General features: G+C 40.5%; 1 protein-coding gene and 1 long non-coding RNA gene across 6 annotated transcripts; one reads left to right on the forward strand and one right to left on the reverse strand.

The window, feature by feature from the left end:
- Positions 1 to 27,333: 27,333 nt before the first annotated feature.
- CD28 (CD28 molecule) lies at positions 27,334 to 110,882 on the reverse strand. Of its 3 annotated transcripts, none has more exons than XM_073218315.1 (6): positions 110,517 to 110,882; positions 94,360 to 94,461; positions 54,847 to 55,155; positions 35,450 to 35,806; positions 35,084 to 35,205; positions 27,334 to 29,554 (listed from the first exon to the last, which is right to left on the reverse strand). In XM_073218315.1, exons 3-6 carry the CDS (start codon positions 55,001 to 55,003, stop codon positions 29,426 to 29,428), a joined length of 765 nt encoding a protein of 254 aa, XP_073074416.1. In that variant the 5' UTR covers positions 55,004 to 55,155; positions 94,360 to 94,461; positions 110,517 to 110,882; the 3' UTR covers positions 27,334 to 29,425. The 3 variants fall into 3 exon arrangements, with proteins under 3 accessions (XP_073074416.1, XP_073074415.1, XP_073074414.1); XM_073218314.1 differs by lacking the exon at positions 110,517 to 110,882 and adding an exon at positions 100,594 to 103,622; XM_073218313.1 differs by lacking the exon at positions 110,517 to 110,882 and adding an exon at positions 99,929 to 103,622.
- LOC140844986 (uncharacterized) lies at positions 91,539 to 106,927 on the forward strand. 3 transcript variants are annotated; one of them, XR_012123601.1, is made up of 3 exons: positions 91,539 to 94,058; positions 97,471 to 99,948; positions 106,307 to 106,927. It is a non-coding gene; the product is annotated as an uncharacterized lncRNA (long non-coding RNA). The 3 variants fall into 3 exon arrangements; XR_012123602.1 differs by lacking the exon at positions 97,471 to 99,948; XR_012123603.1 differs by lacking the exon at positions 97,471 to 99,948 and having other exon boundaries at positions 106,355 to 106,927.
- Positions 110,883 to 144,179: the final 33,297 nt, after the last annotated feature.

Here is a 144,179-nt window from a genome sequence, read left to right on the forward strand (position 1 = left end):
ACTTAATCACTGAAGTCATAGTTAGATCACTTAGCACAAAGTTGGTTGGGATTAGCAGCATGCAAACAGCCTCAAAATAATTGTGGTTTAAATAAGACACTGTTATTTCTCTCTCATATAGATGAAGTCTGGAGATAAGAGGCAGGTATGGCCCTCCTCTTTGGGGACAGAAACCCAGGTCCTTCTATCTTTTCTCTGTATCACAAAGTTCTGTCCTTGTCTACATTTTCCAAGATGATTTGCCATTCCATTCAAATTCCAGACCCCACGAAGGAGGAAAGGGGAGAAGTAAGGCATCTCCTTTCCCTTTGACAATATTTTTATGAGTTATAAATTACTTCTGCTCACACTCTGTTGACCATAATCAAGCCACATGGCTATACCTCCTTGCCTGTATTCTAGGTATCCCCAGACCCAGCAAACTATTATGTTGCTAGGAAAGAAGGGGTGAATAAATACTGGTACAACAGAAGTCTCTTCTCAGTTCATCAGTAAAACTTCCTATGGAAAACAAAGTTTTCTACTTCAACAGTTTTTCCTCACTGAACATTCTACATAATTTTTTATTTTGAGCATTCAAACCCTCAATATTATAAGTCAGCAGTCTCTGAAACTCTTAAAACTATTAAAATTTCAGTATTTTAGGAAACTTCTGTGCTTTTTTTAAAAAAGCAAAAGACAGAAACTCTTCATAACGCTGAAAAACAAAATAGGAATTAAACTGACCCAAGTTATGGTGCCTGTTATGCAAATATTTCCTAACATACTTTCTTATCTTTTAAAACAAGACATTAAGAAGCCAGTTCAGTGTTTTTGTATTCCCAGGGCACATGTGCCATTATTTCAAAGATACTATTGCTAAATATTTCCAATTTCTGATTTCAGGTTAATTTTAATCAAGGTTGAATTAATGAACTGGAGTTTGTGTTTTTCTTTTAGTTCTATAATCATCCATTCTTCTGTGCTGGAGTTGAGCCCAGATTGTATTATAAGAACATCTGGAAGCTCTCTCTACAGAGCAATACTCTCTCCTCACACATGACTGGAGAAGGAAGATGACTGTCCGCTTAGATATGAATCCTCAGTGAGTTACTCTGGTTCCTCAATGCCTTCAAGGCAAAAGCAGCCGAGAATAGCTCACTTATCCAAGGATATAACCTAGAATTCACTGTTGTTTAAGAGGCAGTATTTGTGGAGGACTTCTTCACTGCACTGAATATACTAAAAGTTTATCCTCAGATCAAACCATCAGAAATGTGCATGCTGTATTGCCCCTCATATAATTAATTTTACTGATGCAAGCTTTGACCTTGCACCATAATCAGATATCAAGAGAGATTGTAAAGGATTGCCCTACGAAACTAGTAATTGCAGTTATGGCACAGATGTTAAGGATTGTGTCAAAACATTATTCACTGACTTGCCTATGATTCATAAAAAATTACTGTTGTCCTTCATAAAGAGCAGTAGGTGGAATCCGGGCCTCCTGACCTCAAATGCCCTTACACATGGGCCACAGGGAAATTGTCCAGATGATGACTTTCAGCACTGCCTACAGGACATACTTTTGCCCCTAGAATAAAGCCCAGAACATGGCCCTCTTAACAAAATTTTGTAATTACCTCTATGGAAAGAACTCCACATGTGTTTTGGGGACAAAAGAGAGAAGCAGATCAGGACCCAAAGCAAGCACACTCTTACTACAGTGAAAGAGGAGAAACAAAAGAGCAGCTTAGCCCAAGAGGGAAACATGCCGAAGAAGTCCGTTCCTGTCACAGCTATCACAGCCCCCCTTGCTTTGCCATGGAAGGCCCAACCTGCCTTCCTGCTTCTGCTGGGCAGCCTAAAAGAAAAACTACTTTTGACAGTAATTGTTGGCCTGAAAAAGTTTTTCCCAAGCCTTTTTGTTGGCAGCTGGGGACAGAAATCGGAACTGAATTGATTTTTGCTTTTTAACTACTGCTAAATCTGCAGCTGAAGGGCAGTCTGTATAATGAAGATAAGTGAAAGTAGATTCAGACTGACATGAAAAGGAGAGAAGGGATAATAGTAACATCAAAGCTACGTCCTCAAGGTATGAGGGCCACATGAGGTAAGCCAAGGAAAGCCTTTGCCTAACATGTGGTGAACCTTAGCAAATGATTATCATTACTAATCACAAGGTTCAAGTCTGTGTTTAGTGTCAGCCAAAATGAAATAGACTTACTATATCATTATAAAGGGTCAAGACATCCAGTCTGGCAAATAAGAGGAAGGATGAGTGTGGGGTACGGAGTGATGGGGAAAGAAAATGAAGAAGGAAATCAGGAAACAAAATCTGGAGCCTAAATTTAAAGTTTAAAGATTATCTTGTGAGGTCTGGCATTTGTCTTATGAGTTGGCCTAAAATTGCTCTATACCCTCCACTAAAGTCAACCAAACAACTGATATTTTAAACTAGTGCTTCCCAGTCAGAGGTCAGAAAACTCCTGAAGAGCTTAGGGAATTTGTCAATGGGTGAACAAATCCATAGATAGAGGTATTATCATTTTTATCTTTAGCATCAATAAAAGTTACTGTTAATAATTACACTAATATTCATATACTAATAATCGTATATCAACAACAGATTTTTTTAAAGCATTACCAAATTCTTATAGGCTCCTTGTCATTATCTCCTCAATCAAAAGATACTATTGTGTGGGAAAGTTGATAAGCGGATCAGGACTCAAGTTATTCTTAAAAGAGATTTGAATTTTATTGTTGTTAACAACCATTTGATCAATAAATATGAGAGATGCACTCTCAAAAAAAAAAAAAAAAGAGATTTGTACTTCTACTTCCAATAAGACAGGCTAGGTCTCTAGATCAACCTTTTCACTGAAAATAAATAAACATATATAATTATTTTTATGGATTTTATTAATGAGTTTTTTTTTTACTATGGTAGGGACATAGAATGAAAGATTATTGCCCCCAAAGAATTCATAAAGAACAAACAAAGTGGAAACTATCATACACAGTTGCAGAGGTGACACAGAAAAATCAAAGTGGAGGGAGTTTCACCTACATAGAAAAGAATGAATTTCAAGCTATTCTTGAAAGATGTAAATTGTCAGAATGATGTGGGGAAAGCATTCCTGGTGAAAACACAAGGCAACTTTCCAGAGGAAGGAATTTAAATCCTGGGTATGGACAGCAAGGGAATTGACTTGACTAGAGCAGAAGGACCCCAGTGAAGAATGTGAAAACCTAGGTTCCTTTTTGAAAAGGATCATAGCTTGCTTTCCATGTGATCCCGATACAGGAAGTAGCACAGGACATTTTGTGAGTAGGTTGATAAATAAATTCTTGTTAGCTGATTGACTCAATCTGACTCCAGTGGAATACATCCTTTATCTAGCACTTTTTCTAATAAGAAATGAGAAAGAGATGTGAGAGGGTTGGAGGCGGTGAATCATTGCGTGGGGGGAATGTTGTTGACCTTCGATTCTGAGAAAATGGGGAACCAAACCAAACTAAAGTACCTGAGCAAACTCTTCCTTGTATTTCTTGGGTTTTTGGTCTGTCAAGTAAAGGCCAGGAGATACACATAAAAATTCCCCCAAGATTCTGGACCAGAAAGATGTGAGTGACTTCAATCAACATAACCTTCTCCTGTTCTACTTTCTCAGTTCCTTTGCCTGCTTAAACAATTTGTATGTCCTTCCTTTCCACAAGATATCTTCCTGGATGATAGGAAAGAGCATATTTATCATTTGGACAGACTCATGAGAACCTCCTCTTTTCCTTTATTAAAACCTGGGCACTACTTCTTGAGCTATTGATTCACATCACCAAATAACCAACAGTGTATTTCCACTAATCTTTAGATTAAACATGAAAACACATAGATTTTTGTCATCTGCCTATGTTGCTCTGCATAAAATAGGATTTTTGAAGGAAGCTCCAACCTAAAAGGCTAACTGCTTAATAAATGACAGTTGCTTTAATTTTAAAACCCCTCTTGATCCTTGCTTTGCTGAAAAAAATCACAATTCTAAGAGGATAAGTTTGAATACCCACTCTACTCTGTTCAATACAGATTTGAAATTACACAGCACAACTGGTTTCATGGCTACAGAAAGCTTTCTTCTAAGTCTTTTGACATGAGGACAGAACTTCTGTGTTGTAATATAAGATGGAAACATCCCAGAAAAATCAGCCTCCAAGGTTGTCCAAATTGCTAGTTCAGCTTTAAGGTTCAACTATTTTCCCTGAAATATACTGCAGGATTCCATGAATGGGGTTTTCCATACTAAAGAAAATCTGAAAGCTGCAAACTGAAAACTTCCATCGAAACAAAATCCACTGAAACAAATGTATTATGTCATTTGAAATAAGACCTCTGTATATACTTCACAAAATGATTTTCTTTGTTCAGCAGAGGAAGGCCAGATGATGCAAGATCTCGCTTCTAGCTGTGCTTCCCTCTGTTAATTCAGCTCCTTGGAGTGCTGTTTGAAGACTCCTGACCACTAGCTGGGCAACTTTGATAGTGTGCTTACACTCAGTTCTTCATCTCCTCACTTATGAGGAAAAAGGAATAGAAAGTGTATGAGAATGCATGTGTGTCCACAAAACATCCGCAAGATGATTATCTTTCTCATGGGCATTATTTTTTTAAACATAAACCATGCCAGAGGAAGAGGGAAATCAGTCAGAGACCTTGGGGGATTCAAAATGAAGGAAATCCTTCCACAGGATGAAACTATACATCCCGTAGAAAGTACATAAACAGCATTATGAGCTGGTTGTTGAACCTTAAAGCTGAACTAGCAATTTGGACAACCTTGGAGGCTGATTTCTCTGAAGTTTTATATTTTCCAAGCTTTTAAAACCATTCATCGTTATATGGTGCCAAAACAGATGAGCTAATAAGTTGGCTGCCTGCTTTTAGGAGGTTGAAAGACAAGCAGAGAAAAAAACCCTGAATAAAGCATAACAGAAATATTTTAGTTGGTTCAAACATGTTCTTAGCACGTAGAGTTGATAATATTATCAGGATCAAAGGTTAAATAATAATTTATCAAAATCAAAGAGTTGAGCTGAAACAGCTGCTTAATCAGCCATTTAATGGAGGGGTGGGGGAAGTGGTGCAATTGTTTCACGTTGTGATGACAAAACAAATGTTCAATAAGACATTTCACTCTTCAATTTGGTGTGGGTAGCATTACGTAGTATACCTTGCCATCATCTAGTCTTTGGTCTGGATCCCAAAGATTGGACTTTTCCTTATTTTCCATAACTTTGCACAAGATTGATGTCCTGTACTCTGACATAATGAAAATTTTTTGAAATAAGATTATGACTTGGAAATCTCTTATGGAGACCTTTAAAGGTTTCCTGTTGTCCGTATTGTTGGGACGTGAATTAGAACCTCAGAAGCCATCGCGGATCCCTCCCCTTCTCATGCATGCTCCTGACCTGCCCCGCCTTCACGAACAAGGACGTGCATCAGCACCCAGCCCCAAAAGGTGGCCTGGCTGTGACCCAAAGAGCCTGGTGGGGTTTTGTTTCGTTTCTGTTTTCAAACCCTGGACAAAGCCTGTAGGGGCAGCAATGGAGCAAGCTGAGGGAACTCTACGGTCTTGTCCCCCAACTTCCCTGCCATCTCCATCACCCATGTGCCTGCTCCTCCAGTTCATGGTGACCACTGGCAGGTTGAGATTTTGTATATGTAGAAATAATTTCTGAGCATGAATTATTTTTATGGGAACACAACTTAGAAACTCCCATGTTTCATAACTGAGAACAAAAAGAAAAAAAACTGAACCATTTGAAGATATGTTTAACATTTTCAGAATTCTGGAAATAACACAAAAATCACATCATTCTGTAACTACAGTGATATAGTAGACTTTTTGCTCAAAGAAATTCATGACAGATACTTTAAATAGATTCTAATGTAATGTGTTATGCAGACAAGTACTGCCTGTAGCTCCTTAGTTCTTTAAATGAATCAGTGTGCACAAAACATCTTGCACAGTGCCTGGCCCACATTAGACATGCAACTTTCTCCTTCCAGATGAGATCTAGTTCCACATAGGCTTTGAAATTACTCCAGTTAGTTTTCCACTTATTGTGAACAGATTTGATCCAGCACCTACTCCAAATCCACTTTTGTCATCCAATCTGTGTTTCTCAAAATCAGATTCTCCATCCACAGACAGCCTCCATCGCAAACACTTGGTGGAGTGAGGGTTAAAAATGCACATTTCTGGGAAAAGAGCCTAAGAATCCACCTTTTTATTGTGCTCCCAAGGTGATTCACTAAAGGTTGAGAATCCCTGACATACAGCTTCACAGTTCTATTAACTTAGACCCTGGAAAAAGAATTTTTGCTCTGTACCAACCAAGCCTATAGCAAAAATGACTTCATTGTTATTTCTTAAATTATGCCCTCTGTCTTTATGGATGGCTAATTCAAATAACATCTGAGGGTTTGTTCAGTATCTTTTATACTACTGAAGGTAAGATTCCGTTCATCCTTAAATCTCTATATTTTATACAAGGACCCCATGCCATTCATTCGTGATTTCTTTTAGTTGCTGGGGGAAAAGAAATCTGTTGACGGATTTATTTGTTTCCTGCTGTCAGAAAATGAAAGATATATAACTCTGTGTTTCTCTTGTAGCTTTAGCAACTGGAAATCTTATAGCAATCTTCTTGCTCACGTGCAGCAATCTGTTCAACTCTGTTCTAAATATATTTACTCTTCTCTTTGTAGGTGAATGCTGTTTTTACATTTTAATGACATATTGTACTATTGCGGTCTATGGTGAACTCTGAACCACTTCAGACAAGGTATTAAATTTTTACCAACTAGAGAGTATACATTTTATTGTAGTGTTTAATTTTGGGCATGCAGCAATTCCTGAATGGCCATTTGAATCAATATTAAAATCTTGCTGGTTAAGATGCAGGACTAGAACTATATTCTGTCCAGTTGAGTCTCTTAATTGGATTGGATCCTTGGGTCTAGTTATATTTGTTTTACTTACCTACTTTTAGGAATACACACCAGAGACAGGCAGTTATGATGTATTTCTAATGCTTCCAGAATCCCTTTCCTCTTTGTAGGCTATGAATTTCTGAAGCAACACAGCATGTCCATGGCTACCCTGACAAAATTACTAAGTCTGCCAGAGCTTGTTTCTATGCAGCTGAGTATGAACTAAACAATTACTACAGCTGACATAAGATAAAGGATTTGCATCTTCTTCTAGCTCTGTAGGGGAATAGGCTGCACACCCAATGAAGTCCTAGCAGCATTCCTGGCTCTGGTACTGGACAAACCTCATGCATAGGAAATAGCACCATGGGTCATTTTCAGCCCCAAACCTCTTAATGCTATTCATCATTTATGGGAACCACACCCTTATGGCAAAGTTTGGGCTGGACCAGCAATGGATTTTGTTTAGCTCTACTTCTCTGTATGATTCCTCTGCTTCCTTGGTGCCCTCCTATATAAAAGCACTATTACTAAACAGAGCCTTTCAATGTTCCCAGTTTTTTCACACATTTCTATCATGAAACACCTACTGTGTGTGTCCAATTCACAGTGAAGAAATCCTCTTTGAAATATCCCTGCTGAACTGCTACCCACATTAACTGACACAAAATTCCCGAAGGGCCATATCACATAAGGCTTAAGTGCGCATGGGCTTTCTATTCAGAAAGACCAGGATTCAAATCATGTCTCTGCCCCCTAACATCTGTGTGTCAGTGGGCAAGTTACCTAACCTCTGTGAGACTTGGTTTCCTCATCCGCAAAGTAAGGATACTGTTGCAGAATAATAGTAATATCTCCAAAGTGGTTTTTCCAATTAAATGATTTAAGAATTTAGCACATGAGGGAGCTGCATTTGTTTCCATTTTCATGGCATATCTTTTCCCATTCCTTTTTTCAGTCTGTGTATGTCCTTAAATCTGAAATGAATTTCTTGTAGACAATATATAGATGAGTGTTGTTTTTTTTCATTGATTCACCTACTTTATGTCTTTCAGTTGGAGAATTTATTCCATTTACATTTAAAGTTTTGCTGATTGATAGGTATGTACTTATTGCCAAGTTACTAATTGTTTTCTGGCTATTTCTGTATTTCCTCTCTGTTCCTTTCTTCTCTTGCTCTCTTCCCTTGTGGTTTGATGTTTTCCTTTAGTGTTAAATATAGATTCCTTTCTCATTATCTTTTGTGTATTGACTAAGGCTTACCATAAGGTTCACACACAGCAGTCTATATATATATATAAAGCTGTCTATTTTAAGTTGATAGCAACTTAGACTTGAATGCATTCTAAAAACTCTACATTTTTACCTCTCCTCATATTTTATGTTTTTGATGTCATATTTTACATCTTTTTTGTGTCCCTTAACCAATTATTGTAGCTATAGTTAATTTTACTACTTTTGCCTTTTAATCTTCATACTAGCTTTACAGGATGTTAATCCACTACCATTACTGTATATTTGCCTTTACCTGTGAGATTTTTTTTTACTTTCATGTTTCCTTGTTATTCGTGTCTTTTCTTTTCAGCTTGAAGATGTCTCTTTAACATTTCTTATAAGGCCCGTTTAGTGATTAATCAGTTCCTTCAACTTTCCAGAGAAGGAGTCTGGAAAACTCCTTCTCCCTCCTTCACATCTGAATAGTAGCATTGTCTGGTAGAGTATTCTCGGTTGGAAGTTCTTTTCCTCTCAGCTGGTTGAATATCTCATGCCACTCCTTCTAACCTGCAGAGTTTCTGCTGAAAAACATCAGCTGATAGTTTTATGGGGGTTCTCTTGCATGTAACAAGTTGTTTTTCTCTTGCTGCTCTTAAAGATTCTCACTTTATCTTTAACTTTGACAGGTTGATTGTAATGTATCTTAGTGTAGATCTCTTTGTATTCATCTTATTTGAAACTTGCTGAGTTTCCTGGTTTAGATGTCTGGTTCTTTCCCCAGATTAGGGAAGCTTTCAGCCATTACTTCATCAAATAAGTTTTCTTCCCCTTTCTCTCCCTCTTCTCCTTCTGGAATTCCTATAATGTGAATGTTACTCCACTTGATGTTATTCTATTTGTTTCATAATCTATCTCCACTTTTTACTCATTTTTAACCAAAGCCATTTATTGAAAAGACCATCTTTCCCCCATTGTATTGAGTGATTCCTTTGTCCTAAATCAGGGAACATGTATATGTGGATTCTGTCTCAAGACTTTCTATCCTGTTCCATTGGCCAATTTGCCTCTCTTTTGCAAATACCACGCTGTTTTCATCAGTCTTGACATAATTGGTGGTGGACATCCTCCAACTTTGTTCTACTTCTAAAATGGCTTAGCTATTATTATTAGTAGATTAATTTGTGTGGAACTGACTTCTTTGCAACGCTGTGTCTTCCAACCCATCAAGAGACCAGTTTGGTCTCTTCCTCCACTTGTTAAGATGTACATTAATTTCTCTCAATAGTGTTTTGTAGTGTTTAGAATAGACATCTTTTGTTATGCTTATTCTTAAGTATAAGGGTTTTGATGCTTTTATAAATGATGTTTTTCATTTTATTCAGTTTGTTGCTCATATATAAAAATATAATTGATTTTTATGTATACGTCTTATATACAGAGATTTTGTTAAATTCACATATTAATATAGCTTGTAGATTCTTCTGAATTTTCTATATAATCCCATGTCAGCTGTGAAGAATGATACATTCTTTCTTTCACATCCTTATGCCTATCTCTATTACATTTTATCTTTTAGTTTTAAATCCAAAATTCCAACTGGTTGAGGTAATTTCAAATCATGATTTTATAGCCCAGAACATTATCTTCTTCTCCAACAATTTATCAGACATGCATTATATGTGCTCATTCAAATCAGTGTCCAAAAATAATTTTTTAAACAAAAAAAGGCTGAGACAAAAGAAAAGAAAATATCCCAGAAGATTTGTTTCCAAGTTGAAACTACTTATTTATTAGTACTCTTTGCATGCAACTGTTCACCTATTACTTGATCCACTTAAATATTTCTCATGCAGCATCCATTTCTTCACTAGAATATCACAAGATACTTTGTCATTTTTTACTTGAAATCCATATATACTACAGGCCAACAATTCTCTGTGTCTTTAGACAAAAACCCTATGTAAAATGCAAAAAGGTCATTTACTCCTTTCTCTTCATGAACTATGCTGGCTTCTTAGTGATGACCACTTCCCTGTATAAGTAATCATAAAATATCTTCATTCTGGCATTGTTCTGAGAGTCCATGTTTTCATGGATATGAATTTTCTAGAGGCCACTTTTTTCTCCTTCTTTAAAACTTCCAGGACCACAACTGTTCATTTCTAGTTTCCTGTCAAGCATCATATCCTTCAGAATTTTTTAGAAATTATTGACAATAATTCTTAGGGTGCTAATGCAAGTGATTTCAGTTCTATGGGTTACAATCTGTCTGTGCTTGAGAATGTAAATGCCCTTCAGGCAGCAAAGAAATGTCTCACTATACTTTCACTTCATGTATTAGTCATGGTCCTGGCAGGACACAGAAGCCCTGCCTCACCCCAAGAGGGATAACATGAAGATATTTTAATAGAAGGAACTCTTACAAGGATGCAGGCAGTTAAAGAGACAAACAAGGATGGTGAAGTACCAGAGATGATGAGAAGCTAGTGAGACCCTGAATTAACCAGGGTACCAGCATGAAACAGATGACACACTTAAACTGGGTAATTACGGGAAGTGACCACTTGAAATCTGTAGGCAATGCTTAGGATAAATAGGGAGCATTTATGGGGCTAGTAAGAGCAGGGAAAGCAAATATTCCTGAGGCTGAATGAATAAGGAGAGTGAACTGTTGCTAGAATCCACAGAGACTGTGGTATGGGATAGCCTTGATCGCAGCTGTGAGCTGACTTTGGTAGAGGCTCATGGCCCACAGCCAACCTATCATGGCAAGGACAGGGAAGATGGAGAGGAATGGATGGACAGGGCAATAAATAACCTAATCTCAGTCTCCCCACCCTCACTCTCTGAAATTCTGTTGATGCTTCTCATTGACTGAACCCACCTAGAAGCCAGAGGAAACAGAGCCCTTGGGAAATCCATACAGGGCAGCCTCTTAGGCACAGAGCAAAGGGGAGTGGGACATAAGTAGATCCAGAAGGGTAAGAAAAGCCAGCACAGCCCCTTAGGCCCAAAGGGGCAAGAAGCCAAAATGTTTCTGAAGACCTCTGCAAACTAGAACTAGAATAAGAAGAGGGGCCATCTAGTGAAGAGCTGTTGGTGTGAAGGAATGAAACACCAAAGCAGGGGAGGACTTGGGGAAGAAACGCCCACTGTCCCTCTTATCAAGCTCTCCACTTCTTGCCACTGCCTCGCATTGTCCAAACCCAAATAGAAGCCCATTACCAAAGGAACCCATTCAGCACTGCCTTCCAGGACAGAAAAAGGTAGAGATGGAGTCTAGCCAGCACATTCATCCTGAGAAATTCTCTTAACCATGCTTATTTCATACATCTCAGTTGAAATACAATTTTCCATTCTAGAAAACAGAAAAATGACATAAGAATTTTGTAATTCTGTCTTCCTAGTGTCATTTGATATGCTGTCCTGGCCAAAGAATCTGCCTCATAGCAAACACTGCGCTAGAGAATCACGAGATGTGGCTGTGGACAAGCACAGCCAAAGAGCAGCACACAGAAGGCAAGACTCCTCTGCTCACACAAGATTTCACAGAAAACAGAAATAGCCCCCAAAATTGAAGAAAATATACATATTTATAATCTAAAAAATACAAAATAAAACACATTAAGATACTATTTTATATCCATCATACTAGCAAATGTTAACTGATAATGTTGACAATGATGTGGAGAAACAGAAATCTTAAACATTGCTGTGGGAACGAAAATTTATATAATAACTGGAAACAATTTGTTGTTATCTAGAGAAGTTGAAAATGAACATAACCTATAATATGGGAATTTCACTCTTAGTTAATTCTTTAAAGAAATATTTAAAGATGTTTTAAAGAAAATCTTCCATTCATGCACAAGACAATAATCTCATTCCTTAAAATATGAAAACATGCAAAATGCAAATATGTTGCTAAAGATGATACAAATTGAAGCAAAGCAAGAAAATGACAAAATACAAAGCAGTATTTTTCTCTTTGCATTCTTTTGTATGTACAACATATTGTATAACAAAATACCACTTTTAGGAAAAAAGCTTATGAAGGCTTTTGACCCTTCAACCATTTTCCAGAGTGTTACACAGATACAATTCCCGGAATGAGTCCAATAACATGCAACCTTGAGGACAGCAGCCACGTGCTGTGGCACAAGAAGATAGAAGAAGCCTGGGGTTTGGTCACCTTGGTTGAGCCCCCGTATCAGCCCTGGGCAGCCTAGGGGACTTCCTATGATGTAAGCAATTTGTTACTAAAGCAGGGCTGTCTTTTGCCCTCAGGTGAACAAAATCCTAGAGGTTAGAGTATGAATGAAACTCCCAGGATTCTGTCTCAACTGTAGTCTTCTGCCCTGATCCTCTGATCACATTCATGCCAGTGGGGTATGTTGATCCATACCCCATCCTTTTATCGAATCTAATAGCAACCAACCAATTACAACCCACTTCCAATTTCTCTGCCTTCTGGAAGTTCTATTTTAACCAAGCTTTCTAATTCAACCACTTGCTTCATTAACTATGTCTCCATCCATGTGGCTTATTATGCTCCTGAGTGTTGTACACACATCCGTGGAAATGCTGAAAATTCAGGAAAGTTCAGCAAAGCTCTCACAGAGAAGTAAGTTCTGAAATATTATCTGCAAATTATCTCCTACAGAAGACCTCTATAAACAATGTTTTTTTTATCTATAAAGATTATATTTTTAGGGATCTCCTTACTTAAGGCAGGAAAAAAAACATGGCTTCTGGGTATAGTGTGACCTGAATTTCTCACCTCAATTAGTCATAACCTTTTTATGGTTGTTTTTTATTAATACTATGAAAATTTCTCCCACCCTTGAATTCAATAGTTTGACCTAAAAATTATATTTGTTGACTCAAAATCTTATAGTCTATCCTGTGCTTCATGTAACTACAAATACACACACATGCACAAAGATGCACATGTATATGTACTGGAGCTTAAACCTTTGATTCTTGACAACAGTATTGTAAATATTTAAATTTCACATTCCATTCAGAATTGTTATTAAAAACTTTTGGCTGTGACTCTTTAGAAATTCTTTTGAGAACTAACAAATTTTGTTGCTCTTATCCTATTCATGGCCAAGTTACCAAATACTTCAATAGTGGGGCTTTTTGTGTCCTTTCTTCCCAATGATTATAATGTTTAGATAAAAAAATTTAACTGAATAATGCAAATCATGAAAAACATAGAGTCATTATGGAATCCATGTTAATAAACAAAATAAACTGCTTTTTCCAGTGTCCGTTGGAGATATTGATGATGGATGGATCCTGCACCCTTTGTTCCGATCTTCCAAAGTAGCCCAGCCTTGTCTTCTCCCCCTAAACTACTTTGGTTTTTAGGGCAATTCCCTGGCACTGGACACTGGCCTGAGGAGGGCAGGACAACTCCACATCACCATGCCTGCTCTAGCAGGGAGTGCTGGTTGTCAAAAGAAGGCAAGGTCACTTATGTTTATAATGTTGCACACTTCTCTTTCCCCTCTCTGTTCCCCCCTCCAAGCCAGTTATATATGTTCACTTCAATCAAGTGCATAAATTCATAAAAAAAATTTCGTTAGCATGATCAATGTGGGTTTATCATATAGATACAGAAAACCAGGGCTCAGTTCCTTTCTTTAGCCCATGTGTTAACCATAACAACTACTTAAACTCTGTTTCTCAGTATTCTCATCTATAAAATTGGAACAATAATGTCTCTCTCAGAGTATTGCCATGAAGATCAACAGGAAAATCTATGTGACAGTGTTTCATAAACTTAAAAATCCTATACAATTTTAAGTAGTTATTTTTTTATTATTACCTTAATCCTCAGCTTCAAACTAAGTAAGACAGATATTAGCACCCTCTGTAGAAGGCTAGGTAGAGTATAACCAAGAATGGTCCTAGACCAACATCCCAAAATGTGTTGCCGAAGACAAGTTCTATAAGTTATTAATAGATATTGTGTGTTTTAAAAAAAGTTAAAGGATCAGATTAGTTATGAAACATTTGTTTAGAAGGTAAATCAGGTATTTTTTAGTTAAAAGGACTTCTCAGAACCTTTAATATGATAATATACATAGTGATTCTCTGCAAAGAATATCATCTGTAGTTGTTTCTCCAAATTTTTTACCCATCTGTTTTCTTTTTGCAAAATACTATCTTCAGTAAGTGCAACTTTATCTTTTGCCCAGTCTCTTCCATTGCTGTACTTCTACTCTTTGTTACCTAGTTCTTAGATTGCCTCTCTAATTTTTTTTTATGTTGTATTTCTGTTAATAGGCAGGGAATAACAGATTTTCCAATATTTTATTGGAGCAAGAACTACATGGCTAAGCTCATTCTGTGTAGGATAGTATAGAGGAACTCCAGGGAACAAAGTGTTAACAGGAATTCAAAAACCTGAATTATACTGCAGCAAGGGAGTCTCCATCCTTCCTTACCTACAAAGCAGGTTTTCATAAAGGTAATTAATCAGTCATCATAATTTATATTTAATTATTATTTCTTAAAAAATAACAGTATGATACAAAGTCTTTATCACAGGTCCCTATACAACAGATTTTTAAAACTCAGTGTCTCAAATTTTCAAGTTACATGGTACTTCTAGTTGCCTGTACTCTATGACATGAGGTTCAACAGGCATTGGCTTGCATGCTAGTATATAATATAATAGAGTGCATGGTTAAGTTTTTTCACTTAGCACATTTTAGGCCTTAGCATAGCCTAAGTGGCACTAACTTCCTTATTTAGAGCATGAAAAAAGTCCAGCACATTCTCAAAGTCACAGATTTGCTGTCCTATGTGTGTGCATTTATATCTGCCTAAAGCATGTATCTTCCTCTTCTCTCAAATGTTTTCATGTCTCTGAGTCAGATCATAAGTTCTTGGGCCAAACCCAACTCCCCTACCCCTCCTTTTTTCCTTTTGTATCATATTTAGTACCTACAATTCTTCCCAAACACCCCCCAGGCATAGGATTTCTGACTGTGATACTTGTCTTTCAAAATATCACGTACACCTCCCCCAGCATGACCCCCACACTCCCACAGACCCTTATGTCTCATTCTCTCCACTTCAGTGAGGGCAGCCAGGCACAAGCTCCTAATTTGTAAATGACTACATTCTGCAAAGGCCATTCTGGAGTCAAAAAACAACTCTGGATTTGATTTGAGTGTGAAAACCACGGTACTCACTTGTTTATTAAAAGACTTAAGATGGGTTAATCATTTCAAATTCTGGATACTCCCCACCACGACCACCAAAAAAATAAGAAAAAAGAAAAGGAAAACAAGTGGAAATAAAATCTCATAGAGTATTACTTTATCTCTTGCTACCAAACCTTGACAAAAAAAAATTCCAAGACTTGTTGAATCTCTGATTAGAAAGGTTCTTAAGGTCAAGATGGTTTAAGCATCTAGCCCATAATGACTGACATGCATACTAATGAAAAGAAAGAAGGCTTTGAAGTTGGACAGAATTGTTGGCTTTACCACTTCCTCATGGCCTTAGACAAGTTACTTAACCTTCTGAGTCTCAATTCCCTCAGCTGAAAAATGGAGAAAATAGTGTTCAAGGTTATCATGAAGATATGAAGTTATGCATTAAGGTTGCTTAACATTGTTCTTAGAGCCAAACGGTAGCTATTGACCTTATTTATTTACTTACTTATTTAATTCCTACATATTTAAAAAATGATCATGTAGATGTCTTAAAGACCTTATGGAGAGACTCTATGTAGCCACCAGCCTTCAACTAACAGCATCCCCTGAAATCTATGCTGGAGGCCGACATCAGCTGCCAGACTCTGTGAGGAAGTGTTGTAGATGGCTCCAGAGACCCAAATTCAGATCACCAAGCTGAGCTCAGTCGGCCCTCAAACTGTGAGAGAGAATAATAATAATAACAGCATGTTGTTGTTTTGGGCCATCAAGTTTAGGATGGTATGTTACATATCAGTAGATACCAGAATGGCAGCCAGGGTACCAAGGGAGAAGAGAGCTCTCACATATTTGGGTACTAGTTGCAGGTATAGGATAGGTATCAACCCTCATGGAAGCAATTGACCCCATGTAGGGAAGGGTTAACAGCTCTGTCCACGCATAAAAGGAATGTAGCGCAAGCTCTGATGATTAGTCTTTGCCCTACTGATATCAAGTCACCTGGTGCATTTTGTACCAAAAGAATAGAAGAGCTTGCTTTGCAGAAAGCAAATCCCCCATAATCCATTGTTTTCCATTCAATACATAGAATAGCTAAAAGGTCAGGAGTAGCTGATTGAAATGGCCTTTCCACACACTCGAAAATAAATAATGTTCAGCACACTCTATACATGTGTGAGAAAGAGACCAGTATCCCCCTCCAAGCCAAGACTCACTGTTCCACCCAACCTTAGATAACCCTCCCCAATGCTATCCCCCACCTCATTGCTCAAGGATCTTTCAGCATTTACTGTTTTCTCCTACTCCTTCAGCTTTCATTTCTCCCTTTGTGCTAGATGCCCTCTTAAACAGCTTAAATCTTCACCTTCTAACAAGAGCAACAGCAAAACTTCCTTTACCTTATTGTTTTCCTGTTGCTCTCCAATCAACAAACATTTGAGAGCCTGCCATGGCCCAGTTACTACATAGCATGCTGGGCTTCGGAGATATCATCAATGAACACCTAGATGAATAGGGGGGCTCAGGGACCAAGAAGCTTCTCTACCCAGGGAAACTTCTTGCCATAAGCTCTACTCTCTTGACTTCCTGTTTTCCCTGTGTAATCTCAATTTTCCCCACTAGAACCTCACTTCCAGCCCCATCATCCCACCACTGCACCTAGTCTGCCAAGGCCCTCGTAGCTGAATCCAAAGAGCTGATTGCATCTCTCATCTTGCTTACTTAATGAGCACTGTTGGCCACACACTGAGACATACAGTTTTCTTCCCTTTAGAGAAAACATGATCCTTTCTCTCCTTTACATGTATATGAAGTAATAATTCTTGTAAATAAAAAGTAGTCAAATTGCCAGGAGTTTGGAGGAGGAAAGGATGAGTAGGTGGAACACAGGGAATTTTTAGGACAGTGAAACCATTCCCTATGATACTACAATGATGAATATACATCACCATACCTCTGGCAAAACCCATGGAATGTGCAACACCAACAGTGAACCCTAGTGTGAACTATGGATTTGGTTGGTAATGATATATCAAAGGTGGTTCATTGGTAACAGTAAATGGACCACTCTGGAAGGAGATGCTGATAGTGTGGGAGGCTGTCTGGGATAAGGGATGGGAGGGCAGTATGCAGGAACTCTCTGTACTTTTCACTCAATTTTTCAGGGAACCTAAAACTACTCCTTACCAATGTTCCTTTTTTTGATATTTTAAGGTCAAATATCAGCAATTCCACATGGTTAACCTGACAGTTCTTCTCTCTTATTCTCCAGCAGCTCCTCTTAAGTCTCTCCAGGTTTATCTCCCTCAATCCTTTTAATAGCTGTTGGTCTTCTTCAGGGTTCTGTGTTTTCTTCTCACTCTACACACCTCACAGGCCAAAGGCTTCTGTCCTGAGGATACTGTATATCAGGTTCCAGAAAATACTCTTCCTCATCTCTTGTCCTATGACCTCAAAATACTGGGTGATGGCCTCCAAATGCCATGATGGTTGTAGGCTGCACCTCTGCCGATATCAGATGGAAACTGCTTCCAAGTTTGGGGAGGATGGAGTGCTAGAAACTTTTCATCAAAGGAAAAGAAAAATTGACCTTTAAAATTCTTCCTCTCAAATAGCATGAATGCAATAGATTCTTTTACAAGATGTTACTCCTCACTGCTGCTCAACATCCCTTTACTTGCTTCTCTTATAGTCCTAATTTGTGGTTCCAGAGGTGCTCACAAATAAGCACAGTATTTGCAACAGTTTCACATGATATTTTGTAATATTTTGCAATATTGAACAATTTAAATGACTTTAAAACTTGTATATCTATAGACAACATGCATGAAGATTGATGCTGGTTCTTTACTATCATAGGCTAGATTTCCTGAATCCAAACTCTGAGATTCTGAAATGTATTAGAGTTTTCATAGGAGAAGAAATACTCAGTGGGGAGTGGTCGTGAGGATGCAGGATTGGTTACAGAGAGAAATTGAACTGTGATGCAGTTGCAGTTAGAACAGAAGCCTCAGTCACTACTACTGGAAGCTCTAAATCAGGGATGGTTGGCCCTGCAGAATTGTCCCAGTGGTGCACCTCCAAACGGACCCACCGGTGAACAAAGGCCATACCCAGGGAGAAGGCATAACCCTGGGTGAGGCAGCTCCTTTCAGCAGAGAGCAATTCCTAGAGAGGGAGCTATCAGAAACAAACACTCTAGCAGCTATAGAAATAAGGCCATGGCCTGCAGGGAATCTAAATGGCACATCTGAGTGTCCATAACATTTACATGGGCAACTAAGTGAACATTACATGGTAGAAACTGCAAATTCTATTATATTTATTAAAATATGAATACCATTTATTTAATCTTTTAAAAATTAAATAAAATAATTTAACTTTTATTTAAATGATTTTTGTTTTTCAATTGCCAAAGGAAGCTTATGAGAATGACACTACAGGGTTGGAAAGAAAATGTATGCAAGCCAGAATTTTGGCCAATATATAGAAGTTACACATGATTTATTGTATTTGTCACTATAAGATATGACTTAAAATATGATGACATTCTTTGGAAAAATTCCGAGATCATGCACAATATTTTATGAATCTGTCAAAGATGGAAATCTTGATAAAACACATAGCAAATATGACCTTACAAACCACTTTTGAACACATTATGGAAATGTTAACTAAACACTATTAGAGCAATTAGACCTAACTTGGACAAGGCAGAAAATATGTTAGAAGAATTAAGTGAAACAACAGAAGATCATCAAATAAGGAGCAAACTGTAGTCTTTGTTAGAAAATAAAATCACTTCTGTATTTGTTCTGGCTACAGTTATTTGGTATGACTTATTACTGGTTAACTTACTATAAAAAGAAGCAGATCTAAATGTGGATGGCTTATTTTTAAAAGAAATGTAGAGTATTTTTATTTTAGAATAAATTATTTTATAAATGAAAAGAAGCTACATGTGACAAATGCAATAAAGCTTATGTTTTAATAAAATAAAAAGAAATTAGAACAAAAAAAATTGTTTGCATGGATATGGAGAAGATTCACCTATGTAATCCTGAAACGAATTTCTCTAGAGACTGTTTTATTGGCCATGTGAGATCAAGGCACAATCTCAACTAAGACTAAGAACTACAAATAGATGAACTGTTCTCATTTAACATCACAGTCAACAAAATGCAAATTATGTTTAAAATATCAGTTCTAACATTATAATTTGTGCTAAAATAAAAGCAAGAAAAAATTTTTATGGCATAAGTATATGATAGATTTTAAAACTTTTTGCTAATGTATATACAGAAAAGTATACAAATCATATATGCACAACTCAGTGAATCTTCAGAGTGAATAGTAACCAGCACCCAGTTCAAGAAACAGAACATTAAATCTGTCTTCATTTTTTTGTTCATCCAATCATCTCAGCCCATTAAAAGGGAGACCCAGACGTGTGTGATAATAACTAAATTCGGTTGTCATTGATATTTTGTGAACTTTTGATCTTAACTTTACATGCATTTTTCTATATTGTTATCATAAAGGATGTATTTGTCATGGGAACATTTGTTAACACTGTCTTGTCTTGATTTACAGTGTTTAGATATTTAGTGGGTCTCCATGATCAGCACTTTATCCTGAGCACCACAAGATTAGGGTTTGGCCTATGCATGACTTCAACTTCAAAATGCTGCTTGAAGACACAACACACTAACAAGAAACTGTTTATTTCCACAGATCTCTTTTTAAGAGTAAGGAGACAATTTCCCAGAGGCCTCTCCAAATACACTGACTAGACTATTGGTCAGAGTTTTGTCACATATCCACTCCTAAAACAATCACTAATGAGAAGATTAGGTCACTATTCTGACTTATACCAATCAGTATCCACTCCCTGGGACTCCCCAGAAGCACATGGAGGGTAGATGCCCAAACACAAATAGAGTCCTGTTTATTGCCAAAGAAGGGTGAACAGTTTCTGCTTCTGAATGTCTGTACAATGTCTTAAACTACGTATTAATAAAATATGTTTCAACAACTTAGAAAATACTCCGTATTTATCAATAGTCCTCAATTTTCCGAAGTCTTTTCATAGTACCGAATTCATCTAATCTGTCAAAGACCAAAATAGCTTCCAGATATTTATCAAATGAAAGATAGTCATTTATTCACCCATCTGCTTATTCATTCACTTAAGATGTTCTGAGCAACTATCATATTCAAGATATAATTCACTATGGAAGACTCAGTGAAGTTTATGTCATCAAGAAGTTCATTATTTGGAAAATGCCAAACTTTAAAAATGATGTGATAATAGTCTCTCTCATGCTCTAATGAAGGCACCTTTGAAATTAAACCCACAAAAAAAAATCTAGAAGTCCCACAAAATTGTCAAGATTTCTAGCCTAAACTTACAAATAAAATTCATTGTTTTCTTAAGAGAAAATAATGGAAGCAATTTTCCATAATGAGCATTTTGATAATGAATGTAAGAGTTATATATAGAAAATTGTAGGTTTATTCAAATAATCCTGATTGACAAGAATCAAACATAAAATATTTATATCTGTAAAATTTAGGATTGTGATGATAGGAGAAAACCCAAAACAATGGCATTGATTTGGAAAAGTTCAGCCCAGAAGAGTTGTAGTAAGGAGTATGAAAACTATTATAGGAATCAGACTTCAGGTTATTTAGTCTAAAGCCCTCAGCTACTAATAACTATGAAATAAGAGCAGACTCTGCCATTAACTGAAAATGTTCCAGGGAATCCAAGAACCAAGCCCAAACCCAGTATTCTCCAGGTCAGAAAAACTTATTTGTTGTTCTTCTGAGATCAGAACAAGAAAGTTTCTTCTCACATTACCCCTAAAAGACAATGTTACCAGATAGATGTCAGGAAAAACCAACCAATCAAATTAGAAGTGTGCAGAAAATGAGGGGAAGAAAAGACCAAATAAGGGACTCAAGAGAGATTCGCATGGTATTAAAAACTATTCCACTTTTTTTGGTTTTATTTTATTTTAACTGTTGTTCATTCTAGACAACTCCTATTTTGAAACTGGGGATCCAATTTACTATATAAAGAGCTGGGTTACCAAGTGGCAGAAAGGCAAGAATTCTGTCAGGGCCTCAACGGCCTATACATGGCATTACAGAAAGACACCCTCTTCAGGTGGACAGAGCTCTTGCACGGAAGCAGCTTAAGGCCTCCACACTGGAATCCAGGCCCCTCTATCCCCTTTGGCTAGAGGGCTGGTGCAGGGCCCGCAACACAGAAATGTATATAGTGGCCTGGCGTGCTGGAGAAGAAAAATCCTAGAATTCGTTAGCCTGGTCACCCAGACGATGAACTTGAATGCCGTGTACAAAGCCCAGATAAATCCACTCTGCCTGAATCTTTTTTCATTTCTGAAATCCTAGATTGTTGGTGCAATAATCTTAATCATCTGATCTTTGGAGGCAATTTCCTGGTCTTGGCTGGACAGATCAGGCTAAATGCTACATTTGGCCCTATTTTTAAATTGTCCAGATGGTGTGACTGGGTGTGTGACTGAGGGTGCCCACATACACTGGGCTGCTTCCAGGGACTATTTGTACCCTGGGTAACAAGCAGCTGTAGACAGGAGAGGGGAATGAGGTGAGAGAATGGTAGGGGTGGAGTCAGCGCCTTTCTTATCTGACTAAAACTGATGTCACCAGTTACCTGTGAAATGCTGAACCTTGGTTTAGATTCTAGGGGGCACATTCTTGGTCACCCATAAAATGGCAGCCAGGCCTAGATTCAAAGGGTGTGATGGACAGAAAGTAGGAGGCAGGTCTGCGAGGGCTGCTTCTGAGCCCAGCTGCAGCAGCCCACGCTGGGTCTGGGTGTGCTGTGCACACAAGAACTAGCAGGGAAAGCCGTGCTCCTCATTACATAGGCCGTTTTTTTGCCCCCTGCCTGCTGTAACTCAAAAGTTACTTTGTTGCCTTGAGGATTAAAAAGACAATGCTAGAAAAGAAGAGAAGGCAAACAGGATTTGAGAGAAGAGTAACCACAATCTCCCAAAATTTTTAGGCTTTTAGCAGTAATGTACAGGGGACATCCTGCAACAGCTTCTCCTCCTCTTTACTTACAATTTCCCATCCCTTCTTCCTAACCTGGCTACCCCTCAGGTGAAATTTCTTCTTCCTTCTGCCTCACTGATCCATGTCCTTTGAAAACAGATACTTACCAATCACCATTCTCTAGAAGCCTTTACATGTATCAGATGTAGCTAAAATTGCAGCTGATGCCTCCCCCTAAAAATGCAGCTGATGGCTGGAAAGCAAAGACAAGCTTGTAGCGAAAATTGTGGCTTAGGTCTACGTTAGGAGTCAGCAAACTACACAACCAAGCACTGTTCAAAGGCCAAATCTAGCCCACTGCCTGCCTTTGAACATCCTGTGAGCTAAGAATGGATTTTACATGTGTTTATGGATGGGGAAAAAAACAAAAGTATATTAATATTGTGTGACATGTGAATATTATGTGAAACTCAGGTATCGATATAAAGGTTCATTGGAACACAAACATGCTCATTTATTTACCTATTGTCAGCTGCTTTTGCAGTACAGTGGCTAATCTGAGTAGCAACAAGAGACTGTATGGTCACAGAGCCTAAAATATTTATTGGCCCATTCCAGAAAAAAGTTTGTCAATCCCTAATCTAAATTGCTAAACGTGTTAGAGATGTTAGATAAGAACATCTCAAATAAATACATTCCAGGCAAACTAACAAGAGAAAGGCTATGGAACAGCCGCTCTAAGGTCTGAGCCTACAATTAAGACTGACTGGTTACCATGAGGAGCAGGATATTTTTTTTAAAAGGGTGAGGGATATACAATGTCTACATTCTTCATTTGGTAAGTGTGGAGATGACAATGTCCGTAGTTCTCACTGGAATATCCCAGTACATAGGGCCACTTCTTAGAGCTGGGCAGGTGCTCATTCAATAGTTACTGAGTGAATGAAGAGGAGGAAACATAAAACAAGTGAAACAGGAGTTGCACAGGGTTGGGAGTGAAAACTGATTCTCAACAAACGCCTCATGTGAGATGTCAAGGGTTCCCAAAAATTAACAAAAATGCTAGTTTTTGGAAACTAACGTATCAAATGCTCAGCGTGTGCCCAGGAGACTAAAGAAATGACAAAATAACTATGATAACTGCCATGAGGTCCATTCAAGTCCACCTTTCCCACCCCTTCCTCAGTCACCAGACCCTTAGAGATTTAGTCCAGAGACTAAATTCAAACTTGGAGATTAGCAAGGGGAAGGAAATCACAAAGAAAGCTCATAAAATAAACAGCACTACTTGTCACTGTTGATCTTTGATTAACTGGCTCTTCTTTCCAAAACAGGGCCCCTTTTTCTTTGTCTCTCTCACTCTTCGCTGGCAGGTGACACCCACACATATCCTTCGGGGGCGGCAGAGATGCTTGCACAGATAACCGCTGGAGCGCATGCTGCCTATCTTCTTCTTCGTGTGTCATCACTGCCAAGTAAAACCACAACTGTAGGAAAACAAAGCTGTTTGCTGCTCTTCTGTCTCAACTGACATTTCCCCCCAGCTCTTACAATTCTTTGGAGCCAGAGGAGTGTTTAAATCTGTCATAGAGATAGCTCTGTCAGATGCAATTTAGGTAAAATCCAACCCTTCCCTATTCTAAGATAAATTCACCTTTCTGTAATTTTTTGTCACCTCGAATTCCTGGCACTCTGAAACCTTTCACAGAGTTTAAACAGATGAATAGGAGAGGGAAATGGGCTTGGGAAGCACTCATCCTGACCTTTAGAGTGGCCTCAACAATGAGGTCAGCTTAGAAAAGACAAAATATTCTTGGATCACCCCTATTTCATCCCAAACATTGTTTCAAATGTGGAGCCCAGTGTCCACACCCTGAAAAAAATAGAAGGCACACTGAGAAAGCGTGCTACATTCTTCTCTGGACAGTGTCCTGAGTTTCTAAGGGCTGAGAGCCTGTGAATCTTCAAAGGGAAAACAAGAATTTTGGGAAGCCAAATCAGAGGAAACTGGGGAGTCTACCTATTCAGATTTGTGCCTGAAGAACCAAACTTCTCAGCACCCCTGCTGAAAAGTCAAGAGTCACACAGGACCTCAGTGTAGAAGACACAGATAAGCCACCAAACCAGGGTCTGGTGTGGCTCCCGGACCATCTCATTTGCTGCTGTATGTGGGGTGGTTGGACCCCCATTACAATGGATCCAGAAGTTTCTTTGAGTTATTCTCACTCATCCGTTATCTATAATCCAGAGAAGATGAGAGAGGAGAAAGGGCACTGCTTTAAAAGGAATCAATCTATTTTATCAGATTGGAGGAGAAAAAAGCGAATTCAGGGCTATGGGCAATTAAAATTATTCAGTTACATAGCTAGAGCATAGTGGGAAGTCTGTTAAGTGGAGTTGTGACATGTGCATTATATTTAATTTTTAATTTGAGTTTCAAAATACTAGAACCTTTTTATAGAAGTAGTTTACACTATATTTATTGCACCAATAAAGGAATACTTATTTAGCAGAATTCATTTAATGGCTGGTTTTTACCAACCTTGTCCACTTCTAATTGATCTAGTTTGTCCAATTGAATTCAAGAGTGACTAGCTAAGTTCAGTCTTTCTTAGAGTAGAAGGAGACATGTAGGCTCATGTTTTTCAAATTTTACTTACCATTATTAAGTTTAATGAGCTCCATTTGAACAAAGAACCAGTTTGGAGATAAACTCATTGCACACCTATTTGGAACCAGGCTAACCTCAAAACGCAATTTGCAATGAAGTAAATAGGAGATACTATGTGAATTCCCAAACCAACCCTTGTGTCTCGTGTTCAAGGGCCTTCCCCTACCCACAAGAATGATAGTCTGGGTGTGTATGTGTGTGGATGATGAATATGTCTAATTTGAATTGTCAACTTGGACTAAGTACCACTATTTTGTTTGTTGTTGTTCTTTTATTTTTGAACTACTGCAGGCCATTAGAGTGTTCAGTTATGACACAAGTGTGACAGGTGAAGAAGCTGAAAGTTTCTGTCCCCAATATTCCCATCTTTGAGCTCTGTTTGAATCACAACCAAGCAGGCATTTATAGAATTTGTTTTGGAGGGGAGTGTTAGGGAGAAGAAAAGAGCAGCCACTCAATGTAGGATGAGACTTTAACTATAAAAGCAACACTTTCAGAAGTCTTAGACCTAAGACATATTTAAAACAGTCAGCATTTCATTAAGAGGAAACTTGAGGACTTCAATGGGAGACCAACTTACTCTTGACTGTGGCTTATCTAGCATGGTTTTTTAAGTTTCTTTCTAACAGTATTGGTTTCCCTCACTGCACGAAAGTTTCTAAAATGTAAATGAACTTATATGTATCAGGTTTTCTTTCACCAGGTTTGACTATGTATATATTTTACCTCCTATGTCACTAATACAGTGGATTTTTGAACAAATTAAAGTGGAAAATAGAACTGGCTCTCTCCTTCTCAGAGTGTGATTAGTACATTTAGATTGGTCATTAATTCATAGGGCATGTGAAGTCACTCAGTCAGGCAATAAATATTTATTGAATGCCAGGCACTAATCTAGGCACTAGGGATATGGCAATAAACAAAGCAAAGTTCCCTCTCTCGTGGAACTTACATTCTAGCTTGTGGAAACAAGCAATAAACAAATAAATAATTTAAAAATCTAGTGTAAGAAATGGTGAAATACCATGGGAAAAAAACAGCTAGGAAAACAGAGTTTCAAGAGATTTAACTACAGTAGAAGGTAACACTTGAGTAGGGACCTGAAGGAAATGAAGGAGCAAGCCAGGTAGATATCTGGGGAAGAACATTCCAAACAGAGGAAATAGTATGTGTAAAAAGGCTCTGATGTGGGAATGATGTTTGTGGAGGAGTAGGTCAGAAATTATGCATATACTTATACCCCTGCAGATACTAAGGACTCACCCAGCCTAGGACTTGAGGAAGTCTTTGCCACTGTCCTTGATCTGGGTAAATAACAAGTCAATGGCAGTGATGACACTGGTTCTAGATCCATTGTTGCCACCATCTCCGATTTAACATGGAGTTGAATTTAACACGCTGGGATCAGTTTCCAGTCCCACTGTGGTTCCTATCCAGCAGGGTAAAAGGCTGAGATGAGGGATCCAGTATCCACTTAACCATCAACATCCCCATTAAATTAGCCATGAGAACTAATAGCGCAGTTAGTTAACCTGAGGGACTGAAGGAGTCAAGGCTGAAGTCTGAGCTCTCTCATAGAGCCATCACATCACACAGAATGCACAGGGAAGCCCAGCCTGACATCTCAGAGATGTAAACCGCTGGCCCAATGACAAGCTGTGACCAAAGCCAAGCAAACAAACCAGAAGCATACATTGTTTAAAGTGAAACTAGTATTTGAAAGCCTGGATTTTTTAATCACTAAATAGGTTACTTATAAAAAGGATTTATCCCCCACTTTTTTTTATCCCCCACCTTTTTAAAATAGCAAGTTTTCTCCAGTCATTGCCAAAACTGAACTTTACCTGCTCTGAAAGACAATATTAAAGCACAAATTTTAAGACTGGCACATGGTAGTTCAGTAATTTTATCACTGAATACACAGAACATAATGTATACTTGGTCTCTTTAAAGTGGCGTGCTCAGTCCAGAATAAGTGAGCTCACAATCAGAATTATAAGACTCTTACAATAATAGCAGCAAATGACATAGTTTTCTTCATAATAACCATTTCTGAAACTGTAAAAGTGTTGCTCCTACCATTGTTTTTAAACCGTTTCTGGGTTCACAGTAATAGTGAAAATGGACTTCCTTATTAACACTTCTACTTTGGTTCTGTTCAGAGTGAGTAAGACAAATCTGAAGTATGATTCATATTTAGCAAACCTCTTTTTCCCATCAGAAAATAAAACTGTTTATTGTCCAAGACAAAATCTTTCCATTTTTGTTGTTTTTATTCATTTATTTATTTTTGCCATTGTTCTTTCTAAAAATTCTTCACCTCTGTCATTTTTAAATAAAATCTGATAACTTGGATTGAAGAACTCTGGGGGCCAAGAAAGAGGCAGGCAATGTGGCACATGTACCAGTATAAATTCAAAGTCTGTCACCCAAGTACTGCTGAGTTTGACCTTCTTTAGATTCATTAAATTCATGAATAGAAGCTCATTTAAAAATCTACCAAAGTACAATATTTTCTGTCTGGAATCAGAATTCTTACCCCTCCTCATATTACAAAAAAAATTTTAAAGATCTCGATACACATAGAAAGTGGGAGGTGGAATGGTATACATTTCATTACAAGCTAAATATATTCCAAAACAAGAAAATAGTGGAAGTTGAAGCTGTTAAATTTTATAGCACCTGGTCCTTGGGTAATGGGTTTAAATTTGTGGTACAATGTTCTCTCTTCTCAGGTCATTGCCTGGTTTAATTTTTATATATAATTTATCTATATGGCAGTGATAACAATAGCTAACATATGTTATATGTCAGGCATGGTACTAAGTGCCAGGGACAAGCAGAAAAAGACAAATTTGGGCCATGCCCTCATAGAGTTTTTAGTAGAGAAACAGACATTTATGAGCATTAATCTCCACTTCATAGTTGAAGAGCCAGAGTCTTAGAAAGACACTGACTTGCCACCTAGTTATGGGACTTGAACCAGGTCCATCTGCCTAACTGAATAAATCAAAGCAGATCAAATGTAAAGGTGACAGTAAAGCCATTTTTCAAGGTCCCCAGGCATACTTGACCAAAACTAAAGGCAGAAAAATATCCATGGTCATTACAGGATCAGGCCTTACAGGATATCTTGAGAACTTGGATGCTGTCAGAAGACGCACTTGAAAATATTTTTCCATGTTGATGAACCTCTATGGTCAATAGGCCACTGAACCCACAGAGTTCTGGAGGTCTGAGCCCAAACACGCATCAAGCCCCTACAAGGAAGGAACTCTCATCACAGCACCTTCTGCCTGCTGTCTTTTGAAAAACTTCCCCCAGACGCAGGCCCCTCAGCACATCGCAAGAATCGTGTCATTCCCTCTTTCAGAAGTTTCTTGGGACTCATCCCCATACCTTAATAAATGCTAATATCCCTCTGTCCCAGTGTCATCACTTCTCAGCATGTGCTTTCACATCCACCTTCAGATCTCCATGCAGGCAATAGAGACAACTGTGCAAACTTGAAATGTAGACACTTGAAATGTAGAAAAGAAAAGCCTCCCTCTACAATTTCACTGGAATAAGCTGCTAAACAAGTAACCTCCATAGTATTCAAACAGTTTTGTCATCAAGTGGCCTTACTTCCCGATGACTTTATTCTTTTGAAATCCCATTGTGAAGATGACATTGAATTCTCAACACAGGGAGTAATAAAAGCAGGTTGGTTTGGGATTCCATCGGATAAAATGGCTTAATATAACCAAAATTCACCAAACACAATGTATACATATTTCTACACTAAAAGTAAAACAGCATTAAATAGGAACTAAGTGGCTCATCTCATGAGTGACAGTGTTTTAATGGTTTTAAAAATATTTAAGTCTCTCTAACCCCTCCCAAGCTCTAACCTATCCCCACCCTAAACCCACATTTAACCAAAGGGTATAATTTATCTAACCTTTCTTCTCCATCTAACAAGTCCTTTAATACCACTCTTCCCTTGACCTCAAAGTGCAGGTGAGTGAGAAAGGACTGAAATTGGAAGCAGGTTTCAAGGCTAACAGAATCCACTCGCTTTTTGTTTTCTACCCTAACTTAATCAAGTCAATAAATACATGGTAAGTCTGAACTTGGGTCATGGCACTACAAGATATAGCCTGCCACAGTAATATCCTTTAACTTCACTTTGGTCTCAAAATGATGTTATTTGACTTAGTTGTTCAAGCATAATTGGCATTGGTGACCTAATAGAAGCCCAGAGTAGCCAACTGAAGATGAGGCAGGCCTTTCCTATCCAGAGCAGTGTTGTTGGGCAGATGAAGAGGTGCCTGCCAGCTTGCATCTGGATAGGCGTCCGTGTCAGGAGCGGTACGCCGCAAAGTCACGTGCTGGAGCATAGGGTTGGTAGTGCTTTCGGGTGGGCCCCAGCCTCCTGGGGGTCATGTTCATGTAGTCGCTCTGAAGGATCCTGCTCCTCTTACTCTTCATCTACAGAAAAAAGAAGTGTCAGTTGTGAAGGGGTCCAGGGACACAGACATGTCATGGGAGGAGCTCAAAGATTTGGGGGACAACTATTCACAACACGGACAGTGACAAGAAGCTGTACACACCAGAATTCATCGAGCACCTCGGACTTGGATAATGCCTAATCAAACCTACCTGCTTTGGACTCTTCTAAATTAACATGAAAAAATCTGAATCAAAGAAAGTATTTTAGAGAAGTTTCTCTCAGTGTAGTCATTTGACCTGAATCCTGAAAGTATATCTAATATATCCACTGCTGATATGCAAATACTCTTGAAGGCCCTTTCTCCTTTGAGAAAGTTGAGCATTCCCACTGCAGTCTTCTTATATTAGTCATTTTCTTAACAAGCCTTTTTCCATAATTAATCAAAAAGGACCTTCGGCATTCCAGAGCCTGGAATAATCAAATATATAGCAATTGAGTCCAAATTCATGGGGAATTCTAGTTCCAGACAGACGGTTACATCCCTACTCCCTTCTGTGCATGTACATTTCCATGACGACAACAGTATCACTCGTCTCTGGGCCTCAGACTCGGCACTCTCTGGAAGAGTTTCTACCAGGGCTGAGGGATGTAGGGACAATACTAAATACAGAGCAAGAGTTATATTCACCATGAATCTTAGCCAAGTTTTGACTGGGGGTAAGGAGCATCTTTTCTGGATCAGTATGATGACAAAATTTCATAAATGATCCATACATTTCTAAAAATAGAAAGCCATCCAGATTTCTGTATTCATAATTCTCCGTTATGAAAAAAATATCTATTTCTTGGCACATCGGCCTGATGTCCAAGTAGATACGCTGGACATGAATGATATGAACACCTGTATAACTAGGTAAGCGAATGACTGCTGCCCTGGCCTTATTCCAAGTGCTTCTCTCTGAGCCTTTCATACCACCCTTGTCAAAGGGACAGGAGTACGGAATTAAGCTTGTAATGCGCTGACCTCCACCCACCTTGCTAAAGAGAACTAACATGTCTCTCATTCTCATTTTTTGAACTCTCAGAGGCATTCTACATTCCTGATTACTCTCTCCATTTTGAAACGCTCCCCCACTTTGTCTTCCGTGAGATGGCATTACCCTCGTCTTCATCTTACCTTCTCTGGCCACTGCTTCCCTGCTTCCCTGGCAAGCTTATCCTTTCCAACTGGCCATTCAGTGGTAGAGTTTCTCACAGCTTGGTCATAAGCCTTCTCCTCTACTTAATGTCATCCTCTCTCCTTAGGCAAATGCATCCCTACTCACAGCTTCAGTTACCACCTATTCACCCACATTTATATCTCTAGACAAGACCTCAAAGGCGCTTTAACCTCAACATTCCCAAAAAGAAACTCAAGATCTTCCCCTAAGTCTGGCCCTCTCCTGGGGGTTCTCATCTCAGTAAGTGACACAACTGTATATGCAGTTGCCTAAGCCACACTTCTTCAGCCTCATCCTTGACATCTCCAGCTCCTTTATCCCCTACCCCAGGGGATATTTTATAATGCTTGAAGACATTTCATATCATTACAGTTAGGAGAAATGCTACGGCATTTAGTGGGTAGCAGCCAGAGATACAGCTGCACACACCCTACAGTGCATAAGGAGGCAGCCCATGATGTCAACAGCACCAGGACTGAGACATCCTGATCTTAAGAGTCTGGTCAGGAAAAAGGATGAAATGAAAAAGAAGCAATGGATATAAAAATACCACCAAATTAGAATGAATATTGTTAAACTGTTCAACTTCTTCTCACTCATATTCAAAGATGACTGCTAATTTGAGCCTGTGTGACTAGAAGGACAGTGTTACATCTATAGTTATAAAATAAAACAGTAGGAGAAAAAGATTTGAAAGAGAAGGTTGCAAATTCAGCTTTGGTCACTTGGGATTTGAGATGATGGAGGCGTTCCTCAATTGAAACTAAAAACAGGATAGCATTAAGCAGACATAATTGGGAGATTCATTCAGAGAGAGGTAGCCATGGAAACCAATAGGGTAAGGGAAGTCACTCTTCAAACATCTTGGTTCTATGTCCTCTGCATAAATGAAAGACTGGAGTTCTCTTGGGCATAGGGTTATGGCAGGGCAAGGAAATTTCTACCCCTATATAAATGCAGATAGCTGCAGATGATACCCTGGGAGGCATTTTAGTATTTACTCCAACTCTGAGAACTCCCCTTGCCAGTCTCCCAAGTGACAATCTCTGCCTCTGGATGCCCAAATAAAATTATAGCTTGTAGAGAGGCCCGAATAATGAAGGAATCTTGACTCTGAGGTTCTCTGAGTTGCAGAATAACTATGAAAGATCTGCTACAATCAACTTCCATGCTTAGCCTCATGCTACTAGCAGATAGTAAGGTTAGTCATTATCACCCTAACTGTAAACACAACAGTGGGATAGAAATGACACATCCACAGCTGGGAACACTATGCAGAACCCCCAGTGTCCATGTGCATCTAACAAATGCATGTATGTGTGCAGAGCACTCACCTCATGTCTGTGTGACTGGGTCATCTGTTCTGCCCCTCACCCTTCAATACCTGCTGAGAGGTGGATTTAAGGACCACTCCTCCCTTGCCCTTCCCTCCAGCCCTGCCCTTACCTACTGTTTCCTGGAAGTTGCAGCAAGACACAAGGTATACACAAGACAATTCACTTAAAGACACAGCCTTTGAACCCATTGGATTTAAAGGCAGTTACTGTCTGTACACACTATGCACATTCCCCACATTGTGACTTACAGTGGAGAAGACCATGATTTTTAAAAGCCTCCTTTAGACTGAGAAAGAACGCAGAGTTTGGCTGAGTCAATGGAGGACTGAGTGAGAATAACAGGTGCTGGTCTGTGGCAGTCTGGCAGAGGGGAGCTCTTTATTTATTCAAATGTCAGCAACAGGTCAAGAACTGAGATAGAATCTGCAGCTGTCTTAGAAACCCACTCAGCCCAGAACTGACTATGGTAGCACGACAAAAGCCCTCAGGAAGTTCCAGAAAACAGTGGCTTATAACCATGTTTACAGGGTAAACCAGCCAAAAACAGGATCCCAAAAAAGTACCCAGGAAATGGCTAAACTCTGCCTGGCTGCCTAGCTCAGCAAGATGCCATTTGCTTGAATAGTAACAGCAGCAGGAAAAGAGAAACCCAGAGTTAAAAATGCTCCATTATTCCATCAAATATACGTATATGTTTATTTTAAATCCTTTTAGTCAGAGAGTACAAAGACCTAGGTTTGAAATGCAAATAAAGGGTTCTTGCTTGGTAACTTAATTGACTATAAGAGGCCACAGAAGGTAAGAAAATAAGATATGCCAAGTCCTGGGTCTCCCCACCTTACAGGGAATATGTGAAGCTGAATAAGACCATCATAAGTTTTCTCAAAACAAAGCAAGATGAATCTCACTAAGATTTAGTAGCGCTGCTGAAGAAAAACCCATAGTGTCTGTGAGGTATCCAACTTGAAAGTACACTGTTTAAATGCACTGAAAATGAGAAGCTGCTTTTGTCCCTTTGGGTGATTCAAGTCACTTAAGAAATTAGTGCCTGATTATAGTAATTGATATTCTAATGCATATTTACAATAAGTTTTAGAGGATGAACAGTATCCTTCTGGCCACCGAAAGTTAAAGAAGTTCCCAAAACTACTCCCCACCACTTTGGAAGACTCTCCAGGGCAGACACACATTTCTCAGGCTGCCTGTTGCCTAATCTGTACGTTCTGAGGGGTAGGGAACAAAGCGGCTTTTGTTCCTGGAAATTCTTTATGCTAGATATTGTCTAGTAGCAGCTACCAACGAAGCTAGTAAATTACATTGACCTAGGTCAGCATATTACAGGGGAGCACCTGCCCTGGAAAGGGACTCAAAACACCAGTGCACCTGGATTTTAAAGTAAGAAGCCAAGATTCCTGAGCAGAGCAAGATAAAAACAAGAACTAAGACTATAAAATTCTAAAATCATTGGCAAACACCATAGAGGTCCAACACTGGACAGTACCCTTGATGAAGACACCAAGATCCAGAAAGATGAAGGGATTCAACTAACATCAGAGGAAGATGAGCATTTTTTCACTACATAAAAGGCCTCCATCAGGGTTGGGCAACTTACAGTTGCAGCAAGGCGGGCCAATTCTCAGGGCAGTATCTAGTGTAAAGAATTTCCAAGAACAAACAGCCACTTTGTTCCCTACCCTGCAGGTGGTACAGATTAGGCAACAGGCAGCCTGATGTCCATCTGCCCCCTAGTCTTCCAAAATGGGAGAAGCATGTGGAGACAACCAAAAGGCAAACTTGGATGACAGACCAACAAGAGTTTAAAGTAATCCCATGCAGGATCTATCACTGACACGACTGAACCCAGGGCTGCCCTCCATCCTTGACCTGGCCAGCACCATGGCTATAGTAAATAGGATGGCTTCCCCTGGCATGGCTTTCAGAAATCACTGACCCATGTATGAATTAGTTAAATATATGGGGTATCCCTTAAAGATGAGTATCATACTTCAGTTCATTTAAGTCCTTAGTTTGGCCTCTATGGGTGTTATCAATTCAGTAAGAATTCATTAACCACTAAATATCCTTAATACCAGATGGATGGCAAATACCAAGAGAAATAGTCCTTTTTCCTTGAGGAGCACACACTTCTTGAAGACGTGACTCCTTTGTGTATCTAACTTCTAGAAAACAATTCAAAGACAACATAGAATCAATGCATGAAGTACTCCATGTCACACTGTGTGCATAAGAACAGGAAGGTTCTGAGTATGGGAAAGATCCTGGGTAGGGAGGCCCCACCCTAACAGTAGACATGGGCATCCAGATGTGTTCAAATCTAGGCCGAAACTTCAACTTTGAAGAAGGTGATGAAAAATACACCATTTATTGCACGACTTTTGCAAAAGTTGGTAAATTCCAATTCAGTGGTGAGAGCTCAGAAAAGTCTAACTCCCATTGTAGTTTCACAATGACAGCACCATACCTGGTCTCACTAAATTCAACTGCTTCAGAGACAATAAAAATATGACTCAGATAAACAGACCTAGTTTCTTCGCTAGGTTTGAATGCATAATTTCAGCAGCGAATTTCTCATGATTATTGATCCTGAACCAAAGTTGTTCATTGGCTTCAGTTGCCTAGATCCCTAAGTGGCTTAGACTTTTATGTATGAGTATATATTAAAACTATTGTATATGTCATAATAATATTATAAATTGGGGAGAAAAACAGTAACTGCTCCTAATATCCCCTTCCTAATCCACCCATTTAACTTTTTATTCTAACTAGCCACCTAATCCATGCCTTCTGGAAAATAGAACTCACATCAGATTTTTAGCTTAGATAAAGTTAGACACACTAAAGGAGAACATACTCAAACTTAGCAGGGAAAAAGGAAATAATAAAAATTTCATGTTAAACAGAAAATAAACCATACAGGCAGAATTCTTGAATATGTTCAGACTGCATGTGCAGCAGATAAGTTACATAAAAACAGCGCAGCTTCTCTTACCCAGAAAGTGAAAAGAACCACTGTTACTAGCAAGCTATAGAATGCTAGGACTCCACCAATCACCACCAGTGGCCAAAATGGCTTAGAATCAGGAGACAGGAGAGCTGGACAAAGACATTTCTCTGAAAAATAAAATAAAGCAGATTAAATGATCTGGAATCACAGATGAGTACATATCCTTCCTTCTGAATATTACGGAAGAATATGAGAGGAAATGAAACATGCAGAATATCACTAGCTTAGAATGTGTAGCCTTCCACTTTGCTCTGCCCTCTTTGGGACTTTTCCTGCCCCACCCCTGATCATGACCTAGTTTTCAAGACTGCACTTGAAAACCATTGACACACTAATAGAGTTGGGTGTTACCTTTGACATGGATAATGGTTCCATTGCTCTTCTCATTGTCTATGTAAGGAGGAGGATACATGACCTCGATTTTGCAGAAGTAAATGTCTGTTTGATTAACGTACAAATTCCAGAGGTAGAATGTCACTGTTTCATTGCCCAATTTCCCATCGCAGTTGAATCCGGTATTTGAGTGAAACTGAAGCTGATGGGAGTAATTTCCATTCACAACGCAGACTTCAACAGCACTATCTGCTCCCTTGTACAGGGACGCCCGGAACTCCTTTTTGATGAGGTTCTGTGTATGCTTGCAGCTAAGGTTGACCTCATTGTTGTCCACCACAAGGATGGGTGACTGCTTCACCAAAATCTTGTTTTCTAGAAGAGGAAAGATTGTTTGCTTAGAACAAGGGTATAAAGACTTTTCTTTTTTCTGAAATCAAGATGTATTAGTGAACCAAATAAGCAAATCTCCTGCAAACGCTTTCTCTCGGAAGATGAAGATGGAGCTCTTTGGTAAATTATTATACTAAGAGTTTAAAAGTTTACATTTTGATATTATTTCCCACCTCTTTTGAATGGAACAATAGAGAGTGTTTTCTCTTGAAACGCAGTGTGTGGCTTCTGTTGGTACTGAGTGCCACAGCTGTACTTATGGGATTTTTGAGTCTGTACTGAGATTCCTAAAATGTTATTCATACTTAATCATGTTCATTTCCCCATTGAGCAGTATACTTGTAGATGGCTTTTATCACCAGACAGAGATACTTAACAAAATTTGTTTTTAAGTTGTGATAAAGGTTTTTTGAAGGAATTAAAATGTTTCAAATCACTTTGTTTATTGGCCATTCCAAGAGTAGGATAAAGAGGTAAGGGAAAATGTGACCCAAAGAGTTTAATTTATCTTCCAGAGCAAATTCTGCAAACAGCCTTCTCAAGAAATTTGCATATGTGTCCCTTTAAATCACAGAAGACGGAAGAGGCCCACAGGAGTTCTCTGTCTAGTCCATCTTCTCCTTTATCCTAACCCAGGAAATGATCGCATCTGGAGACCTGCTAGTTCAGTCTCTTTCATTTAGAGCAAATAAGCAGATGCTGGTTTATAAACTGCATCAGGGAAAAAAACACATCTCTTCTCTCTTGTTTCCCAGTATATACCCATTGCCTGATACATCAACATGTTCCTTTTTTTTTCTTAATGACCATAAAACATAAGATGATTGGTCTAAAATCACTGAGCAGATGGTAAGCAGAGCTATTACTAAAACCCAAGTAATCAACAATCACCTAAGAAATAAACCTCTCGTGCACTGAAAATCAATTTTGCAACAAACACTCTCCAAAATTTCTCTAAAACAATGAACTGTTTTGTGTCTTTGATTCAAAATTCAATAAAATAAACCCTTCTGCTATTATGTTGGGTTATGCTAATAATTTCCTACCTATTTGCACTTTTTTAGAAAGGTTATTTGAAGCAACACCACTATACACCCCTACTGAAGCACCAAATAAAATAAGAATCTATTAAAATGAAATTTACAATTTTACCTGGATTTGAATTCATGTACTCAGGTGTTTTGTTTTGTTTTGAGGAAAAGGGAGCTGCACAGAACTAAATCACTAACAGCTTTTCATCTCCTTCATAGTGTTCAATGCTGTCTGCACATCAAGAACTTTAAAAACAAAAAAAACCATGTCCTAGTCCCATTCCTAGAAATACCCAAAAATGATTTCATTGGTCTGTGCCAGTGTGGGGAGTGGGAGGCAGTTATGTTCTTTCTTTTCACTTTTTTATTACCACCTATCAAGATATAATTCATGTACCAGAAAATCCATCCTTTTTTCTAAAGTTACATTTAGAAAACTTTTAAAGGGGTTTTTCTTACATGCACAAAGTTGTGACTGGATCACCACTATCTGATTCCAGAATATTTTCATTACCCTCAGAAAGAAATCCCATACTGATTAGCAGCCATTCCCTATTCCTCCTTCCTTCTAGCCCTGAACGACCACTAATATATTTTCTGTCTCTGTGATTTGCCTATTCAGGACATTTCATATAAATGGGATCATACAACATGTGGCCTTTTGTTTCTGGCTTCTTTCACTGAGCAGAATGTTTTCAAGGTTCATCTATGTTGTAACATATATCAGAACTCATTCCTTTTCATGGTCAAATAACATCCCATTGTATAGATACACCACTTGTTTTTCCACTCATCAGTTACTTCCACTTGTTGGCTATTACGAATAATGTTGCTATGAGTAGTCAGGTACACGTTTTTGTGTGGACACATTTTCAATTCTCTCGTGTATACACCAGGAGTGGAATTGCTGTGTCATATGGTAACTATGTTTAACTTTTTGAGGACCTGACAAACTGGTTTCCACAACAACTGCACCATTTTACATTCCCACTAGCAGAGTATGAGGGTTCCAAATTCTCCACATCCTTGTCAACACTTGTTATTGTTGTCCATCTTTTTTATTATAGCCATCCTAATGGATATGAAGTGGTATCTCATTGAGAGATTTGTATTTCTCTAATGACTAATGAAGTTAAGAACTTTTTTCATGTGTTTATTAGCCATTTGCATATCCTTTTTAGAGAAATGCCTTTTCAGACCATTTGCCCACTTAACTGCATTATCTTTTTATTATTGAATTATCAGAGTTCTTTACATATTTTTGATACAAGTTCCTTATCAGATGTGTGATTTTCAGGTGTATTCAACTAGGGTTCCAAACCACTAGAGCCTAAAAGATTCTCAAGCTGACAGCATATCAGAATCATCAGGTAACTTTATAAACCCTTGATTCCCAGACCAATTAAATAAGAATCTCTGGGTTTAGGACCTAGGCACCAGTATTTTTAAAGTTTCTCAAGAGATTCTAATTTGCAGTCAAGTTCAAAAAACATTGGCTGAACAATTTAAAATTGATTTCTAATCCTCAATTCACAGCCTCCACAGGCTTTTCCAATCTCGTTTCCTCAAACCAAAACCTTCCCAATTAGCCAAGCCATTTCAGTCAACATCCCAGGAAAATATTGTATGAGTTCTTCTCTCCATACTTTGTTGACTAACTCCATGGCCTGGAGCATCTTTCCTTTCTCAGGTCTCAAAATGATTACTATCTGCATCACTCATTTGCCACTTGGTCAAGTTCGACACTCTGAAGGCTTCTTGTTCCATGCATTTCAATTTGTTTAACTTTTGATTTGTGTGTATTTCCTCTAGACCCCTACTTTCCAGGTTTCTTTTGAATGAGGATAATATGTTATGCTTCTTTGTAGAATACTGTGTGAATAATAGCATCTCATTAAATAATCAGTAGGTGAAAGATGGTGTTCTGGTTGTATCATTCTCATCAGCAGCTAAATCTGACAACCATCTCATTAAGCCTTTATTCAAAGTTTATTCCTCAACAACTTTAGCTTCATTTATTATTCATTCAACAAATACTTCCTAAAAGCACTGAAAATTAAACATGTAAAGAATCAAAAAGTTCAACTTGTCTTGATAGGAAAATCCACCTTGCTCATTTTCTATCCCTGGGCAGCTCACAGCCTGATGGGGAAGTGTGGGAACAATGGAGGTTCCCATAGCCAGGATCCTCACCTAACCCTAAACTACTTGATAATGTAGTTGGCCTACTTCCAAACCTGTAGGCAATGAGCTATTATTGACTGAGTCACTATATAAAGAGCTCTGCCCAGTGCTGAGTGGAGGCAGAGGCAGAGGTGGAGGTAGATTACAGACCTGCAGACTGTTGGGTGCAGACGTGATTCTGGTGCTTAATGTTCCTCCAGAGAATAGCTGGGTATAAACCCTTTTACCCCAAGAATGTTCCTTTGTCATTTCTTAGTCTCATGGAATCCATAGTGAACTTTCCTCAGGGATGAAGCCCTCAGGCAAGACAGGAAGAAAGACACATAAACAAATGGCTACTTTAAAAATAGTGGCACAGTGATATGCAGGGTTTTTGGGGGGCAACTGGGGAAACAGCTAATGATTTCTAGAGGAGCTAATGCTCTTTCCTAAATCTTGAAGGAGCATCCATACATTGATTCATCAAGTTTATTAAGTAAAAGCCTAGCTAAGATGAGTCTTTGTGTAAGGAGATGGGATGAAGTGGGAGAGTGTGTTTGGGGATGAGGGGGTAAGGTAATGGACTATGAGGAAGATAAGACAGAGAGAAAGAGCAGGCTAAGCAGAGGAGATAGGAGGTGAGAAAGAGAGTGGCAGCTGTAGGAAACTGCAGTGACCTCAATTTTGCTGGACCATGAGCTGTAAAAGACAAGATTGGCAAAACAAGCACAGTTCATAGCTTGAGCTCCCTCCTGCAGGTGATAAGGGCCTGTTGAAGGATTTTAAGCAGAAAAGTGATATGAACAACTTTCTATTTTAAATAGATCACCTGAGCAAAAATGTGGAAGGTAAATTTGAAGGCTACAAAGGTGAAAATATGGCAGCCAGTCAGGATAAAACAGTAGTAGACCAGGCAAGAGGTGATAAGGGCCTAAACTATGGTTAGAAAGAAATCGATAAACTCAAGAAATATTTACAGGCTAAAACTGGCAGAGCTCAGCATTGGCTTAGATGTGGAAGTGAGGAGGAAGGAGGAGTTAAAAATGTCCTTAGGCCTCACAGACCAACCAGTAGGTAACACTGTTTTCCTTTTCCCTGTGTCTCTTCTTCACTCATTACATGACCAGAACAGACAGCTGAGAACCTGAGGTTAAGTTTGGAAATCTGAGCTATGAAGAAGACATTCTTTCTTCCAGCCTGTAAGATCATTGCAAAGAAAATAGAAATTACCTTGAAGTTTCCTGGGAACACAACTGACACCTGTAGCTTAGTTCTGTGTTTTCTGGTTTTCAGAAGGGAGAAGCAGTGGTCTTTCTCTCCTGAAATTGTTTCTCCTTCACAAAGCATAACACAGTGAGATAACTGGAAGATGGGTTTTGCTCCTGTCCATCATGGGCCCTCCAAATTCAAATCTCAGCATCGTTAGGACTGATCAGATTTCTCCTGAGCCCCTTCTACCTCAGCAGCCCAAACTGAGAAAGCTCCCAAGGAAGGACAATCTGAGATTCTGGTACCTTGGTCAGCTGTTACATATCCAACATCCTCCTGGTCAGTGGCACATCCAACAATTGAGAAAGGGAGGAAAAAGTCCTTCCTCGTGTGACTCTTTGTAATAATATTTTGTTGGGAATGAGCTTGAATAATATTGGTTACATGGTCATTTGATGAAAAAGATGTCCAATTTATCTGTCAATGTCTTCTTCCTCTTCTGCATCAACACAGATTATTTTAAAATTAGGTACCATGCTTGAAGCAGTTTGCCTAACATGTGCTAGTGTGTGGCAATAGCCTCCTAGCTTAGGATTCAACCTGAGTTCAGGATTGGCTGATAGAACCTCTTGTTTTTCAACTTTAATATCCTTATAGCACTTGGACTCACCTTGATTCATGTAAATCACTCAGAGATACCTAAGTGAGAAACCATCTCATAGGACTTCAAAATCTATATTTGCTTTGAAGAGATACTAAATGAAGGAAATTCACTTTTGGTGGTAGAAAAAGATATCCAATTTCTCTGATACCAAATATATGTGATCATTATGACTTCTAGTAGACAGAATAATTTTAATCCCTCTTACTTTTTCTTAAAAGGGAGCATATATGAAAATGCACGCCTCTTACACTGTGGGAGTGGATTAATGACATGGATAAATCCAGGTAACCAATAACCTGAACATCAAATGATGTTTGGCTTTGCTATATATTTTGGTTCTCTGAGTTTTAGGGAATCCATAATACTTCAGATAATTAAAGGACATATTGTAAAATTTAAGGACATATCTAGACTCAAAAGAAACTAAAGAAATATTTAGCTTCCCCATACTAACTTCTGTTTGCTTTCCATCTCATGTTGATGGAAAGCATCCTTCTCAGGCTACTTGGTCTTGTAAACCTACCTTTGCCCTGTAAATATTTGGTTTTCCCTCTTGTGAGTAGTTAAGCAAAGTCCACCTAGGTCAAGCTCACTAGGTTAAAGAGAAACTTTGTCAACCCATCAATTGTATCTGCTTCTGGTATCAAAAGATTTGCTTGACTGACATTTCTCCAACTGAACTGACAAGTTGTTTCTGATGATGAATTCAGTGCTTTGCTTTTCAAAGCCTTTCCTAGCAGCTAAACCAGCTAAAGGTGTGGAGACAGGAAGTGGTAACCTCAAACCTCTTTCCCTCACAACTCCTCCTTGACAACAGGCAACACGAAGCTTAAGATTGGAGGCGAGAAGGTATTTATCTGCTGCTTATGAGCAAGGTGAGAGCAAAAAGATTTTCCACAGAGAATCTGTGAATCTTGTGACTTCTGGAAAAATTGAAACTTGCTTGTGCTTCCATGAGCATGAGAACGGGAGAGAGTTTGGTTACAGAAAAACTATCTTTCCCTTTTCACCTATTGTGAATGGGTCAGTTATCATATTAATACCAACCAAGTCAGCTCTGCACAGCTGGATGGATGACCATCTCTAAGTGTGGCTCCAAGTGTCAGAAAAGGAACCCCAACCCTGAAGGGATCCTCCTCATCAGTTCAATGAGTGTTTGCATTTCAAAAGCCCAAAATGCAATGTGGAAAACACACTGACTTAAATTAGTAATTATGGCCTACATTCATAGGGCTACAAAGCCATTCTCCTATTTTCTCTCACATGAACTCCATATTAACCTGGGAAGTAAATAAGCAGGACAGTCATCTTTATGCCCATTTCATAGATGGGGAAACTGAGGCTAAAGAGGTCAGATAACTTGTCCAAAATTACAGGACAAGTAAGTGACCCTCAGGACTTGGCTCATGCCTCATGACTTCTAATCTACTATTCTTATCCCTCTGCCGAGTTGCATCAAAATTTCAACAGTTTCTGTGATTGATTCTAGATCCTATTAGAGTTGGACTTGATAGTTGGATAGTACTAGAAGTACTAGGGAGGAAAATACCATTGAGTAGAGGAGTAAATGGGGTGACATGAGGACAGGGACAAGATAAATTTTATTTTCCCCACCATTTTGCTAGAGTAACATCCTGCAAAAAGCACTCATCTGGAAGGAAGGCTGGAGATGATCTAAGCCAGTTCTTAATTTTAAAGAAGAGATCATTGAAAACAATAGAAGTAAGTGAATTTTTAAACAAGGTCACAAAACTAGCTAAGATACAATTTATTTTTCTATGACTCTAGGAGTAAGATTTTACATCACAATTGATTTACTTTGTGAATTCAGCAAGATTGACTTGATTTCATAGTCATATTTAGAAAAAGTATTTCCCCAATCTTTCTTTACCTCTAATGTACATGTACAAAACATTTTGCTTATGGTTTTGGAGACTTCCTGAAGGTCATAGATGGATCCCAGATAAGGCCTACAGACAGTATGGTCACACAAAATGCCTGTTATAAAACACTGCAGATCCATAAGCAGTAATCATACCATTTCAGCCCAACTGTACAAAAGGGTTGGTTTGAACATGAACATTAGTCAATATGTTAAGTCAGTTTTCAGTCTAAACCTCACTGGGAAAATCCTTAACTTTAGGGCCTTTGTGAATTACCTTAATCTGTCATGTTTAATTTACAATATTCCATCTTCCCTTTTCTTTTTCATAGCACCATAGAGAAATAAAATAACACATAGAGGATGGTGAACCAGAGAGTGGAGTGGGCAGGACTCAAGACTGAAGTCTGCATTGGGAAGTTAAGGAAGCAGATTGTTTACCTAATCACATTGTTTACTTGTTAAAATACTGACTGAACAGAATTTAACATGTTAGGCAGGAAACAAAGAAAATGAAAGTTTTCTGTTTTCAACCATCTCATCCTGCAATGCTTGTGAACATGTTGTGAAGGTGACACACCAGTTTCCCTGGCACAGAAAGCACCTCCCTCCTGACCACAGAGCTGGTGGAGCTACTATAACTGCCCTCTAAGTACATTTCCTGCTCAGGCCAGGGATACCCTGCAACATGTGGCCATCTGACCACTTGCTCCTTTTTAGGGTCCCTAAGGGGCAGGCTTCCCCACAGGTCAATCCAGTGTTTGCCCAGGAACCTGTAAGACAAACTGTGCCTTCTGGGAGGAAAGAGACTCAACCGTCTGTCCCTCTGGCATGCTAGCTGGTGGCATGGCCTTATACAAGTACAAGGCAGACGAGTACAAACGCTCAGCCAACTGTCATCATCCTCTTTGGGCTACTAGAGAGTTACAACAAAGCTCTGAATAACCTGTCACATTTTGAATGGCTCCAGACCCACTGGAATTCATGTTTAAATGAAAAAAAAAAGTGATGCACATTTTCATAATAACTCTGTGGTCCTATCATCTGATTTTCTGTTGACTGTCATCTTGAAACTCCCTATTTTTGCAAGCAGTAGAGGTTTATGGAAATCCTCTCCCAAACAGGGGGCTTTGAAAAAGCATGGTATATATACATATATGTTGTCTCATTCAAGATTCCAGCAGAAAACCAATGACACACTCAAAACTGGGCAATAGGAGGGTTTATTTATAAAAGGACTGGAGACAAAGGTGTGGCATAATAAGGGGAAGTGCTAGAAACTAGCTCACAGCAACAGAGTTAGGACCACTCTTAGGTCTAAAGGGGCAAGGTTATCAGAACCAGAAGAAAAGAGAGTCATGTAGAAGAGGCCACCAGGACAGAGCAATGACTTCTGTCAAGAGAAACAGGCCAGCAATTAGCTCTCCCCAAGATCTTGTATGTGCAGCTATCAGTTATCCCAAGCACATTAACCCCTATCAGCAGAAAGCACGAAGTTTAAACAAAATCTAAGGAGACCTTAGTTCAAGCAAGTACAAATGATTACAGATAACAATAGAAATAGAAACAGAAGCCTAATTAATCAACTTACTAACAAGCTGCTGTTGGCCAACAACTAGTCTTAATCCTGGTTGGTGTTTCTACACAGGCAGACCCCGCAGTGTACAGGGCAACTGTCCTTATCTTTTCAGAAAATTATTGTGCTACATGCAACTATCAGAACGTGACTCAGAGGTCAAATAGTTTCAGCAAAAACTCCCATCCGAGCACCTAAGTCATTAATTCTTGAGAGAAAAACTATCAAAATGATCAACGAGTACTTTCTGAAAGAAATTTTGATGTGTCAGAAATTTGTTCTTTGGTATTCTGACTTCTGCCTCTACACATGCATTCACTCAACAAATAAATATAAATTCAATAAATGTAAATTCAATAAAAGATGCAGCTTCTTCCTAGGAGAAATCCTAAGGCAGGTACACAGTTAGCTACACTCCAAAGCCATGTGTGCTGCATCAACCCTATAGGGGGTCACTGATGGTCACATGAAAGAGGCCTTGTTTCCAGACAAGATGATTCTGGAAGCTTTGTGCAGACTGGCTTTTAGCTGGGCCATGGAGTCTGGGGCAAATGTAGACAGGCTAAGATGAAGGGTAGTTGCAGAGCACTCTTTTGCATAAGGGGGAAGTAAGTGAAGATGGCTGATACCAATCATGGAGAGCCTTTAATGCCAGAAAAGGTACATGGATTTCACTAGAAAGGCCATGGGCAATGCTGAGACATCGGAGTTGATAATGAAGTGGTAAGTGCCACTTTGGGAAGGTTAACCCAGCAATGCAGACTGCACTGGCTTGCAGCAAGGGTAGAACTGAGGCAGAGACTGACTGGAAGGCTGTTGCTGATGTGAGCCCATGGGACCAGAGCTGGGCAGCTGCAGCTGGGAAGCAAAGGGTGGACGAGACTCTGGTGCTCCATTGAGCAGGTGACACTGAGCAGATTTCAAAAACGACACGGAGGGCGTAGGCTTGGCGAGGGGAAACGCAGAAGCAATGCTGACAAAATTGGATAAGTAAAGAGAGGAAATGTGTTTGAAAACAGCTGCTGGGTCCCGTTTTGGATATGTTGAAGGGGGAGGTATGACATCCTGGAGGAAAGGTCCAGGAGTTGGATGTTTCCAACAAGAGCTTAAAAAATTCAGAGATAGATATGCACACTGGGATGTCATCTGTGTTAGGATGACAATATGAGGCCTGCTGAGAGCAGCCACTGCACTACAGTGTCCCTGCCACTCAGAGACACTGCCTAGCAAGGAGGGGTGGGTAGCTGAGGGCTGAGATGCCCTGACGCAAAACAGCACAGACCTGGGTGTGAGGGGACCCAGTCCCTGCCACTCAAAGGTCTGCAGTCATTCTCTCCGCTCCTGATGCAGGAAGGGCAATCTAAGAGGACAACATGGCAGAGCACCTGAACTTAGATGAAGGAGGTGTCCATCAAAAGCCACCAGACCACTCCCCAAAATCAAATTTTATTACCCTAAAAGTTTGCCTGTATTCCAAATGGTAAATAACCAGAGCTCTACAGCTTTCTACATGAGAATTCATAAAACAGATAGAAAGAAACCACAGGATCGAGGGGCCTCTTATGTAAATATATTGTTTTCTACATATGTATTTTAATTCAATAACCAAATTTGGGACCCATAATTTACTTCTGAGCCTTCATTCAAAACAAGTCTATAAAGAAGATGACAGCACATTTTCCCATCTGTTTCTTCCTCCCTAAATTTTATACTTCCAAAGGGCCTGCTCAGGGCTGCCTTGGCACATCCAGAATCTTCTAGGTAAGTGTCATGGACTGGAAGTTTGAAAATAATGACTGTGTTGAATCTTACCATAATATAGGAAGATAGGGGAAAGAGAGCAAATGCAGTAATTGTGCCCCCAGAGTCCTACAGGCATTTAAGCCTATTAATATCTATCATCCTGGTTCAAAATCTCTCTCAGCAATTTCAGAGCTGGCTGGTATGCAGTTCTTTGTATCTTCTCTGTCAGATTGTAAGAACATTCGCAAAGGGGTGTGGTGGTTGAGTTGCCTTGTTAGAGCTGATGAAAGCCAACATTTTTTTATTCCACTTAAGAAGCATTTTTAAGTCAGAAATAAACCTAAGATGTCTTCAAGTCCTACCTCCTCATATATTAGACGGGGAAATGAAGGCCTAGAAAAATTGTATCACAGTGTGACAGACTGAAACTCCAAATCACATCCCCCTGCCTTGAGAATTTGATAGCTTTAAGTTTTGAGTTTGAAAAAACTATAACAGACATGGCCTCCCTAAAGCCAAGTGCAAGCAGTCACATCCTTGTTCCAAAAAAACACAGGAGGTACTGAGATTAACTTCCCTGACTAGAAACTGGAGCCCTGCCTGTAGTCTTGGGCAAGGCTGGTCTGAATCTGATGACCCTCTTATCTCAGTCATGAGCTCAGTCCATGCCCAGCCATCCTGTGCATTTTTGAAGGCTCAAGCAAATTTAAAGTACAAATGGGCTAAGCCTTCAAAGTCAAGGTATATAATATCCCAGTGGCCCTTGTTGATATAGGATGAACACTATGACCTGTCCTCAGAGAAAATACGTGCACACACACACACACACACACACACACACACACACACACACACACACATATGTATATACACATTTAATAAAAGTTTTCAGTGTCAGGTTTTCCAGCATGGAATCACTCATCTACCCTAGCTTAACCCTAACAGATCTCTACTCCAGTAAGTCTCGTCTCTTCCTTCACTTTCTTCATAGGGATTTGTCCTCCTCTCTTTCAACTCCTGTCCTCCATACCCCAAATCTTCCTCCCCATCTCCTTGAGAAAACTGCCTTCATTTTCATTTTTTTTCTCTCCCTCCTCCTCTTTTCTTTCCTGATAGCCTTGACTCCCCTCCACCCCTGCAACACACACACACACACACACACACACACACTCAAGACAGGCCCTTGTCTCCTTTCACATGTCAGACATGATAAAGGCATTCAGTTTGTAAAACATTTATCACATATCTACTGTGTAGAAAATATCATGATAGACAGTATAGGTGATAAAGTTTCCTGTCTTCATTTTATCTAGCAATTTCCTCTCCTTTTCATTGTCTATTTTGTTCCCCTCAACTTTTTCTTAACACGTCTTATCTTCCTTCCATGCCTGAACTCCAAAGTCCCAATAGTCTCCTTTTAGCAAAAACCAATGGCCTTCCCAAGCCATTATTCACTTCTTTTTATATACACTTAACTGCTACTAACCACTGTTTACTTACAAAACTCTGTCCTCTTCTAGCTTTAGTAACATTCCATTAGCCCCATTTTACCTCTTACCTCTCCAAACATATTCTCTGTCTCCTTCACTAGCTCATTACCTTCTTTAGCTGATGCCCAACTAGAGCTAATGTCCAGACTCAGTTTACATCTCTGCTTTCCTGCAGTGATACCCTGTCCATTCTACTAGCCATCCATTCCCATGACTTCAGTTTCATTCCAAGATGACGATATCTAAATATTTTCTTCTTACCCAGTTCCCATATCTTCAGCTTTGTACCAGACATTGTTGTGACATCTCAAACCTTTACTTGAAACTCAGTGTGTTTAAAACTGAAAACTATTTTCCTCCAAAACTCTGTTGTACAACAATATCTTGATGTTAGATGGTGATACCACCATTCTTCTGTTAAGCCAAAAGCCTAGACATCATTCTTGATACCTCCTTCTCTTTCACAAACCAGGCACTAAGTCCTAGAATTTCTCCTTTCAGAATACCTCTCAGAATGGTCATATCTTTCTATTCCCACTTTTGCCACCCAAATCCTAATCTACTATCCTTTACCTAGCAGAGTGGGGGAGTATAATAATATGATCTCCTTGTCATTAGTCTCCATACATTCTGGACCAGACTCCTTCTAAAAACTTTCAGCTGCTTCACAATTACTTGAAAATGAAGGTGAACCTCTGTTACCAGAATTCAACCCTTTATTTGGCATAAGTGTACCCTACCTCTTCAAGCCCCCATACAGTCAGCCTGGCCATCTGTTCCAAGAACATAGAACAGTATTCCTGGTTTAATTTCTTTATATGTGTGGCTTCTGCTTCCTGAAGCAACATGGCATTAGTAAGAACACGAGCCATGGATAGGCTCACTTACTAGCTGTGTGACCACAGGCAAGGTGCTCTATGAGCTCCATGCTTCAGTCTCCCCATCTTATAGATAAGGTAATCATAGTAACTACTTCAAAGGATTTAGAGGAAAAATAAATGATCGGGTTCAGGGAAAGCCAGGTAGAACGGTGTCTAGCACATTGTAAGTGCAAAATAAATATTAGCTAACAATTATTAATAACATTATCCATTCAAATCCTACCTAGCTTTAAAATTCAGTTAAATTTCCAATTCTCCATAAAGGCTTGCTATTCTGTTAATTTTGTTAAAGCATTTTTCTTACACTTCCTTTAGGGCTAATTCATTCATCTCCTTCAACAAATGTTTGTTGAACACCTACAATGCTTTTAGCACTACACAGTGCTAAAGGCATAAGGGTGAGTAAGACATGATCCCATCCACAAAGAACTCACAGTCTAGGGGAAGAAACAGGTGCATCAGCACACAGTAACAATTTTAGGGACCCTGAGAAAGAAAGCAGTCCCTCACTTTGCCGTTTAGGGTCTCAGAGAAGGCTCTTCAGAAGAGAAGTGTAGGGGACATTCCAGACTACAAGAATAATACACGCAAAGTTATTAAGGCATCGAATAGCACGGTGAAGGAGGGGACAGCCAAGTGCTATTTATCGTTTCCAGCTGTTTCATCCTGTCATAGAGAGTTTTCTCAACTCGATCATAAAGTCTGTGACAGCAGAGGAACTTGATTAATTATACAAGCAATTCTTGTGTGCTCATTAGGTCTTTATATTTCTTTTCCTCTTTTCATATCCCTTCAGACCCCAATAGATGTTAAAATATCACAAATGTTTAATAAATATTTGTTAGATTGAGTTATGCTCCCCTTGGAATGCCTCTTACAAGTTCATAATAAAGGTTGAATATCTAAGGAAACTTCTTCAAAGGAGATAGATCTTGCACTAAACACATAAAGTGAAAGGCAAGTAGGATTTGGATGGGCAGGAAGGGAGAAACAGCATGAGAAATGTCATAAACACAGCGTGCATGTGTGTGACAGTGAAGACTGTAGTATTGGGGTCTGGATCTTAGGGTATCACAGAAAGTAGATTGGATAAGTAAGATGGGTCCAGCCAAAAAGCATCCAAAAATGTTAGGAAACATTGCAATGTCATCTCATTAGCATCTCCTAGAAACCATCAATGCAACTTTCTTTTGTACCATTGAGAGATACCTAAGTTTCCCCCCATCTCTAGATGTCTGGGGTTGGATTCAACAGTTCTATGGAGGATTGTACTTAAAATTGTCTTCCATAAAATAAACTAGCATGAATAGAGAATCACAATGGTCCTAAACTAAAAGAAAAAAATTTCAGAAAGATTTCACAATTCTCATTTTTACTTCATTGAAACCCAAACTAGCTTTTTGTATTGGTCACAGAACCAGAATAGCACATAGAAGATGTTAATAAATATCTATTGAATAAACACATGAATGAAGACCTATCTTACCACTAACATAAGAAGGAGCAAGCACTTTAGAGAACAGGAACTACTAACACCCTGTTTTAGTCTCCCTGGGGGGCCTCATGGTGGAAGAAGATATTCTCCTTATATGCACCCATTCTCACCCATCTTCTATAGGATAGTGTCTGTGGGCCAGAAATGAAGCCCTCCTGAACTCAACATTCCTAAAGCTGGTCCTAAATTATGTACCCTTATTATGAGTAGTGTTCAATATTAAAGTCATCGGGTCACAGAGAAGTGACAAATATAGCCACAGTGATATTCTGACACTTCATCATGTGTCAAGTATCCCTTAACAATGAAAAGCACAACCCTCTACCTTCTCAGCAAGTTAGAAAAGAAAAATCAAACACCCACCTAAGTTCTTAACAAGGGATCTATGTCATTATTAAAATGTAAGACATGTCAAGAACTCAGATCCTTCTGTGAATGAGTGGGTGATGAACAGGAGTTACCGCTCCAATCAGTGCATTACATGGTGGACTGGGAGCCAACAAGGTGACTCAGGTGCTGCAGAAAGGGGCTGATGATTAGACCAGAGGTCAACGGGTCTGCGCGTGGGTGACACTATGACACCATCAGCAACCATGAACTGGTTACCTTGGCAGCTAGAGGCCCCAGATAATAACAGGGATGGCAAATGAAAAAGATGACAGTAGCGGTGACACAGAGATAAGGCTCGGCTCAAAGGTAAGTAAGATATTCACCCCCATGCAGGTTCTTCTCTTCCAGCAAGGAAAACATAAACACACATAACCTATTTGGTGACACCCAGACTAAATAAAGATGCCAATGAAATTAACATTGAAATACGAAGGCCAAAGAAGGCTGCTCTCTCTTTTTCACATCATCTAACAAGCGACTGAGTGGCTTTGGATCCCATCCAGCATTGTCTCTCTTCTCATGTCATAAAAATGAAAGTAACAAAAGACACCTGCTTTCCAGCCACTTCTCCATGGGGCCTAGGTAAACGTCCCCCGCACCCGCCCCCCCACCCCAGCTTCAAGGACCAAATCTTATGCGACGATTCTCAGACTGAAAGCTCTGGGTACTTTTTTTTAATGATAACGCCATGTCATTGACCAAAAAGAGCCAAAGAGAACACCATAAAAGAGACAAATTCCTTAATACAGCTCAGAAAAATAGACACCTTCAGTCAGTCACGAAGCCACTCAGGTGTCACATTTTTTTCCCTGGAGTTCAGCTAAACTATCTACTGGGAAGAAAAGCTCTAGCCTCTGTGAAGTTCCATAAATAATATATTTCTTCAAGAAAAAAGGCAAGTGAAAATTTAACCAAGATGCAAAGGGGGAAAGATTTTATCCTTTTCAATGACATGCTGCAAAATTAAGTTGTGCTTTGAAGGAATGCCTACCCTCTGATTTTTAGATAAAAAAGTCTGCAATGAATTGTGTATCTTTATCAATGCTTATACTAGTTAATAAAGAGCTATTGTTTTAAAGATGATAAGCTACAAATGGAATTTTCTTCTGGGAGATTGGTGGCATAAAATTTTTATTTTGTAAATGTCAGCACACTGCACACAGGAAACATTTGGAGGAAAGCATCCACGCATGATAAAAGCTGATTGGTAGTCATGTGGCCTTTCTCCACTCAGGAAAATAAAATAAAGACATTAAAAAGGAAGAGGGTCTATGTCTGAAGGAGAGGCGGCCAAATAGATTCTCCACCCCCACCCCCAGCCGTAGGGAAGGTTTGAATGTGAGAACTTCAGAATTATGATCACAGATTCATTTCCATTTTCTAATCTATCTGTGAAAACGACTCATTCTATTTCCTGGCATTGATATGTTGATATTAATTTTACAGTCCTTGCTGTAAAAGTCCTTTTTGGCTGGTTGCCTTAAAAAGGAAAAGAAAGTAGTATTGTATTGTACAGTAGTAGAGTTAACACACTTTCTTAAACAATGTCGGCACTTGTGAAATGTCCATCAAATTTACTTGAGATGAGTAACCACCCAGTCAATTGTTTAACAGTCAGAAAAACTGGCTACAGTGTTTCAGATGTCACGTAGATACAGCAATCTGCTGAGTGTGTTGCATTTTCGATGTCCATCTGATTTACTTTAATTTCCCAAACTCAAGCTCAGGGCAACACTTTCTTATAAGAGGTAAATGACTTCTCTGTGTACAACTACCTCAGCGAGGTCCTTGGCCCAACTAGAAGTTTTTCATTACCTTGTTTTGCTGATGATTTTTGACTAAATGCCAATCATTTTCCTTCCGTCTATGCCTCTCAGAAAAAAGAAGTGCTCAGGTAGATGTAGCAGCACTGGAGAAATTGATCGTATTCAAATTGGCCACTTGGCCAGTTTCTTTGCTTAGCAAAGTTTATTTGCTAAGGTTTGGAGAGAAATGAAAAGGAATATGTTTATGGAAAAATTAGTACATTGTCCTGATTTTTGTCTTCATACTGAATGATTAGCTTGTTGAAAAATAACCGAGATTAGCTGAAAAATCTATGAACAATGCCGTGTATTATATGCCCACTCCTGTCATCAATCACAAATTGATTTTCTTACAACAAACTCCAGTTCTAAGCTGGCCTCATATTCTGAAGTCCAACAAAATCCTCTGTTGTAAATCTCAATGGCACACTTATCCAGATGTGGTCAAAAACACATAATTTTCATAAAGGAATTGTCTAAGTTAAGGTTCCTCATGCTTCCTAAATCATACTTCAATAATTTAGCCAAAAAGTCTTTCTATAGTGTCATTAAAATCGTGAGCATGAGATTAGATTTGACCTTCATAGAATAGATACACTAAGCGGTGCTATAAGCCAATGAGTTAGTTCTTAAATTAGTGGGGAAAAGAACTGCCCTTCATACACAGAGACACAGGCACATGTCCACACAGACACACCAGTAGTCTCTCATAGTCCTAGGGAGGACAGTTACACTTGGACAGGAGAATTACCATATCTGTAATTTCTATGGAGGGTAAAAACAGAAACAGCAAGTGAGTGGAAGGTTTTGCACCACTGATTAGAATGGCTCATACATTTTTATATGTTGTAATTATTTTTTTCTCATGAGTTTTCATACTAGATGAAGCATTTCAAAAGTACCCTCTCCACTCCAACTCCACTCTGCATCAAATCTTAAAAGTCATTACATGGATGAGCTGGCATTTGAAAAGCAGATGTATCACAAAGGAGAAAACAAAGTTCCATGTGTGAGAACTCTTCAATTGCCCTTTAAGCAGTCCCCCTATTTTAATAAATGTTTTAAAAAAAAACACGAATCTTTGAGTCTGACAAAAAATATCTTCTCAAGAGAGTGAATGGGCTGATGACAGATGGTTATCCACAAAGCACATCAGAGAAGTATTTTGTGCACAGTTATGAATGTTAAAGGGTTTTCTGTCAGAGTGTGGCTTCTCTTTCCTTTCTGCCTATTCTTTATTGTCTAATAAATTAAGAAACTTTAAACAGTTAAATTTTAAAGATCCCTTAAAAATAAAATATATAGACCTTTTTAAAAATAAATTTTAAAGAGTCTTTTAAAATACATTGGGTAGTTAGCTCTTAGTGCTTGGCACCAGATAATATGGCATAACATAGCTCATCACCAATGCATGTCTTTCATTATATTAACATCTTTTATAAATATGCACAATTTCTAAATGTGCTCATCAGACAAGGAAATAGATGAGTATATATGTAACTATTGTGCTTGTGCAGGTTGGGAAATCATATCCTTTGGAGTGCATGCACATGATGTTTAAGAACAACGAATAATTCAGTTTCCAGAGCACCAGAATAAATGATAAAGAAAATGGAAGATTTTGGCTTTTGAATGTGTCTTCAAGGGAAAAATAGCTATTCTTATTTAAGCATGCTCATTAACTCCTATCATCCAATTTTTGAGCTAAAGGAAACTTTTTTCTGACTCTGAGAACAAGTTGAACAAACCTTACTCCAGCCTACCAAAGCAGCAAGCTCCTTCCGTTTGGCATTGTGATTTTCCAAAGATGACTTCACCCTGGGCATATCTGGAGCTATGAAACTGCAATCCGCATCCTATTAGGTGGAAAAGCATGATAGTCAAGAGCACAGGCTCTGGAGTCAGATGAAGGTGGCTCAGACCCTGCCTCCAACAATTGATAGCTAGATGTCCTTGAGCAAATAAACATTCCTACCCTTCAGTCTCTTCACCTGAAATGGTGTTCTGTAACAGTGGATCATCCTCCGCCTCATAACAGGGAACTTAAAGGTTTTAATCTAAGAAAACAGATTTCAGCCAACTGTAAAAGAAAACTAGTTTATTAGCATTGGTATTGCACCGGCTTCTGCGACAACTCCAGAATTCACTTTGGCACACATTCAGTTCGGTAGACATAGCAATTAAACTATCTTGCTAGCTAAGCACTGACTGCACTAAGCATTTCACAATGATTTCATTTTATCCTCACAATGACCTTGAGATTAGGTTATTATCGTCCCCATTTTGCAGATAAACTGAGGCTTAGAGAGCTTAAATACTAGCCTATGCCCAGCTAGTAAGAAATGAATCTGTGATATGAACCCAGGAAGTCTAAATCCAGAGTTTTCAGAACCTAGCTGCTTAACAGCAGATTTCTTGAATTAAATACATACACACACAAGCACGCTAAAAATTCTTGGGACACCACCAACTAACAGCTAAATAAACCTTATTTAAATTCAAAGACTATTTGTTAAAATACACTTCAGTCTGAGAACTGGGGAGTTTCTAAATAATAAGAGGTCACCATGCTAGAACAAAACTATACTTCAAATGTCCACATTTCACAAGTTGTTTGGCTTTGTTCATTTAAAATTTCAATCAGAGACCTCAAAAGAAAAAGTTAGAGGAGGAAAGAAATCAAAACTGCTCACCTGTTACTTGAATTGAGGGGAAGAAGTTGAGAGCCAGGAGCAGCCTGAGGATCATTGTGCCGGCGGCGGCCCGGGGCTCGGCCCCTCCTCCCCGAGGAGCCCGAAGCGCGAGGTGAGCTGAAGGGGCGCACCTGCCGGGCCCTGAGCGTCTCGTCATCCACGGCCGCCACTGACTTCCTTCCCTCCAGGCACATGACCAAGGGACTCAAACCACAAGGCATCGTGACTGCAACATTTCACACAGGATATTGCCTTGTTTTGATGACTTCAGACTTTTCCTCTTCTTCAAAGGCAAGCCTTTTCTTCTCCCTGAAAGAGAATGTTGGTCACTCTATGGGGGCTCTTGAGAAATATTCTCTGCGGACGAAAGGGTATCCAAACTGTGAAAAATGGGTGCTGGAAACCTAGCAGAAACTTTAGGGTTGCCACACAAGGTGTTCTAAAGGAGGAATAAAGCAAATTACGGAGGAAAATTCTTCAGAGGATGCGGATCGACTGGGTCAAAATACAACAGCAAAATTATGTTGAAGATTTGGGGAGTAACTGCATCAGTGTTGGGAGGAGTCACAAATATTGGGAGACACAAATATTGTGTCGGTGCAGTTAGTACACACTGCTTAGGTTATGCCCAGTTTCCTCCAGCTCACTTCCAGAAATTTAGAGAAACACACCCCACTTGCAAGCACCCAGCCCACTGGGCCTTTGGAGGAGTTTCCCTAAACAAAAGGAGAGTCGAGAAACATCACGTATCCTTAGTAGGGAGAGTATGGTGAACAAAAACCCCTTGATATCTCATGCTTTGTGTCCCTCAAGGAATCATTCAAGGTGAAGTAAGATCTGTGAAAGGAGACTCCGTAGCAGGCTCCCCTGGCCGGTAGCCACGCCTCCACAACCCTGCCCCATTGGCCAGCCTTCTGCATTTAGGGTCGTTCCACGGGCATGGCTGACTCCGCCTTCCTCATTTGGCACATGGGGCAGGATCTTGGCACTTGATGGCTTTCTCTACACCTTTCCAGTAATACCTTTCCTTTCCTGATTATCTCAGCTTCAGATAATTTTTATAATTTTGTATTTTGTGTATGGATTTTTAAAGATAGCTTGTATTATATTTTATCCTGACTATAAAAATTTTCAACAGATATATGCTATTGTCTGTTATATCCTGAACATTTTCCCATGACCCTTGAATATTCTTTACAAACATCATTTGTAATGGTTGCATAATATTCCATTCCATAATCATATAAATTGCTTAACAATCCCCTAATGTTGTTACCAATTTTTACTATTTTAAAATTCTACAGTGAATATCTTTGATGACCTATATATAAGAAGAAGAAACCTTCATATATCTCCCCCCGATCTGATAACTGACAGATCAAAATTATTTCCTCTCCTGATAAACTCTCTTTGTTCACATTTCAGGTTTCTCACAAGCACAGTCCTTGTGAACCACCCCCCAACCCCCATACTAATACATCTTTCTGCCTTTTGGAGCAATTAGTCCTTGGAAATGATTCACTTCACTTCTGAATTAAGGGTAAATGATGAAGTCATGCCCCGGGTCCTAAAGAAGGATTCACTTCTAGAATTTGACCAATCTTCCCTGCTCTGACCCTCTTCCCAGTTAGGGGAACCTATGTCTTACCCAGACCCTGATGTTTTTCTGGAGACCATGTATAGAAGGCAGGGCACTCTTCTCTAAAGGGCTACCCCATCCTGTAGCTACCAGACTACCCAGATCTACAAAGAGAGGCTCTGAAATGCATCACAGAGCTTAAGAACATATACAATAGAAACCAAGGCTCCCAAAACTTTTCTGTGATTGACAACAAAGGCTAAGGAGTGAGTTGATAACTATCTTCAAGCATATTAAGGATGACTGTATAGCATCTAGTTAATATTATGTATTTGCTAGTGATTAATGGTACCAAATTTAGCTGGAAAGAAACAGTACAATTATGTGGCCTAACTCATTTATTTTGCAGAGGAGGAAGCTGAAGCCCAGAGAGGTTAGCTGACTTATACAACTCACAAAATAATTAATGGTACTTGATTTTATTACTTGAAAATTAAGTGTACTTGCTTTTATTACTGGACCAACTCTATTTGGTTTTCATTCTTTAGAATAAAGGAAACACAAACATTGACATTTACTTTCTTTTTTTTTAAATATGTATCACACTAAAGAAGCAAATCATTTCACTAGAATCCTTTCACATTTGCTCTTGAAATTCAATAGCATATATGACTTACATATACAAAGAAGTAGAAATGATAGAATTGAAATAAGGGACCTTAAACCCATCAATGCAAGAGTACTGAGACCCTGCCTCATTTCTGATAACAATGACAAGCATTTATGTACCTAGCACCTTACATGACTGAGTTCATTTAATACCCACCTGTAAGGAAATTGTTACTATTATCCCCACTTTACAGATGAGAAGACTGACCCTGAGAGAGAGAAGTCTCAGGAAGCAATGCAGCCAAGAAGAAAACCTAGATCTTTCTAACTTGAACTGCTATACCTGATTCACAGCACTATACTGCCTCTCTACTGTCAGCCCTCTCCAGTATTATAAATTCCTCCCGGACAAAAGGGTAAGGAATGTGCATAAACTTTCTGTGGCAAGACATACAACACAATGTCTTATTAGAGCCTGTGTGACTGGAGTGTGGAGAGGAAATGGGGTAGTGGCCCAAGATGGCACTGGGGGGGACGGGGCATAACCAAACTGCATTTCATACAAATGCACCTGGATTTTTCTGGAGAAATTCCAGATTCCTCCAATCCACACATACTCTTGAAATTCAAAACATATGCATCATGATGAAACAAATGACCTTAATCAACCAAGGAGTATGCTGAAGTCCAAACTACATGGTTTGTCAAGAAAAAATACAATACAAGTGGCCAAATTCTATAGGCTGTTTGAAACATAATAGAAACTAAGTCTGGGGTAAAACCCTGGAAAAAAAAAAAAAGAAACTCAGGACATGTAATATTGTGATATAATAAAAAATATATATTTTGGTCCTCATCTTGACATCTGGCAAGACCTCCTAAAAACTTTGTAATTTCCTAATCAACAAAGGTGCAAAGATCATCTTTCATTTTAATGTTTGGTCTTTGACCCCAGTTTCTGACACAGAGCTCTCAAATCCCTTGGAATTTCAAGAGTGATACGAGCATCTTTTGTTCTAATGAATTAACTCTTGGTGGACTCCTATATAGATCCAGGTTAACAGCTGGTCACCAGGAAGATTAAGCCATGATTAGAAGCTTGAAGCCTTTAGCCGCATCCTCTGCGGAGGAGAGAAGGGTTAGAGATTGAGTTAATAACGGATCATGACTACCTATGAAGCCTTCATAAAAATCTCTGAACTACAAGGTTCAGGGAGCTTGCAGCCTGCTGGATACATCACAGTCTGGAAGGGTGGCACACCCCACCTCCACAGGGACAAAACTCCTGCACTTGGAATTCAGACTTCACCCTTTATCTCTCCTCATCTGGCTGTTCATTTGTATCCTTTATCATATGTTTTATTATATAATAAACCAATAGTCTTAAGGAAGTGTTATCCTGAGTTCTGTGAAGTGCTCTAGCAAATTATTACACCTGAGGAGGGGGCCATGAGAACCCAATTTATAGCCAATCAGTCATAAGTACAAGTGACAACCTGGGACTTGCGATTGGTACCTGAGGTGGGAGTGGTCTTGTGAGACTGAGCCTTTACCTTGAGGGATCTGACATTAACTCCAGGAAACAGTGTCAGAACTGAATTGAATGGTCAGACACCCAGCTGCTGTCGAAGAATTGGTTGGTGTGGGGAAAAAAACCTACGTGTTTGGGAACTCTAACAGCCAAAAGTACCAGACTTAAGTCCCACAGGCTTAAGGGTCAAATCCCACTTGGGCCCCTTAGTAGCCATAATCCTGGAAAATCTTAGCCTCAATTTCTCATGTGTAAAATAGGGGTAAAAATATCTCACTTGATATGTTGCTCATATTTCACATGATGTGTGACTCTCCCCATCCTGAAGAGAAATGGATTTAAAGAGTCTCTGTTTCATACTTAGTATAAGGGGCTGAGTAAATGTTTGTTGCAACAACCTAAATGGGTCACTGAATATATGTTCAATACGTTTATGCAGGTTGATTTTACTTCATAGCATGAGTGCCACTAGAACTCTTAGAAATTAGCTTAGTATTCTTTCTTGATGCCCAATCCTTAATATTTACATGTACCAGTATAAACTATAAAGTATCACAGAAGAATCTTCAAGAATTATAATTATCAAGCCAGTCAACGATGGGAGGTCCTGTGGCTATGTGTAATTCATATATAGAGCAAGCCTACCAGAATAATATCTTCTTTGATCTAAATTCCAGCTAGACACTTGCTTTTCATTTTAGTTTCGAATTTTCCCCAGAGCTCTGCCTTGCAGAGATTCAAATGCTCACATGGTAGTTGTGGGAAACTAATGAAGCCTGAGATTCTCTCTTTGAGCTGTGTGGTATCACTCCAGCTGCTGGTATGAAGAACTTATTCACAAAATATACAAAGATGATGTGAAGAAAGTCATGCATATTACTACAAGCCAGCAGGACCAAAGCCTGAAAAAAACTACACAGAAAAGAAATGGAAAACAAGAAATAACTACCATATTGATTGACTAACCCCACTGAGTAAACAAGTGTTACAAATGGGTAGATTTTCAGGAACAATCTAGGAGGGCTCATCAAGGATTACATGAAAAATATGGTGAAAAGTAGCTTAAAACAATTATCTAAAAACCTTTCAACGACCGAAAGATGCAGGCCGATCGCTCCAAGAGGTAAAAGCAGTAGCATTTTCCAGCGGCTTCCTGCTGGCAGGTACCGTGTTAGGAATTACACATGCATTATCTCACTGAATCTCCACAATAACCCTAGGCACTTGGTACTATTATTAATACTCCAATTTATAGGTAAGTAAACAGAAGCTTTGAGAGGCTAAGTAATTTACCCACAGTCACACAGTAAGTAGCAAAGAAGGGATTTGAACTCGATTTAGTCTGACTCAGGAAAGTGAACTCTAGATTCAGTTATCATAAAAGTAGATGATCAATAATCTTAATCAACCAACAGCTTAAATAGGTGATTGACAGAGCAGTGGTTAGGACTGATTTTTGAAGAGGAATGTTATCTTCTTGGCAGGCACAATACCTTAGCACCAACTCTACAAAGATTCGGTGGGAACCCCATGTGAGACTTATAAAGTCTCCCTTCATTTGGGAGTATACGGTTCTCATTACTTCCCTGCTCACCAGTCAAGTGGAAGACACAAAATTTGTGTAGTTTTGACATCATCCTGGAGGAATGAATCTTTACGAGACTAGGAATGTGTGTACTGTCAGTGAGGCTGCATCACGAGCCCAGGCGATGCTGATCTGAGCTTTAGGGCACTTTCATTCACTTGGTCATCTGAACAAAAAGCAGAAGGGGAGTGGCTGATACAGGAACCATCAGTCAGCATCATTACAGACTGAAAAGACTCTTGCCTGTCAGATTCTGGCTAACCCATATGACAGTGTAAACTAACAGGTTTTAGGACCCAAGATAGTATCAGGAAAATCTACTGTGCTGGATTCAAATACTATTATTCTGAAAATCTAATCATCTCACAAAGCCATATTCTCCTGGTCTCATAGAAGACCAGCTGCCTGCCGTATTGCTGGCATTACACAAAGGCATCACATGACATTACAGTCAGGCTAAATTTCTTATTTTTTGAAGCCATTGGGACATTTGGGCATTTTCTAGAAACAAGAATGTTAATTAAATATGACTGAGGTTGGGAGGGCAAGGTAAGGAATGTATTTCCCTCCACATCTTGCGCTGAACCTGATTTGACCCTCTTCTGTTCCCTACTGTGCAATCTGTGGAATGGTAAGGCAGCAACCTCTGACCTCTTCAGGAAGTGCAATCTTGTCCTGGCCTTGGGAAAATCGTCATGCCTGGTTTTCCTCTTTTTTGGAAAAATGTTGAGGGCCTTCATCCACTAACATGTTTTTTAGCACAGAATCTCCAGGACGTTGCTTCCAATGGTCTCATGTTACTGGGCCCCATGGGAACCTTCTCACACTCCCCACTGCTGTGTCTCACTACCCTCAACCCTTCCCCACTGGTTCCCACACTCACTGAATAAGGAAGGTCAGTCTGAATACATCTGTCCTCAGCTCTGGAATACCACAGAGAAGTAACAGCTGTTGACCTCTGTTTCAAACACATGATCCTGTTTGTCCCCAAAAGTAGCTTGGGTGAACTCCAGCTAATACATACAATCCCTACTTCCTATGGAGAATGTAGAGCCAGAAGAGTATATTCCCCACACTTACTTTGGTATAAAAACAACCTGCTTTCAAGTACTGGTTCCTATTACTAATAATGTTAATAATTGCAATAATTTTTTTGTAGCTAAAATTTATTAATTATTTGTTATGTGTCAGAGCTGGTACAAAGCTTAAAGCTTCCCAAGTTTTTAAGCCTTAATTTCTCCTTTAAGTTTTAGAAAAAAAGCAGTACTTTTCTTTCTGAGTCACTGCACTTTCCCATCTTATTACACACATATACACACACACACACACACACACCCCAAACTTTACTAATGTCCACTGTGTACAGGTGATAAAATTAAGGATTTTGTGTTTTCTCCTAGAAATATTGGAGGGGAAAAAAGGAACTTAAGGAGAAAAAGAAGCCAGAACTGAGGTGCTACAAGAAGCCCACTAGTAAGAGTAAGGAGTAAGAGTAAAGAAGCTATGGTCTAAGGCAGGGTCCAGATAAACACAGTACTTATTTCTGAATCCATCCAGAAACATCCATTAACACACAGTGCATGTAATGTCTTTTTTGCATGGTCTTGAGGAAAATTCCAGACCAAACTTGTTCTCACAGCATTTAGTTTCCATTATACTATAAGCTACTCAGATTTGAAGTGACTGAAACCTAACTCATATTCTCTTCACTGAGGGGCCAGAATGGACATTGGAAACACAGGGAAATCTCATCGACATCAGGAATCTAATCTACTCTGATTTCTCATGCTACCGTTCATTGTATGAAACTTCCCCAGCTTTGCTATGCCAAATAATTATAGGATTCGTCCAGAAAGAAATTGAAATTGCTTAGTGGACTAAGCAGAACAAACAAAAGTAGGACCTTGAAAACGCACTCATTCGCCCAGCAAATTTGTGTTCAGTGCCCAAGATAGAGAAGGCCTCTCTACATGCTGAGGATCCAGGCCGACCAAGGCAGTCCCTAGGGAACTTAGGTCTGGAAGAAACACAGAGGAAGGAGCCGAAGCCCCTAACCTGCCTAGAGAGGCTTCTTAGGGCAGGGATGCAATGGTTTTGGAGATAGGCAAAATCACCCAAACCAGCAATGGGGAAGAATGGGACCTTTCTTGATGCAAGCAATACACTAATTGCAAGAGCCTCAAAGTGTGTGACTTGCTTAGGGAACCACAGAGCTCAGTGTGACTAGAGTAGAAAGAACACTGGGGAAAGGCAGGAGAGGCGGCAGTAAAGGCTGGTCATGCCTCAGTAAGAAGTTTGCTCTTTGTACTGTGAACAATGAGGAGCGCTAGCAATCTGGGTTACCGTGCAGGTCTGAGCTGCTGTTACAGTTAGCGGGCAGCAGCAGGTTGGAACCAAACAGGCTTTCAAATAGGTTTAATCTCATACAGCAACTCCAAGTCATTGGCAGCAGCTGCCTGAGTCACTGTTGAGTGGGATTTTGGAGGCCTCATGTGGATTCGGTGGCAGCCCAGGAAAGACAAGGGGAGGAGAGGAATGACTCTCTGTGGCTCCCTGGCCAGGATTATAACAAAGCCATGAATACAGATCAGATTGCAGGCTGCTGTTCCCCACCTGTCCCTTCCATCTTGGCATTTTTCCATTGTTGAGGTTTAAGGAGGCTAACAAAGTATTCCCTTCTACTTGCTAATTCAGCTCTAAATCACAGGAGAGACTAAAAAACACAAAGATGTCAGGCTGCTGGAGATGCAAATATCAGGGCTGGAGCACCACCAGAGTGCAGCTGCGCTGTGCACCCTCAGCAAGCACCCCAGAAGCAAGCAGATGTACCCCCCAGTCACCAAGGTTGCTAGAAAACTACAGGCCTGGTGTCCCGGAGCAGAGACTTGACCACCTAGCAGAGCCCTGGCTCTCTGCGGGAAGACGGGTCCCAAAGGTGGGGCAGGAGGTAGCAGGAGCCAGAGGGGCAGTGAGGTCGGGAGGGTTTAGGAGGAGGAGACAGAGAGGCAACAATGTTTCCATGCTCAGGCAAGGAAGGCACCTCAGAGAGAAAGGCTGATGATAACCTGTAGGGGAACAAAGGAGATGATAGGAAGTGGGGCCTGGGACCTAAGCTAATACTTTAACTAAAAAGGAGGAAACTTCTTTGAGACTGTCACACCTGTCCAAGGCCAAAGTTGTAGGAGGTACAGGTTAATGAAAACCCACCAGGCACTTTTCAATTCACACACATTTCCTTCATAGAAACCTTGCGTAGGAACCATTATTATTCATCCACTTTAGAGGTGATAAGACACTCAGGAGAGGAAAGGACTGAACACACTTCTTCCAGCCATGGGACTCTGACTCCGCAAAGCTGACACGTCCTCAGACTCCTTGCTCCCGCCCACTAAACCGGCGTTTCATTGACCCAACCCTTCGCAACACGTGGTCCCCGGGCTGGGTGAGTGGGGGGGGGCGGGGGGGGCATTTATAGACGCCATCATCCCGTGTGCGTAGTGGGGATCGCGGGGCGGGGATGAGTGAATGGCCTCTTAAACTTCAAATTCAATTTCTAGAATCTCCACAAAGGTGAACAAACATTTCTCTTCCCTCTCCTCTCCCTCCCTCCTTTCAAGATAAAGAAATAGGAGCATTTTCTTTTCAGCGGAGGGGCAGGGAGGTGTTTCTTATCTCTGGGTGCCACCTCTGACTTTTGGAAAACCAGGCTGACTTCACAGGGCCTGCTGTTGGTGCTCTGGGCCTGCCGAGAAATTAGGCTTCCTAAAACCAGCGCCCATCAGGCAGCTGGGCAGTGGGAGGTGGGCGACTAATGGCTGACAAAAGTCACCAGGAGGGACCCTGAGGCTACAGTGCGAGGAAATGCGGAAGGATCAGGCTGGCTGAATGGACGTTTTCCAGGCACTGGAGGTCAGGCTCTCAATAAAATTGGCTGTTCTTTTCCTAGATCTCGACTTTGGAGGGGTTCGTGGAAATGCAGTTTGTACCCAGAATGAAATTGCAGGCATACTCTCTCAGCTTCCTCTCTGGTCTCTCTAGATCTATCACTCGCTTTTTATTTATCAGAAATTTAGTCTCTGAACTGGTCTATAAGCTGGATAAAAATACTGAGTTTCTGCAGAAAACATGGAGTTGAAGAGTACTTAGCACCCTTTCCCTTCTCAGTCAGAATGCTAAAAGGCCTCACATGCAAGTGAATGTGTGGGTGTTTTGTCCCCAACATTCCTATTACATCCAACTGGCAAGACAGTCCATTAAGTCTGGCAGTTCTTCATCTTTTCTGTGACAGTCTGGAAAACTAAAGTCTCATCTTACAACCGTGCTGTGAAATGCAAAAAATGAAATACATAGGATTGCAAAGAAAACCAAAAGTAGTGGAATGCAGTTTTCAAGTATTTTTTAAAACATGATATAGTAATAAATGTGCTTTATTAACACCTTAAATAACACCTTAAATAGCTATGGTGTGATAACTACTGTAATTTTGAAGTGGTGATAAGCGTGATATTTTGAGATACCTGCAACAACTGTAATGTGGTATGAAAATAGTGATTTCTACTGATGACAAAGTCACAAGTACTGCTAACATGCCCGTGGTTCGTTGCTTAAGTATAGTGTTGAAATGTTAAATTTCACTTAGAGAGGTTAGTGAAAATACAGACGTAATTTTTTTTCTACCCAAGATTACATCAGATCACTGGTTAAGAACCCCTGAAAAAGTCAATACATCTGGCTGCCATCAGCATCTCATCTACCACACATGTATCAAACACACACACACACAAACCCCAATTACTGCTTCCCCTGTAGTCTCACCTGGAATCTGACAACATTTTAATGAAACCCATAAAAGACTCTTCCCAGTGGCTTATATGCTGAAAGATCAAGGAGCAGAAAGTCCAAATAACATTGTACGCCTCTATCAGTATTCCCTTTAGCCTCTAGTTCCCAATATGACTGGGCATGGATGGCCACTCCCAACCACAGTTTTCTCATTTGCCTGATCCTTGGGCCAGAATCAGTAAGTTCTACCGTTCCACCTGCACTTTTTTCCCTCCTGAATTATAGATGGATTTCAACTCATTCATTCTGCTCACTGTTACTTAACAGGGTGGAACATGAGACTCTGAACATATAGTGGAAGGGCCACACTCAAGCTCAGACCTCTTGCTGGGGATAATAATGTCAAGCACCTCGGCCACTGTGCAAGCACTCCACATCGTGCATTTGACATCTGGACACTAGATCCAGAAATCCTTGGAGGACTTCTGCCAGTTACAGCACACTCCCCACTGCAGACCCACAGCACTGTTTTTTGTCCTCCAAAACCTCAGCTTCTTTTAGGATTCCATGCCCACTGCTCTGACTCCAGGGAGGATGACAGGAGGAAGTACAGACTTGTTTAAATCTCTGGAACCAGGGAGTTTGGCATCTCAGGGATGCTCCAGCCCTGGCTGGCCAGGCACTTCTGGCAAATTATCTCATCTTGGTGTCATGGTACCAGGGAAATCAGTGTTGGAGCAGCAGACCCTTCTCTGGAATTCACTTCCTTTGTAAGCATACATTCACCCACAGCTGATTAGTGAGCAGCGACCCAGTGATGGCCCCTTAGTATGGGATGGCAGACAAAGGCAAATGAAGCATGCCCCCAAGTGGCTCAAGACAAGTAAATGCTTAGCAGCTTATACCTAGTAAGTTTCTGCTTTTACAGCGACAAGAGCAGAGAGAATTATCTTGGCTCATATAGACTTTCTCTTTCCTACACATCTCTAAAATTATTATTTAAAGGAAGCAAAATGATAAAGACACCCACAAACATGTTCCTGTGGCCCTGTCTGTGTACATTGTCACGTTTGCTGTCTCTCACAAGATCCTGAAAGTATCAGTTAGAAACTGAACCTCCCTCCAAGGGGCGTATGAACCAGACTTCGCCATTCAATATGCTTACTGTCGCTTTAAGGGAATGTCTGGTGCCCTGTACCGCCCAGCCTAGTAAGCACAATGGAACATTTTCCTTGGGATTACCTCACTCCCAGTGACCCACACAGGAAATAATTATTTTGGTAGTCGCCAGTAAACAGTGAAACATACTTACTTGAAAAATAAGCTCTTTTTGACCCTGCAAGACAGTGGCTTCCCAAGCAGGGCTGAAGCTAGTTTCCACCCAAATTCAACAATTGTATGCGTAAATGGTGCCTTATTCTTGGATGGCCGCTTCCCAGATCCTGGCCACACTTCAGAGTTCTGCCAAAACTCTACAGCAAACAGTGCTTTCCTTGTATTTCTGGCTGAAGAAGAGGGTAGCATCACAGAAAAATTAACTTGGGGTAGAATATGGAAATTCCATAGATGTCCTAGCAACACGTTCAAACACCGTGGTTATGTCTGAGAAAGAACTGCTCTTACAGGCATCAATCATGGGGGATGCCGAGAAATAGGGCAACATCTGGAATAGTGAGAGTTCTGGGCAGGATTTTTGAGTCTGAGAAATCTCTATCTCCATTCTTTCGTCTAGCTAAGGCCTAATTTCATAGCCCTTTCTATCTCTGTGTAGCCTCAAAAGGCAGCACCTGAAATGGAAGCTCCACAGTTCTGAGAGTAATGCTACCTACTGAAACAGGAATGAGGCAATGTTCTCAACCAAAACTGACTCTATTCTTCTGAAATCCAAAGTCACTGACTTAGGATAAAATCTTGACTACTTTGATGGAAAACCAAAATAATAGTGGTTAAATACAAGAGGTGGGTTTGCTTCTCTCATCTAACAGTCTGGGAGTAAACAGTCCAGGGCTGTAAAGTGGCTCAAGGCTCAGAGACCCAAATGCCTTTCATCAGGTGGCACTGCCATCCCTGGACCAACATGGTCCAGGATGAATCACCTTCATGCTCAATTCCAGCCAACCAGAAGATATGATGGAGAAAGGGAGGGCTTGCCCCCTCCCTCTAAATGCTTAACTCAGAAATGGCATCACTTTTCTTATATCCCATTGGCTAAAACTTAGTGGAGTGACCAACAGAGCTTCAAGCTTCATACTGGGGATTCTGTTACTATGGGGGAAAAGGAAGACTCAATATTGGGAAATACAATTGTCAATTTTCAGATTATCCCTTTGACGATGGATAAGTTATCAGAAGACACAACCTCTTTTCCTGCAAGGCTGCAAGTGTAATAGCACTATGTTGCCCTCCAAAATCCCTCCATTTCTCAGACCCCTATGCCGTATCATACACTGGTATGTCTGAGGAAGGAAAGGCTATGAGACAGAGGCACAGGGCCTGTGCGCCTTTGTATAGTGAGATCTGGGCAGATCAGTGAGCAGAGCTGTACCTCCACCAGGGAAACTCCCCTGCTGGTGGTGCTGGTTGGGTCTGAACAGTGGCACCATTTATTCTATAAATCGAAGACACAGCTCTGATTACCTTAAGACCCAGAGGTTATCCCACGGTTGTGGGGATCATCCTGTCTCACTTTGTCTCCTTCTCTGTAGCTGTAGCCCTAACAGGAGAATAATGTGGTAATGAGCCGGGGCACAAAGCTCCCAGGCAATTTCAACTTTGGAAAGTAGAGAAAATTTCTCCAACCCTGAAACTCTGAAAGAGTGACCTAGTACAAGAAGGGGCTATATGTTAACTTGGAATTTCTGTGTGAGTTTCTGAGGTCACTTCTAGAAATAGGTCGTGAATTGAGGAGGCTTTGAAGTAATTAAACCAGTTCTCTTCTTGAGTCATTTTGGAGTGAGACTCATTAACTTCAAAAGATATAAAGAATTCCTGAGCAGGGACTTCCCAGCGATTTTCATTCATTAAGGAGGAAAGAATGAGGGGCTCTGTGCTGAATGGATTAGAATCCCACCTGGTGTTTACACCAAACTGCAGGATGTACTTAATATCCTGGCATGAATAGGCCATCACTTGGTGGCAGCAGACAGCACCTGTTTACAGTGTCCAGTCTGGTCACATAAACGTAATGATACTTACGCTAGTGTCAAGTGATAGAAAAACCACAGGTATGGGTGTTCAATATCTCAAAGATAAGCTATGAGGTGATTCATGAATGGAAGCCAAATTGGAATAATTCCTACCTAGAGGGATGGAACAAAAAAGTGAATGTGTTTGGTGTTATTAGCAGAAATGGTGGTTTATTACTATAAATTGTGAAGAAGTCAGCCAAAAAAAGGTCTTTCAAAGTGAAAAAAAATCCAAATTATGAAGAGAAAATCATCTTTATTTGACATAAGAACTATATCAAGCAGAAGTATAGAAATTTAATGTCACAGCATATTAGTGATTTTATACAGCACATGCATCATGGCGGATATATAATATAGTTGACACACACAAATATATAGTATAGGATAGTGGAATCTTAACAATGATTGTAATCGCAAAATTATTCCAAATTCCAATTTATGTCTCTAGTCAGGGAACATTAGGACATCCTCTTCCTGTTTCTGCCTTGTCCAGAAGCTGGAACAGAACTCTTGGAGGGGGTCCAAGATGTCAGGAAGAAATTATTTTAAGTGCTGTTATGCTTGGACAGGCAGCAGGACATGAATTGAGCTCTATATCTAAATCCTTGTGTAGTAATAATAAAGCATGGGCTAAAAGACTCCACTCTGTTGATTTCTGGCAATGGATGGGGGATATATATTGCACAAATGACATACACATAGGCCTGTTTAGTCACTCCTTCCTCATGTCGTACATCCCGCCATTAGCACTTACCTCATCCACGACTCTGTCATTACTTGTTCGCCAGCCTGTCTCCAGTGCCCACCTGTGACCTGGGCAGGGGTTAAGAACACTAGTTCTGAAGCCAGCCTGTCCAGATTTGAATCCCAGCTCTGCCGCGATTTAAGTGGCTATGATATCAGCTCAGCCTCTGATAAAGTGGCTGTGAATATTTCAAGGGAAGTGCATGAAAAACATATTCTGCCCTAAGGAACATCCTCAATGACTGCTAGCTCTTCTTCTGATTATTCCCTCTAGGGGTATTGCATCCCATTCATCTTTGCACTCCCAGCATCTACAGAGTGCCTAACTCCTGAAAGTATGTAAGTTGAATGAGCTAATTCATGGTAAAGAAAATACAGTGGAGAAAAGGTAATGCCCACCCAAATGCTTTTAATTCACTCTGCTCCCAGACAGTGGAGAGAATTCTCTGCCTGGTAAATTTGGGAAGAATAGCCAGGCCTGTGTGGCCCGGTCTCACCCGTCTTCCTCTTGAGAATGAGCTGCCCTCCAGGAGCCCACGCTGGAGCTGATACTTCAGCTCTGCCGCGCTGCTTAGGCCTGCCTCTTTCCTCCCCATCTTCCCTTGGGGAGGGCAGGCAAGTCGCCCACAGTAAGCATGCATTCTCTACTTCCTCCAGGAACAGGCCCTCCCGGACATGTTTGGCGCCATCTGGGACTGGGTGGAGAAGACTGATGGATTCTGGGCTTAGCTGGTATGTTCCTAGGTCCTCCCACCTAACTGGACCAATCGTAAACATGACATTTTGGCTTCCACTTGCCATGCATTTGGATTATTCTCCAGTATGTTCTATTCATTGAGCCCTCTCTGAAACGCTAATACTGGCTTAATAACAAAATAATTTTTGTTTTCATTTTTCCTCTCTAGATCTGTTCTTAGCTTTTTTTTTCTCTCTCTCTCTCTCTCTTCCTTGTTGTACTTGAGAGGTTGACCACTGACCACTTTGGCTGCATCATCTGGACTCTCCTGCCTTTTGGCTTCCAGTTGGCTTCCACCGAGTAAAGACTGGAGGGTGGGAAGAGAGAGAGCCCAGAATATTTATTCTGTCTGCTCCTTGTTTGCTGGGTGAGGTTTTGGCAGAGGTTTCATTCCTCTGCTTGTGGCCCTAGCTCCTGCTGGACAGCCTCTCCCACGGCTATAGCTCATGCTGGGTTCGCTACCACTACTGACTCTCCTTGTCCCTTCAGGCCTAGGAGTAGTGACCACATCCCAACATTGCTAGTTTCCTACCAGTCGTCTTTGTTGCTTCATCATCTTTACAGTTTCCTTAACCCTGCCCACACCCCTGTAAGAGTCCCTCTATTAAAGCCTCTTCAATGAAATCTTTGAGTGTGCCATCTCTTTCTCACCAGGACCCTGACTGGAGTAGTGATAAAAAGTAACAGGAAGAGCCTTTTGGAGATGGATGTCACTAAACACCTGTGTCATCCAAAAATATTTACCCCTTTTCTGATTACACCCCACTTGGAAGCTTTCTGATAATTTAGCTTTCCATGCTGTTCTACCTAAAAAAATAGAAGACCCTGGCCAGACTGTCCCTATATAGAGGTTCTCGTGATAGTTCACTATCTCTTAGGAAATCAATAAATTGTGATTGTGCTTTATAAAACTAGTGAATGGAGAGTCAAAGGAAGTGGAAGTGGCAGAATTCACTTAGTTTACTTTTAGTTCTATGGAAAAATACAAATCTGAAGGGGTGACATTCTAAAATAAAGAGCTCTAAGATCAGAGCTCAAAGATAGAATCTGAGGTTTACCAGGCAAAGCTTCTGAAAATATACCCTTGAAGCAAACTTGGGTATAGACTCAATTTTTGTTTTCTAACTTCTAATCTATTTCTAACTGTCCTTTTATATTTTAATTGTATTGGATTGGTTACCTATATGCACAACTACAGATAATTCCTCATAGCCTCAAAACCTCAATAGAAGAATGAATTCTGGCTCACAAGATAATGTGAGTAAAAATTAGTGCTTTGAGAGAATCCTAAAAGGCAGTGGCCAAACAATAATTACTTTTATGCAGAAAAAGTGAAAAGCAACCCCCAAAACAAAAATCCTTAGTCTAGCATTCCACATCTTTCACATCCAAAGCTACCACACCTTCTAAACTCACTGACCTCAAAAACACACTCCTTCCTGCCACTTGGCATTGCTCATTCTATGAAGCACCTTCCCAGTCCTCTCTGTCCAGCCCCAACTGACTTTTCAGCCTTCAATACCCACATGTAACCCCATTCATCCACAACAGTTCTCAGTTTGGCAGCCCAGTGTTCTCCGTCTTCTGGGGATCTCTGGCCCACTTATAGAATCGCACACACTCTTTATTCCCTGAGCCGATTCACTGTCTCCCTCCAATGCTATTCCTGGGGAATTATGGCAATTTCAATATCCTTCCAATACAGCCTGGTGTCTCACAACCTATGTACCCACTTCTACTGAGTTGTCCTCTACAAAACTTCAGCCACCCAGTCCTACCTTGTCATTACCATTAGCTGTATCCTCTCTGTAATCTCAATTTTGAGTCTTCCATTCTCCAATTACAACTCCAGTATTTCACATAACTCCATTACCCCAGCCCCCTGTACTTGACCAAGCCTACCTCTTTTCTTCACATTCTTCCTTCGTGTTCTCATTTTCCTTCTTACTCAGCTTAAAGACAAGATCCATCACTATACCCATCAGCTCACATGCGCCATAACTGCCTAGACCTTTTCTCCTTTCTTCATACACTGGCCAACCCCCAAGCCTGCTAAATCCAAAGCTCTACTTTCTCCTTATCTATACTTAAATATGGCTGGGGACAAGCACACAAGCAGTTGGACTACTCTCAATTTACATTTGTGACTCTCCTTACTCACCCTTTTTAAAGAATTCAACTTGGTATTTGTAGAAACAATAATCCTCTTTCATTTTTCCTTCATAGGCTTACTGCTATTCCATTAAATAATAACTAAGTACAGTAATAAATGCAAATGGTATTAACAGATTTGGGAGGAAACCCAGCCAACTCCTGGTACGTGTACAATCAACTGGGCAGAACAGAAAAGTTTGGTGTAGAATATTGAGAGTTTACTAGCCTGAAGTGCTCAAGTGCCATGGACACTCAGTCAGGACATACTACAGAGTGTATACAGAATAACTATTAATCTGGCAAGTTAATTTACCAGAGGTAAGATAAGAAAATGTTTGCTATACATGCATACATGAAAACTATAGATTCTATAAATTAAAAATCTATAAGTAAGATTCTGTAAATAAGCAAAAAAGGATTTACCTCCTGCCACTTCTTCATTGCCAATATAAAGAGTCTGTCTGGACCCAGGTTTGTTGGATTTATAGTAAAGCTATTGAGAAGCCTCAGGCTTGTCCATCATTTATTAGCCATGCTACCATTTCAGCTTCATCCCATCATGGTCATCTGGCTGATGCTATAACATAAATATCAAATTCTTCAAAGTTAAATAGCTTCACTCAGAAGTAAAGTATCTCCCCTACACAGCCAAAAGATACTGTTAATGGCAGTGGTTCTCAGCCATTTTCATCATTGCCCTCCCCCTGAGGAACCTTTTAGAAATTTTTTCTAATTGCCCCCCCCAGGGAAATGTTAATACCATAGATTTAATGTATGTCTATTTACATAGTGTATCTATATCTGTACATTAAAAAATGATATTACACATGCACACAAACACACACATACACAAACCAACTGTCACCTCCTTGGGGACAATATCACCCCATGGAGAATAAATAATTTAGGTCGTATGAAGTATATCCTATATGCTATTCCTTTTTTAAATAAAAATTGCATATAAAGTGTACATGATGATTTGATAGACATATATACAATGAAATGATAACTACAATCAAACAAATCAACATATCTCCTCACATAGCTGTTTTTTTGTGCATGTGGTGAGAGCACCTGAAATATACTCTTTTAGCAAATTTTCAGTATTCCATACAGTATTTTTAACTATAGTCATTATGTTGTACATTACATCTCTAGACTTATTCATCCCACAGAACTGAAACTTTGTACTCTTTGGCCAACATCTCCCTATTTCCCCACCCCTGGTAACCACTGTTCTGCTCTGTGCCTCTATTATATAGTTCTTGTCTGGCTCTTACCTGTGGCTGACAACATGAATACCAGGGCCACAGATGTGGTGAAGTGGTCTACTTTAGTGATGAAGCTGTCAGTAGAGTTCCAAACTTTTATTTTTTCATTTCTCCTATTCTTTCTTAATTTGCTATCTGTAGTTTTACCAATTCAGCTCTCATATTTTTATTAAAATGGTGAACAATTCAACACCAGACTAAGACTAAAATTGTCTTATCATCAAGAGTAGCACAATATTAAGCAACAATAACAAATAAGCCTTTCCTTTTCAGATTATTCAATTTCCTTGACCTGAGAAGTAAAACATCTGTGAAAAGTGCCCTCCAGGGTTCCCACACCGTTCCATGTGCCCTCTTACCTCGGCACTTATTTACTGTCAATAGCATATGTATCATTAAAGTTCAGGGGTCCATGTGATAGCATTCAGGGGAAAAAGGAAAGGAAGGCCAATAAGAGAAAACAGAAAAGAAAAGAATGCTGGGCTTTTTCCCTAATTTATCTGCAAATTTCAAAGGGGGCTATGAAACACCACCTTCATAGTAGTCTGCTGCCCTACTCTATTAAAGAGGTCAGTTTGCTTCTCCAGTGTTCACTTTCTAATACTGAAAAGTTATTTTAAGTTATTTTCTTAGATCTGGAGCCAGAAAAAAGTTAAGTGCTGTGCTGTATATAATTATTTCATAAGCTTCTAAGATTAGTCTTCCTGACATTTGGAAAGCAGCAGTACAAATGACTATTGCTCTTATTTTCTATCCTGTAACTGTTTGTCCTTTCATATTCTTAATGTGCAAGAATGTACACCCTGATTATAGGTGTTGGTAGTTTTTTAGACCTCCAAAATTTCCATGAAAAACAGGGTTTTGACTCACTAAATATCAAGACCATTGGGAAACAACTTGGGAAAATCAGACTGGGATTTACAAAAAAACAGTTTTTGCCATTAGCAATTGAGCCAAGCCAAGCAGCTGAAATACCTAGAATGAATATTAATTTCTGCCCTTTATCCTGAAGAAAGCATGCATCTTGAGTCTTAAACCTTAGTTATTGCAAGAGGAGAGGAGAGGAGAAAGGAAACATGAGCTACATTTCTTATAGGTATCCAAAAACCTGATACAGCTCTAAATTTTCCTGCCTTTTTCAGCTAAAATTTTTATTTTAGTATTTTTACCTATACTGTCTCTTTTGAGTTAGTAATTAGATTCTCAAGTGATTATTTATATAGTCTGTCTTCCTCAACCAGACTGTTCAGTCCAGGAGAGTGCCATGTCTATTTTGCTCACCATTACATCCCTATGACAAACACAGGGCCTGCACGTGGCCGATGTGCAATAAATCTGTTAAGGATTGAACAAGTTGGATAGGAGGAAGGATATTTTGATATGATATTGTTCTCAATTGAAAATGATGCTGTGAACACATCTAATTCCTTTATTCATCCATCTTGACTTATTTATTCATCATAGAGCTGTTTTATTCCTGAGCAGAGACTATTAAGACATAGTGCCTGACCTCAAGAGGCTCACAGTCTAGATGGGGACTGACACGTAAGCCATTTAATCATGACACAGTGAGATACAAGAAATAATCAATATCTATGCAAGGGGTGAGAAGATGGGTAATAATCCAATTGTCTCCTGTTGAAATCAGAATTTTATCTCTGGAAGACAACCATTGAAGGATAGAAAAAAATAAAAGATTTAGAACTGAATTTGTGTTTTGTTTTGCTTTGTAACAGGATCATTGAAAAATGAAGCCAAACTAAACTAGGGACTTTGTCCATCTAACCCTTTTCAGGCCTTGGCTTAAACATCACTCCTTGAGAGAAATCTTGTCTGATCCCTCTTCACACACACACACACACACACACACACACACACTGGGTGAGGTGTCCTGCTCTGCCCATCCACTAGGGTGGGAAGCTCACAAGGCCAAAGAACATGTCCATCTGCTCCACCGACTATTGTATTTCTAGATTCTAAAACTATCTCTGGCACATGGTAGGTGCTCAATGTTTGATGAAAAACTCTCCCTGGTAACATATTTTTCTCTTTTCAGACCAGTCTATCTCATTTTTCTATTCAATAAATAGAAGAAAACAATTCCCCTTCCTAAAGGATGTTCTTTGTGTTTTCCTTCAAGATGATTTTCTTAATTTTCAAGACATTTCATTGAATAACTGGAAGTAATTGCATTTTATGCATCTACACACAGTGGGGTGTTGGACCCAGAGAGTGCATCTGAGGCTGCTTCCTCCACCCCTGCCAGGTACCCCAAGAACCCGGCCTGTTTGTAGACTCCCAGAATAGGCTCCTCCTGGGGTTTCTCCACAACTCTCATTCGCATAATTTCCCAAAGGATTTAGGCTAAAGAAGGGAGACTTTCTTCTGGAAAGTAGTTAAACATTAGTGTTCTCAGGGGAATGGTGAAATGTCAGGATTCACTTTCTGTACTCAAAATTAATTTTTACCCTCTGCTTTACTAAAGGGAAGAGGAAGAAAGGAACAGGATCCTGGTTTAAGGCTTGAAGTGCTCCAGATACTCAGAAACAGAAACTTAGGGAGTATCCTGAAAGAGACCACAGTCCTAAGGCACCAGGTTCTGAGGTCAATGAGCCTTGTGTTTGGTGCTTCCCCAGGCCATCTGGCAACCAGAGAGACGTATTTTAAGTCATGGCCATGTGGCAACCTCAAAAACCACACCTTTTGAATGTCAGCCTCCTCCACCAACATGGGGCAAGTCTGACACAGGGCAAGAAATAAAGACTGTGCTATGAGGATATAGGGCCCCCTGAAATGCTGTTGCCTTTTTTTATTTTTCAATGATTATTATAAGTTTCTTGTTCTTTTATTTACCGAATGTTCTGCTGAAAACTGGAAAACTCAAGTCGAATTTGGATGTTTCCAAACGTCCAGATGTGTCCTAGATACAGCCTAGATGTCAGGAAGAAACTTGAATTGATTTAAATATGAAATTTTTTCTCATTGTACAAATATTTCTTCTGAATTATACACAGTCTTTCACATGACCCTTGGAGAAAACAGGGAAATACAGTTTTGCTTAGGAGGAATATGTCAGTCCCGATAAATATTGGCTAAAAGAAGATACATGATTAGAGAAAAAAAGTTTCAAATTTTCTCTTAATAGTGTCTTTTTCACACACACAATTAAAAAATTACTAGAAGAAAATAAGGGGACTTAAAAAAATTTTTTTTTTCTCATAGTGTCTTTTTCACACACAAAAAAAATTACTAGAAGAAAATCAGGGGACTTAAAAAAATTATTTTTCTGTTTCAGTTGCAACCTATGAAGATGTTATACTATTACATATCATTTGTAACAACTAATATAACTGAAATCTCCTGAGGTCTCCTATTAGTTATTATCCCATCTAGAAATAGGGCTTGATTGCCCTTAGTTTCCATAAGTTAAACTGACTTAGGGAAGGAGTACCACCTTATTAGGTCCTGAGATGATAGCAGGTGGAGCACCTCTGGATGACCTGGGTTCTAGTCCTACCTCTGACACTTACTACTTATCTGGAAAATACGGCAAAGAATATCTCTAAGATTCCTCCTCATGCCAGACACCCACACTTCTGCAGTCCCTTCCAATTATTTTGGAGACAAAGCAGGAGAGCACTGAGTCAAGGGCCTAAGCCATGTCTATCGAGCTATACCACGCAGCTATTTCCTCACTGGAGTTTCCTCACAGGAGTCCTGTCACTTCCTCTTGAGCTTTGTGAGCCTAGAAAAATCTGCTACTTTGTATTTTGGGTTTTTATTTTTGCAAGGATGAGTGCAAACCAATAGAGAAAAGGAAATACTGAGATATATCAGCTTATGTTTTAAAAATATCAATAGATTTGAGAGTTATAAGCTTATACATATTATTGAAGCTATAAATTTGAATGAAATCACCATAGGAAGATACATATAGTGAAAAAAGAAATAAGACTGAGGACACATTCCTCTTGATAATGGGAAGGAGGTGAGTATAAGTAGAGAAATCCTAGAAGGAGCTGGAAAAAGAGAATCAGTACAGATAGAAACAAAACCATGGTGCTTTGGAAGAAGCCAGGGGAAGAGATTGCTTTCTTCAGGTCACGTAAGATAAGATGATGTCATTAAGTAGGACATCGTGGAGGTGCTATTAGCAGTGGAAATTTCCATAGGGTCATGATAGCAGAAGATAAATAGCAAGTGACTTAAGAAGCATGTGAGAGCTGGAGCTGGAGATTGAGCTAACATTTATCCCCTCTCCATTATGAAAAGTCAAATACAGTGATGCAGAATATGCCAGACATAGCTAAACTTAAGCAGAGCAGGAAAGTAAAGCCAATTCCAGTTCATGCTATTGTGGTCCAAGTGTTCAGAGCCTGATGCTGGGACTGGGGTCAAGAGTGTGAGGGCAGGAGACACGGTCTAGGACCTGCCTAAAGAGAGGAACTGGAATTGAATCACTGCATAGATCCAGGATCCTCCATGGGCTGCCCAGTTTATAAAAATGATCTAGAACCATACCATCTAGGATGGTAGCTACTAATCAAATATGAGTACTTAAAGTAAATTAATTAAAAATAAATAAAATTCAAAATTTAGTTTCCCTGTCACACATTTCAAATACTTAATAACTACACATGGCCAGTGGCTGTCATGTTGGAAGGCACAGATATAGAACATTTCCCTCATCACAGGAAGTCCTATTGGAGAGTGCTAATCTAGAAATCTCTGACTACCATTCCAAAGAAGCAGCAAGGAAATATGCTATCTGCCTCAGTCTTTGCATGAAAGCAGAAAACTCTCCTTAGGAGAAGCTGATATACCAAAGATGTGCCCCTTCCAAGTAGGAGGTCAAAATTTTTCCTACCCACATGCGCTGGCATCCACAAGACAAAAATCTAACACATAGATTCCCAGCTGAAGCAAGTGCAGAACATCTCAATAAAACACATCCACAAAACACTGTAAAGTACACGCTCTCAACTTAAATCACACAGGACTCCATAGGAAAAAGCAATCTGATCTAGAAATGGGCTAAAAATCAACACAGAATGAATTTGAAAGGGCATTTCACAAAAACAGATATCCAAGTGACAATAAGCATGAGAAAAGGTGATCAACCTTATTAGTCACCAAGAAATAACTAATAAATGAAAAGTGAAAAATAAATCCATGAGATACCATTGCACAGCCTCCAGAATGGCTGAAATTTTAAATATTCTGAATACTTAACAATACCAAATATTGGCGAAAAGTGATTAGAACTCTCATACACTATTAGTAAAAGTGTAACTTGTGCATCTATGACCCAGCAGTGCCATTTCTATAGTTACCCAACAGAAATGGGCACATTGAACATGTATCCAGAGGTGGATTCAAAAACACCTACAAGGTGTTTCCAGTAGACTATTTATAATAGGCAAACTGAAAACAACCTAAATATTTGTCAGTAGAAGAATGGATAAATGAAGTATGCATATTCATACCAGGGAATATTTTACAGCAATGGAAACAAACTACTCCTACCCTCAACTCATAGCTGAATCTCACAAAAATAATGTTTTAGTTTTGAGAAATAACCAAACAAAAGAGTCCATATAAAGTTCAAAACAAACAAAGCTAACCACTGGTGATGGAAGTTCGGATGATTATTACTTTTGAGAGGGGTGGTAACGGAGAAGGGGCATAAGTGGAGCTACAGGGGTACTAGTAGTATTCTACTTCTTTATCTGTGTGGCTGTTATGTGAATTATGTCCTCTCTGTGAAAATGTACCAAGTTGTATGGTTATTATTTGTGCCCTTTTCTGTATAAATGTAAATATAAATTACACATGGTTACATATATATTTATATGCTAAGTATTATATTAATTTTATATAAAATTAAATTTTCATTAAAATAATAATGATTATGTGATTAGCACACATAATGATGTAGAAGGCTCATGAGGAAGACAGTGTAGCACAGAGAAGACAAGTAGTGACTCTAAAACATCTTACTATACTGATGGACAGTGACAGCAATGGGGTGTTGAATGGAGGGGACTCGACAATATGGGTGAATGTTGTAACCACAATGTTGCTCATGTGTATCCTTCATGAGATTGTATATCAATGATACCTTAGTAAAGAATAATTTAAAAAAAATAATAACAATAATGACTAATTGAGGGATTAAAACAAAGTTAAGTAAAATTGCAGACATCAATAACATGGGATAGAGTGGATAGAGCTCAAACATGCTGCAGTGCTTATGTTGTTCTGAGGGAGAATAGAAATATTTATGTTAAACCTAGTTGAGCTAAATAGTCCTGTTACAAATGTAGGTAACCACTACAGAATGGGAAAAGGAAATGAATTTTTAACATAAAATGGGGGAGAAATATTTCTGAAGAAAAATTAATTGATGTTAAAAAGGTGAGGGGAAAAGAAAAAGCATTATAAAATCCCCTAAAAAGAGGGTGTAAATATGCCCAAATAAGTCAGTAATCATAATAAATATAAACATGTTAAACTCACCAATTTAAAAACAGGTATTCTCAGGTTGGGTTAAAAACAAAACAAAATTCAGCTGTCGATGTCTTACAAAAACATACCGACATGTAGTACCACATGTTTCAAGTAAGAGGATAAAGATGTGTAGTGTAGTCAGTTGTTGGATTGATCTAGGGTTCAGGACTTGTTGGGCGAATGCCACGGAAGGACAAAGGGTCAGAAAAGTTAAACAAAATGCTGACAGAGGTTAAGGGGGTAAGCTGCACTGCCTAGGCTCGTTCATAAATGATACCAAAGGCTGCTGCTAATAGAGGAGAAATGTAACAGTTGAGGAAATAGAACAGTCAAAAAAATCATAGTCTGGTAGGGTCCCAAATCAAGTGTGATGCCACTGGGAGCAAGAGAGCAAGTTTGATTTCCATCAAATCTAAATTTAGATCTAAATGGGCCATTCATTCTTTTTTTCTTCTTCTTGGCCAACTTTCTTACTATAAATAATCTATAGGGTTCTGCAAGATGCAAAGAAATAATTCACAGCTATGTGCTCCAGAGTTGAAATGTGTTTAGGAAGTTATCATTCTTTAAGCTGTAGTCAGCCTTGAATTCTATTTTAGAGTTGTGCAGATGGGGTGGACAGAAAAGCCAGTCATCTGGTCAACAGCTAAAACCTCAGCTGGCTCTCCTGGCAACCAGAGCACAGGAATCTAAAAGATAGCTAAGCAACCACTGACCTTTCATGGAACAAAATGCAACACACATTTCCTTTGGTAAAGTTTACTTCTATTTTTCTCCATTGTACACCACTGATTTGAGGAAAAATAACCCTTACAATGTTTTCAAGGTACACTAAGTGGAAACCTTAGTTCTAGGTTCAGAACATTAAGTATCTAGCAATAAACCTCCATCTCCTGAAATGCTTTTATTTTTTAAAGCTTCAGCCCACCTGCCACATCCTCCTTAAGCTTTCTCCAGTTTCCTCAAGCAGAAGGTATCATTGTTTCTTCTGAATTTCCTCTTCAAGTTGGTGGTAAAGTTAATATGTCAGTATTCTATTTATAGTAGAATTGTTTACATAAATTCCTACCTCTCCGAAAATCATAAACATCTCTGGACAAGAACCACTCTTGAACTTATTCCCAGGATACAACACTCTAGCCCATATAGGAGAAGGGACAGTAATTGTTGACTGTAGACAGTTGGTCCATTGTCAGGATAAGGAAGCATGATTTTGTTGCCTGAGTATTTTTTTTCCTCCTTTTAGCTAAAAAGCCTTGTTGGCCTAATATAATAGTTCCAGCTGACACAGGAGGAAAATTGATCTTCCAGGACTTGCAACCAAAATCTTTCCACTCAAAAGAGCTGGAGGTCCAACAAAAATAGGATGGTTCAATTCTGTATCTTTTGATATTGTATTTTTCTAATTTTTGCCTTAATTAGACAAGTTGGCCCACTCCCTCCTCTTTTTAAAAATGATTTGCTGTTAAGTAAATCCTTGAAGAGTCATATAATCCATGCCTGTCCTCCAAGTGTACTAACCACCCCATTAAGTCCATGAAGAAAATCCATTATCCTAGTGTGCTTATTACTTATTGCAAAGTCTATCAAAACATGGGCCAGTGCACAATGCCTAATGAGAGCCTTATTGAAATGTGTTCCTCTCTTTCCCTCCTTCATGCGACAGAGAGGACATCTGGTCAAGGGTCACAGTCTCATGGCTCTCAGGGCATCCCTGTCAGAAGTACCAGGTTAGGATTAGATTATTACTGCTATAGCTGTAGTAGGCCTTGAACAATACTAAGCCATAGGGATGCATTAGTGCCAATTGTTGTTTAAAATAATACTAAATGTGTTTAGGCACCAGAACTAAAATCTAAAAGAAAGAAGCAAAGTCTTAAGTCTCCAGTTCCCATCTTCTGTAACATAGGGAAGTAATTTACTCTCCAAGTCAAACTGTCTTCTGTTTTCTAAACAAGTGGTTCTCTGAGCGTGAAGTTCCCAGATCAGCAGCACTATCATCACTTGCAAGTGAGGAGCTGGCTGGAAATGCGAATTCATAAACCCCACCCAAGTCCTACTGAAGCAGAAACTTGGAGAGTGTGGGGGGGTCAACATTCATGTTTCAACGAGCCCTCCAGGAGGTTCTAGTGCACAGCTTGAGAACGGCTACCCCAGACTAGACCAACGTGTGCTCTGAGGCCCAAGGCATCAGCATTGCCTGGGGGCTGTGCAGAAATACAGAATCTCAGGCTCCACCCCAGACCTACTGAATAAGAAACTGCATTTTAACAAGGTCCCAAGTGATCTGTATACACATTAAAGCTTGAGAAGCACAACCAAGGATGAAATTGAGGAAATTAATAATCTGAATAAATAAGTTACACAAATATGACACTGTGGAGCTTACAGTGCACTCTGCCATATTTAATTGTACCTCACTGTAATAATTCCTCATTGCACCTTCCTCATTAATCCTCTCAATCACCTTGTGGACCAGGAATTATCATGACTTCCATTTTACATATGAGACACAAGGAAACTAGATAATTGACCTGATGTCACAAAGCCAGAAAGCAGAAGAGCCAGAATTTGAACAAATGTAGTTTGACTCTGAAATTCAGGCTCTTAGCCACTACCTATAGCTGTTATTTTTGTAACTCCAGTAGGTACTTATTTTTTTCAACCAATCACATTGCCTCTCTAGTGGCAATTTCACTCATGAGTAACCAGTTAAGACTTGTCCTAAAACCAAAACTAATAAATATCCATTTTAGGTGAACAAATATTTATCGAAGTCTATTTTATAACAACCCTGACCTGGTAAAGCCTATAGTGCTAAGCCAATAAAAGTCAGTGCCCAACAAATATTTGCCAAACCAATGAATCAGTGAAAGACTTTATTATAGTATACTAAGTGATACAGGAGCAGAGAGGAGGCAACAGGGGACAACCTGGAGGCTGAGACACTTCCTGAAAGAGATGTATGCTGAGCTGAACCCATAAAGTGTGTGGGAGGTGTGGGAGGAGGGAGGGCAACCAGACAAAGAATGAGGGAAAGGAGATTCCAGACACGCTAAAGAGCTTGCGCCCTGAGGACCGTGGAGATTCACTAAGGTATTTAAGGGGGAAATAAGGATTCAGACATGTGTGAATGCATGTATGCATAAACAGTTATATGCCATATATTCAATATCAAGAATGAACCCTCAGAACTTCAAGTCTAAAACTAAACCATCAGGATTTAGATTATTAATGATCATATCCTGTGGGAGCATAGAAATATGTGTTTTGTAATAAAGATCGGTCTTCCCCATGCACGGGAACAGAGAGGAAGGGATTAGTACCCTAAGTTGCCCGCAAGAGTGAGAAGGGCCAAAAAGAGCTGGAAGAAACAGAGACCTGGCCTGGCGACCTTCAGAAGACATGGGAAACCCTCGCTTAGTTTCAGTACCAGCTCTTGGAGTTATAAAAATTGGGAGCATGAGAGCTAAATTGGAGTGACACACCAATTTTCTCTGTGAGCCCTAAGGAACATCCCATTAAGTTATCTGCTCTGAGAATCCTCCAGAAAAGTGGAACTCTCCTCCTTAGCTCTGTTTACACTATTTTTTTTTAAGTTTTTTTTCTTGGAACTATATTAAGAATTATAAATGCCACAGGAATAATTTCCATATCTTAGTGTCTCCAAACAACAATGGTAAAAAAAAATTGTCTCTTTTTCTTTTCTCTCCTTTTCTTGCTTATGTTATGCTTTATGTCCAAAGAATTCAAAATGTATTAACTAGATTAAGGAACACTATTTAGGGAGACAGCATGACTTGTATCATCTGTTTTGTGCATTAAAGTTTTTCTTCATCAAAGAAACCAAATATTCTTATATTTTTTATTAAGGCTCCATTCCAATAGGCCTTTCCCTTGAGGTGTTCAGTAAAGCACAATGGTTCATAAGAAAAATGCTTTTATTTTCAGTTGTCCAAACCAAAGTTCAGACTTGTAAGGCTTCCTCCCCAGTAGGATGTGTTGGAATCTGAACTGAGACACCCAGCCAAGCACCCCACAGTCAGGACTATGGGGACAATGTTTTGTCCTTGTCCAGATACCACCGTGAACTGGGGATCCTCAAAAAGAGATAAGACATCACAAAAAGAGAGAGACGTGACCCAGGAGATCAGTGTCATCTTGTAGGTCCAGCAGAGATCAAAGCAGCCCTCCTTCGGAGGGACCCCCAGCTCCCCAGCCTTACAGAACATCCACAGTCTGTTGAGGGCAGAAGGGAAGGAGGTGAGGGGTGGGGTGGGAGAATAGCCAGTTCACTTCCTGCCAAATGACACAAAAGTCAATGAGAGTGCCCACCACCTGCAACAGCCTCATGTGCACTAGTCTTTTTTCACCCATATCTTGGCAACTCCAGTGAAAAAAATAATAATAAGAGGTCACCCAAATATTATAACGACAGATTTTCTAAGAGCAGACTTAGAGTTTGGGCATTACCTTAAACTAAACCAACATAGCAATTAGAAACCCCACTTCAACTTCTTGTGTAGACTTAGTTCAAAGATCAATTCTTGACATTCTATTTTTTTGTCATAGAAGTATTAATCACACTGAAGAGAATTCTGGTGAATAAGTTTTTCAATTATCTATCAATTTCTACCACTATTATACAAAGATTTTCATGTATATGTATTTCCTACAGGCTTAATTACATAAGCAAGAGAATATTTACATAAACAGTTCTGGGTCTATTTTTGAAACTACCTATAAAAATATCTATTCTATTCATAATGCGTGATCAAAACCGAAAGTTTCTGTGATGAATGCCCTTGTACTGTTCACCATGTAAGAACTTATTCACTATGTAAGAATTCGTTCACCATGTAAGAACTTGTTCATTATGCTTCAGAAGATTGGAGACTGACGAGAACTAGGCTTGAGATGGATTAATGATTATGCATTGAGCATTGACCCCCCTATACTGAATTTTATTGTTGTTAACAACCATTTGATCAATAAATATGAGAGATGCCCTCTCAAAAAAAAATCTATTCTACAAAATATTAAAATAAAATGAAGGAATAAACTTAAAGAGCAAATAAAGATTGTGTCTACATTATACCAAAATTACTATCCATCCCCAATACCTCCATGTTTTGGAGACATAAGCAAAGCAGATTATTAAGGATAAGCAAGCATTTGATAAATATTATCTGCTAGGTTTCCCACCCTTTATGAAAACTGTGTGCTTTTGTTTTAGCCCTTAGCAGTTTGATATTTTTTGGTCATGTAAAAAAGTGGGTTATTTAACAGACTAATATACTCACACTTAGTTTTCTAATGCTTTGACCTCTAAGATAAGAAGGTAATAAATGACAATTGCCATACCATGCCGAACAATTGCTCATCTACGTGGTATTTTTCTCTCTGTGAGTGTAGCCCAAACATGGACTGTATGAAGCCATGTTTGTTCCTAAGAAGGACAAAAGATAAATGTTCCTCTTCCGTATTCTTGTGTCAGAAAACAAAGTACGGTTCCCCTCTACTAGAGGTAGCCCCACACAAGGTGCTCTAAAGTCTACTTTTCCCTTTTTCCTCTGGGAGCTTTACAGCCATTACCTATTCCAACCCTCACCCATTTATCTACATAAATACCCAAAGCATTTGATGAATATCTTCTCTCAACCCTCAGTTACTATTTCATCTCTTTTTCTTCTCTTCTTCAGATTTCTTAGAATCTATGTTGTCTGCTTCCACTTCCTCACATATCCCAGCTCAAACTTTGCAATTTGACTTCAAAACCCGTAACTATAGACTAAACATTATTTTCTCAAAGGTACCAACATCTACCAATGGTCAAATCCACCAACCCCCTCTCAGTCCTCATTTCCATCAACTGCTATTCCTATCTGAAACTGGTACCTCATTCCATCCTTAGGCTCCTCCTTTGCACTGTCCACCATCTACTCACTCTAGTTTCTCCTGTCTCTGTCTCCTTTACATGCTACACTTTCTCTTACTGTCCTACAAATAAGGCATTGTTCACGAATCTGCCCTTGAGCTTCTCATCTCCCTGAGCTTATTTCTTTGGCAATCTTTTGTAGGCAAGAGATTCCCAAATGTGCCAGTTCTGATAATCTCCAGGTCCACATTTGTCACTGCTTGCTAGATAGCTCCACCTATACACATCTCAAACCCAGTACGTGCAAGCTGAACTTAACATTCCTAGCAAGACTGTTCTTTGTTCCCAGATACCAGGAGAGAAATCTAGGAGTCATCCTCGATTTTCTCCCCTTTCTCAACTCCCACATTTCGTTACTATGTCATATATACATATATTCCTACACATTCCCACTATCACCATTGTCTTTTGTCTGAACTCTTCCCACCACCACGTGTGGTGGTTCCACATGTCCAAACTATCACTTCTGACCCCCATCATACCCTATACACTGCTTCCAAAGTCACCCATTAAAATACAGTTCTTACAGCATCACTTCCCTGCAAAATGAAGCCCAAGCACCTTAACATGCTATACAAGTCCCCATAAAATGGCTCTGTCTCTCATTGCATCTGCTCATGAATCTTCCACTACATTTATACTGGATGTTTCATCCACCGGATATCACCTGGCCATTGTTCATGGCTGTTACTTTTTTTTTTTTTTTTGAGAGGGCATCTCTCATATTTATTGATCTAATGGTTGTTAACAACAATAAAATTCTGTATAGGGGAGTCAATGCACAATCATTAAATAACCCCAAGCCTAATTCTCAACAGTCCCCAATCTTCTGAAGCATAATGAACAAGTTCTTACATGGTGAACAAGTTCTTACATAGTGAATAAGTTCTTACATGGCGAACAGTGCAAGGGCAGTCATCACAGAAACTTTCGGTTTTGATCATGCATCATGAACTATAAACAATCAGGTCAAATACAATTACTCGTTTGATTTTTATACTTGATTTATATGTGAATCCCACATTTCTCCCTTATTATTATTATTTTTTTTTAAATAAAATGCTGAAGTGGTAGGTAGATGCAAGATAAAGGTAGAAAACATAGTTTAGTGTTATAAGAGGCCAAATGTAGATGATCAGGTGTGTGCCTATAGACTAAGTATTAATCCAAGCTAGACAAGGGCAACAAAACATCCACAGATGCAGAAGATTTCTCTCAAAACAGGGGAGGTGAGGTTCTAAGCCTCACCTCTGTTGATCCCCAATTTCTCACCTGATGGCCCCCCTGCGACTGTGCCTGTCTTAGGTTGTTCCTCCCTTGAGGAATCTTACCCATCTCTGGCTAACCAGTCATCTTCCGGGGCCAGACAGGGAAATGTAAAGTTGGTCAGTGAGAGAGAAGCAATATTGTTTGAAAAGGTTAGCTTTTTACTTCTTTGCAGATTTATGCCCTGTGGCTTCTATGCCCACATTTGTCTTGAGGTATCTTTACCACTTGGAAGAATTATGATACTCAGTAATTTCGATATGAGGCATGAATTCTACTTAAGGGTTATAATTAGGAAGGAAGAAGAAAAGCTATAGAAGTAGCAGACGGAAGAAAACATGAGAAGATTGATTATTTCTTTGACATATCTTCTTGTAGAGTAACATAAGCATGTATAGGTTTTAAACTACTAATTAAATTGTGTACACACATTAACATAATAGGAATACAGCTACATAACCAAAGCAGACCTACAGTTACCAGCCATCTCCAGTGAAACCAAAAAAACCAGTTAGGCACCCTAGGCATTTATGAAAACTTATCAATGTATGATGGATATTGTCTAACTGAATTTGAATAGTTTGAGAAAAATCAGACAAATTAAAACAACACATTCCTGGGAACTGTTCACATCCCATATGTTCTTTTAACAGTAGATAGTCTATAGTCGCAAGATTTTGGAGTGCTGCAACTTGCACTTCTCCTAATTCTTGGTTGAATCCAACAGTATAGATCCAGTCAAATTTGTTGTTTTACTGTATGCACAGGTCATGGCTGTTACTTTTGCCTGAAATGTTCTCCACGTCCCAGTCCCTCTCCACCCATTAAATCTAGGGAACATTTCTGCCTCTTCTAGGAAACCTTCCCTATTCACTTAGTATTTTCTCCTTTCTCTATGAGACTTAGGACTCTATTACATTAAAATAAATAAATGTTTTTACTAAGCTTACAAGTACATGTGGAGATTTTATTTTATGCCAAACTTTACATTCAGGAATAAAGACTATATAGTCCTTGCTTCTGGGAAGCTTCTGCTTATGGGGAAAGGAGAACACTTAGTATACTAAATTGTAATCCTGCACAGAATCCTGTAATTCTAGAACAGAAAGGCACACACAGAATAGGGAACAGAATAGGGAAGGAGCCCTGAACACAACCTGAGGCATGAGGATGACCTTCCAGAGGAGCAACACGGGAGCTGAGCCTTGAAGGAAGGGTAGTAGTCCAGGCACAAATGGGCATGAAGTGTACTTCAGAAATAGGGAATTACATATAGAAATGCCTGAGGAACCATGTCTCACTTCAGGAATTCAGGTAAATCAGTTGCCTGGAGCTAAAAGTGCATTGGGATGGTGGCACATGAAGCTAAAGAACCTTGAGTAGCTGTATCCGTTGTCTATTGCCACTTGATGCTGCATAGCACATAATCTCCGAACTCTGTTAATACATAAACAGCTAAAAACAGCAGCCATTTATGACTGCTCATAAGCCTCTGTGTCAGCAGTGTGGCTCTCCTGGTCTCCACCGGGGTCACTTGCATGTCGCAGTCAGAAGTGGGCATTAAGGAGCACTTCAGCTGATCTTAGCAGAGCATTCTCACATGTTCGGGAGCTGGCTGGCTGTCAGTGGCTTAATATGGCCTTGGCTCTTCTCCACATGTTTCTCACATATCTGAAGTAGGTTAGTCTGGGCATGTTCTCATGACAGGGCAGAAAGGAAAAGAGAGTATACCCCATCAGGCAAGAGGGCAAGAAGAAACACATGTGCTTTTCAAGTGTCTGCACGCCATCAAGTTTGCTAGCATTCCAAGGGCTGAAGCAAGTCCTGTGGATGACGCAGAGACAGAATGGAGGTCGCCTCTTTGGCTTTGATGTTCTTCAGCCTGGACTACAGTTGCCACAGAGGCCTACAAGGCTCATCAGTTCTCTGTGCAAATGGCATCTTATCAGAGTCCTTCTCTAACTACCCGTTGTGAATTACACCCACGGCTCCCTTCCCACCCAACATTCTCTCTTTCTCCCTATCGGACATGTTATTTGTATACTTGTTTATCATTTGGCCCTCCCACAAAAATTTAAGATCTGTGACAGCAGGATCTTCTCTGTCCTGTTCTCTGATTTATCCTCAGAAAGTAAACTATAAAGTTGGGACATGGTAGACCATTGACAAATAGCTGAACCAGGTTGCTTTGCACTAGTCACACTGCCTACGAATCAAATTTGGGGGTTTTATTCATTCCTTCTCTTTCAGGTGCATTTCTCAAAATTACTCAGGATATGTTTTAACTACAATACTAAGAAAATGGAGGAAAATGAATTCTGGAATATTGAAAAGGGAATCAACATCAGATATTTGCTTTAAGACAAAGGGAAAGGAAGTTTTCCAAATTCCTTTATTGATGTGCATAAGAATAAAATTTACTTCCTAATCTCCCTCAGATCACGTGGATAATTCTGAAGATGGAGTGATGACACCACAAGCTTCTCTAAATGTCTAAACACATGGCAAGCACTTGCCAGCCTGTTCTTTTAATACCAAACAAGTGCCAACTTTTAAGTACATGTATTTAATGTTATTTTTCACACATCATGAAACTGTAAGAAGGCATTGAAACTCTTGACTCATTTTCCAGGCTTTACCAAGCTGCAACACACCCATATATTCCTCAAATCAGCTGCCTGTGAGTGTCCCTAAAACAAAAAGCCACCAAGCAGTGCCATCACCCCAGGAGAAGCCCAAGCCCTGACTTCAGATGCCAGTGCAGAGACATCGGGACAGGCACCCTCGTCCATGAACGCGATTTACTTGAATATAAGACAGTGGTTTTCACACAGTATGCTATGGCATTTGAACCCTTTACTAAATTTGGTAAAATTTACATTTGCTGCCACTGAGTATACATGTTACAGAGATCTGGCAGAATGCATCTGGCCAAGAGACAAAAGGTGTGGCAAAATGGCAGACCAATGACAACAACAAAAAAAGTAAGTTTTCTGAAACATGTTAAAACTTTACTCCGTGAACATGTAAGACATCAGTAGAAGGGCAGTGAACAACTGTCCGCAAATATAGATACAGTATGGAAAGGCAAGCATATGAGCCAAGCTCTGGCTATTGTTACTGTTACAGACACTGTGAGTTACTGTTTTATCACATTGGGGATGGTGGCATAGTTCTGGTTTTTTAAAGCCTTTCATTCGTTTTGCCAATAATTCTAACACTTGAAAGTGTACTTTCAAACACAGAGGATTGAATACAGGATATAATACTGCATACAAATTGAATACCATATAACAGAAAGTTTTATACTTTGTGGAAGACCTGGAGAATACATACAAATTTTGGTTATCTGTGTGGTTATCTGATTTTGGTTACCTGAGCATACTCCCTCTCAAGGAATATGGAATAAGGGGAAGGCTTAATTTAAGGACAGATTCTGCATTCCAGAGGAAATTTTCAGAAATGAGTAGTCAAGGTAAATTAGACCAACCCTAAATCTGATGTCTCTATCAGAGAGCATTACACATCTCAGAAGTTTTCTTTACTCTAATTTGTGCTTTGAGATGTAACTGTCCTCAGGATGCCAAAAACAGGAGATGATGAGCATTAGACTTTTGAAAATTCCCAAAAGTATTCTTCTTCCTGCCTCTTTATCTTCCAACTAACTTGTACTGGCAGCTGTTTTCTTCCCTGTAATCTTGTGTCTGCACCAGATACAATGTTGGAGCCTCTTCTGAAGAAGCTTTTGCTTCAATAAATTTTATAAGAGAAATAAATGTGAGAACTTCCCATCTGTCAATCATATTCATTCAAAATAATAGCACTAGCCAGGGACCAGAGGTTGTGAGGAGGGAAGCCAGAGAGGGGGAGGAGGGAATGTCATGAATTGTTCCCCTGCAGCCAGTATTGCTCAGCAACAAGTGTTGATGCAAAACAAAAGACCACTTCAGAAAACCAGAGACAGAAGCCAACAGAAAGAGATCATTATAATCATATTTTAGAGCTAAAACGGCTTGAATTTCATTTGCTGGAGCCTATTTAAGTGTCCTATAAACAAAACAATTTAACATATCCTTGTATAATAATATAATACTAACATGATGACAAACATGTATAGTGGTATCTCAAAGTATCTAACAGGTTTCTCATCTTCTGCTCATCTGCCACAGTGCTGGGGATAAAAGGTAGATGTTCTAACACAGGGAGGCAGCGTGGCACAGGGTTATGAGCACAGCCTTGGCATCCCACCAGGATGAAGTACATGTATTTAATGCTATTTGAAGTCCCATCCTCACCTCCTACTGCTGTGTGACCTTGGTCACATTTCTTAACCCCTCCAAAGACTTGGTTTCCTCACTGGCTAAATGAAGATTGAAATTTAACTACTTGATGGTTATTGTCAGAATTAAAAGAGATGATGCATATAAAATATTGAGCCCAATACCAGGCCCTAAAAAAACACTGAGTAAATGTTTGTATTTATTGTCAATAAATGGATGAATAAACACTTTTGTTTTCCTTTTAGACTTACCATTTTCTATCCTCATCCCACCCCTAATCTAAGCAAAAAGGAGGGGAGTTTCTGGAAGCAGCTGTGGCACGCTTGCCATGTCAGATTGCTAAAGAATGAGATGACGCTGATTTGCTGGACCTGGCTTCACAGCTGGGTCAAAGGCCTGCCACGCAGCTGTGCTTCCTGCAGATGATTCCTCCCCCTGCTCCCTTTAGCCTGGCCCCTGTCTGGCTTCAGGACTCCAGTCACACAGCAGCCACCATCCCTGTCTGCACAGAGGTGAGTACTGTGTGTAAGCGCTCAGGTACTTCCCTTTCAGGAAGTAAGAATCACACAGCTTTCATGTAGAGACATAGTCTCCTGGGGCAAAGTCCACAGTGCTAACAAGAGCCAGGCATTGCAGGGCGGCGGATGGGGGGAGGCTTCTGAAAACACTTTGTCTTTTTCTTAATAGACAAAAATATGAAGTGTTCCTAGCTTTAGATCTTAGTTATTTCTGTAAAATATTTACTTAAGTGTCTTACTTAACTCTTTCAAAATAACATCAAGAATGACCACATACCACATTACCAGAAAAAATGACAAGGAAACATTATTTAGGTCTATGGGAACAAAGAAATCAAGGAGGAATTACACAATTACAGGTTTCCTTTGACAAAAGAATCAAAAGGCCTCGCACAACAGACTGACTTTACGACTGCTTTGGCTCCGAAGAGGTGGGTGGTACCGTCAGTCCAATGGTTTATCGATTATCTGAATGTCCACACCAGGGAAAAGAAATTTGGTCCCGTGCAAAATCCAACTACTGCTTCAAATGAGATGCTGTTAAAACGTTTTAAAAACGCTTCCTAAACGAACACAGAAAGCAAGAATGTAAAGGAATTTGTCTGTGTCAGAAGTTACAGTTGTGCAAAATGACACTGAGTTTAGCTGGACTAAAGCACAGTGAAGCACTTCACCCTGAAGGAAATTACAGTGCTGTCATCATGTTTGCAATAAGCCTAAAATGAAGCCCTGTATTTCTGCTAAGTCTTGAATAAAAAAATGGATCAGGATCTGGCTTCCTTAGAGGAAGAGAGAGAAGTGTGTCTTTGCTTCCATTGAAGAGGATATTCACTTGATCTCAGGACATATACATTTTGCTCATCTTTTTAAAATTCTGCCTTTTTAAGAAAGCTCTTTGACCCGAATTTGAAAACACTTATTATGTGCAGAAGATGTTACTGTCTTTTCCTCCATCAGTTCTTAGAAGTGCACTTGCAGCTTATAACGGGCTTAATACACAAGCAGTTCAAGTGGAGGCAAGAGGTACTGGGAATATGACACATGGGTGATGCTGCACTTCCTGAGCTGTCCCCAGCAGTAAATGCAGAAACCTTTAGTCAAAATTTAATGAACCAGTCCACAAGATGTTCCCACATTTTTAAGACTCAACCGTAATGTAGAAAATAAGCTTAGCCACATATGTTCAAGAGCAGTTAAGACAAACCTGAGGAAAACTGACAATGCTCCTGGGGCAAAAAGCTCAAGTAAGTGTCACTCTGCAAGACTGGTTACTGGGTAGGAGAGACAAAGGTCACTATACTTCAACTTCTACATTTTCACCTTCTGTTTTTCATTCCCTAGAGTTATATATATAGTTCTTTAGGCTAGAGATTCCTGATGTTATCTTTTATCCTAATAAAATACCCCTATGGTTACAACTACCTAGCCAGATCCTATTCTTACCCCATTTCAATACTCAGAGCACCTCTTTCAGTTTTGAAAACATAAAAATTGAATTTTTATGGACAGACATATGTCCCAGATTGATGTGGTTTAGAGTCTCAGACCTAACATCCATAAACTTACAGATTCTGGTTGCCTCCAACTCAGAAGTTGATGTGTCCACTAGAATAGAAAGCAAGAAATAGCCAATGCCATTTTTTTTTTTTGGTATATCTGTACCTTTCAGGAAATAAAAATAGTTACAGCTACCATTTATCAAGTGTTATACTAGGCACATTGCTAGAGGCTTTAAAACATGATCTTCTTTAATCTATATAAAACTTTTTGAAGTAGAACCTATTATCTTCATTTTACAGAGTAGGAAATTAGGATTCAGAGGAGTTAAGCAATTTACCCAGCGTCATAGAGCTAATAAATCAGAGAACCAAGAGTTAACCCAGGCCAATTTAACATCTATTACACAATGCTCCCTCCCAAGCATCAAGTCTGCTTGCCCTGGGCAAATATTACACTTATATTTCAAAAGCCAAGGAGAAAAGGGCGGAGGAAGCTGCTAAATGGGGGAGAAGCAAATGGAAAATTCTGTGGCTGTTTATTTATCCACAAAGTTAACTGCAGGAGAGACACAATGTACAAGATCCTTGCAGGGTTGTACTATACTTCCTGCCCTCAGGGAGTTAACATTTTAATTGGAACGACACATAAGAATATAAGTCAAAATCAAGTTGGTGCTTCAGTAGAGGTACAGACAAAGTACTGTGTGTAAGAGGGTGGAGGAAGAAGGAATTGTTTTTCTTATGGCTTAGCAAAGAATGGGAAAACTGTGTTTGCCCATTAATCATTAATATCACATCTATTTTAATCTACTTATCAAGAACATTTGACATGCATATGCCAAAATTAATGTGTATTCATTTTGAATATTCAAAGTCTTTCAAGTTAATGAACTGAAAAATCTGCTTCTACATTCTCAAATGCTCTTGGTAGTGATGAAAATTGGTAAAATTTAAAGAGAAACATTTTTTGGAAAGCAAACCAGTGTCATGGACGAGGCTTACAGAAAGCATCTACTTCACAGGTAAGTTCTTGGTGTAAAGATGTATATATAAGAATGTTAATTCAGTCCTTGCTTCTTGTAATAATAATTTGGAATTATAATTGACCTAATGCCCATCAGAGGAGGATTATACACTGGTATATCCACACAATGGGCTGCTATAAAGCTGTTAAAAGAATCCAATACTCATTAAAGAGAAGAAAATCCCCATGACAGTTTGTTGAGTAAAAACAAAGTAGAATAGAGTATGATATCATTTATATGAATATACACACACATATACAAATGGGTAAAATAAACAGATGTCACGAGGAAAGCTTACCACAATGTTAACATTTGGAAGAGTTAGGGTGACTTTATTTTTTAATGTTTTTCCATATTGCTTGAAAAGTTGATTGATTGCTTCTGCATCCGTCTATTATTTCTGTAATCAGAAAAGAAAAACAAGAATGTTACCTTATTTTGGGAAAAGGGCAATGTATCTCCTTCTAGACTTACTTATCATAAAATGATATATTCCAGAAAAAGTATTTCAAAATATATTTCTGTTAAAGTAATTTTAACAAGTTGAACAAAACCTTGTCTCTGTTAGATCATAGGTCTGAACTTGCTTTGTGGACATGCCTCCATGAGACAACCATAACCACATTAAAGGAAGTGAGCATGTGGGAGACTTGGCTATCTTGTTACTCAATGCAGAGAGTCAGTCAAAAAGAGCCAAAGATTCCCTTTAGCATATAATGTTTATTCTAGCAAGGAAAGCCAGTCTATACCTTTCATTCAGTTCCACTCTAAAGGCAATAAGGAATAAAATATCAGTAACTTTGAGGGCCCTTCTAAAGTGATTCTGCTGAACTTCATGCCAGAGAGCCCAAGTAGCTGGAGGAAATATGCTATATATTGGTTGTTCTTTTCTTCTATATTTACCAGTGATTTTGTGTTTATAAACTAAATGACAAGAGTGTCCAAAAGGCATTTCTAATTTTGCATGCATTATAATATACACCTCCAAACCAAATCAGCTAAAGAAGCAGGCCTTCCAGACTCATTTCATTATAAAGAAATGACATATGTATGTTAGGTTATACAAGTCAGCTGTTAGCTGATGAAAGAAACCAATGTGCACAAAGATCCCTGGGCTTTTGTTTCCTCTCATGCAAAACTAGGCCTCTTGCATGGTCAACATTCTAAGATTCTATGATGTACAGCAAATGTGCTCTTGAGGGTTTGAAAGTTGTATGGTTCTCGATAGACAGCATTTCAGAATAAAATCTGTTCCAATTATGGGAGTGAACTGATTATATGAGGAGTATGTGTTTGCTGCATTCCTGTCATTACTAAAAAAGCACAATTATCAATCTCTAAAGCATGGCTAAGTGGATCTGATGTAAACAACCTGATGCGAAGTGCAGAGGTGTAATAAAACATATATATATATCAGTAATGAGAGGTGGAAAAAATTATCATAAAGGAGGAAATGAAGAGATAAGGTGTTTTTAATAATGAAAAGTATACAAAAGGGAACTTAAAAAAAAATCTAATGAATTAAACTGAGGAAAAATAGCCAGAAAATGGAAAGCCCGTCTCTGTATCTAAAATGATACAGAGGTTTATGTAATTCATGGTTTTATATGAATTCCCCTAAATTGTCTCAGATCCTCTTCTTTGTCATTTAAACTATTCTTGCCACTTTTAAATAAATCCACAAGTTCCAAGACAAGGAAAATCCTTAACTCCATACACATTTCTGTGGTTAAAACCCAAATCATTTTCTACAAAAGCATACAATTTTCAAGTTTCCCCAGGATCAAAATGGAAAGAAAGTTCTCAGGCTCCCAAGTAGTTTAGTTTATCCTTTCCTAAATGTTCAATGTTTGCATCATTGACCATGGGAAATTTCTGGAAGTTTCTCCATCAGTAAATCCTCACCTAACACATTTTCTTCCACGACATAAAAAAGAATAACTTTGTTGAACACTCTGAAAATCATATAGAGAAGTACATTTTGTACAAAAAAAGCAGTAGGTTCAGAGACCAGTGGGTTTGCTAGCTGCCCAGCGAATAAGCCTGGGGAATTCACATAGGCACCAAGGGCATTTTCTTTTCAACTGGAACCGCCCCTCTTCTAGAATAACATTCAGAACTTCGGAGTCCTAATGATCTCAGTTCAAATCTGCACTCTGGTACTTACCAAGGGCATGTGAATTTGGTCAATGTACTTATACTTTTTGAGTCTATTTCCTCATCTATAAAAACAAAATAAGAATACCCACTTCACAGAATTGTTGCTGATCATTAAATGAGAAATCATAATATAGAAGATAGAAGGTGTTTAATAAATGTTAGCTCCCTTCACTCCCAGCTCTCCTTTTCTACATCCCTGACCTATTTATACAGAAACATAATCTATTTTATAATATCTTTAAAGTACAATGACTATACTCACTTCTGCAAACTTTTTTATTGAGGTATAGTTTACATTCAATAAAGTATGTAAAGTACACAAACAAGATAATTTACATATGTATATAAGTCCATGTAATCTCCACTCAACCAGATATAGAATATTTACAGGCCCCCAGAACATTCCCACATGCCACTTCCAATCACTATTCCTACAGAAGTAACTATTATTCTGACTCTGACCATTATTGCTAATCTTAAGTATTTTGAAATGATAGTAAAAATAAATGACAATACTGTCCAGACCAAGGAATGAAAAAGCTCTAGTTAAAACGAAGGAAGTAGATCATATTCTACCATGAAAAGATCCCAGAATATATTGCTTTGTATTATTGATGTAACTGAAAATTATAACAGAAATGATCATAGAAAGAATGGTAGATGGAAAAATGGAGAAGAATGTGAAGAGTAAAGCTATTTTGAGTTTTTGAAATCCTCACCAAGTGTGGCCTCACTTAGTAGCAAAGGAAGCCACCAGTCACCTAATTTGGGAGACAGCAGGAAGCACTGAAAGGCCACATATTTACTGAAGGACATGTATCCTCTCCCTCTGACTTGGGCACCACATCCTGAGCTGGAATTCTTCACAGTACTTGCAGAGCCCTACCTCCCCCATCCCCATCCAAAGAGCATAAATGAAAAGCAGAGAGCCCTTCGCTGCATTCCCACACCCATGGGAGTTCATCACACTCTCCCTAAAAGTAACAATCAAATGAACGTTCTTCCAAGCTGTAAAGAAATAAGCCTCAAAGAGCATTTTAGTTGGTGTTAGCCAAAACCAATCTAACGACTTAAGGCTTTGAATTGGAAAATCCTGAACCTATCTCATTTGCATCTTTACGTTCAAACTAACTTTTGGTTAAATGGATTTAACAAGTAAACAAAGGATTTCAAGCAGAGTAAATTGGCTTGTTTTTCAAAATAATCCAAAACCTAGTATGTGAATGCCACCTTCACTTTCCCTTTGCAGGTACGTGTGAATGGCTGGACACACCCACAGCTGTACATTAATCCTTTTCTTCTAAATGCCAGCACTAGCCTTGAAAGCCTCCTTGCTAGTAATTCTCACTTTTATTATCTCACTTCGAAAGCACAATGTAAGCTTCTTTTTTCTCTTGTCCTGTTATTTGTAGAGATGGGAAACAACCAATGTCTTCCTTATAATGACCCTTCAGATATGTTAGACCTTTATTCTCTAAGCTAAATAACTCCACAGCTTTTTGGCCTTTCCTCTTAGCCCTTATTTTCCAAGCCTTAATTACATTTTTGCTCTTCTCTGGAGTTCTGCCACTTCCCCCACATCCTCCTTAAAGGGGAGACACAATGTAGCCTCAGTTGGGGTCAGAACAGTGCTGGGAAAAGCTGACAGGCCACTTCCTGCCTTTTGCCTTCTATGCATCCCACTATCTTACTGGCTTTATAAATAAACAGCACTTACTTAAGTCTATTAGGACCGCCACATTGGGCTGAAGGCCATCTTTCTTCATCTTGCCTGGCAGCATTCTGATTTTGTCCTATAAACGTTCTGCCCTTCTCCCTTTGAACTTTACCTAACTCCAAATATCTTACCCAGTGAACTGTCTGGGACACTTCACATTTGATCCTTACTTTCTCCACTTCCTCACAAAACCTTTTGCAAATTCAGAAACTGTCTACCCAGAAGTCAAACCACTGTCAAGATTACTGAGATCTTCCCCATCTCCCTCACACCATCCCCAAGGCAAGCGCTGACACTCTGGTGGTAATAGCCACTGTTTATAGAGAGGTTATGCTAGGAAATCGTACATATGTTATTTTGTTAATTCCTCAGGACAGCCATCTGAAGCAGATCTTATTGCCCCCATTTTAGGGAAGAGGATCCTGAAGTTCGCTAGATTAAGTAATTTGCTACGGCCACAGAGCAAACGAGTGCTAGATTCAAACGTGGGTCTTTCAAACTACAAAATCCACCCTGCCACAGGGCCAGGAAATCAGTGCTCACTGGCATTTGGGTGCAACCCACTTAGCAGATGTGACTCCATTTATAAAGTACAGGTATGGTTTACCCAAAAATCAGCAACAATCGTGGGTGCCTGACAGATTTAAGAAAAGGAAAAGGTTGAAAGTACAAGAGAGGGCAAGACAGACACAGGGGGCGGAAAGAGAGGGAGTGGTTGGAGGTCACCAAAATCTGTTTCCTGTGACCCTATAGGCTTTCAAGTGCCCTCTTCTTTCTAATCGTAAAAGTAATAATGTGGGACAAAGTGTTCAACAGTCCTGACAGAGTGTAGCACATCTCCTGCATTCCCCTGAATCACGCAACATGGCCAGGAGTAAGAGAGCCAGAGAAGAGGTTCCCTAGAGACTCCTGTGTTTAGTCTGTTGCTTCATCTGTTCATTTACCCCTAACTATTTGGAGGAGTTAAGCATTATTTGTCCTATTAAGTCTGTAACTGCCTTATCAACAAAATGAATTATAAGAAAATGGAGTAGAAATGCAGTGGAAAACTCAAAAGTCATCTGTCTGTATGTGCCAATATAGCTGTATATGTATGTAAATGCCTAGAAAGAAGATTGGAACCATGCACAGAACTGCAGCCAGGGGTAGTAATGGGGGAAGAGGGGAGGGGTAGGGCTCTCCTAAATAATACTACCTAATTCTTTTGTTACAAGATGTTTGCATATTACATGGTTTAAAATTGTTTTTAAAATGTCATCTGCCCAGAACCCATTTTAAGGAATTTTATTGTTTCTCTTCTCTGGAGTTCTGCCACTTCCCCCACATCCTCCTTAAAGGGGAGACACAAAGTAGCCACAGTTGGGATCAGACCAATGCTGGGAAAATAGAACATCAGAAAAAAAATCTCAGTTCTATGGGCAAATTATTAAAGAAAATACAGTAAACTGATGTAAAGTAAATTGTAACAAGAAATGTGCATTTGAAGAGGATTGATTGGCTTTTAAAATTGATTCTCTGAAATGAAGTTTTAAGGCTCCTAAGCAGAAATAGAATTCTTAGTTCTCAATCAATATCAATTCTACAAATCCATATTATTAGGAAGAGTGACCCAAATGTTAAACTTTTTGAAGGGTCCCCACCAGTAAGATGGCAAACTTCCGGCTTCTCTTCGGGGGGGGTCCTCGGTTCCCGCCGGCGCCACCTGAAGCCCAATCACCTCTCGCTCCCCTCCCAATCCCAGCACCTAGCCAACAGCCACCAGCCCCGTAGAAGTGACACCTCAATCAATTCATGCCCCCTCCTATATAACCCAGCACCTTTCCCTAATAAAGCGGAACTCTCCGGTGAATTGCTGCTATGTGTCGCTCCTTTCCTTTCATTGGTGCCGAAACCCGGGAGACGGGACACCCCAACTGGGCCCCGTCTTCCCCCAACACCAGCAGCAGCTTGCCCTCGTCCTCTTTTTCTGGCGCTGGCTCATCACACTCACCACTCCTCTCTGGCCTTTAGGTAAGTTTTCCCCCCGGAGTGGGCCACTCTTTCCCGAGCTATCGCAGTGCCATTGACCGTGATCGTCCGGCAAGGCCCTGACGCTCGGGGATGAGGAGGGAATGCTCCCCGCCTCAGGCCTTCACGGCTGCGGCGGACCCTCAGGCCCCTCCTCCAAAAGCCATAAATCCCCGCCTCAAGCCTTTACGGCTGCGGCAGACGCTCAGGCCCCTCCTCCGACAGTCAAACGCATTCACCATCCCTTCCATCAGTGCTGAAAGTTTTTAAGCAAAATTTCCCCAGGGTGGGCCACTCTTCCCCGAGCTATCACAGTGCCATTGACCGTGATCGTCTGGCAAGGCCCTGACGCTCGGGGATGAGGAGGGAACTCTCCCCGCCTCAGGCTTTCACGGCTGCGGCGGACCCTCAGGCCCCTCCCCAAACAGCCATAAATCCCCGCCTCAAGCCTTTACGGCTGCGGCGGACACTCAGGCCCCTCCTCCGACAGTCATAAATCCCCGCCTCAGGCCTTCACGGCTGCGGCTGACTCTCAGGCACCCACCTCCAACAGCCATAAACGAGGTGACTCCTTTGTGGATGAGAACGCTCCCTTTTCCCCCCCTCCTCCTTCTGTTCCGTCCGCCGAAAACGCCTAGCGCTAGGTACCTCGAGACTCCGGCACTCTGCCTTCTTAGGGAAGTCTGGGGAAGTCATATACGAGTTTCCGCAGACCACCAAGGATCATCGGGGACACCCTTTGTCTCCTTGTGGTCTGCTTCCAGTCCGAGGATCTCCGTTCGTCTTCCCCTGTTTGTCTCCTTCTCTGTCCTTTAGCCATGGGAGCCTCCTCATCCCTCCCTGAAAGTTCACCTCTTGAATGCCTGCTTAAGTATCTGGCTACCCTCTCCCTGATGCCTGATATAAAACCAAAACTTCTCCGTAAATATTGCTCCCAAGATTGGCCGACATACCCCCTAGACAATAAAAACCAATGGCCTGCAGGGGGAACTCTTGATCCTAACATCACTCGCGATCTTTTTTAACTACTGCCAGCGCCTAAAAAAATGGAAGGAGATTCCCTATATCGAAGCTTTCTGCCTCCTCCTCTCCCCGCCCCCTCCCAAGTTCTCCTAGCCTGCAAGCCGCAGTCCCCGCAGAAGCCTCCTGTTCACTCCCTTCCCCTTCTTCTCCTACAACAGCCCTTCTCCCTTCCTCCCCAACCATCTCCTCCCCCATCTCACCTCCTCCACCTTCATTCCCTGCAGATTAAGCCTGAGCCTTTCAGCCCCCCTTTAACTAGGTCCCAGGGGCCTCCTCCGTCTTTGCCCTCATCACCTGTTTCTCCCCTGTTAGGGACCGCCTTTGTCTTCTCACATGTTTGTAGGGAGAATGGGAAAGCACCTCCCCCCATGTCTGAACGCAGCATGGGAAAGCACAAGCTAGAGAACAACCGGTGCAGTCCTTAGAAGTTATCTGTCCACAAAAACATATCTTGCCAAGACTCCTCACTCTGAAAATAGGGAGACCTTGAAGATGTGTAGAAACACTGCCCCTGCTTCTAGCTATGCCCTTCCCCCACTTGCCGATGTGGCAGGAATAGAAAACAACGCATTCCATAAGCAATTAACTAGAGCCCTGCTGTAGCTCAGTAGAGCATGGGACTCTTAATTCAGAGTCATGAGTTCAAGCCCAACTAGAGCGGCAGAAGTAAGCAGCTGGGCTGCTAGCTGGCGACATGTGGGTCCGATTCTATCTTTCTTTATTTTCTTTGCCCCCCTTCTGCACTTCAGGACCTGCTCGACTAGGCACGGCTAGACCGCGTCACTCCCCCACAGACTGAGCCAGAACCCTTCAGTCCCCCTCAGACTCAGTCCCGAGAGCCTCCCAAAATTATCGACCCCTCTGGGAGGTAGCAAAATCCAAAGGCAGCGTGCGCGTTCACATCCCTTTCTCCTTAAGAGATTTAGCCCAACTAGAGAAACGCCTAAGTTCCTTTTCCACTGATCCCATGACATACATCAGGGAGTTTCAATACACCCTCCAATCTTACAGCCTCACACATCATGACATTTTCATGCTCCTGGCCAATACTCTCCTCCCTGAAGAGCGTAGACGAGTTTAGGACTTCGCCCAAATGCAGGCTACTGAAACCCACAGGACTGACCCCACCTATTCCCCTGGCCCCACTGCTGTCCCCGAACAAGACCCACACTGAAATTATAACACCACCATGAGTCTCCGCTCTCGAGATATTTTTGCCTCCTGCTTAATAGCAGGTCTGAAAAAGGGCAGCTTGTAAAGTAGTCAATTTTCAAAAGCTCCAAGACATAATTCAAAAGAGAGATGAAATCCCCTCCGAGTTCTTAGACAGACTCACTCAAGCCCTATTACAGTATACCAGCCTGGACCCAGAAACACCTGAAGGAAGACATGTCCTTATGACATACTTCCTAGCTCAAGGCTACCCCGACATTAAAGCTAAACTCAAAAAGTTAGAACAGGGCCCCACTACCCCACAGACTGAGATCCTAACAGTGGCCTTTAAAGTCTTCCATAAGCGGGAGGAGGAGAAAGAATGCCGTAAACAAAAGGCTGATCAGGCCAATTTCCAGATGTTGGCCCAGCTGATAAAACCACAACCTGGGCGCCCCTCTACAAACAAGCCCCCCCAAGAGCTTGTTTCAAGTGCAGAAAAGAGGGACATTGGTCAAGGGCGTGCCCCTCCCCCAGATCTCTTACCACCCCATGCCCCAGATGCCACAAAAAGGGCCACTGGGGGTCTGATTGCCCAACTACCCGAAGGGGAGGCTGGACAAACAACCCCCATCCTAAGCCCGCCGTAGTGGGGCTGGCAGAAGAAGATTGATGGGGCCCGGGGGCTTCTCGTCTGACCATTTCCATCACCAAACAGGAGCCCAGGGTTACTTTAACAGTAGACAGTCACCCCATCTCCTTCCTCCTAGATACAGGAGCCACCTTCTCAGTCTTGTGAGAATACCGGGGCCCTACCACGCCAGCCATTACTCCTATAGTCAGAGTAGGAGGTAAACATATTTTCCCATTAAACCCCCCACCCACCCTTTTATGCACAATCCAAGACAATCCCATACCTTTCTCCCACTCCTTCCTGGTTATGCCCCAGTGTCCCATCCCTTTACTAGGACGAGACATCCTTTCCCTCCTCCACGTTTCCATAACTATATCCACTCCCACAGCCCCCAGTACTCCCTTTCTGATGGACCTCATAGCCGACGACCCCCCTCTACCCAATGAAAGCTCTGGTTCTGCCCTCATACACCCTGTAAATCCCAAAGTTTGGGACATTACAAGCCCCTCCGTGGCCCTATGTCCCCCTGCCTCTATCAAATTATGTGACCCCTCTCAGTATATCTGTCAGGCCCAATACCCCCTAACCACTTCAGCCCTCATAGGCCTCCAACCCATCATTCAAGCAGACCCACTCACTCCCCATTTAATACCCCCATATTAGCTGTTAAAAAAACCAACGGATCTTTCCGCCTTGTCCAAGACCTTCACCTCATCAACATAGCCATTGTCCCTATCCATCCCTTAGTTCCAAATCCATACAGCCTCAGCATCCCACTTCTCAGTCCTAGATCTCAAAGACATACCCCCATATTAGCTGTTAAAAAAACCAACGGATCTTTCCGCCTTGTCCAAGACCTTTGCCTCATCAACATAGCCATTGTCCCTATCCATCCCTTAGTTACAAATCCATACAGCCTCAGCATCCCACTTCTCAGTCCTAGATCTCAAAGACCCATTTTTCTATCCCTCTAGACCCCTGCTCCCAAGATTTTTTCATCTTCACCTGGACGGACCCATACACAAGACATTCTAAACAACTCACTTGGTCAGTTTTGCCACAAAGCTTCCGAGATAGTCCCCATATTTTTAGACAGGTCCTAGCTCAGGACCTCAAACAGTTTCATCATGATCACTCCAAGTCCACCTTATAATACATAGACAATCTTCTACTCTGCAGTCTCTCGTGGGAACAGTCTCAACTTGACACTGCCTCCCTACTTAACCTTCTAGCTTCCAGAAGTTACCGAGTATCCCCCGTCAAAGCTCAAATCTCTTCCCCTCCTATCACTTACCTCAGATTCCTTCTATCTCAACAAAGAAAGTCCATTACCTTAGACAGAAAATGGCTCCTCTCTGACCTGCCCATTCCCAAAACCAAGACAATGGCTCCTCTCTGACCTGCCCATTCCCAAAACCAAGACAAAAATCCTTTCCTTTCTAGGCCCTTTCTAAGCCTAGCTAGATATTTTAGAACGTAGATCCCTAACTTCTCCCTGCACCCTGTTAGCAAGACCCCTATACAACCTCAGCAAGAGCCCCCCTAAAAAACCATTATCCTCCTCACCCCGACACTCCTTCATTAAGCTCCGTCAAGCCCTTGTAGAAGCCCCAGCTCTCCGTCTTCCTGATTTGTCAAAGCCCTTCTCATTGTACATTCATGAGAGGTCCAGTCAAGCTCTAGGAGTCCTAGGCCAATATGCTTTGCCCCAGTAGCTTATATCTTCAAGCAATTAGACCCCACAGTTCAGGGATGGGCCCCCTGCCTACGAGCATTAGCCGCTGGACAGCTCTTGCAGAAAGAAGCTCATAAACTGACATTCAGGGCACCCCTTACCATTCTGTCCCCACATCACCTAAAAGATCTCTTAACCTACAAAAGTTTACAGACTCTCCCTCCCTCCAGACTCCTGATCTTACTGTCCTCTTTCCTCCAAAATCCCGTTCACCCCCTTTGCCATCCATACCCGAATCATGACTTTTTCCTCCTTTACTGCTCTCTCGCTTTTTTTCCTCATTCCTATTGTCTTCCCCACCACCCCAGCCTCCTTTGTATGGCGATTCAAAGTCAGACAGACTTACACACAGCATCAAACAAAAGTTACTGCCCTCATTGCCACACCAGACTGCCCTCTGAAAAGCTGCTCTGAGCCTTTATACCTCCACTTTCCTCCCTTCCTAGCTGTTCACTAGCAGCTACCCTTATTCTCCCTACCTCTGCTTCCTCTATGACCAAAAACAAGCCTATTGCAGGCGATGGCCAGATACCTACAGGAGATGTCCCTACTAGTCTTGCACCATTCACTACATAGGTAACTTCCAGTACCCACAGTATTACTCCTCCAACCGTTTCATGAAATATCCCAACGGCTCATTCTCCTTATCAATCTCAGATCCCTGGGACTCTCGATGGGCTGCCAGAGTCACAGCCTCAGTTTACTACGGGGAGTCCTCGACCCCCCACAGTACCCTTCATATCTCTCAAAAGTATGTTCCCTCTCATTCCCAGATCTCTCAATTTGCATCAGATAGCAGACATTCCGAAAAAGTCATTATCCAAACTCTTGACGGCGCCTCTTCATCTTCTTATCCCCGCCCCTCTTCCCATTTCTCCTACTCTTCATTACAGCTCATTCAGGACACCACCATCTTTCTCAACCACACCCTTAACACAGCCAATTGTTTCTTGTGCGCATCACTACAGCGTCCCCTGCTGGCCGCCGTGCCCCTTAATATTTCCAACTACTCCTTCCATGCAGAAAGACAACCCCTCTGTCCCCTGGCAGACATACCCCTATGGGAACCAGAATACGCAGATAATCTCACCATCCACCACTGTGTAAGCCCAACTCCACCCCCCTCCAGCGCACTTCACTGCCTCTCTATCTACACCCCTACCTCCGGCTCTAAGACTTTTACGCAACCGGGACACTTCTTTTAGTGTAATGGCAGTCTTTTCAACTCACTGCCTCTCAACTCCGATACACCCTGCATTCTCGTCACCCTAATCCCACAGTTAACACTTTACAGCATGGCAGAATTCCTTGAGCTCCAACCTCCCTTGCCCTCGTGCACAAAAAGAGCTGCTTTCCTTCCCATCATAGTCAGTAGCTCTTTGATCACCTCAGCCATTGGGGCAGGGTTTTCGGGAGAAGCCTTGGGTCACTCTCTATAGGCAGTTAGAGATCTCAACGCCAAACTTGAGGGAGCCCTGACATCCACTGCCGATTCTCTAGCCTCTCTCCAAAGACAGGTCACTTCACTAGCTAAAGTCACCCTTCAAAACCGGCAGGCCCTAGATCTGCTTACAGCCGAGAAGGGCGGCACCTGCGTCTTCCTCTGGGAAGAGTGCTGCTATTACATCAACAAATCTGGCATTGTAGAAACTGACATTACCAAACTCACCGACCTTGCCTCCAGTCTCCACTCTGCTTCCAATTCCAACCCATTCTCGTCAATACTAACAAACCCCCTCCTCACCTGGCTCTGGCCCATTGCAGGCCCCATAATAATCATTCTTCTCGCCTGTCTCTTCTTACCCTGTATAATAAAGTTCATCAAATCCCAAGTCGGAAAAATGTCTAATCAAGCTTTCAACCAGCTTTTACTCAGGAACTACCAGCTTCTGGCCACAGAAGATCCCTCACCCTCACGTGACCTCCTCACCACATGCTGAGATGGACCCCTCTCTCCACTGGAAACTGTTCCTGGAAACAATAGCCGCAGACGCCTGGCTCCTGACACCCATATCCTCTTGGCCAACCTATGGTTACAGGGAACCTTCATTGATTTCCAAACCTGAAGAAGTCCACATCTACTCGTCCTTACTGCGGGGAGTCCTATCAACCCTTTCCTCCCAATCCTCAAGCCCTCACTCCCTTCTCCGCCCCTGTTCAGCAGGAAGCAGCCAGAGAGAAAGCAACGTCCACAAACCCATAGAGGAGAAAGGGGGGAATGAAGGGTCCTCACCAGTAAGATGGCAAACTTCCGGCTTCTCTTCAGGGTCCTCAGTTCCCGCCGGCGCCACCTGAAGCCCAATCACCTCTCGCCCCCCTCCCAATCCCAGCACCTAGCCAACAGCCACCAGCCCCGTAGAAGTGACACCTCAATCAATTCATGCCCCCTCCTATATAACCCAGCACCTTTCCCTAATAAAGCAGAACTCTCCGGTGAATTGCTGCTATGTGTCGCTCCTTTCCTTTCACTTTTCCTCAAGGATTTGATGAAACTTTCTCTACTGTTAAAAAATTAATGTCCTACTTTGTATTACCAATTCTGAGGAAAGTTGGACCCATACCAAATCAAATAAGAATTACTTTAAAGTTTTAAAATTAATTTCATGACTTTTCTAATAACCTTAACCTTACATATTTCAGTAACATATTCTGAGAGAAAACTGACAAGTTTATCAATGCATCTTTAAGTGTCAATAACTAGAGAACCTCTATTATGTAATCACTCTGATTTGGATGTTTATTTTATGGAATAAAGACAATTGCTTAACATTCTAAACAAAATATTTTCTAGATTTCTCAATAGTCCTTTAAGCCTGACTGCCTCTGTAATCTGCTTGTTTGCAAAAATAAATCCTTTTCAATCACTTCCTGGCCAAAGTTTAAACTAAAAAATAGACTCCACAGTTAATCAATAGGTTGATCTGCTGATACAGTAAAGTGTAGCTAGGCCTGACCAGAGGGCACCCTGCTCAAACAGTAAACAACTTGTTCTTGATATAATTCAGCAGAGAGAACCCAACCTAGCAATAAAACTGACTCACATGGATTAAATAATATGCAGATCCTCAGTAAATGTTTGTTGAAATGGATGTCGAATCAAATGTGTAAGGTCCTCCATTGTATGATATGATGACAATCATTTGTAAATAGTATAGGTCTACTGTAAAGGTAGTATCTTTTTTTCTACAACAGAATATCCTTTAATACTGTAGTGTTTATTATTAGGCAGTGTAAAAAATAAGGAAATTTATAAATCTAGAGAGCTAGTCAAAATGAATATTCTATGAATTAATGGCTGTCTCTATACAGGGAAGTTTCATAATGTGAAAAATACATAAATTGTTCTATGCAGCCTATATGGAATTACCTTAATTTAAATATGATCTATTTAGGCCACCTTTTGGTTGTCTCTGTATCAGGCTTTTCATTTGTAATAACAGTGTGAGAAGAAAAACGGTAAACGTGTATTCTTGGTTTTGTTCTTACAAGGCTGCATCTACCTGTATTATCTACAGGCTCAAAATATTTAGGGATCTTTCACAGTGGCTTTGAAAAAAACAGTTTGAGTCCACAATCAATTTTCCTTATCTGATGGGGACTGAAGGATGCCAGTAAAACACTGAAAAATTTAACAACAGGTGAGTTCTACAACTCCCATTTTGGAAGTAAATATACCCTAAAACCACTGAACCAAGACTAATCAAGCCAGGCAGGCAACAGCACTAGCATCTAATGAAACAACAGGGCAGCAAGATCAGAAGTTTCCCCCTTTGCTAGAATGTGATGAGCAGTCACGGGGGGTTATTTTTGACAGAATTTGTGCCTTATCTTCCAATTCTTTGCTCACAAGTCTCCTTTGAAATAGATGCAAGCATTGGCAAGTGGAGCATCTTCAAATCGTCCCCTGAGCAAGCACACTGCCTGAGGTCGGGGCCTGGGGACAGACGTAACAGACAATAGGCAGAGTGATACCAAAGGCCCCAGGCTGGGCTGCAGCCTCACCACAATGGCCAGGGAAGGCCAGGGGCTGAGAAGCTCAGCTACAAATTGCTAGAAACCAGTGCAGAGCATGGTTGAAGGTGAGGGCCCTGCAGCGAGACCACTTGGATTTGTATCCCCACTCTGTCACTTCCTAGCCAAGTAACACTGAGCAACTTTATTAACCACTCAGAAACTCACTTTCTTTGCTGAAAAAGAGTGGTATTGAACAATGTCCACCTCAAAGTGTTGTTGCAAATCATAATTGATACTTATAAAGCACTTAACACAATAGTTGGCACATGGAGGGCATGCAGTTAATGCCAGCTACTCATCCTTACGACTCAGCATCCCGTTATCACGATAGTGTAATGCGGGGATTTATTGTCACTGAATCCCAAGCCTCTTCCTCCTCTGAGCCAAGTTCAGATGTCTGCCAAGTTAAGCTTTGTAAAAATCTCTTCTACCATCACTTCCCAGCTCAAAAACCTTCAAGAGCTCTGTATACCCAGGAAAATGTCTGAACTCCTCAGTCTAGCCAGTAAGACTACCTAATGCCTGGCCTAAATCTAATTTTCCAAACTTGCACTCTAACTGGGCCAGTGGCCCTTCTCTTCTCATCATCCATCTGATACATATTTCAATTTCACTTTTCATATACAACTACTAGGTATACAAGTGGTTAATAACTATTTGCTAAAGTTATTTTTGCATTGGCAGCCATCAGTATGGATGTTTATGTCTGTAATAAAAGATCCTGAAGGCTGTGGTCTAACCAAAGGAAAGGTTTTCACAGAAACTCCAGCCTGACCACATGGATCCTGGGAAACTCCACACAGGGGTAAAGTAAGCTAAGGCCAGTAGCGTAGAGATACCCTGATGTTTAGCCTCAGATGCACTACAGGAATAGATACTATATATTGAAGCTGTCTTTAAATAATATTGCTAATGAGGAGTTTAGAGAGAAATTCTTAGGTGAGAGGTCTAAAAATAAGGCTCTAGAGGCCTAGAGGATTGAAAAAGCCATAGTTGTGTCCTTGGCTAAATATTATTATCCCACCTGTAAATTTTACCCATTCAAGCTTCTCCCCATATGGTCACCCACTTAAAGAAGAATTTATTATGATTTATTTATACAAAGAACAAAGTAATCTTTCCTTCTAATTAACAAAAACTTCCAGCCCTATTCAGAAAATGAACTTAAAATTCACTGTTATGATGGCTTGTTTCCTTTACGGGGCCACTGGGGTTTGGGGGATTAAGGAGAGGCCCAGAGCAGCATACTGATAACCCCTGAGGTTAAGGCGCTGATGGAGGGGGATGCTCCCTGAGTGTTTATGCCGAGCTATTCATTGAGGAAGTGAAGGGCAGCCCTTCTGACAATTTCTAAGATGAACATCTTCCTTCCAAGAATGTGTCCTTCTGTTCATGACAGCAGAAAAAGGACAGAAAAAAAAGATTTTCACATAATTTTAGATCAAGACAGAATGTTTGGACAATAGCTTTCCCTTATATAAAGCAGTTTCACAAGCCACTCTCAACAAATAAATACAGCCCCAAAATTCAGACCCTCAGTACTGAGCTCTCACTAGATAGCAGTCACAGACTGGCAGCCCTTGAGCAAGAAAAGACAGCTCACAGATATGTTTTCTTGTTTTTAATTTTTTTTTAATTTAAATGCCTTTATACCAGACATGTGTGCTGCAGTTTGACACAGACCCCACCATTCCCTATAGCCTTACACTCTTCCACATTTACATTAGCCACTAGTCCCTGGATACAGGCATTAGAGTTTGCAGTTCCTACTGGAGTTTGCCTCTTTGACAGGCCTTTTGTAGAATGGACTTAGCTGATACCTCCAGCATGTGGCCCTCACACATACTCTCACTTTCCTTTATCTCCATATATCATTCTCTTCAAGAATCTATCAATTTTATATTTGGTTCCTTTTCTGAGTAGTCCACTGCAGAAGTCCCTGAAAGCTCATTTTTTAAGAATCATGCCAAGAGAAGAGGCCACCCCCACTTCACACTCATCAACTCTGCTTACCTCAATTTTATCCACAGGGCTCAGCCAGGCAGATGAGGATTTGAGAAGTCAGTTTCTGCTTTCATGCTACAAAAACTGGCCTTGAATTTTTCACCAATAGCTTTGGGCTTCATAATATCTTCAAGATAAGAATTTTCCTTCTCTAAAATGAGACGGAGTTGATGGTAAACTGGAATCTTAGCTGTTCCTACTTGTGAGCCTGCCCTGAAACCCCTCACATCTGCTTCTCTGGTCCCACCTGCCTTGTCTAGCCCACCGAGAGAGCGAAGCAGGCTTCGCTGCTTTAGGCTGCACCACAACCTTTCCCATTATGTAAAATGCATAGCATTCCATTTCTTGGCCATGAAACGGGATAAAGGACAGAACCTTTGACATAAACAGGACTCATCCAGTAAGTAGCCAGAGGGAAATGTTGGCAACATACAATTAGCCAGCTGGTCATCTTTTATGTAAATCCACCCTGTTCTCTAAATGCCAAGTTCTGAAGAATTAAGTACTTTAGCATACCAAGCATAGTTCAAAACCAGATTTTTAAAATATGTTTTCATGTTGCCCCTTTTTCTTCTTAACCAGTTTCATGTACAAACTAGGGGTCAAGTAAATTAGTACCTTAAATGAAAGGCTGCTGAAACTTTTGGCTAGAGCCCATTGTGAAGTCAGTCTAACCTTTTCTTGAACTCTTGCTCAAGAAGAAAACTTCTTGAGTTTTAATTATCTTCAGGGCTGGAATGCTCAGAGCGCATCTCACAATCCAGTCCAGATCCTTCAGTAGGGAAATATTTCCTTTCTGCCTGGGTTACAAAAGATATGCTCGGTTATCCTCCAGACCCACAGCATGCGTGAAGTACCTGACAACGCTGGTTGTACTTGACGGTACCCAGTTCTCATCTCTTTTGCCTTTGCAAATCCCGGTCTCCTGGCAAGAGAGCTCTGGGGTCTGGGAAGCGAACAGTCTTTCCTGAAGTTCTCTTAGAACTACATCGCAGGTCACCCCATCTTCCAGGTCTGCATTTTTGCATGCCACCTCTTCCTAGTCTTCCTCCCCTACTTGTAATATTTGTACATCAACTAAACTAAACTCAAATGACACGGCCCCAGTCAAAACCAGAGCATTTCAACTCATTAATTTTCCCTTTCATCTTCTAATATTCACGTCTGAAAAGCACCATCATGTTGGCTATTCTTGAACAAACAATATATAGCAGGGGATCACAAATTCTTATCATAGAAATGTGAAGATTCTGTCCTACATCCTTCTCAGGTTAAACAGTGAGCTGTTCATTTGAGATGTCCAGAAAAATGACTCTCACAAAGGAATGGCTTATGGGGACCATTCCACTTTGGGGTAATCATTTACTGAGATAACTTCCAATTTCATTGTTATTAATCGCTCTTTACAATGAATAAAAGACACTTTTTAAAATTCTAGTTTCAAAGAGAAGTGACAACATGTCTTCTTTTGCTCTTCAAACCCCAGTGCTACAGGTTGCATATAAAATGTACCATCTAGCCACTTATGAGGATTTGATCTCTGCCAAATATGTTACCAATCCTTATGGGCTTTATTTGTCAGAAAACACTTGATTAGGACAATGGTAGAGTATAGTTCAGTGTGTTTTGATACATAAAGCCAACACATTTTTTCTTTTACAACTCCAAGGAGAAAAACACTTGGCTTTTTTCTTACCTACTTCATTTGATGCCAAAACCCCTGATGTGTGTCTGGTGTCAGATGCTGAGAGGTACCATGAGCCAGATATGCAGGTGATAAATGGCCTAGGACAAAAGAAGTCATTTGGTACACCTCAGCAAATTGCTCTTTTCCCAACTAACCCCAAATTCCTATCTCCTCATGCCTGGCAACATTGCCCAATTTCCAAAACTCAGTTTCTTCCTTTCTTATTTTTAGCACCCACCTGCTTGGCTCTCTATGTTTCTGCCCAGTTTTACACGTTATAGTCTGACCCAGCCCCCTGCTCCTGGCTGCCGAGGGCTGATAATGTCTCAGGTGCCTTCTCTGTTCAGTCATTATACTAAGCTGGGTACATCAACTGGCTATTGTCACTTCACTCAGTATCAAATTCCCTACAGTTCCTGTTGTAGGTTGAGTTGTGTCCCTCAAAAAAACATATTCAAGTCCTAACCCCACTGCATAAAAACATGATATATTTGGAAATGGGGTGTTTGCAGATGTGATCAAGTTAAGATGAGGTCCTACTGAATTAGGGTCATACTGAATCCGATATGACTGGTGTCTTTACAAGAAGAGGGAAACTTGGACACATGGACACAAACAGAGACAGAGAGGAGGCACGGGCAGATGGAGAGCACTATGTGGAGACAGAAGCAGAGATTGCGTGATACAGCTATAAGCCAAGGAACTCCCAGATTGGCCAGCAAACAGCAGAGCTAAGAGAGGCGTGGAACAGACCCTGCCCCAGGGCCCCCCAGAAGGCACCAACCTGGCCAACACCTTGATCTCAGACTTCTGGCCTCCAGACCCATGACAATTTGCATTTCTGTTATGTTAAGCCACCCACTTTGCTGTGCTTTGTCATGGCAGCCCAAGGGAGCTAACATAGTTTCTCTCGCTTTTGGAGACTCTCAGTTCATTTAACAAAGGTTTACTCAGCCCCTGCCCTCTGCCAGGAGCTCTGCTAGGTGCTGTGAAGACCCCCATAAGCAGAACCATCTCTGCCACCCGCAGACTCATAGGCAGCCTTGTCAGGGAAATGATGTCATGTGAGAAGTACAATAACAGAGCTGGGCACAGGATACTGAGCCGCAGGGAGGATGCTTCCTCTGGCTCAGGGTTAAGGAAGGGCATCCTGGAAGAGACAGTGCCTGAGAGGAACCCTGAAGGATTCACTCCCTGGAGGAAATCTGCCAGCCAGACTGGAAGAGTCTGCTTATCCTCCTGCAGCCTCTTCCTGCAGTTAATGTGCTTGAATGGCCAGTTCAAGCCATGTGCCACCACATTACCTCTTCTCCAAGGGCTTTTCCGCAGCCTGAAGTTTCTTGCCAGTTTGGCTTCATGGGAGAAAAGAAAAGTCAGTTTCTCTTTAGGCTTGATTCTTAAGAAGGTATTTGGGGGGTTTCTGCCTTTTGTTTCTAGAGTTCATATAATTGGAAATGTTAACATAATACCGTTTTTCTTTGTAGATATTATTGCCCATCAAAACAAAAAATGCCTAGGATTAAGTTAAAGAAATTTATGTGTAAGCCCTTTCAGTAAGGGGAGTTTACTGGGTCCTTCCCATTACAAAAGTAATAGATATGAAACAATAAAACAACTAAAAGAAAAAGTGATGTACAGATGGATTTGAAAATTAGAAAACTAGAAGGATTTTTTTAAAAATAGTGTTAAGCCCTACTATCCAGAAGCTACCATTGTATTAATATTTTGACAGGTTGCCTAGTGGAGTGTTTTTCACATAGTCTTTATTTTGTTTCTTCATACTCTATAAACAATCTTGTTTCCTGCCTTTTTCACATGGCAGTATAGTATAAACATTTTCCCAGGCCTTTAGAAACTCTTCATAAACATAATTTTAATGGCTGTAAAACGTTTGGTTGCACAGATGCCCATAGTTTACTTAACCAGGACTGTATTGGCCATTTAGGTTAGATCAGAACTTTTTAAATAGTTTTCAGATAAACTTAATGAGTTTTTAAATGGAGATTTTAAGTAATTTCACCATAGACTGACAGTTGTGTCATGATATAAGGACCATTTTTTCACCAGGAAATTGACTTGAAAACAAACACCCCCAAAAATAAAGATGAAGATGCTGATGTCAGCAGCTGTCCTTCCACCCCAAGCCCACCCCAGGGATTTCCCCTCCATTGGCCTGTGGCTGTCTGTTGCTGGGCCCGCTGCCCTCCTCGCCCACCTTCCCAGGCCAGCCTGGGGTGAGTGCTCCGAGGCCTCAGCACTGCTCCCCTTGGGCTGCGTAGTGATCAAGTCTCCCTGTCGCCCAGCCCATGGCTCCCGTGTCAGTGCTGCCCCAGGCTCCTGCTGGCTCCCGCGTCAGACCCCTGGTGAGCTTCCTTTGAATTCTCCTTGCTGCTAGTCTGGCTCAGGACACCAGCAGCACCCATGTACTTCCCAAGTCATCATTTGACCCCACCTGAAGATGTTCTCTAATAAAGAACTTGTCCTATCCAAGCACCAGAGCGAGTATCTCTCTCTCCCTCTCTCCTCTCTTCCTCTCTCTCTCTCTCTCTCTCTCTCTCTCTCTCTCTCTCTCTCTCACATACACACACACACACACACACACACACACTCACACACTCACAACTAAGCATCGGCATCAGTCCTTATTTTTTCAGTTTCTCTTAAAGTAAGCTACCTGCTGCCTATGTCCCTTGGTGCCCCAGCCCTTGCCATAACCTCACCTGAAACCTGGTACCCAGACTCCCTTACCTGGGCTTATTTACCTGGATTCTTGAGAGTCATCTACCTTTGTGGACACCATGCTGCTTCTTGAATCCTTGAGTCCAGCCATCTGCCTAACTGATGCTTAGAAACCGCTGTGCCCCTTAGGTAAACACCTTGCTCTCCTAGCTCAAACTTTGCTGCTGCACAGACCCGGCCCACCCTACTCCCCTACCACACCTCAGTGTCCATCTCACTGCACAGTGAGTAACGCCAGCAGCCATCCACACCCCTCCCCTCCACTCTGACCAGCTGTGAATGAACAAAATAACAAAATAGCATAACAACCACGTTGAAGAATCCTTGGGGACCAGTCCTCAATAGGTCCACAGTCTCTCAATTGCAATTCCCAAATGCAAAAAAATAAACAACTGGAAACAGCATTTTTTTCATCTCATTTGACAGCTAAACCTGACTGTATTAGTTTCCTGTGGCTGCTATAATAAGTTACCACAAACTTGGTGGCTTAAAACAGTAGAAATTTATTCTTTCACAGTTCTAGAAGCCAGAGACCAAAATCAGTTTCACTGAGCCAAAACCAAGGCATGAGCAAGGCTGAACTCCCCGCAGCGGCTCTGAGGGAAAATCAGTTTCTTGCCTCTTCCAACTTCTTTCTGGTGCCTGCCAGCTTGGTTCCTTAGCTTGTGACCACATCACTACAATCTCTACTCCATAGTCACATTGCCTTCTCCTCCATCATGTGTTCCAAATCTCCCTATGTCTTCCTCTTATAAGGATACATTCGATGGTATTTAAGACCCACCCAGATATTCCAGGATGCATTCACATGTTAGAATCCTAACTCAATCACATCCACAAAGATTCTTTTCCATTATAAGGTAAATTTACAGGCTCCAAGGAATAGGACCTGATATCTTTGGATGGTCATTATTCAGCTTACTATATACTGACCTAAACAAAAACAAGGCTATTGGAGATCTTTATCCCTGGCAATGTGAATAGCCTTGTCCTGCTAAAGAAATATTCGTGTGTGACATTATAGGTTGCTGCCCTAGACTTCAATGAGGATGTTGGGTGATATGCTGTTTTTCTTTTCAAAAATCAGAAAAACTCTGTTTCATACTGAAACATGTTTGGCCACAAAGGTTTCAGGTAAAGGTTTGTGGACCTGTTTAAGTCTACACTGCCTGAGGCATGACATAAAGTAGGTGGTTCTGAATTCCCCTCCCTCAAAAAACACCAAACCTTGCCATCTGTGTAGGATTTTATAGCACTTTCACATCCACCCTCTCAGTTAACCTACACATCAGTCCTACTGGTCAAGAGGTACACAAATCATTATCCTTGTTTTAGAGGAAGGAAACTCCAGGGCCCCATAGTCTGTCCAAAGAAAGGACCAGAACCAGAATTCATGGTTCTAATTCTCAATTCAGTGTTTCCAGTTCATCAGAACTGCCTCCCCAGAGACAGATAATCTGAAGTGAATTGCTCTTTAAAGTAGGCAATTTGGGTAATTTTACTGGTGAAGGTTAGAAACAGCACTTTGAATCCTGTCAAAGTAAAAAAGACAGGCCCGGAGCCCAGATTAAACAAAGGAGCCAGGAAAGGTGCAAGAAAATACAGTCTAGGCACTGCAGACAGCCAAACAGTTTATAGTGCTTACTGACTTTCTAGCTTTGGAATTCAGGGAGAAAATCTGCACTCATATGGAAATTCACATCATGTTACAAGCATGCAATATATCATTTATGGCACATGTCAGTGAAGATAACAGCTCTTCCTTGCAGGGTTATCATGACACTCTAGAGTAGGTGAAGTGCTAATGTGGAGCCTTAGTGAACATGAACTCCCTCCCCTCCTCCCTCTCCTACACTCCCAGACCAAGGAACCAGCCTCATAAAGCTGAGTCTTCTGAGACTGCCCATCTCACCCTCCCCAACTCCCAGGCTGCTGAGCCGGGGTGAGACCTGCCAGCACACCTTCCCCAGGCTAACAAAGTCCTCACCCCTACCACCAAGCACACCAGCCCATGTGAAACCTATATGCATCCCTGGCAGCCTTGGGCAGGAGCCAGAATGTACCCTCTGCTTCACCCCTTTCCCCTGCATTTTCATCCCTATATCCCTGTGGTGTTCCACTTCTAGAAATGATAAAAGTGAAAAGGTAGAGTGGATACCATGCCCAGAAAGTTTGCGTCTTAAATAAAGAGAAGATTGTATATGGTGTTACTAGCTTTTCTGTGTTCCCTAAGCCCTGTATTACCCTATAATTATAAACTGTAAACTCTACTCAACCTTGGCAACAAATTTCCATCATCTCCTCAACTCTAATCTACCCTTCCATTCCACCCAAGCCACTCAATCCAAGGCCTTGTCATCACCTGCAAATGCTTCCCCTCTGAAATGTTGAGCACCCAGAGGCAGGACTCTCCGTATCACCCAGCTGTCTCCTACCTGCTTCTCACCCAGCTGTCTCCTACCTGCATCCCAGTTTCTTATGCTCTTTCTTGATGTTTCTAGTTCATGGAGTGGGTCGACCCCTCACTAGCATGGCTTCTCTCCCAATCCAACCTCCAGGCCTCCAGCCCATGTGGGATCACCTACTCTACTCTCCTATCTGCACTGCTCACTTGCACACCTCTTTCTTCTAACTACTTTGCACAAGAGCACTAAATTGAGTCATTTCCACAGACTATGTCCACTGCTCATTACCTGGACTGCTAACTTCCAGGGGAAAGTATCACACAACCTCGTAGATTTTTGCCACTCAGCATTCATGTTCAGCAAACTCAGGTTTGCCCTTGTGCCACTACACAATTCTTTAAACTGTCTTAATCGACAACCTCCCACATTCTCTCCTCAGCAGTTACTCCAAAGTTTCAGCAGTCCTTAAATCCCCAACCCACATTTTCCTCCCTTCACTCTCAGCATGTGGCCTTATCTCCTCATTGAAAAAGCAATTAAAGCAATCACAGTCTGCCTCAACATCTCAATTACAAACTTTTCCACATTTGCCAGAGTCTCCAGCTTTGGAAAATGAACCACCCCACCTCTGGTTCAAGGTCAGTCCCTCTACCTGTGCTCCTGACCCCAGTCCTCTGCTTATACTATCACTTATCCTTTCTCTCTTATACCTCCATCTTTCCCTCTCTAGCGGCTCTCTCTCTCAGCCCATAAACACTCTCTAATGCCTTCCATTAAAAATATGCATGTATGTACCCTCAATCCAGTTCCAGCTCTCACCCTTTGTCTTGCTTGCCGTCCTCAGCTAAGCTCCTTGAAAGAGTCATATCCTCCTCGCTTTCTACCTCCACTCCTTACCTCTCATCACCTTCCAGGCCTCCTGAGCAGGGATCTGTTCTATCTAAGCTGCAATGACTTCCGTGTTCCCAGCCCTAATGCACACCAACCAGCCCTTAGCTTACAGGACCTCTCGGCTTCATATGACACTTTTCACCCCTCCACCTTGGTGAAACTCTCTGCTCCCTTGACTTCTGTTGCTATATAAACTTGGAAGTAATCAGCATTTAGATGACATAAACGACCAGTGGTGAAAGGAGGGACTCACCTTTGAAGATGTCTAGAGGAGAGAAAGAATCAGGCCAGAGGAATCTTGCACTTTGATCAGCCCACTTTGGTCCTCTTTCAGCCTCCTTTCACCACCTCACAGGGTGAAGAGTCTGCAAGGCCTATGGGTGTATCAACTTGAAATCCATGACCTGCCCAAGACCAGGATCCTGGCAGACCCAGGTCTTCCAAGGCTTGTGCAATTCTCTTGCTCAGATCCTGAAGATGTACTGCACCTCCAGGATGCTCACACCTAGCCCTGAGTTGGGGAAGGGGGCAGCTGTTTCCAGCAGTGGGAGCAGAGTTTGGATATGCAGGTTGGGCCGACCACACACGTGCACATGAGACTCTTGACTACAGGTATTAGAAGAAAGAAGAAAGGTGTGAGCCGTGATCGGTGTCTATTTGTCCCCATGCTGCTACTTGCCAACATGGAACTCTGAGGGGTAGCAATTCCAAGTTATAATGAAGCTGTATTTTTCAAGGGAGGGGAATAAAACACATATTATTCAACAGTTTTTTAGCTTGACCTATAACTTTTCAAGAAGTCAGTGGTGTCCATGCAACCTAGCATGGACCACTTCTCCCTTGTTCAATGTTTGCAAGCTGTGTTCTGAAAACCATTAGTTCCAAGACATGCAATTCATATTAGCACATTAAATACTTCTAATATTCTGCAGAAAAGTAATTCCTTGAGATCTGGGCAACCAGGATTTTTCACACTTTTTTTCTTTTTTTACTGTATGCAGTAGTTAAAAAATAAACAAGCAAGGAGAATAGCAGTTTAAGCAAGTACTGTTCTGGGAAGTGCCACTCTGATTTCAGTCAGAAGGTTATGGTTAAGGAACTGGGTGGCTCTGGGATGCCACTCCTTTTTTTCAGCAAGTCTCCTTGACATAAATTTTGCTGCTTTTACCATTAATTAAGGAGAAACTGCCTACTGTTGTCCAAAGACTCCCACCTCCCCCATAATAGCCAAAGACGGCTAAAATGGAGGAAAAAGAGGCCCACGACTGATAGATGCATCCGAGGCAGAGGACTTTTTGGGGCAAATTTAGCACTTGCAGAGTTTCTCTGGGCTTTGCTGCTTGGTACCTCAATGTTTTGTGGTTTCAAAGGTGGTTTCTCCACTGTGTTCTGATAGCTGTCACCATTCAGCTTGTTGAAGTCCAGAGCTGGATTACTCTCAATGAACCCTGTGACTGATGTAAGCCTACCAACAGAGGCAGGAAAAACAAGTTGTATAACAGAAGGGAAAATGAATATTTATCTAACCTTATAAATCAGGCACAGGGACCACTCAGTTCCCTTAAGTTGCCTGGAAGTGATGACTCCCAAACTCCTTTCCTATTAGCAAGTCCCCAGGACATTGTCTCCGAGGCCAGGGTACCTGTTGCAGTATGAAAAACCTTCAGAGCCACAAACACAGCAGGACTTCAGGAGTGGGCCCAAGGGACCTGAAAGGTCCTTTTCTCTCTGCCAAGAAGACCATTTCCTGCAGGGATTCCACTCAAGGACCTGCGGTGTTCTGTAGGAATTCACGTATCGCGTGGGACTTCCTCACACACATCTAACCTTACCCTTCTGAATACCTTCCCTTTGCTCACAAAATGACCAAACCTTGTATTCTCTCATGTAGTGAGAAGTTTTTTGTTGTCTTGTTTGTTTTTTGGAAGGAGGCATCATTTCATTACATCATGCTTAAAACTTTCTTCATCTTTTCTTCATATTTATGTCATCCAATTTTATGTTTCTCAAACATGAATCTCTTGAAACTTCGACTTTATCTCCATGTTCCCACTTCTACAACTGAGCAGGCGACGTCCGGAGTGTTAGTCATTAGCAGATAAATGCTTACATCCAGGGGGAATCGGAGACACTTTTAAGACCAGCTGGAAACCATTTCAGAAATGCGCAGGAAGTGTTTCTTTTTATGATCTATATTTCATTGTAGGGCCAAGTGGCTGATAGTGGCACAAAGTTTGTGGTTAAAGCACAGTAAATGGGCAACAGAATACTGTGACCAGAGTGGGGGGAAAAAGATGTTGTATTAGAAAAAACACAAAAAGCATTAATAATATATTGAGGAAGTCACTCAATGTGAGCCTCTAAGTCACTCAGAGTTATTGAAATCATTCGTTATTTATAGACCCATTTTTACAAACCGTGGTTTGTCCTTCCTCCCAAATGTGCTCTGAATGAATGACAGAGAGCCCATGCTGCCCCTCTCATGCTACTCTGGCTAATACAGAGGTGCAGTAATTTTCCTAATGGAAAAAAATAAAATTCGTGAAAAATGTTCACTGACTACCTGGCAGAGGGCCTGAGACCATATTCAGAATGTGATACAACACATTTATTTGATTGCTTTCTTTTGCAACACACATTGAAGCTCTCCAAAATTGGTTTTGCCTCCATTCCAAAGTCTTTTGGCACAGCTCTTTCCTAGGTCCTCTGATGGAATAAAAGTATCCACTGTTGGAGTGTTGTCCAAGGAAACAGATGATGTGTGTGAAAAGATCCAAGTGTAAATAATCTAATATGGATGTCATGTGGGAATTTACCCTGATGTGAGTGAAAGTAACCTCTGAAAACACTACCAGGCAAGTCATCCCTGAGGCCACAGAGCAGAAGGCTCAAAACCTCAACATTGAAAGTGCTCAAATTGCATGGTTTTGTAAGCCAATTTTAAAAGCAAAGGGAATGAGATGGGGTAAGTGAACATACTTAGAGTAAGGTACTAGTGGATAGAAGGATCCCGCTCCTATCTCCCAGCCCCCACATCAACCTAGCACACTGGTAGTGTGATTATGAGGACCAGAAAGGAGGATGCAGCAAGGGGGCCTGCAGACAGAAGTGCCCTGGGATAATGGCACACGCTTGCTCTATCAGAGAGATACAGCCACAAGTTCACCCGGCCACAGCTATAGCTTTCCAGTTAGCCTGCTGAGCAGCTCTGGGTTTTATATTCATTTTTTTGGGCAGAGGGACCAGAATAGGTACCCCCAATGAGTGACCACTTTAGAGGTGACATACTGTCAGCCCCAAGATGGCATGATCATGATTTGATCTTTCCATCCCTTTCTATCCATAAGTAACATTCTTGTCTTTTCCCAGCATATATTTCATTTAGTCTTTATTTAATGTGTTCTATAGATCACTAACTTGTTATCTATATGTGACACATCATATGAATACTGCGTGTCTCACAAACTATTTCCTTACTCATTATCTATACTTACCATCCTAGGAGTTTCACTAATAGCTCATAAACTGTTAGCTTACTTTCTATGTATACTCAACATTTCTTGTGAGCTTTATCCTTTCCTTTTACTCTCTTGTTGTCTGCAGAAGAATCAAATACACAGAATCAAATATACACACACGCAGTGTACAAGCAGTACAACTATTGCTGTTACATATAGACCTTCTCTTTTGCCTTTCAACAAAGTTCACAGAGAACCTAAGAGGCAGTGAAACAAACCTCCTGAGGTCATTTAGTTGAGCATGTGTAAAAGTCAACCCTTGATCTAATTCTCCTTGGAAAATTCACTTAGTATAAATCTCCGTGTGGATGGAAAAGGAGCCTGGCATTCTCACTCCACTGGAAGAAGGTACGGAATTAAGAGTACAGAATCTGGCTAAGCTAATGCTCTGGTGATCACAAGACTCTCCCCTCTTTGCGCTGTGATGCCAGAAACAGATTCATTCCACTGCTGTTTCAGTCAAGGCATTGCTGCCACCTGCTCTCATGGTGAGAGCCATATGTGCAAGAAGGAGCAGGAAGATCTACAGAAAAAAGAAGGCAAGGGGGACCTCTGGCCCATTTCAGAAGGGTCCCCACAAAGCTTAGCTTTCTCCAGTATGGCCCAGAGGGTGAGTCCACACTCAGTCTCTGAAGATGCACGTGCCTAAGGTCAAATCCCAACCCTTCAGTAGTTACTGTGTGATCCTAAGCACATTACTTAACCTCTCTGAGCCTCACTTTCTTCATTTATAACTTGATCATTAGAATAATGCCCACCTGTATGGGTTGTGGTGAGGATGAAATTAAATGATCCATGTAAAGGGTACAAACACCATCCTGCCACACATGCCATTCTGACAATGGCTGCAGTTGTTGTAATTGTCACTGTTGCTATTATTACTAGCAAGACCAGCTGTAGGATGAGAATCATTTTAGGAGTAGTATTCCCAAAATGTAACCCTAAGCTACCAGATAATGCCCCAAATCTCTTCAATGAAATAAGGCCTTTTATTTTAGAATTGGTGAAGGACCTTAAAATGAGAATCCCTTCTCAGCATTGTGACACATTGATTTAAATTCACACAAAGACTTAAATGTCTATGGCAAATTCCTTTTCTGGTGGTTGTCTTGAAAGGGATGTAATAAGGAATAGAAGATGCCTGAGAAGGAGAGGGTCAGAGAGGGCCAACTAGAAGCTTTCAGTCACGTCCAAGGTTTTGGGGTCAGACAGAACAAGGTTGGATTCCAGACTGTCAGTGTGGCCCTTTTCAAAATCTCTGAATCTCAGCCTCCCCATTCATAAAGTGGGTATCATTATGGTACCTAATTACTTTAAGTGTGATTGTTCGAAGAGATACAACACATGAAGCATGCTGGCTTTCCTATAGATCATGAAATAGCATGAAATAGAAAGAAATAGCAAATAGAAGCTGTATGTTGATGATACGATTTAACTGAGAAAATCTAGACACTATGCCCCTGCTACTGCTGCTAAGATATAGCTCAAATCTCTCTAATCCTGGATGAAATCCCAGGCTGGAAGCCTTCTTCAGTTCACCCAGCCCTGGCTGACCTTCCCGACCTTGGATCTCCCTGGACTGTGGAATTCACCGAAGGTCAGGCTGGTCAACACCTGGAGCTCTGCACTACAGTTTGGAGTCTTCTCTGGGCCTGAGGGTCTTCCCCAAGAACCTGGGTAGACACTGGCATTTCAACAGGCCTCTCAGATCCTTGGGTCATTTCCGAGCCCCCAGGGTTAATCTGGGGAAGTGGGGAGGGCAGGCAGGAGCTACCAGGGTTCTTGCACAGCTAAGGTTTCTGGTTCTACCACTTTGTCACCATTGAACATATTCCTGCTCAGGTGCCCAGAAAAGAGAGAAGGGTGCCTCACAGGTTTTAGGAGTTAAGGCTCTTCTGGTAGCTCAAATCTAAAAAGCAAGAATGAGCTGTACAGTCTGAGAATTCCAAGATTGGGGTTAAAGAGTGGGAAGAAGATAGGAAGAACATCTAATCAACAAAGGTCTCTTTATAGAATAATGGAAATTATCCTGTATGTGGCCCCTAATGTGTGTCTGGCAGTGTTCTAAGGGCTCACTTCATTTAATACTCACAAAAACCCTACAAGGTAGTTGTTAGTCTTTTCCCCATTTGTAGTTATAGAAGCAGAGGAGCAGAAAGGTTGAGTAACTTGCCAAAGATTGCACAGCCCATAAGTAGTAAAAGCAAGATCCAAAGACAGACATTCTATCACTAGAGTCTATGTGCTTACCCACTGTACTAAACCACAGAAAAGGCAAATGTCTATTGAGCCCTATCTTCTAGGCACTGTACTAAATGCCTGTTTTAGATGGATCATCCCATTTCATCCTCACAGGGGCCTCTTATGGTGTCACTTTAATCCCCATTTCACAAAAGAATTAACTAGTGTTTGGAGACATTGAGTGATTTGTCCAAGGTCTCAGATGTCTACTTTGTTCAGTCTACAAAGAGGAAAGCTACTAAGCTGAAAGAACCCCTTTGGCATCCCATGCCACAGAGCAAAAGTCTTGGGTTGTTGCTAATGAGTAGATATTAGATGGTTTTTGCAACATCTGTTTCAAGGGCTCTTTATTTTGTTGTTTATGGATATCAGGACGTATTTAACCAGAAAAGGGTCTATTTGAGGATTTCATGCTATGTTTTTCTCACTGTTCATTCTGTTCATGCTGCATCATACCATGGTTTTACTTGCATTACTTCTACCCACTTGTGAAAGACATTAACTGGTGAGATGCGTCTTTATGTCAGAGAGGGAGGGAACTCCACTCTTCCTTAGAACAACAGCCCTTTCTGCTTCCTCTGATCATCTGAAAGGTCACAGCTGATGAGTCTCACCTCTAGTAGATAGATCTAAATTTCTTACTGCGCCAAAAATAAACTAACTCTTAGATTTCCATACCACTGCAGAGTTTTTCTTTCTTTATTTCTTTTTGCATCTGGTATTTTTGCATCTGGCTGCGGTCGCTGCTCAGGCGTGCTCTAGCTCCTCCTGTAGCTCCCTCAAGACTGGGGAGCTGATGGTATTTTTGGTTTGGGGTTTGCAATAGGGGAAGTTTGGGGGAGGAAACAATGAAGCAGTCTGTGATTTCTTCGTAAGTCACATGCACAATTTTCACTGGTTCTGAAAAGAGTGAAATTAAATGTAAGCAGGTCAGCCAGGCCTGACTCTGACGTAGGAGTCTGAGGTAAGTCCCACTGGAAGAAGACACAGCTGTGCCTGAGTAATGACAGAAAGAAACTTCATCCTGAAAAGCAAAGAAAGATGTCGTTTGGGATGGGAAAGATTTTCTCGGGTGTTTTCCCACAAGATCCAGTGAAATAGGTCAGGTGATCATCTGCAAATTACTGTTGCTTCCACTTTATAAATCCAAATCTGTGCTGAGTCCTGGCCTCATTGCTCAGACACCCACCCTAGCCTTGGCCACCAGACGGACCGAGCCAGAGCTACCAGAGCCCCAAAAGGCTCAAACATCTCAGCCTGTGGGGAGCCCAGATTCATGTGTTCAGGAGCCATGTGTCCCAGTCCTAGAGACGAGGACTCAGAAATGCCCTGGAAAAACAATGTGCTCTTGAAGCACAAGAAAAAAAAAGCAGGATCAAGAAATGGTCTCTGTGTTTGCAAACCTCTTTCTCTCCCCAGGCCTTCTCCCTTCTCTCTCTTTTGTAGATCACCTTCTCTGTACTTCACTTCTTGCAATAAGGCCTCTTTCTATTCTTTGTTGCTGTTCAAGTCAAATGAAAGATGATTTATCTAAGGCAAGGCCCAATGGGGAATGCAGAAGTAGATTTGACAGACCTCCTGCCCTCAAAGGGTAGACAAACTCACTGAGGAGATATGGCAAGCACAATATTGATATTTTGTGGACAGCCAGGGCCACCTGACTTGATGTTCATTTGATGTCTTGTACTTTCTCCTCCAGAGGGGTTATTGGCATGGAGAAAGGAACATGGGCAGGATATCAGCCCCTACTCAACTTGCTGACCAGATGTTCTTGAGTAGAGCACAAAATTCATGTGAGACAACCCTAGAGACAACAATAAAAATGTTCTGTCCAACGTAATCCACCGCCAATAGGCACAGTACCAAAACTGTCTAACAGCCAATCAGGAAATGAAGAAATAAATGCTAATTAGTTTTATTGGTAAGGCTTTGTGTAGAAGGGGGACTTTAGTCTGTTGGGGTAAGAAACAGAAGGTCCATTATGGGAAGGGCATTCCAAAAGGAGAAAACTGGACAAGCAGAAACGTAGAGGTGAGAAGGACCATTCAGTCCCCTTACTTCTTCAAGCCCTGTCTCCCTCCCATTTGCCCTTATGTGCCTTCATTTAAAATATTCCATCAATTTCCTCAGCTCCATTAATCCTTATTTTTCCCCCAAAGGTCCCCTTAATAAAGGATAGGCAGGCAGTCTGTTTGCCTGAGGAAGCCTGTCCTGATTCTGTCAGTGCTAAGCCTCCTAAGTGGTAAATAACTCACACCATCTCCATAGTTACTAACCTCGATCATGTCAGGAGCTTCAGACACACAATAAAAATAAAGATACCTAAGGCTGCATAAACATTAGACTTTGTGAGCCTCTGTGGTGGCTTGTGCTTACTCCTCAACCCAGGCAACTCAGTTCCTAGAGCCTGGTTTTTCAGGCTTATATCTGGCACAACTGGAGTTAAGGGAAATGGCTGAAGTGTAACAGACATGAACCCCAATGTACTCATGATCACTGGATAAATAGAAATAATATTGATATAAATATATCAATGAGTCATTTATCTGATAAAAGCATGACCAATATTTTTTTTTCAAACAGAATTTTATTTTTGATTCTCAGCTCTGGTTAGCAAACTGACAGATGAAAACATAGCAGGTTGCCAGAATATTTACATGTTTTTTTCCTTCCCAGTCCAATAGAAGTAAAGTAACAGTTATGGAAACAAAGAAGATGGTCCAGTGTCTCTTTCCATATAGGAATCTTTCCTACAATATCCCTGAAGGACTATTATCAAATCTCCACTGGAAGAGTATCTGTGACAGAGTTCACCAAAACCTTGGGGGGCTGGCTACCCCTTCCATTGTTGGAAAACACTTCCTGATGTCTTTTGAAAATCTTCTTTATATTGCATTCATTGCCTTCTGGTTCACTGACACCCACTGGTCCTAGGTTTGCTTTCCAAAAGAACATAGGAGTAGAAGGTTTAAGTTTTCACTTACTGAAGGTAATTGAAAGGACACTAAACACAAGACAAGATACCTGGGTTCTAGTTCCATCATCTCAGTCAACTACCAGGCTACTTGAAGCAAAGTGAATTTAACTTCTGAGAGCCTCAGTTTCCTCACTTATACAATTAGCAATATCTACCTCACAAGGCTACTGTAAGAATCAAATTAAATAATAAGAATGAAAGAGCTATGAAAATTGTAAGGTGCTATATATAATGCAAGGTGTTAGCATTATTCACATGCAAGCCCTCCAAATATTTGAAGACCACTAGAATTCCCTTGGTGTTGGTTGGCATGATAATTTCTAGATTTCTTTTCTATGCCAATTGTCCTCATATAGAAAGTCAATTCCCACTTGTCAGTCTCTTCTAAGCATGGTGCTCAGAATAATACCCAGATATGGTAAAACCAGCAAAGGAGAATGGAATGATTTCCCCTCCTAGGCTGAACATAGTCCATCACTTCTGTTACTGCTGCCTCCAGTGGCTTTAGTGCTTCTAACAGCCTTTTCAGATGGTTGCTATACATTAAGTGAAGATCACCTAACACCTGTATGTCTTTTTCCCATGAACCACTGTCAAACCAGGTCTACCCTTTCTGGAACCAATTAAATTTTAGGTTTACCATCATTGAATAGTTTTACATTATGTCCATTGAATTTATCTCTGTTGAACTTCATCTTATTGAAATTGGCTTGATTATTGATGATTGATTTCATCTCATTGTCAAGGAATAGAAATGCTATTCTATTATTCATCAGCTACTTCAAAGAACCTTTGTTGTCTTGAATGGGGATTTCTGCATCAGTGTGTGATAGGAACATCTGAAAAGTCCCAAAATATTCAGTAAACAAAAACACTTGGAGAAAGATCTATGTACCACAGAAGGAAATCTCCCTAACCAAGGTCTCATAACTGGCATTCCTGTGGTGACAGAATATTGTTTTAATAAGATTTTATTATTAAGATGATTGATCTAGCAAAGTATTTTTAGCATTAACAGACATTTCCGTTTCTAGAGAGTTGCAGACATAATTGCAGCACCCAAGTTTGAAAATATCTTTGTATGTTCTAAGCATTTAACATGGATTTTAAAAAGTTAAAATATTTTTTCAATAAAACAACACCAGTAGATTCACATTATCCATCATGTGAAACAGGAGTGATGAGACTTTTTCCAAAGAAGAAGCCAATTACTATATCTGAAAGCATGGATGGAGAGTACTGAGGGACATCAAAAATGCCACTTTATTCTTGTTCTTTTGTTCAAAAGGAATTAGACAGATCAGACAAGATGCCCCTCACCTCCAACAGGTACGAATTAGGTAGGAGTCCTTTGGTTACAAGTGACACAACCCATTGTCAAGTGACTTAAGCAAAAAAGATCATTTATTTGTTTATGTGGTAAATGAAATGCCCAGAAGTTAGTTGCCACAATTCCGCTCTGGATATATCCCCAGACACGTAAGAACATGTTAATAGCATGTCTGTGGCATCAGAGAGAGCCCGAGTCAATCTAGGAGCCCCAGATGTAGTCAGGTCAGTGAGTTATATACAGTAATACCATTAGAACTAAAAGTATAGTATTAAGTTAAAAAAAGAAGAAGAAGCTTAGTGAAACCTATAATACAATGCCATTTATCAATATTAAAAACATATATAGAACCATACTGACCCATCTTTAATAAACACTTACCTTTGAAAGATATATAAACATATTTAGGTAAGTACCTATAAGGGGAGGAAAATGGGAGAGAAAATAAAGGAAGAAGGGGAACAATCATTTTTAAAATGAGAGGTGTCTTTTACAGACCAATGTGGTATAAGCTAAGAATGGTGGGATATGATTGACTCAACTCCACATCCCTGTGGTCCAAGAATTCTTTTATAAATTTTTCATCCAACAGTGTAATTATGAATCACATAGTCTCTGTATCTCTCACTAACTTCTCTCTGGATTGGCTTCATTCTCCAGCAAGACTTCTCTGTATGAAGGGAAAGATGATCCTGGGAGCAACAAGTTCACATGGGGCTTACAGTTCATGATCACAGGAGCAGAAAGACATCCAGCATTCCTACCTCTTTCTGGACAAGGGCTGTGCTTGGCCCTGCTTGGGTCATGGACCCATCACTGTCACCTGGAAAAGGGTCATTCTAACTGGTCAGCCTGTTCATGCACCTACCTTTGTGACGGGGGAGGCAAGGCCCTTTGATTGACAGCCCGTGTGGTAGGTACCACCACTCCCTATAGCAAAGTACCTCTAGCACAATGATGGGGTCCAAAGAAGTCCTAAGCAGTCCAAATGCAGAGATAACTTTACTCTAACAACGAAAAAAAATGTTTATTAACTGGGCTGGATTCTGGATAGTGCAATCAGGAAATAGGTTTAGTTTATTTTTCTCCCATTCTTGTGCTTCAAACTTGCTCTGTCAGACCTCCTTTTCCTGATCCTATGTAATACCTTGAGCAAAATACATAACTTTTCTAATTGCTCTTTACTTTTGTAACAGTCTTCTTTCAATGTATCATTGAGACTCAATCTTCTCTAATATCCAGACTTCATTCCTTCCTCTTCTTCAAATTTTCCTCCCCTACGTTGGTCTGAATAGGCCCCAGTAACCTGCAATAAGGAAGTGGGCACAGTCTTTATTCCAACCACACCCAAAGCTTGTTTGTTATTCCTCCCTAGTTGAGGGTGGAGGAGAAAGGAGAAGTAAAAAAGCAAAAAGTTCTTCATTCTTTAACTGGTGCTATTTTATTTGGCCACTGGTATCCTCCGTGAGGCAGATTTCAAATGTCAGCTCTCTCCTGTGGGAAACTTAGGTATGTTCCTTAGAAAGCCCTCCACCTCCACTGGGGATCTCCAACACTTTCCTGTTCCCTCAAGTGGACAATATCTTCTCTTGCTGACCACTAATGATTCTCCCTTAACTCTCATTCAGATAGTAGTCCCACATACCGACAGTATTCTTGGCCAGAGTCTTTTTGAGGTGGCTGTACCTCCCATGTTATCCATGCTAGTCTTCATAAAACACAATCCTTTTCCTGCTCACTGTGAAACTGTAGCTTGCTTCCAGCATAACCTCCTCTCTGCTCTTTGCTACACATGGGGCAGCTTCAGGCAGCCTCATGCTGAGGCAAGGAACAGACTCCATATTCTGTGCTCACAAACTCCAGGAAACAGAGGTTCTCCCAAGACCACAGAAAAATGTGTACATTAATGTTCATAATAGCACAATGGTGGCAACAACCCAATGTCCATCAACAGACGAATGGATAAACAAAATGTGGTATATCCATACAATGGATTTTTCTTTAGCCATAAAAAAGAGTGAAGCTCTGAAATAGGCTACAAAATGGATGAAATTTAAAAACATTATGCCAAGTAAAAGAATCCAGATACAAAGGCCACATATTGTGTGAATCCACTTAGGTGAAACATCCAGAATAGGCAAATCTATAAAGAGAGAAAGCAGATTTGTGATTGCCAAAGGCTGGGAGAAGGAGAGGTGGGGAGGGACTGCTAATGAGTGCAGGTTTCTTTTGGAGGTGATAAAAATGTTCTAAAATTAGATATCTGTGATGGTTACACAACCCTCTGAGTATCCTAAAAAACACTGAATTGTAAATGTTAACAGTGTGGATTTGATGGCGTGTGAATTATATCTCAATAAAGTTGTTATTTTTTAAATTTTCCCAAGAACTTTTGCTGAAGTTGGGTGGGGGACAACAGGTCATAGGAACATCTCCTAGAAAGCCTTGGTGTTGATCTAGCTCTTCTCAATAAAAAGTGGAGGTACTTGGCCCCTATTTGTTCTCTGCTTTGGAGTTTCAGCCTGAAACCACAGGAAACTTCCATCTAGTAGTTTGACACTGGCTCCCATTTTCAGGCTCTAAGAGTGATCAAGACATCTTTAGGGTCCTCACAAACTCCACATGGGCTGTTCACTTTTCCAAATTTTCATCAGAAATTGAAATATCTGCCTCCACGGCTACAGAAATTATCATCATCTATTCAAAAACCAGGATACTTTACTGCTTTGTGATTTCAGAATAAAAGGAATGATACTCACTAGATACCGTGAATGGAGGCACTACATGAAGCCCTAGCAGCTTAACCTCACGGAGACATCAGCTTCTTATTTTGCTCACCTTGTAGCATCATGCAGCTATTTCCACTGTCAAGGATTACAAACAGTGTTATTATAGCTTTAGGAGGAATATGCTTCATTCATCCACAATTTTATTAAGGATCTACTATTGCAGCGCACTCAAGTGACATGGGTGACTAACATACACAGCATCCTTGCCCACACTGAGCTTACCTTATTTCGGATTCAGTTAAGAAGTGTTCCAAAATGCCACCAGGCTTCTGTCAGCAATTGAGATGGTCAATATGATGACTCTAGAAGATACAAAATGACTTGCGTTACACAGTCAGAAAAGGCATCTAAGCTATTAAAAACATAATAAAACATAGTCATACACACACACACCACCTTGTAAGCACTAGAACTGAAATCCTTCCAGATTATGTATTGCAAAACAGATACTCTTGTGGCCACACCCTTTATTGATTAAGTATTAGTGCCATAACATTGTGACTAACACAATGAGAGGAAGAGAAAGGCTTCCCCTTCCCAAAATGTCACCACAAATTGTTATGCAAAGATAAATAAATTCATTGTTTTTTCAAAAGGCATTCACAGTTTTGCACTTATAGAAGTAGTTAGTTATACTTTAGGTTTGTTTTGCTTTGTTTTGTTTTCAAAATTCTAATAGTTATGCTGATATTGAGGTAGGCTATGCATGTGTGGAAGCAGAGGATGGTAAATCTCTGTTTCTTCCTCCCAATTATGCTGTGAACCTAAAACTTCTTTTTTTAAAAAAAAAGTCTTAAAAAATGTTTAATGGTTACCATGTTTCAATTAGCCATCATGCATTGAAACTTTGTGGTTGATATCCAGTCTGTTTCTACCTTAAAAGGACTTGATGTCTAGCTGTCTCCCAACCTGTAATTCCTTCAAATTCACATTGACATGGATCAGACACTGTCCCAGCCAAGTCTTGCCACCTCAGTCTACTCTAGAATTAATATTACACCTTTTCAAAACCAAATAATCTCTTCCTACATCCCCAGTTTCCTTGTTCCCCTAGCCAGCACCAACCCTTACTTTAGGACTGCCTTACTTTAGGACTGAGTGGCCTCAGTCCTCAGTTCTTGGTCCAAAGGAGTCCTTGATGTGTGTGTGTGTGTGTGTGTGTGTGTGTATGTATGCATATTCCTCACCTGTCAGGTTCAGTAGGGGAGTTAAATATGACTGTACCTGTTTAACATCATCCTTGATGTGTGTGTGTGTGTGTATGTGTGTGTGTATGCATATTCCTCACCTGTCAGGTTCAGTAGGGGAGTTAAATATGACTGTACCTGTTTAAACATCATCCAGACTTAGAACCAGAAAATAGCCTATGGAGCATCAAATCTAAGTCCCTCACTTTTCCGATGAAGAAACAGAAGCCTGAAGAGATTAAGTGGCTTGACTAGAGGCACAGAGTTAATAAACAACAGAGCCAGAGCTTTGAGCAGTGATGGCCATTCAGACCCACCTCCAATGCGCTGTTTCCCCACTGCACGTTTACCTTATCCTCCTGCAGTCTTTTTCTTTGCCATTATTTCCTTATCTGTAGGATAGGATATAATACCAGCTCTACCCCCTCACAAAGCTGTTATGAGAATGAATGAGGTAATGAATGTGAATATGCTTTAAAACCCTTGCAAATGTCAGATGCTATTTAAAGTGAAAATCATTTCAATCAAGATAATAAATGCATTCTGTAAAAAATAATTAAATAATTCACAAATGAGAAAAACTCTACAGATAACATTTAGCACTTATAATTAACTTTTCAATTAAATCTAAGTACCAAATAGAATTGAAGGGACAATAAGATTGTCGTCTATGCATGGGGCTAAAAGAAATCAGCAGGTGTCTAATGGAAATTAGGCAGCTACATGGGCCTAATGAAAATTAGGTTATGTCACTAAAAGCAGGGGATTATACTGGGCCCTCTGTTCCCTCTCCACTATTGCCTCACTTCCACGGCACCCCAGTCAGTAATGGAGCTTTGAGGTTGTTAGCTTAACAGAGATGATTAGGTTTTCTTATTCCAGAAGAGAGTGGCCATGTTCAGCAGAAGTGAGTCCATGGAAAGAGAAATTTTGGGGGTTAACATTTAAACTATAAGTCAAGTTTTGGAAAACTCTGAGGAAGCCAAAATGGGAATGGAGAGGAAAACAGGGGAAGCCCATGGCTTCCTGAAATGTTTAACCTGCACACAAACACTAACAATGGAAAATATGTAGGAAGAACTGAAGTTAGATCCCAGAACTGCAGTATTATGATTTCATAAATTGAGAAGTAGTGGGAAAACATGCATGACAGGTATTAAGCAAGACTGGTAATTCAGGGAGATAAATCAGTAAAAAAATTCCCTTAATTTGGGTATCAAGCAGAAAAAGTCCCCGAGCAACAGACGTTACAATCGGCAATCCTCTCCTAAGCACACCTGTTCCTAAGCAAACCTGCTCCTATGCACACCTGTTCCTATGCACAAGTATTTATTACAGCTACCTCCTAAAATACACAGCCCCAAAATCCCTTTGAACCAGCCATTAAATGTAGGTCCCTTCATGAGCAACACAGAGAAGGCCTGACTCAGCCCTTCTCCCTTCCCACCCTCTTCCTACCATGCGGGAAGATTAAGTGGTGGCAGAAGAGCCCCTGAGTGAGATGATAAGACCAGAGACTAAACACCTGCCTCTGAAGGCCAGACAAATGCTTGAGCACCAGGCACATAGGAGAGACCAGCCATAGGAGCAGGGTAAAGTGTCTGGAGAGCAACATAATACTGGGCAGGCAGGTGACCGAGCAAGTGGAAGAAAACAGCAGTAGGGAAAGTAACATCCAGAGATCTAGGCAGCAGGGGCACACTGGCAAGATCAAGGCAGAACTTCTGCTCTGGGAGAACTGAGGGCTTGACCAGAAAGTAAGGCAGGGACTTCAAATGCAGAAAAATAGAACAAAGATTCAGTCACTGCAGCAAAGATAAAAGGAAGATGTTTGGACCAAAGAACAGGGCAAAAGCCTCATTTCCGGAAATAAAGCATGAGATCGGGACAGGAAAGCCTGCATTAAATAGAGGGGTCCTGATGCTCAACAGCCAAACTCTGGCCTGGCTTGTTTCCTTTTTCTATTCTTCTGGGAAAAGGTTCTCAAACCTGGCACAGAACTGTGTAGAAACAAATTTTTGATCTTGTTAATGGAACTAGCTTCTCCTATTATACCCTGTATATATCTCTACTCTTACACTTATTTAACAAACACTGATATAGCACTTATTATATGTCAGCCACTTGCCCACATATTTCATAAATATTAACTCCTACCACAACCATATGAGGTAGACACAATGATATTCCCCATTTTGCAACTAAAGAAGCTAGGCATAGACAAGTTAAGTAACTTGTCCAAGGTCACACAGACAGGAAGTGGCAGAGAAAGAATTTGAGCCCAATCACTCAGGCTCAAAGTCCATGTTTCTATTTATTACCCACCTCCCATTTTACCAACTTTGTCATGATTCATCTGTGTGTCTCCTCCCCTCTAGAGTCTAAGACATGGTCCCTGGTATAGAGAACACAGTCACCTTTGCATCCCCAGTGCCTAGTATAATACCTATAGTTTATAGTGGGCCTTACTAAATGCCTGATGGATGGGTAAATAAATGAATGAGTGAACAAATGAATATGTGCCTGGCATATTAAACACACAAACACAGGGACTGCAGGGTCCTTGACAGAGGAGGCAACAAGGGGACACTGCATTCCGTTAACATGATTTGCAGCACTGTGACAGAGGCAGCCAGGATCCAAGACAGGGAGGGGCTCATGGAGCTGTGGCAGGGAGGTGCTGGGGATATGGCTCATAACAGGAGCTGTGTGGGTCAGCAGCTTAGAAAAGCAGCTGAAGTCAGAGAGGCTGAGCACAGGAAATAGTTATGCAATGACCGCTACTTGTAAGTGCCCCACCTCCCACTTGCTATGTGGTATTTTTGAGGTTGTACCCAACACCTGAAGGAACATATAGATCTGGTCAACTACAGTTTGTGAGTGGAAATGACTGCTCCCATATATTGTTGTCAGCAGTCCTTTAGGCCTGGCATACAGCAATGTCTGGGTAAGAGCAAGCTATAATAAACACAGCTGGAACTCAACCATCAAAAGAACAGAAAAATAATAAAAACAGAACTGATGTGCCAAATACCATAAAGGCCAGAAAGGTCACTCCTAAGAGAAGTCTTCATACTGTCTGAGTTTTCATTGGAACTTGTTTGCTTTCATGCAGATATGAGTATACAAAGGAGTTAAACTGGACAGATAATATCCACACATTTCTCACTCTCTTATAATTCCCTCTCCAACCAGAACCATCAAACTAGACAGTGAGTCAGTAATCAGTTGGCATCACTTATCATTTCAAGAGAAGGAGAAAACAAAAGCAATTAATATTTATTGACTATGTATTTGGTGCTGGATTTTTTTCCAAGTGCTTCATGTATATTAACTTATTGAAACCTCATGACAATGCCCATTTTACAGAGGTGAAGAAAGAAGCACAATGAACTTAGGCAATTTATCCGAGGCAGCATGCCAAATAATTGGTAGAGGCAGGGTTCAGACTCAAGGCAGTTTGTCTCTAGAGCCTGTGCTTAAAACCGCAATTGTCTACAGAAAATCTGTTCTGAGTACAGGGAATAATGGAATGGCTAGAATGTGAAACTGGCTTCTAGCAGCCACACCCAACCCACCTTTGCATACATATCTGGAGCCCATAGACTGTGTAGTGCTCATGACTGTGCTAAATCACCCAGAATGCTTATCCTCTAGGTTTAATAGGTGTACGGGTGTGTAAGGATTCCAAAGACTTCCACTGATATACAGTATAATCTCAGGATAGAACCTTCCCTAATCATTGGGTGGGGCAAAAATGGATCCAAGAAATATTGAAGATATGACAAATAATGCAGCTCCATACTACGTTAGCAGAAACTACTATTTCAAGTGACTTGTTTTTTCAATCCACTATGACTCTTCCTGGGCTCCCCAGTGCACCTTCTTCAGACCAAACTTACTCAAATTAGAGGAGGCATCTAGAGAACTAGAAAGGCTTTGGCATCAAATTTCCACCTTGGCAAGAATCCAGAGTAAGAAGGCTCTCCTCAGCCCATGTGGACCAACCCCTTCCAAAGCAAACAGTTCCCATAACTGTTTACAGCAGAACAAGCTTCTTCCTTTAAACAGGGCAAATGTGGAAAATCACCCAGCCAGCATTGCTTGTGACTTTAGCACTTCTGAAATTCAGGGAGGAGGCCATCTCAGCCAGAAATCCAGCCCTCTTCGAATGGAGAATGCACAAGTTGGGAAATACATCAAAAGTCCTATTAGAGTCTATAAAGATTTGATTGTTCTCTAAAAGCATATTTTTTATCATAATTACTTCAACAGTAACTATGTTTAATATCTCCACTTTAATAGCACCTCCTCGCCCAGACTGCAAATTACCCTGCTTTTCTGTGACACCACCCAGAGGAAATTCATAAGCTGTGCTCCTCCGCCCCAACACTGGCAAGACCAGGGAAAGAACCTTGGTTAAGCTGTTTCCCAGTCATTGGCCTTCACTGTGGATTCTTCTAGATTTCTAGTTATAATTAAGGATTACTACATTATTACTGAAATACTTTCAGAAAACCAGTAATATATGCTAAATTTTTAAGAAAACAATTGCAGGTATTCACAGACCCAAGTCTGAAATTTGGTAAGCCAAAACAAGATATCTGGATGCTATGCAGATTAATAGACAGCTTTATGAAACACCAGAGAAGATAACTGTAAGGAACATGGCTTGGGCTGACATATGGGCAATTTGAATAAATGTACATGGATTTTAAATTTTCTCTTTTTTTCTGGTTTCCCTGGAGTCAGACATCCTTATGTAAGCATAATTGAGCTTGTACTGTTTTAAATTCTGAAATGACTAGGCCAATTAAAATAATAATATTAAATGTATTGGGAATAGCAAATCAATGTTTAATTTTTATTTATACAGAATTTGTTCTAGAAAGGGAAAAGGCCTAACAGTATGCAAAAGGAAGAATCACCCACTTACATCTCCATGTTCCTACACCATGAAAAGGTAGGTGGGTAGAACAGCGATCTTTCAGAGGGACTTACTTACGTTTAAAATAAAGTAGAATCACAGAGGGATTCATTCATGATTACTCAAGATCTGACAACTAATGATCCAGGAAAAAGAGATGGTCCACTAATGACCCACTGGGATAGAAAAAGGCCACTGGGCTGGAAAGATCATCGGAGCCCCTGGCTTTACCGTTCTTTGTGTGCAGTTAAGAATGAGAAGCCCCTCTGGCAGTATCTGCTTCTTTTTGTCCTGAAATGAAAGGCTGAGAGTGGACATCGGCGCTGCTGTCACATTGGCTAATGTGCTGGCATATGTCTGCAGCAGCTGCACGTGCCGCCAGAAAACTCTCTCCCCACAGATCTGCTTTTGTATTCCTAATCCCAGGAATCAGGGTGCTCTGCAAAGAACTACACCCTCTGCTATATCTGTATGGGAAATAAATAGCACCAACTCCAGGCCCCAGAGCTTTCAATCTGTTTATCATTCCAAAAAAGTGGCGAGACCTCAAATATGCACACTTCCATGTATATCCTTTAAATGAGGATTGCTTGAAATGTAAAGTGTATTTCACTCAGCTGTTGCTGCTTCTATTCTTTTTAAAATAACGATTAATTGTGAAGTACCTTGGCAAGTTTTTTAAGTAAAAGTTTAAATTTTGAGCAGAGGGGGAAAAAAAGGAAGGGATAATTTTATAATTAATGCTAGATTATTTGCAATTAAAAAAAGAATTTGGAAGCATATACTATGAGTTTTTAATACTCTAATGATTATTATTAGTATATGCTTACTTTATTAAAATGCCTAATAATCTTTTCCATTCACTATCATTTCATATTCTTATTTACAGAGCATTATAATAATCACTCTATTAATCACATGATTTTTATGAATTTTCAACACTATGTGATTCTTTTAGATGATGTTGAACAGTGATGATACGTATGTATAGACTTCAGCTTTCTTAGGTTGGTTAAATATGTCCACCACATCAAACCAGAGCCACAAATTTCAGTTTGAGTCCGTTGTGTTTGTTTTCTATTTATTTATAAATGCTGCCACCTCCCAGAAAGGATTTGAAGCTGCTGTTACAGTCAGCCACACCAGTCCCTAGGAGTCCACCCATTGAGAGAAACCAGTATTTCTGGTTCCTTACCCCCTGCGGAACCTCACATGTGCTGATTCACAGTCTTCAGAGACCTGTGCAGACTGGCTCAGAGAACTGCGGGTAGAACCTGCCATTCTAGCTTGCTTCATTCGCCAAGAGTGGAGTCAGCCAAAGTTGTGAACTCTCTAGGGGCTGTGTCTGTCTCATGGTATGGAGTAGGCAGTCACTACCACCAGTACCCTTCACTCTACCAGGAAAAAAATATATCCAACTTCAGAGCAGTTGCTCAATGACATTATGTCCTGGATTCTGACTGTCAACTGTCAATACAGTCAAAATAACCGCACTTCTGCCAACTCACAAGATACAGATCTGTGTTCTGTCATCAGTGTACTTTCTTCTCATACAGACAGCTTTCCAAATCTAGTCTTCCCATTCATGTATTTCTACTGTTCATTAGAAGTCAGAGATTTTCCAGGGAATCCCTACTAAATGGATACATGGATGATCAATGTTTTGATAGCCCAGAACACAGTGTTCCTTCTGGGCTATGAACTTGTCACCCCTCATTTAACTCTGGATGATTCTTATATAAGAGCTTTTAGAGAGAAGGAAAAAAGTATGATTCCATAAAAAACAGGGTTGGTTTTGCAAGTGGCAATTTTGTCCCTTGAGTAAGAATCAAATCAACATGCCAGTTGAAACATGAATCTCCAGTCTTGGCATATTTTAGTTTTTTGAAAATACATGCTCACTAAAGGAATACCATAGAAAAGATATTTTGATTCATTCTTAAATATTCTCCTGGTTTCAAATTAGAAGCTGCTCTTGGCTTTCCCTCTTCAAACCTACTGTGAAGTCTTAATGGTACAGGACAACCAGAAAACCCTTCCCCAATCGTTTACTGAAACCCTAGAGTGTTTCAGCTCAAAGCTCCACCTGAGACTTCCCCAGTCCTCTTTCTGCAACCAGCCTTTCTTCATGGTGTTCGGCAAGATACCTGATGGAAAGAAAAGTTGGCAGTGGCAGCCACTTCTCACACTGATCTGGAGTTTCACTCTCAGCCTTCTGTTCTCTACTCCATTCTTTAAGCCACCAACAGCCAGCAAACTTCTCCGATAGCGTGGGCCTTCCAAGGCTTTCAGGGAAAAATTTTCCTCTGAAAACATTATCATGTCTTTCACCAAAGCAACTCTATATCCCAGACCTAGCATGACGGACACCTGGCACATACTGATACTGGGCTATGTTAAGTGAATGAAGGAATCCATGAATGAGTGATCTCCTTCTCTGTAACTTCTCCCTTTCATCTCCAATCCCTAAATGCCCCTTCTTTAATTCTAAATACCTGTAACTATTACCTGTTAACGATATAGAAGGATCGTCAAATCGAAGTGGGGTGGCGAGCTCTTCAGGAATAAGATAAAGTCAAATTGCCTCACACTGACCCCTGACAGTGTTGGGACATTCCACTCTCAGTGGAAATTTCAATAAATAAAAATAATTATCTAATTCCATTTCAGTAATGTTTCCATTCTTTATTCTTTTACCTATGATATAAACGGTGGATATTTTACTTTCAACAGATGTCAGGAATTAAATCTAATTACCCAATCTTTAGGAGCACGTAGGCTTTTTTTAAATAATGGCATAGAAATGTTGTCTATCTACTTATCTTTTATTTAACCAGAGAAGAAAAATGAACTTTTTTAAAAGGAATGGAATTTACAATGGTGCTGGAAAGAGCCAATAAACAAACCATATAGTCCTCTGCCCCTTTATTCCCATCTAGATCTGTTTATCTCCATAGGACAGATTTGGAATCAAAATGAAACATGTATGCAGGTAGGGTTTGATAGGCAGACAGCAGTATAGAAATAAAAGACCATTGTTGCAATCTCATTGTTTCCATTTCCATTATTATCAGCTGTTTAATCCTATTAACAAAGACAAAACGGAAGTTTGCCATGTAATTTTGTAACCACAGTACCATTGCTCAGTCTGCAACCACTCAAAACACCATTAAACAATAAAGGTTGGAGTCCAAAAGAAGCTCAGAAGTCGGGAGGAGAAATAAGACTCCAAAACAGGAAAACCCACGGCTATGGTAGCTTCACATGTAGCTTTAAAGGGCTATGGTAGCCCTTTAAAGTCGAATCTTCTCTGCTATTTTTCATCCCCTACTCCAGATATCCCTCACTTTGGTGCCTAGTCATATGTAATTTCCATTCTAGTCTTAACTAGTGTAAATGATGGAGGACAAGCCGCCCAATTATCTCACCAAAGGGTTTACATTAGCATGTGTGAGAAAGACTCAGATAACGTCACCAAATGGTGATATTTTTTAATGTTTAATCCACTGTGAAGTAATATCCTCTAACTATTGCATTATTCCCCTGACATTAAAGGGCAAAGTAGGTGTCGGATCAGGACAATTTGTGATCTTTGTGTAATTTCTTGTGTATACTTCAGCATAGTTTTAATAATTAATCTGGCTTCTGCCCTTGCCATTCTCCTGAAGCTTCTCTCTTAAAGGTATCAGTCACCTTCTAATCACCAAATACCATTTCTTCTTCGGTCTGTATCCTACTGTGCCCTTGTGGTAATCCTCAGTGTTACCCATCTTCTTTCTGAAATCATCTTCTCCGTCACACTGCATCTCCACCTTCTACTGCCTCTCCTATGTCTCCTAAGGCCATTCCTTCAGAATCTTAACACCACTTCCTCTACTTTCTCCTACCCTTTAAAATCAAGTTTCCCCTGAAAGTTCCCCTAAAAGCTCTTTTTTTCTCCCTATGGTTTTTTTTTTTTTTAGGTGATCTTATCCCCGGCACAACTTCTACTATTATCCTTGCATGTCCATTCACAACCTGATTTACAAATTCTCTCTAGAAAGGCTTCCAACTACCTCCAGGATGTCCATGTCTCATTGCTTTTTCAAACTTAACATTCACAGGCAAACCTACTCTTCCTCCAGATTTCCAGATTTCCATGAATGGGGCCACCATCTGCCTAGACTCCCAGATTCTCAGAGATTTACACTTATTGCCTCCATTTAAATTTTCCTAGACATTCTTCTGCTCCAGACCACTGTGACACATTGCTTGTAAGTTCACTATGGCATTTAACTTGTCCTTCCTTGGCATTTAACATGTCCTCCCTTGTAATTTAGTCAACTATACATTTATCTTGTGTTCCCTACTAGATGCAATAAGCTCCTTGAGTAAAGGACTGTATATACCCTTCAGATTTTAGTACGTAATAGGTATGTTTTATTTGAAAATGCAAAATTGAGCATTCATTGATACATTTTATTCCTCTATTCCACTGTCCTTTATCATCCACAATCAACAACACTTGAGTTCAAACTGTAATCCCAGTCCTCTGAAGAAAACTATCAAAGAAACATTCTAAGTAATACCACAACATGCAGAGTTCTTGCTGTACTGCATTTATTGTGTGTGCAGCCCACATTTTCAGTCATTGATTTCACATGGGAAAAAAAATCTCTATTTGGAAGGGACAGTGAAATGTGTGGGGAACCCTAGCTTGCTTCCTCAGTTGTGGAATCCCTTCTTCTGTCCCCTGTAATTTGCTTGTTCTGTGATTACTCCCACACTTGGTTATGCGAGCTCTGATTGTTAAAAGCTGCACTCAAAACATTGCAACCTTAATTCAGTGAAAGCACGTACCTCTGAGGGTGACTCAGCATGGTAACCATGCCCACACTCCCACTTTTGCTGACACCACCTTGGGTTTGGTCCTCACTGAACACAGATTACAAGTTTGAGGTTTAAGGGCTGGTTTTTGTTTTGTCTGATAACAGAATAAGCAGTGTAATGGAAAGTAACATGGTCAAACTCTGTGACATCCTGGCTACATTCTGATGCCAGATGCATGGCTTTAAATCCACCCATAGGAAGATAGCAGATGTTAGGTTTATTGTAGCCTGGGGAACTGGAAAGAAGCTTGCACCAACCTGCACTCTGACACAGACAGAGGTTTATAAAAACGTGAACAAATCATGCCACTGGTCTCTTCTTACTTAAAGAGCTATAAACAGGTAAATGAATATAATCCTACATCTGCCCTAAGGATTTTTCCAGATTCATCATTTTATGGAAAATATAAGCAAGTCATGCCTCAACCTGCATTTTCAAGAGCATCATCCAGCTCAACAGGTATTTTTTTTTCTTATGTCTGGCCAGTGAACAGTATAACACTAACACATATACACTAACATCATTCATGTGTGAAATTTTGGGTTTACTAAGTCAGTCAGGAATGCTACAACCACAGAATTAAAGATGCATTTAAAACTCAAGTTTGATTCACATCTAATAATGGTTGACAACATCTCAAGCTAATGTTTGAACTATCAAATCTCAGGCTAATAGTAGCCAATTGTTGAACATTAGCTGAAATAGATCTCTGCCTGAAACAGTGCTGCCAGCTTGTTTTCAATGAAGCAAAGTCGGAATAATGTCACTCATTTGGTTACTCCTCCCTGTTCCCTTCAGTCTAAGTCCATCTATTTCTACCTATTCCCAACCCCTCCTTCTCCACACTCCCACATTCCAGCCAACTGAACAGCTCACTCTTCCTCCATACACCTTCTCATGGAGTTTTTGCTTCTACATATTCCATGTTCTGTGGTCTGAGCTCACTCTCAAATTTCAGTCCAAATGTTACTTCGTCCACGGAGCATTCCTTGGGTCTCTGTCCAACCAATTATTTCACGTTCTCTGTACCTCTCAAATAATTTTCATTGCTTTCTACTTTGCATTTTTTAATTTATTTCTCCTATCTTGATTCCGTTGCTGACATGTAAACTCGCTCAGCCCACAGAAAATTCTTTTTCCTTACATCTTGACAGCATATGCTACAATTGTTGCATATACCTTGGAATGAAAGTCCAAATGCTTCGCAAGATACAAATGAAAATGGAAAACTCTCAGGGACTTGACTGTACTTGACTTTGCAGGTCAACAATCTACAAATCCTCCCCTGGGGGTAACAGTCTATATTGGTACAGTTAGTATGGCCTCTCGTGATGTCCTCTCCTCAATGACACTCCACATTTGTTCTGTGTTATGCTTCTCCATTGTTAGTGGTTGTTCTTTGGCATACAGACGCTTCACTAAACAATTTCCATAAAGCTGTGTTCGAAGGAAGCATGAGGCATGTGTTTTGTAAGTTGTCATGAAAAAGAGCAAAAACCTACCAGTAAGCAGCAGTTTCACTCTTTCCATTCTAAGGCAAGGCCAGCAATTCTAAGCAGCCAGCATGTGGTCACTAATGTTTTGCCAAGTCTTCTTAACATTTATCAGCTCCACTGATATCAAAGCCAGTCATCATCATCATCTACTATTTATTGAGTTGCCACAGAATGCTTGGCATCACACTAAGCACTTGATTAAATATGCACCTTAATCGTTGAAAGCACAGTCCCTGAGTTCTTGGAGTATGCTTCTGAGTCCACACAGGTGTAAAGTGTCACTAATAAGTTACAAGGCTAAAATTTCACAAAGGAATCAGGAGTTAGATTTTCAAAGCAGTCACCTTAGAAGGCAATATAATTCCAACGATGCTGGCATTGCCTAAATTATTTATAATTCCTATTGATTTACTTTTAAAGTCAACTTATATACAATATTCATTATAATCTTTTACCAGAGTTTATCATATTTATCACACTTTGTTTTGTTTTAACCTCAAGTGGAATTATCCAGCTTGATTATCCAGAACTAGCTCTGGATGACCATTAGTTATTTTTGAAAATCACATCTATCTTCAAAAGATGAAGATTTTCCACTGAGGGCATTTCAAAGAAA

The sequence above is a fragment of the Manis javanica genome, chromosome 12 (genome assembly GCF_040802235.1).
Source record: "Manis javanica isolate MJ-LG chromosome 12, MJ_LKY, whole genome shotgun sequence".
Classification (NCBI taxonomy): Eukaryota; Metazoa; Chordata; class Mammalia; order Pholidota; family Manidae; genus Manis; species Manis javanica.

Coding starts and splice junctions, on each gene's coding strand:
- CD28 (XM_073218315.1), bottom strand. CDS start 55,003: ATGACGAGACGCTCAGGGCCCGGCAGGTGCGCCCCTTCAGCTCACCTC. Junction 35,206..35,449: donor AACCATTATCCATGTCAAAG/GTAACACCCAAC, acceptor TTTATTTTTCAG/AGAAATGTCTTTGTCCAGCT. Junction 29,555..35,083: donor TGGTTCTTTTCACTTTCTGG/GTAAGAGAAGCT, acceptor TTTTTTCTGTAG/ATGAAGAGTAAGAGGAGCAG.